The sequence below is a fragment of the Bos indicus x Bos taurus genome, chromosome 1, assembly GCF_003369695.1.
Source record: "Bos indicus x Bos taurus breed Angus x Brahman F1 hybrid chromosome 1, Bos_hybrid_MaternalHap_v2.0, whole genome shotgun sequence".
In the NCBI taxonomy this organism is placed as follows: domain Eukaryota; kingdom Metazoa; phylum Chordata; class Mammalia; order Artiodactyla; family Bovidae; genus Bos; species Bos indicus x Bos taurus.
In genome coordinates, this window is record NC_040076.1 from 79712231 (window position 1) to 79856409 (window position 144179).

Here is a 144179-nt window from a genome sequence, read left to right on the forward strand (position 1 = left end):
CTATTTCAACTGCTGAAAGATGATGCTGTGAAAGTGCTGCACTCAATATGCCAGCAAATTTGGAAAACTCAGCAGTGGCCACAGGACTGGAAAAGGTCAGTTTTCATTCCAATCCCAAAGAAAGGCAATGCCAAAGAATGCTCAAACTACCACACAATTGCACTCATCTCACATGCTAGTAAAGTAATGTTCAAAATTCTGCAAGCCAGGCTTCAGCAATACATGAACCGTGAACTTCCAGATGTTCAAGCTGGTTTTAGAAAAGGCAGAGGAACCAGAGATCAAATTGCCAACATCTGTTGGATCATGGAAAAAGCAAGAGAGTTCCAGAAAAACATCTATTTCTTCTTTATTGACTATGCCAAAGCCTTTGACTGTGTGGATCACAATAAACTATGGAAAATTCTGAAAGAGATGGGAATACCAGACCACCTGACCTGCCTCTTGAGGAATCTGTATGCAGGTCAGGAAGCAACAGTTAGAACTGGACATGGAACAACAGACTGGTTCCAAATGGGAAAAGGAATACGTCAAGGCTGTATATTGTCACCCTGCTTATTTAACTTATATGCAGAGTACATCTGGAGAAGGCAATGGCACCCCACTCCAGCACTCTTGCCTGGAAAATCCCATGGACAGAGGAGCCTGGTAGGCTGCAGTCCAGGGGGTTGCTAAGAGTCAGACACAACTGAGCGACTTTACTTTCACTTTTCACTTTCATGCATTGGAGAAGAAAATGGCAACCCACTCCAGTGTTCTTGCCTGGAGAATCCCAGGGACAGGGGAGCCTGGTGGGCTGCTGTCTACAGGATCACACAGAGTCGGACACGATAGAACGACTGAATTGAACCAAACTGAACTGAGGCCTAGTGCCTTCAGGGAATGTGGGTCTTCAGCAAGTCCTCAGATAATACTACTGCTGGCATGGGTTCTCTGCAAACCCAGAAGATGGCTACAGGCCCCATGTTCCAGAAAAAAAAAAAAAAAAATGCAGATTTGCCAAGGAGCTTGGCCCTGAGGCCTGAAGCCAAAGAGGAGAAAGAGATGCGGGCTGGGAGGAGGGTGACAGATGGGAGGGAGTCTGATAGAGATCAGAGCAGGGACTGGCCCTGCAAGAGAAGGTCACTCTAACTTTTCCTTTTTTTCTCCCTTCCCACTTGAAATGAAGCACTGCCGTCCAGCCCCTCTGCCCTCACTCCCACCCCTGGGAAGTAACCAGAATCAGGTGAGGATAGACCCAGGCTGAAGTTCTGAAGTTCTCCCTGGCAGAGGAAGGGAAAGGAGCCCTGGGGGAGGACCTCCAAAGCCCAAGACTCACAAGCTGGGAGGGGAGTGGAATGGAGTCCATTCCAGAATGGTTTGTTGGGGGCACGTTCCTGGTGGGTGGAAGACTACAGAAGTGGGAGCTTGCCTGTGGCTGTGCTTATGTTTGCCAAGACCCACATGTGCTGCGATGAAAAGTGAGGTGGGAGATGAAGAAGAATAGCTAACTTTTATTTAGTACTTAAGTAAGCGTCAGGTGCTGAGTAAGCACCTGAAGTAGGTATTATCCCCGTGCTCACATAGTGGATGCTCCCCAGTTACACAGACACCTGCCCCAACTGACACCTGATATCAGACAGTGCTCTCTGCATGGTCACAACCTGGGCCCTGCACTCCTACAAGCCATGAGACTTTGACCCAATCAATTTTTCTGAGTCCCGGTGTCTCTGCCAGTGTTAAAAAAAAAAAAAAAAAAAGTCAATATTGAGTGCTTCCAAAGGATGTTAGGACACAGATAAACAGCAAGATGAAACAATAAGGTGAGATTCAGTTAGCTGTGCTGTGTATATCTCAGCCCTCCACCTAACAGTTAGTAGCAATGACCCCACTGCTGGCCTCTGACATTAACTTAGAGGCCTTACATTTGGTTCTGGGCATCACCAGGTTAACATTTCATCTTGTTTTAAATAAAACCATTACTCACCAGTGTAACTAAAGTTTTATTATTACTAATTCCAAAACCATTACACTATGGAGCCAGAGTTTAAAAAGAATTTAATTGAAGACCAAAACATGCCCAGTAGCATTGCCTATTTTGTAAATAATTTCTGTTCCAAATCCTAACTTGGTGCAGCTTTTTTGGTATATTTCAGTTTTCAGTGTGTGATATAAAATGTTTTCATTGTATCTCCATGCAGAATCCTGAAACGTTCAGAAAAGTATTAACAGCAACAACAATAATTATCTTTCTCACTTTTGTAGCACCAAATGGTAGGCTGAACGACCACTCATGTCTTTTTGTTATAGATGAGGAAACAGGCCCAGGCAAGTAACATGGGATGCTCAGGTTCTTTGATCTGAATCCATCCATTCAGGTAGCATGTGTGCAGACCCAGTGTTCTTTGTCCATGCTATTTCCACAGAACATTTGAAAAAAGAACATGCTGCCCTACCCAACACTATTAGCGAGGCTGTCTTTTCATCTAAATGTGCGCAACCATCCATAGGGAAATGCCCTCTTAGAACCAACACCCATTCCAACCCCCAGCTGCTAATTTTATGGAGCCATTTCTCAGGCTCTGGGAATGACTTTGGGTGGCTTTGATCAGTAAGCTATGTCCTGGAGTTTTGTTGGTTGTGTTCTGTGTAAGTGTCTCTGGGGAGCTGTATGGTTTCACAGGGTCCCAGGAGTTTCCTGCTAAGATCATTGTCCTGGAAAAAGTCTGGAATGACTCTCAAGTGACTTAAGTTTTTTTCTCAGGACTACAAGCATGAAGCATTTCCTGGAGTGTATACTCATATGTCCTTTATTTTCTTGATAGACAGCAGAATCTTGTCTACCTTGTTAAGATTAGAGACTCCGGAGTTGTGTAAATGTCGCTTTGTTGCTTGTTGGGTATATGACATTGGAAACCTTAAATTTTTCTGAGCCTCAGTCTCCAAGTCTGTATAATGCAAATAATAATGATGTTTAACTCAGAAGATTGTTGGCATAACCTAAGTGCTTGATATATGTATACTGTCATGTTAATTATGCCTTTCTTTGCACTCAAATTAATACAGACTCTTTTGCTTCCATGAGAATATCTTTTTGAAACAAAAGAAGGGTAAAGACCTTTCCAGATACACAACTTTAAAGAACTGGAGGATAAATCCATTAAAAATATGCAATAGAGATATGTTGGGGAAAAAAAAATCAATGAAATCAAGAGCAGCCTCTCCGAGAAGGTGATAAAGTTGACAAACTTCTATCAAAACTGATCAGCACAAAAAGAGAGAAGATGCAAATTACCAAATTCAGGAATAAGAGAGGTGACATTACTAAAGATTTTATAAGTAGTAAAAGTACAATAAAGCAATACTACAGTAAACAATGTTACGCCATTAAGCAGAAACCAGCACAATATTGTAACGTAATTAACTTCCAATTAAAAATAAATTTTAAAAAAGACAGCATAGATAAAATGTACAAATTCCTTGAAAAACACAAAAATTTACTCAAGATGAAATAGATAACTTGTACAACCTTTTATCTGTTAAATAAGTGGAATTTGTAGTTAAAATGATCTCCCCACAGAGAAGAAGGGGGGGAAAGTCAAGCCTATATAATTTCACTGTATTAAGAAATGCTTAAGAAAGAAAGAATACCAATTCTATACAAACTCTTCCATAAAATTGAAGAGAAGGGAATGCTTCTCAACTCATTCTTTGAAGCCAATGTTATAAGAAAACTTCATACCAGTATACCTCAAAACCATATATAAAAAATTATTGACAAAATTTTATAAAATTGAATTCAACAATCTACAAAAAGATTAATATATCATAACCAAGTAGAGTTAATGCAAGATTAACTTTCTGGAAAAGTCGAGAAAATAAATCAATGTAATTTACCATATTTTTAAAGTGGTAAATTTTTAATACTGACATTTTAAATATTAACAAATGAAAAATCATATGATTATGTCAATAAAAGTAGAAAATGGAATTCCCTGGAGGTCCAGTGGTTAGGACTCTGTGCTTCCACTACCTGGTCGGGGACTGAGATCGCACAAGCCATGTGGCATGGCCAAAATAAATAAATAAATAAAGGCAGAAAAAAATAACTGATAAAACCTAACAGCCATTCCTGGTATAAATTCTTAGCAAACTGAGAATAGATGGGAACTTCCTCAATCTGATAAATGACAACTACAAAAACCCCACAGTTAGCAAATAACGTAATGGCAAAGACTGAATGCTTTCTCCATAAGATCAAGAATAAAACTTTTATGTTCAGTCTCCACTTCTATGCAATATTACACTTTTGGTTCCTGCCAGTGCAACAAAGCAAGGAAAAGAAAAGAAGTAAAACCGTCTTTATTCTTTTGATGATATGATCATCTATGTAAAAAATCTGATGGGATCTTAAAAAAAGTTATCATAACTAAAATGTAAATTCAGTAAGATTGCAGACAGACAGAAAGAAATCACTTATATTTCTATATTAGCAATGAGCAATCAGAAATCAAAAGTGTCATATGCAATGAAATCAAAATTTATGAAAGACCTAGAGATAAATATGACAATAGGTAGATAAGAACTATTCACTAAAAACAACAAATCATTACTGAGAGAAATTTTAAAGAACTTTATAAGTTAAGAGATATATGGTGTTCATTTAAGAATACTGAATGTTCTTAATATGAATACTTAATTATTCTTAAGATGCCAATTCTTCCCCAAACTGATGTTTAGATTCAACAGAATTCCAATCAAAATCACAGCAGGCTTTCTGGTAGGAATTAACAAACTCTTTCTAAAACAACTTTGAAAAAGAACAATGCAGGAGAGCTAACACTACATATTTCTAGTTTTTTCTAAAGCTACAGTAATTAAGACAATGTGGTACTGGCATAAAGATCCACAAATAGATGAACAGAACAGATTGAGAAACCAGATACAAATTCACACTTAAGGACAACTGACAAAGGTGTAAAAGCAAATCAGTGGAGAAAGGATGGTCCTTTTAACAAGTGATGCTGAAACAATTGGATATCTATATGCTAAAAAATGAGCTTCAGTCCAAATCTTGTGCAATGTACAAAAATCAGCTCCATATGGATCATAGACCAAACTGTAAATCATAGTATCATAGGCCTAATGTGAATCTAAATCTAAAAATTTTAGAAGAAATAAAATTTTTTAAAAAAAGGAAAAACTATTGTGACCTTGGTGTTACAGACTGAACATTTGTATCCCCCAAAATTCGTATATTGAAGCCCTGTTCCTCAATGAGATAGTTTGGAGGTGGAAACTGGGAAGTAATTAAGGTTGGAGGAGATCATGAGGGTGGTGCCCATGATTAGATTAGCATCCTTATAAGAAAAGACACCCTTTCCCTCTCCCATATGAGGACACCACAGGAAGGCAGTCTGCAAACCAGGAAAAGGGCTCTCACCAGAAACCCAGTCTGTGGCACCTTGCTTTTCGGCTTCCCAGCCTCCAAAACTGAAAAATAAATGTCAAAAATAAATGTCTGTTGTTTAAACCCCCAGTACATGGTATTTTATTATTGTGAATACTTGGGTTAAGCAAAGATTTTCTTGATACAACACCAAAAGCATGATCTATAGAAGAAAAAAATTGATCTTGTACTTCATCAAAATTAAAAACTTTTCCTCTGCAAAAAACATTAAAGTAATGAAAAGACAAGCCATGGACGAGGGAGAAATATTTGCAAATTACACATCTCATATACAGTGGTGTGCTTAGACTCTTCATCATGTCAGACTCTTTATGACCCCATGGACTGTAGCCAGCCAGGCTCCTCTGTCCATGGGATTTTCCAGGCAAGAATACTGGGGTGGGTTGCCATTTCCTCCTCCAGGGTATCTTCCTGACACAGGGAGCAAACCCATGGCTCTTGTGTCTCCTGCATTGGCAGGCAAATTCTTTACTACTAGTGTCACCTAGGAAGTCCCATATACAGTGGATTCATATATAAATAAATCAATAATTAGGAAAAAAAAAACACAAAAAATTTCTAAAAAGGCAAAGGTTTGAACAATTTACCAAAAATGATACATGAATGAAAACACTTAAAAATGCTCAAAATCATTCATCATTAGGGGAATGCAAATTAAAATTCAATGAGATACCTCTACATATATATGATAATGGTTAAAGTTTTTCAAAAATCGAACTTACCAAGTTTGGGGACAAGTATGGCACAACTGGAATGCTCATTCACTATTGATGGTAATGTAAAATTGTACAACCACTTTGGAGAAGTGTTTGGTAGTGTATTAAAACATTAGACATACACCAACAATCTGATCTAGCCATCCCATTCCTAGAGATGGACCAAATAAAAATGGAAGCATCTTTCCAAATAAAGACACATACATGAATGTTCATAGAAGCTTTATTTGTAATAGCTGAAACCTGGTAATAATCCAGGTGTCCATGAACAGATGAATAAGCGAATCATGACATATGAAGTAATTACATGTGTAACAACATGAGGGAATCTCAAAATAATTATGCTAAGTGAGAGAAGCCAGACAAAAATGAATATATGCTATGTGATTCCATTGCCTTAAATCTCTAGAAAGTGCAAATGAACCTGTATTGACAGAAAAATAATCAATTATTTGCTAAGGAAGCAGGAGCAAAGTTGAGTGGGTAATTCTGAGTAAGAACATTTCCTTTTCTCTGTTTCCTATTCTCTAACAATATCTCATTGTAGAGGTTGAAGTAAATAATGCATATCACACCTAGAACGGAGCTAAGTCTCAGTAGTATTACTCATCCTGCATACTCCCTTCATCACTGAGTCTTACTTCAATTTTTGCCATTTCTGTAGCTCTTGTTTTCCTTTCGGCCTGTTGAAAGCCTACTCATCTTTTCAGGCCCATCCTGAAGGCCACTTTCTTTGTATACCTTTCATGGTCCTTACTCTTACTTTCTAATTATATTAATAACAACTACTATTGGTTGAATCTCCACAAAGGGCCAGGAGCTTTGCAGGTGATTTGTAAACATTACCAAAGATTGGTTTCTCTCATAGCTCAGTTGGTAAAGAATCTGCCTGCAATGCAGGAGACCCAGGTTTGATTCCTGGGTCGGGAAGATCCACTGGAGAAAGGATAGGCTACCCACTCCAGTTTTCTGGCCTGGAGAATTCCGTAAGAGTCGGACACCACTAAGCGAATTTCACTTTCACATCACCAAGGATTAATCACCAGTCTTATAAATATCTAGATACAGGAAAACTTTATACTTTTCTCCAGAGAAGGTCAACTTTTCTTAGAATCCCAAAGGTATCACTCATTTAAAAGACTTTAAGAACAACTGTTTCCTTGAAACAAGATGTGAAAAAAAGTGCTCTCATTTCTCCCATCTTGCGGGGAAAAACAAAAAAACTCAGGCCCGGAGAGTTACCACAGCTTACCCAAATACCCTCACTGTCCTGATGAGTGCAGCACTGAGTATCATGTTAACTATCAGGGTCTGCTGGCATGTCTTCAGAAGAGGCATACTTGTTCACAGTCCTATATGGTAAAGACACACACAGAGCTCGTGCCCCTTCCTGCTTCAGCCCTTTCATCTAGGGCCTGAAAATATTTTGAAGCCCACCACTTAAAAATCATTATCTGAGAGATGGCCAGCTTTCTTGCAATGCTTTTTTGTGTGTGTGAAATACTTTTGGTCTTAAAATTCTGCTTTTAAAAATTCATTATGGTTCAGGTTCACTGTTTTGTGACAACTGAACATTTAAATTAGCACTGCGGTTTGGCCAGAGAACGCTGATGGCCCCAAGGCCCATGTGCTCCAAATGCCCCTGGGCTTCAGCCAAGCTGTGCTCTGGGCTGGGTCTGGCCAGGAGGTCTTTTCAGCTCTTTTCCAAACAGCTTTAGTTCCATTAAATTTTTCCTAGCCTGGGAGTGGCTGACAATCAGACAGCCTGGGTTTGTTAGGTATTATAGTTCCTGATTATCCTCCAATCTCTTGTGAACTCATTACTGCTATCAAATATGAATTTAAAAACAAAACAAAACGCTACCTGATCAGGTCATTCTCTGTTTAAAAATCTTGCCTTTCTGTGGCCTAAAATGTCAGCGTTCCTCAACCCTTTCAAGATTTTGGATGGGATCAAGTCTGGGAGCTGTGGCAGAAATTTGAATTTGTCAAGCTCCCCATGTGACTCTCGGACTTATCCAGAGTTGAGAAAATCCTCAGCCTGCCTAGTAGGTTTTCTGCATCTAGTGTGGCATGCAAGGCCCCTTACACCCTGACCCCCACTCACCCTCTATCTCTCTTCCCCCATCTCAGTAAGTGGCAACAACACAATCTTGAGTCAGAATTCTGGGAGTTGTCTTTGCTGTCTTCCTTTCCCTGAATTTCTCACTCTCAATTTACGGCCAGGTTCAGGCTTTTCTGAAAGACAAAATATATTTTGTCTTTATCCTCTGGGTTCCATGTTCACCACCACCAGTCCAATCCATCCAGGCTTTCTCTCCCCTAACCTGGGCTTTATTCATAAAAATATAAATAAATAAACAAATGTTATATTTTAGTGTTGCATTGCTACAAAGATAATTGGATTCTTTATTATATATCCATTATCATTTTATTTTTTAATTCTGATTTTAAAAGAAATTAAAACATTTTCATGGGCCCCAGGCTCTGTGCCCAGAGTGCCTAATGGTCCTAAGTACTGCAACAGGCTCCAAACTGGCCTCCAAATCCATTTTCCTCACAATACCCAGAGTCCTCTTTTACCCTTAAAATTCCCTGCTTAAACAGCCTTGGTCAGTCACTAAAAGTTTTGCTTATTATAAATATGAATAAAGCCTCTCACCACATCCTCCACACAAGTAACTAGTTATTTTTGATTTATTTCCTTCCACTTTTGTCAGTTATATATGGAAAATATATGCAAAATATCTATGAAATGAGCAAAATGTGTATTTCATGTTGAACCTATTGCTTTTTCATTAAATAAATTGTATCCTAATGCACATACCATTCTTCAACCTGCCCATTTCACTCAACAGTAAATCTTAGAGATAAATCCAGGTTGACGCATATATCAATAGATCTTCCGTATCCCTTCTTATTGTTGTTTCGTGTTCCATAGTATGACTATATTATATTTAGCCATTATTCCACGGAAGCCCATTTTTCACCTTGACAAATAATGCTACAATAAATATGTTTGCAAATAGAAGTTTCTCTGAGACAGATATCTCGAGGTAAGATTATTGGTTTGTAGGATATGCCCATTTTTCTTTTGTTAATATCCCCAGATTGTATTCCAAGTAGCCAGGCCACTTTATGTTCTGACAAGCATGATACGCGTGTACTTGAAAGTGTTGAAAGTGTTAGTTGCTCAGTCATGTCCAATTCTTTGTGAACCCAGGGGCTTTGTGACTCCATGATCACCAGACCAGTCCATGGAATTCTCCAGGCAAGAATACTGGAGAGGGTTGCCATTTCCTTCTCCAGGGGATCTTCCCAAACCAGGGATTGAACCCAGATCTCCTACACTGCAGATGGATTCTTTATCATCTGAGCCACCAGGGTTCTAGTGTGCTTATTTCTCCACAATTTCACCAACGCTAACCAGCTCCAACATCCTCCAGTAACTCTTTCTGAAAGGGCCTGCAAATGGTAGGCTTTTTAGAGTCTGAAAATGTCTTCATTATTTCAGCTTCATGTATATAATTCTTAGTAAAAAAATGATAAATTTAAAGGTATTTTCTTTTTTCACATTTGGATATTCTCTATTTCCCTTTTGTTTCCATGTGGCTGGTGAAAATGTATGAATGATAATCTAATTTAATTTTTTTCTCTTAAAAATTGGTAATTTTAAGATTCTAATTTTATTCTTAATACATTGACCTTTCATGACAAGGAATCTAGGTCTAATTTTATGTGAATATCTCACCTGGGCCTTGGTAGATCTTTTCAGTCTGAGAATTCTTGTCTTTTCTCAATTCTGGGAAAATTAAGACCAATATATCATCAAAGATTGTTTCACATTCCCCCTCTTTATTTCATTTTTAAAGAAAATTCTAGTAGACATATGTAAGAACTTCAGAATCTATATCCCTTTATTTTTTTCTATACTTCTGATCTCTTTATCTGAGAGAATTCTTCAGCTTGATTTTTCAAATCATTAATTAATTTTTCATTTGCAGCCATTCAGCTATTTATACTCACAATTGCATCTTATTTTTTAATTTCAATAAACATTTAATAAATGTAAATTGTTACTTTAATTTCATTAATTGTCCAGTGCTTCTTTTTTGCATTTCAACCTGTTCTTATTTCAAATCTTTCTCCTTTTCTCATAGATGATATCCCCTCCTTTAACTTTCTGGAGACAGTTATTTTAAAATTCTGTTCTTGTGGTTCTATTGACTCTATTTCCTTCCATGAAATCCTTTTCTTATTGAGTTTAGTATCACTTTTCCATATATAGGCTTTGAGAAATATTTGTTGACTATTGTTTGGCAATTTTTCTGTGTTGGTGATTCTCTCTCCTTTCCCAGTGACTTTACATACAGTCTTGTCAGCCCCAGCGGGACTATGAAGACCTCCCACATGGTCAAGATGGGTTCCTACTGTGGGAAACTCACTGCCATAACTTCTCATCTACCGCCTTCCTTTTATGGACTTTCCCACTTCCTCATCCACAGGTCATTCCTTTTCTTGCCTCTGAGTGCAGCTGTTCACATTTCTATATCTTTATTATTTCTATGAACTGGGTTATAAAAATGGGGAGTTTCCACACATGTGATGTCCAAGTAGGGTAGTCCATCACTGAGAAATCACCAGCTCATCACTAGCAAACTTGTACTCATCCTATTGATTTTAAATAACAGTTCACCATGACTTTGCTGACCACTCTGCATAAATTAAGCCCTTCTATTAGCCTCTCTCATAGCTCTCTTTCTGTGTAGCAGTCATCATAATTTATAATTATAGACTTAATTATATGTTTACCTGTCCTGATATCTTTCTAAAAATTTATTTAGACATCTATACATTCAATAAGCATTTATTGAGTTGAAAGTGCAAAGGATATTGTTCAGACCCTCAAATTATTGTGATGAAAGAATGACACAAATCAACAAAAAAATTGCTCTATAATTTGACACATGCAATTTAAAGTAAAATTTAAAGTTTAAGTGTAAGGAACAAAGGTAGTGTTTACTTCCATGCTGAATGATTGGGGAAAATTTTCCAGAGAAGCTGATGTTTAAGAGATTTCAAATGATAAATAAGAGGAAGTTCTGTAGACAAATGAGGAAGAAAACAGCATTAAAGACCAATAGAACCAAGTATATAAGTGCCTACAGACATGAGAGAACATGATAAAATCTGAAATATGAAACTAGTTTGGTACCAGTTCTAGACAGTAAAGTATGATGTGTAGGCGTGCTGGTTCTGGGGGAAAATACAGAGGTGAAAGAGTAAACCCATATAAGAGTATTGTGTCAGTCAGAGCAGGCTAAATTATCTACAGTAACAAACAATACCAAGAGCTCAGTGGCTTCACACAACAGTTTCTTTCTCGCTTAGGCAGTCTGCTGTGGATCCAGGCCATTCTCCAGGCAGCTGTCCTCCACATGTTGGCTCAGCACTGTAGGCTACTTCAGTTTCACGGCAGCATTAGACTTTAAGGCTCAAAGGCTATTCTAAGGTATTTTTATTTTATTCTCTAGGCAAAGGAAGGATCTGAAAGGTCTATCAAAGGGAGAGAATTAATGAGACTTATATACTTATAAGAGTGGTACTAAAGGTAAAGAAACCAATGAGAAGTTATTGAAATAATCCAATGAAAACTAATGAATCATTCCACTAGTGCAAGGGCAATGGGGAATGGATGTTATGCATAATGATGGATTTAAAGATACTTATATGTAAACAATAGGAGTTATTGATTGATGGCAGATGAGAAGAAAAGGAAAAAATAAGTCAATGATGACACTCAAATATCTGGCTTGAATTTCTGATTTGCTAGTAGTTCATGAACATTGTTCATATGAGAGAATGAGCAGGTTGGATATAGAAAATGACTTCTGCCTAATGGAACCTTGAGATGGAGGTGAGAATAGACATTTGACTTAAGCATGAGGAACTATGGAAAGACATTTAGACTAAAGAAGTAGTAGATTTGCTAGTGATCAGTATGTAATGATTTTTAAAACTATAGTGGGATGTATGAGAAATATTTGAGATGACTGGTTACAATTGAGCTTCTGAGCTTCATGGTTTTAGGAGAGCCATCAAGCCCCTGAAATTATATCCCAAATTTGAAGAATAGTACCTATTAAATGTTTCTTGGAAGAAAACTCATTCCACAAATGTTTATTAAGGTCCTATTTTGTGCAAGCCAAGGGCATTATTCTTGGTACTGGGAATAGAGCAGTAAACAAAAAACATACAAAAATACTTGTCCACTCATAGACAGTGTTATTCTAATGGGGTAGAGAACAAACAACAAACCAATGAAAACTTAAAATAAATACCATCTTAGCTGGTGGCTAGTGCCACAAAGACAAATGAAGCAGAATATGGGGAGAGCAAATGGGGGTGAGAATAGAAGTAATAGAGTGGCCAGGAAGGACCTCACTAATAAGGTGACATTTTTAGAAAGAATTGAAGGAGTGAGGGAATGAATTATGTGGTCTTGTTGGGGATATTCAAAACAGAAGGATCTGGCTTTCATTAGATTCTCAATGATTTACCAGAAATATTAAGAATCATTCCTCTTAAGTAAGAAGAGAGTCGAGAAACTGGTTAAAAAAAAAAGAATCCACTAAGGAGTGATGGTGCTTGTTTGTGGAATGCAGAAAAGATATAAAGCCAAGAGAATCTGATAGACTAGAATTGGAATGGTGTAAGAGGGCTAGCTATCCTGATGAGGTTGAATTCTAGGGTTATTGAAGAAGTCAGACTTAGAAAGATGGGAGACAGTGGTCAGGGAATGGGGTATCACAAGAGTGAGATTTCAGACATAGATATGGCTATAAGTAGAGTAGCTGGCTATGGTGAAAAGGAAGAAATCATCATTAAACTAGGTCAAGCAATGAGAGACCACTGTCACTCAGGATGTCAGGAGGAATCAGGAAGGAGAGGTGAGCATAGTGTCACACACCTAAGTTATGAATGAAAGGAACAGAGGATAGGATAAAGAAATTGGAAGATGACAGTAGTAGAGATGAGTAGAGTGTGCCAGAATGATAGGAAAGCAGGGGAATTTAGAAGGAGTTTGGAAAAGTAATGGTCATGAAACAGCACTAGAGAGTTAGGGAGGTGATAATCCTGAACCCCCTGACCTTTCACAAGGTCTGACCCCTGCTATTCATTTGCTTCTTAAGGCCTAATTAATCCTGTCTGATGGTTGTATCTTCTTAATCCATGTGGTCTTAGCATCTGAGGAACTTCTGGGGGAGGGGAGACCTAAAATGAGTGAAGAGCAACTATAATTTGTATCAAACGTATTTAGGTGAGCAAAGGTAAGGCAAGTATAGATGGCGTATTAGCTTCCTAGGGCTGCCATACTGAAATACCACAGACTGGGTCACTCAAGTAAAAGACATTCATTTTCTCACAGTTATAGAGGCCAGAAGTCTAAGATCAAGGTGTTGGCAGCTTTAATTTCTTTTGAGAGCCTTTTCCTTGGCTTGCAGATGGCTGCCTTCTTACTGCATTCCCTCATGGTCTCCCTACTGTCTGTGTTGTCTGTATCCTAAACTCTTCTTCTTACATTAATAATTAGATTAGGCCCATTCATCCCTATTTTAACTTAATCACTTATTTAAAGCTCCTGTCTTCAAATATGTTCATATTTTAAGATACTGGGAGTTAAGGCTTCAATATATGATTTTGGGGAGGAAATAATTCAGCCCATAACAGATGGTCTATTTTTCATGTACCTAACCCTAGGACACATCACCCCTCCTAGGACTGGCAGAAGACAAAAAAAAAGAAAATGTCCTCAGGCCCACCTTCTGCCTCACTTCTTGCTACACAAGGAAAATAAACTCTGTTTCAGCACTAGTCAAGGTTTCTCTTATCACCTACCAAACAAAACCTTAACTGCCCAGTGTTTGTTAATTCCGTGTATGTGATGCTTGAAATTAGCTTGACACAGGACGGGGAAGCCTGGTGAGCTGCCGTCTATGGGGTCGCACAGAGTCAGACACGACTGAAGCGACTTAGCAGCAGCAGCAGCATGGTAGTATGGGCTTACTTACGCTTTGGGAGAAGTTCTATTAGACAGTCTGTATTAGTTTGCCCAGCTTCCATGACAAAGGATCAGAGACTAGGTAGTTTAAACAGCAAAAATATATTTTCTCACAGTTTGGGAGACTAGAAATTCAAGCTCAAGGTGTTGGCAGGTATTTTAAGGAAGTTCAAGATCAAGGTTGTTCTTCTGAGACCTCTCTCCTTGGCTCACAGATGGCTGTCTCTTCACCCCATCTTTCCTCTGTGTTGTCTGTATCTTAATCTCCTCCTCTTATAAGGATACCAGTCATACTGGATTAGAGCCCACCCTAACAACCTCCAGTTTAATCACCTCTTTAAAGATCCTGTCTCCAAACAAATTCTGAGATACTGGGGGTTAGGGCTTCAGCATATGAATTTTGGAGGAGCACAATTCAGCCCATAATAGAGCCTAGTTTATTTTTTGCATATAAATTATTTTTCCCTCCCCTAAAATCTTGCAGTCACATGACAGCATGGCTCATGAATGCTCAAAATCCACAGGCAGAATCAGGGGTCTACAGATGAGGAGTAAGAGAGCTGGATTTAGGGTCAGGAGTCCAAGGCTCTAGATGTTGATCATCCTCTTGTTGGCAAACTTAGTCTCTCTGAACCTCATCTGGAAAAACATGTCAACATTACATGTAGTGATGTACATGAAGGTATCTGGCAGATACTAAGAATATTACATCAAATCTAAGATGTCATTAATTATGACACACCATTATGTGTACCCAAAATGGGACACTTGTGCATGGGAGCTTTTAAAATTATAGATTCAAAAGCCCCTCCCAAGATTCATTGAATTTAGTCTTCTGAGACGAAGCTCAGGCATTGTTATTTTTTTAATTTCCCGTATTAGTCTGATGATCTGATAGTTTCTGAAGTCAGGGTTTCCAGCATTCTGTCAGTCAGTGTATTAAATAACCCAAAATTTAATTCTAAGGTATAATCTTTGGGGTCATTTATCAGTTTTTAGATATTCTATAGGAAGCCTGGATTTCACATTTGGTCAATAAAAACTTTTTGCCCAAATATTTTACTTTTTCCAACGCATTCATGGAATTCCAGAAAGTCTGTGCTGAAGAGTTGTATATAATAAACACTTTGGTAGAACATGTAAACAAAGCCCTGTTCTAGTTGTAGGAATGCTGTAGTATTTACTCTGTTAGTAGTAGGTTTCTGATCCGTTTCCCTTACTATAAACGGGATGTTGAGCCAACATCCGTCATTCTACACTTTTATGATTCTAACTGACATACTGTTAGTTTCTTATATGTAAGTATGTGAACCTTTTCATCAACATTTTTTAAAACAAGTTGAATCTTCTTAGAAATTATCTTTCTAAATACCTATGATTGGATCCTGAGTGATGTGATATTATAACCACAGATAAAAGCAAGTGTCAAGATTAGAAGGCCACTCTGGGCTCTTTGACTTTTAACAGATTATTAGCAATTCACCTCGCCACCCCCACTGCAATTTCATTCCATAGTCCTCACACACATTTACATGTGCTCCGTGCTCCCAATGGACTCCTATCCCCTGCAGCAAGGGGACTCCTATCCCCTTTATAGTAGAGCAAACTGATGTCCCTCCTTCCCCTCCTGCAGCAGAGAAAATAGGTGACTTGCCCAAGGTCACATATGAGTTACCCATGTTTGAGTCTATTCCTAGACCACTGTCTTTTCCATTCCTCCCACTCTTCATGATTTATTCATGTCGCTCCAGGACGTTCTTATCAAAAGATCAGGACGGTATCACCAGTGCAGCCCCACACAATGGGAAATTGCCCTGAATCCAGGCCAGATCAGTCCTGAGCCACGCAGTTTTCATGCAGATTCCATCTGAGCCTTGGCTAACTCCCAAGGAAGCACATATCAGCTCTGCTGTATATTGGCAGAAGTTTGGCTCAGAACATATTTCAAATGCCTCCCATTGAGCGTTGGCAGCCTTAAAAAAAAAACATAGGAAATTATTCTGGGACGCTCAGTGGCTCTGTGACACTTTACAAGGAGAAGCTGATGGCTTTCCCTCCCAAACTCTCCCCTCTCTGCCCAGAACAAATGACTGCATTTCCCTGGATATGCCCTAAATTAGGAGAGGGCCAGCTCATCTGCAGCACTAATGGAGGGAATGTCTTTAGTGGGCAGGGCCCTCTGCATGGCGCAGGGTGCTTTGTGCCAAGTTCTTCCTCTCTTGGTTTTAAAATGCTTGTATATTCCAAGAGAAATGCAGTCCATGTGTTTCTGATTCATTTACACTTAAATCATTAAAATGTTGGTGAGAGTTATTTGATGTCTGAGGAGCCTGTGAGTCTTCTTAATGGGACTTTTACAGATTTTTTTTTTTTCTCTTGCCTAAACCAGAAAGCAGTATTTTGCAAAAACAGTGCCTAGGTTCAAACATTTCCTCATCGCATATACTTGCACCCACAATATCAAACACAGCTTCTTAATAATGCCCAGCTTAGCGAAGTTGACCTTTAAAGGTGATAAAACAGAGCAACTGGAGAAAAAATGGAACAAGGAGAACTTCAGTAAGATTCAAGGCACTGTTCCCCCAAATGTGCCAAAGCAGTGTTATCAGAGTATGGAGAATGCATGTGTTTGCCACCTTGCTTGGAATGGGTGGGAGCCATCTCTTGAGTACACTGAACAGCTAAAAAAGCATAAGAATAATTTCCTTTAAGTCTCATAGCAAACCCCATTTTCCAGATGAGGAAATAGGATCAGAGATGTTCTTGAGTCCAAAGTACACAGTTCGCTTGAATAGAAAGGAAAGATTATAGCTAACTCTGAGTCTAATTGCTCTTTTCAAAAAATGCCTCAAATTGAGTTTCTCTGTGAATGTGGTATGTATTTGTAATGCCATATGCACTATAATATGTTAGTGAGAAGCAGCACAACATAGTGGATACCAGCTCAGGTTTTTGCCCATCACTTTCTAGCTGTGTGATCTTGGGTAACTTACTTAAACTCTCTGAGCAGTTTCTTCATCTGGAAGCAGGAATAATATTACTTACTCAGCTCTGCAAAATGTAAAGACAATCAAAAGCAGTTAACTCATTACTAGACCAGTACCTGACACATAGTGCTCAGTAAATGTTAATTGTTAGCTGTGACAGCAGTAGGAGTAATAAGAGGCTGGATAATCTAGGCAAGTTATGGACCTCTCTTGCCTCAGTTTTCTTGTCTGTAAAATGGGTATGATAGTGTGACCCTCTCAAGTTTGTGGAAATAATTGAGATGACGTTTGCACCCAGCCCTGTGCCTAACACAGAAAAGGTCCTCAGTGAACTGTACTTTTTATAACCAGACATCCTTCTCCTTGTTCAGGACTGGTGGTCATGGTTGTGGAGAAAGGAAATTTCCTTCTTCAGCTCGGCTGAGATCCGGTGCTGCTTTTCTTCACAATCCCTGGGTCTAGCCACGTACACAGGCCCAGGTCTCTTCACAGCCATGGGGTGTGAGGCTCTTTGACTGCGGTGGGTCCTCCCTGGGCGGTAACAGGCCCCTGCTCAGCCTGAGTTGGTAAAAAACTCAAGCCTCACTTTCAAGTGGTGAGGAACAACTAGCCAAGTGAAGGACTGGCTGCTAGCTCACAAGCCCGGCCAGCTGCTCAGTTCACCAAAAAGCCTGTGGTTGTTTGTAGACAGACAAGCTTTGGGATTTGGATCTTTTTTTCCTGCCTAGTGTAGGATACTAGAATTGCCTTCTTAGTATTGTCCTTGGTTAATTGACGTCCTTTTGCCAGTGTCCTGAAGACGAGCAGAGAATTATAGCCATCTGGCAAGGGAGACTAGGGAGAGCTGACGTTGTCCCTCTCCACTGTCTACACACACACACACACACACACACACACACACACACACGGTGATACAAATACCTATTTGAGCTGCTCAGTGATTCTCTCCCGGGAGCTGGAAGCAGCCGTACAGGATGAAGGAGGGAACTGGAGGAGGAGATCTTGTAAGGAAGAAGACGGATTCTGTTCTGTCAGGTTCCTCTGAGTGTGTGTAAGAGCAAGTCAGAGGAGAGAGAGAGAGAGGAGAAGGCAGAGGGAGAGAGGGGGAGAGGGGATCTGTTGCAGGCAGGGGAAGGCGTGACCTGAATGGAGAATGCCAGCCAATTCCAGAGTCACACAGGGACCTCAGAACAAAGATAAGGCTGATACCACACTGGGGACGAGCTCGCGGACGAGCCAGGCCAAGGGGACCAGGCAGCCAGGAGCACTCAAGGCAGGAAAATGAGGTGAGTGCCAGGGCAGAAGTGGGCATGGGGTGGGTGGGGGGAGGCTTTCAGGGACCAGACGCCAAGTAGCTCTGGAAGGTCTGACCTTGTCTCTGGGCAGACTCACCTGCATGTCCTATGGTTGGTGCAGGGGCTCCTCATCAGTTCTTGGGGCTCTAAGAAGGGAGCCAGGCTGGGGCCTTGCCTGGGACTCCAGAGACTTGCAACTTGAAACGGGAGGCTGTGGCTGTGTGCAAATGCCGCCGGTGCCGCTGGAGCTCAGATTTCTCCTCTGCCAACGCAGGGTGCTGCCCACCGGCCAATGTGACTTTTCTCCTGTTGCCTACAAGGTTGAGTTTTTGTTTTCCTCCTTTGAAAACAGCACTGGTTTCTCTCTTCCAACACTCTGTGAGTTAAATATGTGTTTGTGTGTTTATTTGTTCTGACCGGAAAAGAAACCAGATTCCCATTGCTCAGCTCTGTGGCTTCTTAAACCTTCAGAAGTTTGCTAGTTTAAGCCTCAGTTTAAAAAAGCAAAAACCTGTCCACATTTTACAGTCCCCTATAAATTTCTGCATTTCTCACTGAAATCAGAGGCCGCCAGTAGCATGAATCAGGCTATGAATTGCACCAAATGACTCTTAAAGGGATATTTCAAATTAAAAAAAAAAAAGTCTTCCTGATTCTGAACCTAAGATTTTAAATTGCAATTGTTTCCAAGCTCTTCAATATTTCCAATGTCTCAGCCTATACTTAGTTACTAGCTGCTTGTTACCAGACATTTCTTGTAAGTTTTCCTCTCTAAGTGTGAAAATCCAGCCACCATAATTATTTTTACTACTTATAAGTGCTAATACTGTTAAAAATACAAAAAAGAAAAAATGAACACTCCAGAGATGTGTTAAGTCTCTGAACACCTCTTTTCCCGTTAATTTTACTCTCAATTGGAAAAGGGTTTCTATTTGTTTCTCTTCTGCAGTCACCTAGCAACTTTTCAGGGTCTGGGGCCAATGAGGGGCCTCAGGCTGTGTTAACTCTTTGAACTCAGATAACCTGTGGTTTAGAGAGATAATCAGGTCTTTAAGGTTAATCCAATCACTAGGTTCTTTTTAAATCCATTGTAATGTTAAACCTGCTGTCTAACTTCATTTTCCTTTCTCCTAAAAGAGATGAGATTTATGCCCATCTACATGGAATGACAATTTGACTCATCTGTCCACTATTCAAGTCTTTACCCTACCACCCAGGACCCCAGCCATACAAACTATAGGGCCGATGATCAGTTCTGTCTTGGCATTTGCTCATCCCTCAACTCTTTTATTTCCCCTATTTCTAGAGTAGTGGTCCCCAGTCTTTTTGGTACCAGGGACCGGTTTCATGTAAGAAAATTTTCCAGGGATGGAGGGAAGGAGGGAGGGGTTCAGGCAGTAATGCAAGCTACAGGGAGCGACAGATGAAGCTTTGCCCACTGGTCTGCTGCTCACCTCCAGCTGCACAGCCCGGTTCCTAACGGGCGGCAGACTGTACCAGTCCTCGGCCGGCCCACGGGTTGGGGACCACTGTTCTACAAGACTCGATCACTCAAGCTTGCTCAAACATCACCTCCTCTTCCCTGCTCAGCTTCCCCAGAGTCAGCATCTTATCCTTTGTGCTTTTTCTGTCCTTGGGAGTTCTCTCTCTTAATATTATCATGTTGAAATGTCCACCTCCTCCTCCAAGACTGAATATTCCTTAAGGAATAGGATCTGTGGCTTGTTCACCTTTGTATGCCTCGTACCTAGCATAATGTCTGTTTCATACATATGATCATTTCTTTGCATACAATCTATACTGGCTGAATTGAATTCAGTTGTTCAATAGCAAAACTTCTCCTGGAAAAGTGCTCCACTACATTCATGCATTGGAGAAGGAAATGGCAACCCACTCCAGTGTTCTTGCCTGGAGAATCCCAGGGACGGGGGAGCCTGGTGGGCTGCCATCTATGGGGTCGCACAGAGTCGGACACAACTGAAGTGACTTAGCAGCAGCAGAAGTCTCCAAAAGGTCTTGCCTCATACAAGCACAACACTGTTTGCAAAGCACTTGTATAGTCACTGTTGCATCTGGTCTTCAGATTTTGGATGAGGTAAGGGTTTATGGAGACATGAGGATAAAAGAGTTAAGCAACTTGCCCAAAGCCGCACTGATGATCTTGAAAAAGCCGAGACCCAAATTTGGATCTTTGGGCTCCAAGTTTAGGATTTCTTTCTATAATACTGTGCCAGACTCTCAACCAAGTATATTATTGTACATCAGCAGCTCTCAACCCTAGCTGCACATTAGAACAATTTATAGTACTTTAAAAAATATGCCAATGACCAGGCCTCACTCCAGACCAATTAAACTAAAATCTGACCAATTAAACTAAATACTTTTGTATTAGTTTTTGTTTTTTTTTTAATTTTCAAATAAAGCTATGGGTTTTTGAAATTATTTTTCACAGGATTAATTGCTTTGGCCAGATGCCCAGGCATGATATGGGCATGGACCCAGCTTCCTCTGTGAGCTTTTGTTATTGCTTTTTTCTGTGGAAGCTAACTCACCATATGGCATTGGGCGTGACATGTCACCTCTTGGGGTATCCTTTTTGTCCTCTGTCAAGTAAGACTGTCAAAGAGATCTACACAAACCTTTTCAACTCTTCTATCCCAAAACAGTCTTGGTGTTGCGTAGGCTGAAGTGAGGAGTGAATGGAAAGGATAGAAAGTGCTACTCGTTCCACAACCATGGCTATATGCCGGCATTTTTTATGCATTCCTTAGAGCCTGTGCCTACAGTAGGGCTTATGAAATCCCGGCTTTATATATTACTTGTGACATTTCAAGCAAACATAACTAAACTTTTTGATTAGTCGGAGAATAGATAGCAGGTGTCAGAATTTGTACAGCCGGTGCCTGGTGGATAAGAAGCCAAAAACACTCAGAGAGCGTGATGGGAAATGGAAGCCGCCACTTACATTCTTTGATTTGCAGCCCCGCAAGCAAGCAAGTGAGCATATGCTCAGGCTTATTATGTGAAAAGAGAGATTTGTTTCATATGTTTGAAACTGTTTTGAAATGCAAACAAAATAGAACAGAGTGCTTCACAGGCCTTCCTCCTACGCTGACCAGTTGCCTACTACACGTGGTCTGAGGCCTCTGAGGATAGATGGAGCCATCCGCCTGGGCCAGCCCATGACAGAACTAGCAGCAGGAAGCTCAGGGTCTTCTCCATGTGGTTTGAAAAAAGCAGAAGTGGAGAAAGCTGACCTTTCAGCCTTGCATAATCAGAGTGTTGCTATTGCAGGGAAGTCCAGTTTGGGAACCAAAGCTCATTCCTAACCCCTGCTTTTCGGGAAGCAGCCTGATGGGGTAATAGTAACTAATGTTTAACTAGGGCTGGACAGCTGACAAAGTACTTACTCTCCAATCCTCCTTTATTGTGACAGCAGCCTTGGGGGGTGTCATTACTATGACACTTAATGAATGAAGAGGTTGAGAGGGAGAACTTACATGACTTCCCTGAGATGGGTTAGATGAATGAAATAAAAGTCTGGACTGGAATCCAGCTCTTCCAACCCAAGACTAGTGCCCACCCCTGCTCAAGAGGCACTTAACCAGAATTTCCGGTGCAGGTTGGAAATATCAGTATATTTCCTCATTTCAAAGTGGGGCTGCCTGACCCCTGCAAGCCAGAGTTTTCAAACTTACCTTTCCTACTACTTCATCAGGGAGCTTGGACCCATGCCTGCCTTTCTCTCTGCCTTGGAGGCCCTTCCTCCACAGACTGGTTTATAACAATACTGACCCTGGCAAGTGGATGAAAACATTTTGTCTCCTCAGTTGCAGCTCATGTGTTGCTGTTGTAGGGGCCTTGGAAAAAAATATACCTCTATTTTTCTTAATTGAAAAAATAGCACAATTTGAACATTTTACATACACAAAAGTAAAATTGAAAGCACTCATTTTTATTGAGTGTAGTTTTATATTACCACTTCAGAGATAACCACTGTTAATACCCCGGTGATACCCTTCTAGGCCTCTTTGCACTTATGTATTTACCTTTTATGTAAATATTATACAAAACAGCTAGATAATTTCATTGCAGTTATCTCATTGTGTTTATACACTCAAAAATTCATATATATGCATGTAGACACATATATGCATCTTTTTAATGAGCAGGGAGGGGTAGGTTGGGAGAAACAACTTTCCGATTAGCCAAATTCTAACTATTAATGTTAAAATGCTGGTATAGTTCCCCAGAACTTACTTTTTAGACTATATATTAATAAGGCTCTGGCCCCACATTCATGCTTTAGCTCATTCATTCATTCATTATCTATTATATACCAGGCTTTATATTGGGCCCTTTACATACATTATCCTTAATATTCATGTGAGCTCTGTAAATTAAAGACTATAATCTTCACTTTACATTTGAGGAAACCTGAACTCAGAGACTAATTCCCCAAGATTTCACAGCCAGTAAGGAAGTGAACTGGGATTTGAACCCAAATACACCTAACTTCAGAGCCGTGCCTAAAGCATTGCTCTAATTGGAAGCATGTACAGGGAGCTGCAATCTGGAGTGAAGGATATTCCATGGTATCCTGGGAAGCTTTGAGCTGGATGGTGGAGGATAAATGAGATGACCAGGTGAGGAATGAGTGGGGCATGTGTGATGGCGTTGAGGCCCAGATGGGTGTGGCGTGCTTCCAGAATGATCTGCCTCAGGCTGGTATGAGATGAAGCTGGACAGGCAAATCAGCGCTAGATCAAAAAGGGCTCATCAGCCAGCCCAGTAGCAGATGCTTTGCCCTGCAGGCACAGTGAAGCCACATGGACACGTCTGTGTTTTAGAAAATCAAATTTGGCAGAAGATTGCTAAATGGTATGAAATGGGGGCCAAGGAAATCAGTTAGGATTCAGTAGCAATAGTCCGGATAAGAACGTTTAAATTAATTGACTGAGGAGAAACAGAGGGTTTCCAAAACATAGGAATCAGAATAAATAAGATTTAGGGGAGAAATTGACAAGCCAGGTTTGAGATGTTGGAGTTCAAGGTCCTCGAGTCTTGCAGGGGAACAATCTATTGGATGCCTTGGTTGTACTGTACATTGACCATTAGGTTTTTGGCAAGCCTTGGACATTCTGCCTCATTATTGAATCAGCCACTTGGGTGTGTTCTGTAAGTTTTAGTTGAATTTCCCATGCCCCTTATGCAACTCTTAACAGTCTGTTATCTTGGATTCCTACAACTGGAAATAGATTGTAAGTTTTTTATCCTTTTATAAGAACACTTGTCAAAGGAGGGGAAAAACAACTTGTTTTGGTAATTTCTTCTTAATTCAAAATTTTATATTTATTGATTAATTTTGTCAAATCTGTTTAAGATACTGCAGATCCCATCATTGAGTACAAGCCTTATCTCAATATTTCCATGTTACTATTACTTACTTTTTAGGAAACTGAATCAAGAGTTTATGATTCTTAAATTAAGCTGAGCTGAAGAAATTATATCAGCTTTTACCTAACTATGACATTTATACTTTAAACCAAAAAACAATATGTCTCAGAGTCCCAAATATGATATTTTCTGGGAAAGTTTAATACTATTATTGAATCTTTAAAAGAGTACAACTGGGAGTAACCTTAGAAATCAAGTTACTATTCTCCAGTATTATACAGTGGATAAGCAAGGCCCGTAAGGGAAAAATCATTACAGCAGGTCAGTGATGTGCTGGGAACTTTGTCTCCTGGCTGCTGATTTAGTTAAATGACAAGGACCGTTACCCGAGTGTGATGAATCCATTCATGTCTTTCAGGTGGCTCCTTCTCTCTCATGCTCTGTGCTTCTCCTTGTTGAAGGCCTCAGCCCACATTGTGGAGCTTAACAACATGTTCGGCCAGATCCAGTCTCCTGGCTATCCGGACGCCTATCCAAGTGATTCAGAGGTGACTTGGAATATCACTGTTCCAGAGGGATTTCGAATCAAGCTTTACTTCATGCACTTCAACTTGGAATCCTCCTACCTTTGTGAATACGACTATGTGAAGGTGAGATCCTGATGTTCCCTTGCCGTGGCCGGTTCTCTACTGGAGAATCTGCTGAGAGTTAGAGGAACCTAGATGAATTAGATCATGCGTTTGCCCCGCAGGCTGGCAGTCCAGTGAGGGAGACATACAGTATCATAACATGATAAATGAAGGTTGCGGGTGGTACACTAGGAGCAGGTTGAGTAGGAAGACCTAGAAAAGATCTTAAGGGAAGATGAAGTTGGCAACGTGTTACTCAAATACAGCCTTCCCTTTGCCTTTCTGTTCTCAAAGTCGAACATTTCTGCTAACCTCTGCTCCAATGTCACCTTTAATTCAACAAGCAAAAGAGACTCCAGAGTAAGCTATCATTATATCCAAAGCTGAGGCATTAGAAAGCATTGTCCAGTTCCCTAGGCAATGATCAAGGTAATAGAAGTGTAGAGTATGCCACAGGGGAAATAAGAGGTGAGGCTGGAAGGTTGGATTGGAGTGAGGTCCTGAAGGGCTTTGAATGTAATGCTAAAAAGTTTGGATTTTATTAACAAAGAGTTTGGGCAACAGTAAGGGGTCATCACAGAAAATGGAAGTGACAATGGATGTAAAAAACAAAGGAAAGAGGAGCAGGAAGTGATTACAGCATCAAACAACAATTTCTCAGAATTTAGAAAGAATCCACAAGCAATGCCATAGATATGAAGCTGTTTTCTTTTAAAAGTGGAGCTAAGAAAGGTCAAAGTACTTCTGAGAAATGACACATATTACAGTTATATCTGGTTCAAAAAGAGGTGAAGACCTAAGAACCTACTTATAACCTCTCTCTGGCTTCTTGGAAGAAGCTCTTATTAAACCACTCTAGCATAAATTTCCTATATTTTTGGTTAGTATAGTTTCATTTTTCTACAGCTGTAATTCAGTAAGAATTAACCTGGTATTAACCAGAATGTTTGATCATCAGCAAAGAAGTGAGTTGGCAAGGTGCTTACACTTATAATCTCATTCAACCTTTAAAACAATCCTATGAGATAGGTTTACTATCCCATTTAGAAGCAAAGACACAACCCCAAGAAGGTGAAGCAACTCACCCAAGATTGTACAGCTAGTAAATGATGGATCAAGATTCCAAATCCATGTCTTATGACTTTCATTCTTTTGGCTCCTCCAAACTGCTCACAAGCTGTACTCCACTGAGCCCTAGGATACTGCAGAGGCTGACAAGAGCAGTGGGGTGGGGGCCGGGAAAGCCTGGTAACTGGGGCTGTGAACTCCTACCCTGATTAACTCATTTTGAATGGTGAGTGTTGCTGATTACATATGTTGGATATGCATCAAGTATCCCATTTAAAGCAAATTTTCTGTGACTAAAAACTTTCTAAAATTGGTCCTCCATGGCACAGTTTTTCAATTTTAGCACTATTAACATTTTGAGCCAGATAAGTATTTGCCGAAGAAAGCTATTCTGCAAATTATAGGATGTTTAGCAGCATCCCTGGCTTCACTTACTGGATGTCAATAGCACTCACATTCCAGTTGTGACAACCAAAAATGCCTCCAGCAGTTATCAATAGCCCCAGAGGAGCAAAAACTCCACATGTGAGAACCATTGCTCTCTCTCTGCTGCCCATCTTTGAATGTCCTGTGCTAGGAACTGTGAGAATTTAAGGACCTAGAAATCTAGTCCATTACCAAAAGAGATGAGCCTAGAAAAAGAGCCATTGCACAAAGTGGAAAAGAGTAATGATGATAAAAGACTGACAAAGAAAGAATGAGAAATGTTGAAACTATCTGCTCTCAGAGATGATGTGGCCTGGTAATCTAGATCAAATACAGTTTCTATAAATTCATTACAAATGGAGCCAACTTCTCAGAGTCACAAGGAGCAAACAGGGAGTATTCACCAAGGCCCTAAGTGTTCATCATCGTAAATTGAAATTTCTAACAAACAGGCTAGTTATGTCTTCTAAGATATAATCTAGCCTCTGGAAGAACCAAACTCCAGGATCCCAGATGTATTATGGGTAAGGGGCATTTGGTTAGCGGAATCCCCCAGCCCATTCCCCTAGCTAATGCTGGCTGTACCACCATTGTATTCTCAGATATTTAGGTTGGAAAGTGAACTTAGCAGAAGGAAAATGACCAAACATTGCTTAATACAAGAGTAAATTCCATGGATTTAGACAAGGCTAGATGTGAACTTCCTAACTGCTTTTTATCTACTTTCAAACATGTCAAACATCTAGAAATTTTGCCAGTGGAAACATTTGCCTTTATTAGTAATTGAGGCTTCAAGACCACAGAAAATTGCAATTTTTTTTTTCTTTAGCTATGACAATGACTTTGTTTTTCATTATTTCCCATCCCTCCACTGCAAGAATTCACTCTCAATTCATTTGCAATTGTTTTTTTTTTTTTTTCTAACAAGTTTTCCTATTATTGAGACAGAGGTCAAGTCTGACCTTGTTAGGACACCTCTGGGGCTTCCCTGGTGGCTCAGCTTGTAAAGAATCTGCCTTCAGTACAGGAGGCCTGGGTTTGATCTCTGGATTGGCAAAAACCCCTGGAGGAGGGCATGGCAACACACTCCAGTATTGTTACCTGGAGAATCCTCATGGTCAGAGGAGCCTGGTGGCCTATAGTCTGTGGGGCCGCAAAGAGTAGAACACAACTGAGTGACTAAGCACAGCATGGCACAGGACTCCACTACCAAGATGATAAACACACAACAGAGGACGCAGCCCATTCCTTTGCTCCCAAATAAGTGGATTCTCCTGACAAGATAGATTAAGGGGTTGACATTGGCTATTTTGTAATGGAAACACACACACACACACTGTACTTTTCAAGGGCCACAACAGAATATGAAGACCTCTTCTGACCCTGAATTAGGGACACTGGAATACATAGATGCCCAAAGCTTGGCTTTTCTGGCTGGAGAATATTTTGGAGACTAATTGATGATTTCTATTCAGGGTGATATGACACCTTCCTGAAAATTCAAGGACATGGGACTAGGCCCTCTGGAAGGCAGCATGCTCTGGGTCCTTGCCTGGAGTTTGGGAACTTCCTGTTCTGGTCCCAGATCTGCCACTAACTCCCGAATGATCTGGAGTGGACAAGACAATAATTTAGCACTCTCTGCTCCAAAATTAGACCTCTGAGCATAGCAAAGAATCAGTCTGGGTGAGACAACACAGAGTTTGAGCCACCTATCTGAAGTGCCCGACAGTTTTCCCAATTCCTTTAGAAAGGATTAACATATTGGACAGAGAGGTATTTCTTTCCTCGGGCTTACACAGCTCTCTTCCTTCCAGAATGCTGTCCAGCATCATCACTGGCCCCTCTTCAGAGGTTTTAGCAGCCATGGGGCCTGAGTAGGCCTTCCTACTGCACCCTGATCGGCTGTCAACTGATGCTCACATGGAGACAGGCCCAGTGCCCTTGCTCACACGCCCCTGGCAGAGTTCCCCTCCTAGACTCAAGGACTTATAGAATGTCAGACTGCAGAGGGCCGCTGGAGACCCACCTAGACCCACGTTGTTGTTATTGTTTTTCAAATACTTTCTGCCCCGTGGACGTTTTTCTCCTTAGAAATCCTCTGGTAGTCCTGATTCAGGAAACAGAAGTGGGGCTGTTGGGGCTGAAGATGGCTCAGAAGCTCACTCTGCTCACTTAGTCTTCTTGGTTCCCCTGAAGGTCACAGCTTGTAGGAATTACAGTCTGTATGCATGCATGGGCACATGCTAGATTGCTTCAGTTGTATCAGACTCTTTGCAACTCTATAGATTGTAACCCTCCAGGCTCTTCTGTCCATGGGATTTCCCAGGCAAGAATACTGGGGTGGGTTGTCCTGCCCTCCTCTAGGGGATCTTCCCAACTCAGGGATTGACCCCTCGTCTCTTCATCTCCTGCACCAGCAGGCAGGTGCTCTACGACTCGCACCACCTGAAAGTCAAAGTGAAGCTCGCTCAGTTGCGTCTGACTCTTTGAGACCTCGACTATACAGTCCATGGAATTCTCCAGGCCAGAATACTGGAGTGGGCAGCCTTCCCCTTCTCCAGGGGATCTTCCCAACCCAGGGATCAGACCCAGGTCTCCCGTATTGTGGGTAGATTCTTTACCAGCTAAGCCACAAGGGAAATCCAAGAATACTTGAGTGGGTAGCTCATCCCTTCTCCAGTGGATCTTCCCAACTCAGAAACTGAATCAGGGTCTCCTGCATTGCAGGTGGATTCTTTACCAACTGAATTATCAGGGAAGCCCAACTGGGAAGCCCCAATTACAGCTTAAATACTCCCTAAGTTCTCAATTCAGGTACAAGACTAGTATTTCCATCTGAGAACTCAGAAGCTTTCAAACCCAGAAGTCTTCCACATATAGTTGAACCCAATTGAATTTTTCAAATTGCATTCTCTCCCTAACCCTCTGCCCCCAGGATATGTGGATTTTCTGGCTATGAATGAGAAAGAGGCTCTTCCCTTCTCATCTGAATGAAGCGTGAGCCTGCTGGTTATATCACCCTCAGATAAGTCAATACGGCTTTACAAACTTCTGTTCTTTCATTTGTTCCATGAGGAGTAAGATGAGATGATCCCTAAAGTCCCGAAAATTCCAGAATTTTAATCTTAATTCTCCTTTCCAGGGCTTTCCAGATGACCTCACTAAATCCTCATTATCCTAGGTAGGATAATGCCAGAAAATAATAATATGGTACAACAGCCACTTCTCCAAGTTCCTTGGCCATAAGCACTCTGGTAAGAGACCACAGTCTGCTGGAGTTGCCTTAGTGACACATCATTTAAAGAGAACTTGTAAATATATCATTCTAGTGCTGTTCTTTTTCCACGGAACTGTGAATATCACACATTTCCTTCCAGTGAGATAATACTCCTGTCCTGGGGATCTTTCACTCTGTGACTGAATTCCCCTGGCAGGCCTGGGAGTGGGAGTAAAGGACCCTCCAGTTCACAGGAATCCTTTCTTCCCAGCCACAGTTCCACAGACTGCCCTTCCCATCCTGGCCCATCAGGGTCATGATGACGGAATTGCTGACACTGCACATCAGCAGCTTGAAGAAGAGCAGGACCCCAAGGCTGTGGTCCAGATACTCTCACTTTATGAAAATTCCTCTCCAGCCTAATCTCCCACAGTCCTTGGTCTTCAAGGCTCATGAGCATCTGCACGATAGTATTTGCCTCCTTGGAATGTGGCTGCAATGTATGGACTCCTGCAGTGCACAAACAAGCGTAGGAGTCCCATCTGGTTAATGCCACAGGCGAGGGGCAGAGCACAGACATGGCCCAGGGAACAGGAGGCCTGGATTCTTGTGGCCATTCTCTATAACTAAGAAACCCTGGGCAAGGGATTCCTCTCTCACATAAAGGAGTTAAGCCAGATGGTCTCTAAGGCTCATCTAGCCCTGATAGTCTATGTATCAAAGACCCCAGGAATCATGGTTCAACTTCATGATCATCACACTGAAGCCCAGGGAAGGGCAATTCTTGGGCCAAGGTCACACTACGACCAGAATTTATATCTCAAAACATTCAGTCTTTTTTTCCTTTAAAAATATTAAGTCATAGTGAAATCCCCCATCATATGGATGCTTAGGCTTTTAAGTGTAATGTAACGCAAGTGTTGTATGGATGTGAGAGTTGGACTATAAAGAAAGCTGAGTGCCGAAGAATTGATGCTTTTGAACTGTGGTGTTGGAAAAGACTCTTGAGAGTCCCTTGGACTGCAAGGAGATCCAAGCAGTCCATCCTAAAGGAAATCAGTCCTGAATATTCATTGGAAGGACTGATGCTGAAGCTGAAACTCCAATACTTTGGCCACCTGATGTGAAGAGCTGACTCATTTGAAAAGACCCTGACGCTGGGAAAGATTGAGGGCAGGAGGAGAAGGGGATGACAGAGGATGAGATGGTTGGATGGCATCACCGACTCAAGGGACATGAGTTTGGGTAGGCTCCGGGAGTTGGTGATGGACAGGGAGGCCTGGAATGCTGCAGTTCATGGGGTCGCAAAGAGTCGGACACGACTGAGCGACTGAATGGAACTGAAGGCAAATATTGTCTATAATCAAACTTAATCTCTTAAATACAGTAGGGCACTGTCTTTTAGAATGTCCAGAAGAGACTTTTTTTTTTCAGAAATGCAACCAATTATGGTTCCTTTAATTGAGCATCAGGTGAAGTAACTGATTTGTGCTGAGAAAGGAGCCCTGGAGCTATACTTACTACAAAAGGTACTCAGAAATCAGAACCACCAAGGGAACAGCAGATTGACACATCCTATTTTCGAGTTCACTTCATGGCATCTGTTCATTGGAAAAGGAGATAATAAAAACCTACATTTGGCTTTTATTCTCTTTCTCTCTTTTTCCTTCTCTTGTTGAATGCATACAACTCAACTGGCAACTGTTAAATGCTCTTATGATGTAACACCATTTTTCTCCTCTTAATCCTATATTCTTGATATATTCAACATTTTTTCCCCATTCTCTTCACTTTAGCCCCTTGTTCCAATTCTTGTTCTTCTCACCTAGTTTATTATAATAGCCTCCTAAATGTCTACCAGCAGTCAGTCTCTCCCCATCCAATCCTCCGCTACATGTGTCCAGAGAAATGTTCTTAAATACCGCTTTGATTTTGCCACCCTCAAAACCTTTCAACGGTTCCCCACTGTCTATAGAATGAAGTCCAAGAATTCTATTGAAATCCTACTGTAAGTTGGACACTGCACCAAAGACGGGGCCCATGAAGATGAGTAAAACAGTACCTGCCCTACAGGAACTCACAGTTTCATAGTATTTCATGAGACAAGTATATAATTAATAAGCTAAAGCCAGGAAGAGGAACACAAGAGTATGAGGCAGTATATATGCTGTAAAGTGGTCATTTCTGGAGGTTCAAAAAAGGCTTTGGAAATGGTTGATGTTTGAGATAAGTCTTGAAGGATAAATAGGAATTTAACAATTTCTATTTAACAATTCTCTAAATACCTTGATCTCCCTAAGCATTGGTTTTTTAATTATACCAAAAAAAAAAAGGACTTAATAATACAGTACCTTCCTCAAAGGTTATATGAGGATTTAAGTGAAATGATGGCTCTGAGTGGAATCAATACTGTGAAAAGGCAAACATGTTCAATGGTTTGGAGATCAGGGCCTAGAGCCAGTCAGACCTAGAGTCAGGTCCCATCTCCACTGCTGCTGCTGCTGCTGCTAAGTCGCTTCAGTTGTGTCCGACTCTGTGCGACCCCAGAGACGGCAGCCCACCAGGCTCCCCCGTCCCTGGGATTCTCCAGGCAAGAACACTGGAGCGGGTTGCCATTTCCTATCTCCACTACTTATGGTAAAATAGGGATAACAATAATGCCTGTCTCCTGGGCTTATTATTGTGAACGCCAAGTGAGGTAGATGCTGTATTTGCATGTGTCCAATGCCTATGTAATGAGCTCAGTAAGTACTGTTTCAGTGGTGATGATGGCAAGGGTGTGAGTACTGAAGCACCAGCTGATACTATCGGATGCTCAGTGTCAGTTTCCTCATCTCCTCTAACACTAACTGGTTGCCTATGACCTTGCTCAAGTCACTGAGTTTCTCAGTTTATGGGGAAGTACTTTGAACAGACTGATCAAATGCAAGAGGCTGTTTATTTCTTCTGTGTGTTCACCTTGTAGTAACACAAGTTTATGGCAACGTCAACTAAAAAATATAATTACAACCTGAAAACAGGGAGCTATTTTCTTCGGTCGGAATGTTTAGGACTCCAAGCTCGGGAGGCAGCGTCTCAGTAGCTCTGAGAAAACTGTTCCAGGGAGGCCAGAGGGGGAGTCCAACTATATACTGGTTTACAACAAACGGAGCAGGCAATCTGAACATCCAAGATCAGATTTCAAGTTAAGGAATTTAGTGTTCTATATATGGGAAGATACAAGCCTCTGGGCTCAGTGAATTCATTCCTTTCATATGCACCTCTGCTCTGGGGGGAGGGGTGGGGGGCGCAAACCCTGTTTTCTTGTTCACCTTAAGGAGTGGCAGATGGCTGCTTCTTGCCTTCCCCCAACTCCTTAGCAATCACGGTAGAGGGTTGACAGCATCTGTTGGATACCAGTTTTGGGAGCCCTCATTCACATTTGGAGGCCAGAAATCAACAATGGCTATGATATTTCCTGTTTATTGATATGGCAGGAGATATTTTCATTTCACAGCACTTTCTAATCTATTACTTTATTTGATGCTCATGGACTAGAGAGAGTCAGAATTATTACACCTAATTTACAGGAAAGGAAGCTGAGCATCAAGAGCTTAAGTGCATTCGTCTAGGACTTTATAGCAAAGCCAGATCTCAATCCCTGGTCTTCTTACTCCCAAGTTAAGATTGGGTCTCTCTGTTTGGACTTTCTCAGAACAGGTTTTATCCTGAACGGAGTATCAGGATTTTTATATGCTTCCTGGGTTACAAGAGAAATTTAGTAAAATTTTGTAAAACTGTGGGACCTTGAGGGTCCCTATGTTGTCCAGGTTTTGTTAAAGAACTTTTTCTCTTATCCTGACTTTGTGAGGAAAAATATATATATATTTTTTTGGAAAAAAATATTTTATAAAAATAAGAGGAAATGGACTCTGTGCTATGAAAGATGGAAAGTGCTTGATTTATTTGTTTGTGGTACACAAGTTCTAACAGTAAACTCAAGGTCATTGCATGGACTGTCAGCCTCATGAACTCAGGGCCTGTGTCTGTGTTTGTTTCTTGTAGTGAACACAGTCCTGGGGGGCAGAACAGGAAAAAGCATGGGTCTCCTGGTGGTGAGCATAAAGGAAAGGGCTCTGGTTTAGAGGTGAGCCACTGACTCCTGCCGAGACATTGGCAAGTCACCTGTCTGTTCTCAGCCTCAGTTTCTCCATCTGCTCAATGAGGAAATTGGACTGGCTGGCCTCTCCCAGTCCTTCCAGTCCTGATTCTCCTTTCACAAGCCTCGCTGGGTCAGTCTACACCCTGCTGTATAATTGAGAGATAAGTCCCTCTCATGGCCCTGCTCCAAGACTGACTCCTCTGACCCCCAGCTCCTAATTTCTGTGCAGTGCTCTGTGTTTACTCTGAACATGCCCTCGACCTTCAACTACTGATGCAGCTCTGCTCATTCTCTGGGAGTAGATAGGAGGCCTTGCCCCTGAAGGAAAAGAAGAATGAGCAAATGTTTCTCATGAGTTTCAATGGTATTCCCTAGTGGAATTCCTCCACTCCAGAGATGCCCGGTTCCCAAATCCATTCTAGTTGATTCAGAAGAATCAGGAAGTGAAAATGAGCTTCAGAAACAGTGTGACAAAGTCTTATTTTATGCAGGAGATACAAGCAGCACAGCTTTGGGAGTGATGAAAAACAGGAGGATGGTCCCGGCTCTGAGGCAGAAAATGCGGGCAAGAGTGAGGTGGAATGCTCTGGAGTGCCCTGGTGTGCAAATCTGTGAGTGTAAGTGTACACAGCTGCTCTCAGACACACCTTAGTAAAAAGCAGAGCGTGAGTTTACTTTGGGGTGCTTATACAAGAAAAAGGGAAGTATTCATTTATTCAATAAATCTTCACTGAATGCCTACCATTTACTAGCACTTGGAGTATAGCAGTAATTAAGACAGAAATGTTTATTGGCACTGCTTACATTACACTGGGGGGAACAGACAATAAACACTAAACACAATCCAAAGCTAATTATATAGTGAGTAGTAAGATATGGAAAAGGAAATGGCAACCCACTCTAATATTCTTGCCTGGGAAATTCCATGGACAGAGGAGCCTGGCGAGCTATATAGTCTATGGGGTTGCAAAGAGTTGGACCTTAATTAGCAATTAAACCACCACCACCAGTAAGGTAATAGGCAAATAAATGAAATAGAGCAGGGTAAAGAAGGGTGAGTGTTACGACTGAAATGTGTTGGTCAAGGCAGTCCTAGATGAAAGGGTGATATTTGAGCAAAGACGAAGAAACTGAGGAAGTCAGCCATGTGGCTTTCAGGGAAAAGCTCTCAACCAGAGAACAGCCAGGGCTTTAGAGGGAAAATGCCTAGTGTATTTGAAGAATGGCAAGGAAGGCTGGCTTCCCTGATATCTCAGTTGGTAAAGAATCTGCCTGCAATGCAGGAGACCCCAGTTCAATTCCTGGGTCGAGAAGATATACTGGAGAAGGGCTAGGCTACCCACTCCAGTATTCTTGGGCTTCCCTTGTGGCTCAGCTGGTAAAGAATCCACCTGCAATGTGGGAGACCTGGGTTCGATCCCTGGGTTGGGAAGATCCCCCGGAGAAGGGAAAGACTACCCACTCCAGTATTCTGGCCTGGAGAATTCCATGGACTGTATAGTCCATGGGGTCTCAAAGAGTTGGACACAACCGAGTGACTTTCACTTTCAAGGAAGGTTGTGTGGCTGGAGCACAAGGGAGAGGGGTAGAAGATGAAGACAGAGGTACACCTGGGAGCTGGATCGCCTCGGGGCCTGGGAAATAAGGGCCCTGCTGAATGCTCACAGGCAATGGCAGACTTTACTAGCTGCTTTTCTGCCCATGTGCCATTTGACCTCCTGACTCTTAGAGGATAGAATGAAGTTCCACCTAGTAGTATGTTTGTGAAAACTGAGCTGGAACCCAGCAGTGTACTTATCATAATCAGCAACTGAGTCTGGACTGGGGGGTGGACTGGGAGGGCAGACAGGAGCCTGCTCTTCACCACTCCAATATTCTAGAAGTTAGTAAACTCAACTGCAGAGATAATGGTAAAATTTTAGAATTGTTAGGAGGTGATGAGTTTGAGTCTGAGTGAACTCCGGGAGTTGGTGATGGACAGGGAGGCCTGGCATGCTGCGATTCATTGGGTCACAAAGAGTTGGACACGACTGAGCGACTGAACTGAACTGATGAGTTTTTACATAATTTATTTCTTTTTAATATAATTTATTTAACTGTAAGTTTATAAAACTGAATCTTTCATAATGGCTGTGTCTAACAAAAGCATAGCAAAAATCCCTGAGAAGTGACAGCTGGTCCCTATAGGTTGATATGAGCCAGCTTCAGGGCATGTGCTGGGGAGAGGTTGAAATAACACATATCAGTGGTAGGGTGGTGGCCAGAACCCAGGTCTTTAGGTCCCTATTCCAGGGACCTTAAAATTTTCCCTGCGAAGATTTGAGGATGTACTTTCAGGCAGGTGCAGGGCAGAGTCCTGGGCGATGTCCCTCTAATGAGTGACACACCAGCTTACACATTCCTGGAAAGTGCCTGGTGACGCTGGCCCGCGGCAGGTCCCTTCTCTCTGCTAGGCACTTACTTAATCACTGCTTTCACCCCAGTGCTGACTGCGACTGACTTGGAGCCAGGCTGCCTCTGCCATAGAAGAACACAACAAGGCTTTGTTTTTGCCTGTCCCCAGGCTATTTTCCTGCCCCTGAACCACTTGGGGCTCAGCCTCCCAGTCCCAAAGGAGATTTGCATGTGAATAGGCCTGTCTCTGAAGTCACAGAAGGGGTGTGTGGAGAGTCTAAGCCATTCACAGGCCAATGAGAGTAAAGTCCTTCCTGGCCCCCCTTCCCAGCCATGACTCCCAGACGATTCGGCCCACACCCCCAGCCCTGCCACACTGAGATGCTGGGCACCGCCAGTTTCCCACCTGCGGGATGCCTGCTTCCCACGCTGGAGGTTACCCCTCCCCAGCCAGCTCTTTCTTCTCCCCATGCTCTGCTGCCTGGAGACCATCTCCTTTTCTGCCCAGGGCCCTCCTGGCAAATGGGCAATCCTTCCTGGTAGCAGTGGGATTCCTGGATTCTAAGGACCTGCCAGCGTGTCTAGGCCCTCACACTGTGAGTGGCGTCCAGTACTGATGTCCAGTAATTGTATGTGCACAATACATACCTTGCTAGGGTTAGGGGGTTCCCCTATCTCCATTAAGAGGTTCTTACTTGAACTAACAAATATATAAGAACACTTTACTGGGACTCTCAATAGAGCTGGGCCTTGACAGTGGCTTCACCATTATGTGGCCATGTGACTTTCAACCAGGTACTTCACTTCTTTGAGCTCAGTTTCCTCATCTAAGAGAGGAAAAAGATAGCTTTAAAATCCTTTCTATGTCTGATCTGCTATGGTCTTGTAATTCCAGTTATTGAACCAGGGCTGACTCATGTCAGGACATTTAGGTTTTGTCTTAGGTCTGCTATTCCCAGGCTATGTGAACTTGGAGATTCATATCACCAGTCTGGTTCAGAAACTACAATCTACCTGAAGTACATTCATTACAAGACTACCTAAAGAGGGTTGAAAATACCCTGTCAACTGGAAATCCACATGGAAAGTGGGAGTGGATTATTTCTATTGAGATCCAACCAGTCCATTCTAAAGGAGATCAGCCCTGGGTGTTCTTTGGAAGGAATGATGCTAAAGCTGAAACTCCAGTACTTTGGCCACCTCATGTGAAGAGTTGACTCATTGGAAAAGACTCTGATGCTGGGAGAGATTGGGGGCAGGAGGAGAAGGGGACGACAGAGGATGAGATGGCTGGATGGCATCACCGACTCGATGGACGTGAGTCTGAGTGAACTCTGGGAGATGGTGATGGACAGGGAGGCCTGGCGTGCTGCGATTCATGGGGCTGCAAAGAGTCGGACACGACTGAGCGACTGAACTGAACTGAGCTACTACTATTACTGCTAGTGGGCTTCCCCAATAGCTCAGCAGGTAAAGAATCTGCCTAGACATGCAGGAGACATAGGAGATGTGGGTTTGATCCCTGGGTCAGGAAAATCCCCTGGAGGAGGAAATGGTAACCCCCTCCAGTATTCTTGCTGGGATAATCCCATAGACAGAAGAACCTGTTGGGCTACAGTCCACAGAGTTGCAAAGAGTTGGACACAACTAAAGGACTAAGACCGCACTACTAGTTTAATTATTATTAATATAAAATATAATAATATATAAAATATATAATATAATAATATATAAATATAATAAAATATAAACTATAATAATATAAAATATTTAATTATTAAGTACTTTAATTATTATTATCATTATTATTTTATAGCCAAATGACTTGGTCAGGACTGAAGTAACAACCTACAGCCCCTCTCAAATATGGCCAACTTGAGTCTTAACCACACCGGCTGTGCTATTTTTACTTACGTGGCTTTCAAGAACTTCTGAAATACAACACATACACACATCTCCTTTTTTTTTTTTTTAGTCCCAGGTTCTTGTCTAGCATCTGGTATTTTTAATTTGCTCCTTCTCATGGTCTTTGGGCTTCTCTGGTGGCTCAGTTGGTTAAGAATCTGCCTGTAGTACAGGAGACCTGGGTTCGATCCCTGGGTTGGGAAGATCCCCTGGAGAAAGGAAAGGTTATCCACTCCAGTATTCCAGCCTGGAGAATTCCATGAACTGTATAGTTCATGGGGTCACAGAGAGTCGGACATGACTGGGTGACTTTCACTTTCACTTTCATGATCTTTAACTGCAGTTTGGGCAGCTGAGTAAAGCAGTAACATTGGGCTGTTGCCCCTGGCCCAGTCCCTGGAATCAGGAGTTCTGGGTCCAGGGCTGTCACTGAAACACTGGCCTAAATTCACACACCTAGAGAAATCCTTTGAAACCCAGGACAGTAAGGGGGAGGTCTCTAGACTTAATATTATTCTCTTGTGGATATAAGCTGTCAGAGATCCTTTAAATTACTCTGGTCCTCTCGTATAAAATTAGGAAAATATCTTCACTGTGTCACCCACCTCCCAGGACCATTAGGAAGCTTGTAAAGTACAGAGAGTCAAAGAGACCTAAGGTGCCACCTGTCAGATGAGGAGGCCGTGTGGCGAGGGCTCCCTCGGTTCCCTTCCCACCCCATTAACCTGTGATCTGGGGGCCTCATAAAAAGAGAGGTCTGTGTTGCTAGCTCCAGCGAGGTTAGGAATGAAGGAGTGGAACCAGAAAACAAGGCATCCAGGAATGGTTCCAATCTCTTAATTCTTCTTCAAATGTATGAAATTACCCACACTCCACTTATCTGGGAGTCCAGAAAGATGTCACCTCAGTTGGCTCAGTCTTAGTGCTCCTGTTTTTCTCTCTGATTTACTGAGTGCTGACTATATTTCAGATAACTATCTACATAGTTTACATATATGTTCACCAAGTCCTCTGATTTACAAATACTATTATTTTCACTATTTTACAAATGAGAAAAACCTATTTACAGAGCATTTCCAATTTGTAGGGCTGTCATAATAAATTACCATTAACCTAGTGGTTATATCATTCATAAATAAATAAATATATAGCGATTTCTTCTGTCACAGTTCTGGAGGCCAGAAGTCTGAAATTAAGGTGTCAGTGGAGCCATGTGACCTCTGAAGGTAACAGCACACTCTGAATATCTGCCTAAATTAAGCCTGAATAGCTCTTCAAGGGCCCAGAGAAGATGTCAAAGGGGCTCAAGGATGTAGCTTGGGAACATTGACAAGCAAATTTCTGAGGTATTTGGACTTATACCACAGCCTTTTTGAAAAAAAAAAATGAGGTAGAGTTGATATACAGTTGTAGTTCAGTCACTCACTCATGTCCCAACTCTTTGTGACCCCAAAAACTGCAGCACGCCAGGCCTCCCTGTCCTTCACCATCTCCTAGAGCTTGCTCAATTCATGTCCATTGCGTCGGTGATGCCTTCCAACCACCTCATCCTCTGTCACCCTGTTCTCCTCCTGCTTTCCCAGCATCAGGGTCTTTTCCAATGAGTTGGCTCTTCCCATCAGGTGGCCAAAGTATTGGAGCTTCAACTTCAGCATCAGTCCTTCCAATGAATATTTAGGGTTGATTTCCTTTAGGATTAACTGGTTTGATCTCTTGCAGTCCAAGGGACTCTCAAGAATCTTCTCCAACACCATGGTTCAAAAGCATCAGTTCTTTGGCATTCAACCTTCTTTATACATTATTATGTAAGTTACAGGGGTACAACATGGTGATTCACAATTTTTTAAAGTTAAATTCCACTTATAGTTATCATTAAACATTAGCTATATTCCCTGTGTTGTACAGTGTATGCTTGTAGCTTACTTATTTATACATAATAGCTCCTTCCTCTTAATCCCCTACTCCTATCTTGTCCCCACCCTCTCCTCTCTCTACTGGTACCCACTGGTTAGTTCTCTGTATCTGTGAGTCTGTTTCTTTTTTGTTATATTCGTCAATTCATATTATTTTTTAGATTCCACATATAAGGGATATCACATAGTAGTGGACAGCCATTTTTGTTCACCTCGTGTTTTGTGTGTGTGTGTGTATATGAAGAAAGCCCTGCTTTTATTTTTTTTTTATTTTATTTTATTTTTAAACTTTACAATATTGTATTGGTTCTGCCATATATCAAAATGAATCCGCCACAGGTATACATGTGTTCCCCATCCTGAACCCTCCTCCCTCCTCCCTCCCCATACCATCCCTCTGGGTCGTCCCGGTGCACCAGCCCCAAGCATCCAGTATCGTGCATCGAACCTGGACTGGCAACTCGTTTCATACATGATAGTATACATATTTCAATGCCATTCTCCCAAATCATCTCACCCTCTCCCTCTCCCACAGAGTCCAAAAGACTGTTCTATACACCAGTGTCTCTTTTGCTGTCTCGTTTACATGGTTATCGTTACCATCTTTCTAAATTCCATATATATGCGTTAGTATACTGTATTGGTGTTTTTCTTTCTGGCTTACTTCACTCTGTATAATAGGCTCCAGTTTCATCCACCTGATTAGAACTGATTCAAATGTATTCTTTTTAATGGCTGAGTAATACTCCATTGTGTATATGTACCACTGCTTTCTTATCCATTCATCTGCTGATGGACATCTAGGTTGCTTCCATGTCCTGGCTATTATAAACAGTGCTGCGATGAACACTGGGGTACGTGTGTCTCTTTCCCTTCTGGTTTCCTCAATGTGTATGCCCAGCAGTGGGATTGCTGGATCATAAGGCAGTTCTATTTCCAGTTTTTCAAGGAATCTCCACACTGTTCTCCATAGTGGCTGTATTAGTTTGCATTCCCACCAACAGTATAAGAGGGTTCCCTTTTCTCCACATCCTCTCCAGCATTTATTGCTTGTAGACTTTTGGATCGCAGCCATTCTGACTGGTGTAAAATGGTACCTCATAGTGGTTTTGATTTGCATTTCTCTGATAATGAGTGATATTGAGCATCTTTTCATGTGTTTGTTAGCCATCTGTATGTCTTCTTTGGAGAAATGTCTATTTAGTTCTTTGGCCCATTTTTTGATTGGGTCATTTATTTTTCTGGATTGAGGTGTAGGAGTTGCTTGTATATTTTTGAGATTAGTTGTTTGTCAGTTGCTTCATTTGCTATTATTTTCTCCCATTCTGAAGGCTGTCTTTTCACCTTGCTTATAGTTTCCTTTGTTGTGCAGAAGCTTTTAAGTTTAATTAGGTCCCATTTATTTATTTTTGTTTTTATTTCCAATATTCTGGGAGGTGGGTCATAGAGGATCCTGCTGTGATGTATGTCGGAGAGTGTTTTGCCTATGTTCTCCTCTAGGAGTTTTATAGTTTCTGGTCTTACATTTAAATCTTTAGTCCATTTTGAGTTTTTTTTTGTGTATGGTGTTAGAAAGTGGTCTAGTTTCATTCTTTTACAAGTGGTTGACCAGATTTCCCAGCACCACTTGTTAAAGAGATTGTCTTTAATCCATTGTATATTCTTGCCTCGTTTGTCAAAGATAAGGTATCCATATGTGCGTGGATTTATCTCTGGGCTTTCTATTTTGTTCCATTGATCTATATTTCTGTCTTTGTGCCAGTACCATACTGTCTTCATGACTGTGGCTTTGTAGTAGAGCCTGAAGTCAGGTAGGTTGATTCCTCCAGTTCCATTCTTCTTTCTCAAGATAGCTTTGGCTATTCGAGGTTTTTTGTATTTCCATACAAATTGTGAAATTATTTGCTCTAGCTCTGTGAAGAATACCGTTGGTAGCTTGATAGGGATTGCATTGAATCTATAAATTGCTTTGGGTAGTATACTCATTTTCACTATATTGATTCTTCCAATCCATGAACATGGTATATTTCTCCATCTATTAGTGTCCTCTTTGATTTCTTTCACCAGTTTTAAAGGAGCAGGAGACATCACTGATTGGGGAATCAGAAAGCTGCAGTGTGAAACTGAAGCCACCGCTCACTAGATAATGGCTTTGATTGAGTCACTGAAATCATCTCAGCTTCAAGTTTGTCACTGGGTGGATGTCGATGCATTGATCGTCTCTGATGGGATCGTTTTATGGACACGTGGAAAGAAGCCATAGCTGTCCTCTTACAGAAAGTTCACCAAGTTTTCTGCTGCCCTGCCTTAGCTTTGCCTAGGAGGTTTGTGCTATTTCTACTAAGATGGACAGCTCATAGAAAGCAGGCTCTGGTTTCTCCTCCTTCAATCTCTCTTTCCTGCTCCCTGTCCTCAAGAACCCCTTTCCTATATCAGGTAGTGGTGGGTAGGGAGGGGCAGCTGAGACTCCAAATGCCCTCAGAACTTTGCTACTCCCTCTACCTAGATGTCCTCCCTTCTGCCCCCTTCCCAGCTCTCCACCTACGATTTCTACCTGCCTACGTCCTACTCACCTTTTGGTCCCAGCTCAGAGACCATTCTCTTCTTCCTGTTTTCTGATTCCCTAGGCTGGAAATATTTTCCCATTTATAACCCAAGGAACTTCCTAGCTTTCATTGCAATAACTATAATCTGGTAATTCCCTAACACAGACACATGTGAGTACTTATTCTCCTACTAAGTTTTATATTCCCAGAGGCAGGGGGCTTGCTTATTAAACACATGCAACAAATTAGTAGTTTTTGGCATCCTTCATGTTATAATGAGGACAGAACTTGGTATATAAATATTTGTTGAGATGAAAGAAAGCAAATTGAGGACATGCATCCATATGTTAGTGCCGAAAATCACAATAGGACACGGCTGAAAGGACATGGCTGCCCATAATAAGTAGAAAAATAAAAGAGTCTGTGATCCCCAGCCAAATGGTTTTCTACTATTATGAATTTTTTGTTTTCATTTGATAAGGTATTTCCCCCCATCATGTTAATACAATGACCCTAGTACAGGGACAGTCCAAACAGAAGCCAGGGCTCAATCCTCCATCTGTACTCAGAAGTCAATGGGTTTTGTAGAATTTTACAGTCATAGCAAGGGCTGCAAATATTAAGTAGGGCCAGTGACCCCTCTGTTTAGGTTACGACCAGAGCTGTCACTGAGCCACATCCTCTCTGGGAGACAGTCCATGCATGCCAGATAAAGTTTCAAGAGGCCCTTGAGCCAAAAAGTTGTTTGGCAAAGTGCCTGTGTCATTTGCCTTGCAGTCTCTGGATTGGTGGGCTCCTTTCTCCAGGGTCAGAACCGTTCCAAAAGCAAATCTGGTATCAGGAAATGCTCGTGGTTATCTCTCTACTCTTGAGCAAGTCATTGCCCTTCTCTGGACCTCAGTTTCCTCTAGAAGGAGGGGATTGAAACAGCTTTTAAAGGTCCCTCCCTCCAGCTCCATTTGGAGCTGCAGGCTGAATTCCCAGGGCCCTGGGGCCTTCTCTTTCCTGCTTCTAAAGGTCTATCAGACTCAGATTTTCCCATGGGTCTCAGCTGGGGCATGCTTACCTGTCCTCTGAAACAGTGAGGCACTACAGGTGAGGACTGTTTATCTGCCATCATAAACTTAGGTATCCTTAAGCCTGGAAGTTACAAGAAGGGAGGCTGTTTATCGTAGACCTTCATTAGGTCTCTCCTTGATCCAAAAGATCTCTGGTTGGTTTCACTTGAAAGTCTCATGCTACAGGTACTACAGAACCCTGGAGACCTCGGGGTTAACAAACGAGGAATGAGGCTGTCGTGTCTAGAAATGCTGATGCTCAAGGCTTGACTCTTCATTAGTAATTGCTTCTAGAACACATGGTATAGACCACAAACAAGTTCAAGTTCTTAAGTAGGAAGCACTCTCTGTGTTGAAACTCCTCCTCACCATTCTCTAGCTCAACGAATCCCAACTTTTTTGACACCAGGGACTGGTTTTGTGGAAGATAATTTTTCCACAGACCGGGGGTGGGAGATGGTTTCAGGATGATTCAAGTGCATTACATTTATTATGCACTTTGTTTCTATTATTATTATATCATCTCCACCTCGGATCATCAGGCATTAAGATCCCAGAGGTTGGGGACCCCTGCTCTAGTTGGTTTATTTAATGTATGGATATAATGCCTTATTAGAATACTAGCATGTCAGGACTGGAAGAGAACGTAGAACTCAGCTTGTTCAAACCCCTAGTTTACCAGGTGGATAATTGAGGAGTCAGGAGTCAGCCATATACCACTTTTTGGTGGAGTCAGAAATAGGGGTCCGGACCTCTAACAGCCAGGTCCATACATTTCGCTCCAATGCAGAGGTCACCGAGATAGTGCATTTCAGCTCATGTGGTTACTCATAGAAGAAGCCTCCTCCCAGACCCTCACTCTTTATGTATTTAGTCTTATTCTCATAAAATTCTAGTGATAGCAGCTTAATGAATTTCTGCTGCTGCTGCTGCTGCTGCTAAGTCGCTTCAGTTGTGTCCGACTCTGTGTGACCCCATAGACGGCAGCCCACCAGGCTCCCCGGTCCCTGGGATTCTCCAGGCAAGAACACTGGAGTGGGTTGCCATTTCCTTCTCCAATGCATGAAAGTGAAAAGTGAAAGTGAAGTCGCTCAGTTGTGTCCGACTCTTCGAGACTCCATGGACTGCAGCCCACCAGGCTCCTCCGTCCATGGGGTTCCCCAGGCAAGAGTACTGGAGTGGGGTGCCATTGCCTTCTCTGAATGAATTTCTACCTGAATTTAAAACAGTAAATAAAATCCTGTCTACATAAAGAAGATATAAGAATTGCAAAGGCTTTATAGTCTGGGGGCTTTCAATGCAGGGCAAGCAACATTACAAAACCCAATATCCCCAAGAAACTTGATGTTTATAATACTGTCCTTGGATCACCAAAAAGGATTAGTATATTTTCCTGAGAAAGCAGGCATTTGAATAAAGCGCTTTGAAAAGCATTACACTCACAAACACCCCAGTTTTTAAAAAAATCATAGGTAAAACTTCAGCTACCTGGAAAACTCAGATCATCAAAACAACAAAGCAGCTGAGATGTTCAAGAAAGTGACATTTCAGCTGTGTGTAGGTTGGAACACTCTACAGCAATAAGGCTGGTGTGAGTTTGGCTAGTATCTGCAGAGTAGCGGAAAACATAGCAAAGCCATGATCTCATCTTCTGTTTACACTTCAATTTCCAAAGTTAGTGATTAATTGTCCTCATGTTTTGTTGCCAGGGCAAACTGTTTTCCTTTAAAGCTCCCACTTATTTTAAATAAATAAATCATTAGTTTCAAAACAGAAGTGTCAAATGTCAAGATACTTCTGACACACTAAGCTAATGAACAAAACAATTCATTAGAAGCTACTAGAGATAGGCAGCCTTTGAGAACTTTCCTTTAAAGGCTTTGAAAGGCAGCAGACATCATTCTTGGTCAGATTTTTCTCATGCATCTTGGCTAAAACATCAATCTGGAGGATGCAGATAGAAATGCTTCAGACGCTTTACCGACTGAGCCACGAGGGAAGTCCTAAAAGGATCGAGATAGGTATAAATGATAGAATGGTAGGTAAGCAAAGTATGGTAGTCATAAAAACATACCAGCCAGCTACAACACTGCTTCCCAAACCGAACACACAAAATCTGCTTTAGACAACCAGTTTAGAATCTCTCCTTGGGTCTCTGAATCTACCCAGGGCCCCCGGCTCTTGCAAAATAGGGAATTCTTTAGCAAATAGGCAATTTTTGAGCTGAGTCTTAAAAAAATGCAACTATTTTGGGGTGATTCCAGTAGTTTCTGTATTAGTAAGACTACCTATTAAATATAGTTCTGATTACGTGACTTGCCTTTTTGTTGTTTAGTCGCTAAGCCGTGCCTGACTCTTTTGCAATCCCGTGGACTGTAGCCCACTAGGCTCCTCTGTCCATGGGATTTCAAGTCACTTGTTACATGATTCAAGGTCAATAATAATCTAGTTTCAACCTATGCCTCCAAATACATCTTTTCCTACAATCCCCACAGAATTTCTGGCTTCTCATTATTCTCAGAATAGGTCTTGCACTTTTAGTTCTGGCTGACAAATATTTATTGGATAACTGCTATATTCTAGGTCCTATTCCATGCACTGAAGATATAACTGTAAAGAAAAGAATCTGAAAAAGAATATGTGTGTGTGTGTAACTGAATCACTTTACACCTGAAACTAACACATTGTAACTAAACACATGGTTTATTTACAATGTTTATTTACAATTTACATTTTTAAAAATTCCAATCTGATATAGATAATGTATCATTTAAAAAATAAAGCTCAAATATACCAATAATAAAGTAATTAATTAAAAGTCTCGCCTTCCTGTAGCTTATATTCCAATGGTGATCTTTTGCCTCCTTCTGAGTACATCCTTCACAAGACACTTGTCACACTGTATGATAGCTCTGTCTGTTTTCCGCCATCTGAACACTGCTTCCCCATGGGCATGTGTGTGCTCAGTCGCTTAGCTGTGTCCAGCTTTTTGTGACCCCATGAACTATAGCCTGCCAGGCTCCTCTGTCCATGGAATTTTCCAGGAAAGAATACTGGAGTGGGTTGCCATTTCCTACTCCAGAGGATCCTCCTGACCCAGGGACTGAACCCAAGCATCTGTGTGTCTTGCATTGCCAGGTGGGTTCTTTACTACTGAGAGACCTGGGAAGCCCTTCCGCATGCACAGCCCAATGGCTTAGTCATCTCCCATCATCCCCATCCCACGCTTTGTTCCGTGGTTGGCACACACTGAATTCTCAATGAATGACTTATATTGTGTATAGTTTCTTTTCCTGGAAATGTAAGTTCCTGTTGTATCTAGAATCCATCTGTGAAATCTAACTCTTCTGTTTTATTAAATATGAAAATTTATTTTAACATTGAATTTTTTTTTAACAAATAAGCCATATTGTTGCCAACAGGACTAACGTGAAGCTACTTCTGATGGACTTAAACAAAATGAATGAAACGGGGAGAGGACAGATACATTGGCTTAACCTGTAATGTGTCTTTCCTCAAATTCCAGAATTCCTAAGCCTCTTTCTTTGGGCTTCCCAGGCTGCCTGGTCCACTTGTGGGCAGCTCCTCTGTCTTTTCTCCTTGAGACCAGCAGAGAAGCTAATTTGGGAAGATGCACATCATGTTTCCTTTCTTTTTGACCCTAAAGGTAGAAACTGAAGACCAGGTGCTGGCAACCTTCTGTGGCAGGGAGACCACGGACACAGAACAAACCCCTGGCCAGGAAGTGGTTCTCTCCCCTGGCTCCTTTATGTCCATCACTTTCCGGTCAGATTTCTCCGATGAAGAGCGATTCACAGGATTTGATGCCCACTATGTGGCTGTGGGTAAGTTGGAGAAGTGGGTGACTCATCCCCACATCTCCCTTTCTCTCTCAAAATTAAGTGTCTTGTGCTCTCTTCTTTAAAATGAACACCTACTACATAAATTCTACCATTAATGTCTTACTGCATTTAGTCTATCACACATCTATCCATCTATCTATCCTCTATCCATCAATTCATTTTTTTTTGACACATTTCAAAATAAATTGCAGACATCAGTACTCTTCTTCCTAAATAGTTTAGCATGCATATTGTTTATCTAGGGTTCAATAGCTATTCACAATTTTTTCTTTTCATGTAAAATCTGTATATTCAATGAAATGCATAAATCTTAAGTACATTTGTTAAGCTTTGAAAAATATATATTTGTATATAACTGAATCTCTAACAAGATGTTGAGCTTTACCATTAACCCCCAAAGTTCCTTTATGCTCCTTTCCAATTACACCACACTCTGACCTCTTCAGAGGTCACCACAACAGTCCTGATTTTTTTCACCACCATAGATTAGTTTTGCCTCTTGCAAAACTTAATATAAATGAACACATACAGATTATATTTTGGAGATGAGAAATATTTTACTCAGCACAAAGTTTTTGATTTTCATTAATGTTACAATTCATTAGTAACTGTTTCTTTTCCTGGCAGAGTAATTTTCCATTATATAAATATACTACAATCTATTTATTCATTCTCCTATTGACAGACACCTGGGTTCTATCCATTTTTTGGATCTCATTAATAAAATTTCCACAAACATTTTTGTACAAGCCATTTTGTAAACATATGTTTCACTTCTGTGGGATATATATTAATATCTAGGAGCAAAATTGCTTAATCATAGTGTAGGTGTATGTCTAGTTCTATAAGAAATTGTCTTACAGTCTTTTTCCACAGTGTTTGCACAATTTTGTATCCCTCCACCAATGTATGAGAGTTCTGGCTGCTCTATATCCTCACCAACATTTGATGTCATCAATTAAAAAAAAAAATTTAACCATTCCAAAGGACATGCGTTGGTACTTCATTATGGTTTTAATTTGCATTTTCCTGGCACCTAGTGATGCTGAGTATCTGTTCATGTGTAAGCTTCTTGGCCATTCCTGTATCTTTTGGGAAGAAATATGTGTTCAAATTGGGTTGAGAACATACATCTTTTTATCTTTATATTTCCAATACCTAAGATAGGGCTTGACCCACCTTAGAAACTTAGAAAGAGAGAAGCAACATGGAGGAGAGGTTAAAAACCCAGATTTTAGAGCCAGCCCACCTTGATTTGAACGAGGACTCCACTTACTATCTGTGTGACTTGGAGTAAGTTCTTTAATGGCTCTAAGTCTCAGTTTCTTCATCTATAACAAGGGGGTCATAACCGTCCTGCTTGCTGTCATCACAACTGTTAGAGAACAGTGGCAGCACCAGGAGTCAGGCTGCCCGGGTTTGACCAGGTTTTCTGTGACCTTGGGTAAGTCTCCTCGTTTGTAATTGGAGGCTTAGGTGAGGCTTAAATGAGACAATGCAGGTATCTCCCAACAAAGTGAGTGGCTCCACTGAGTGCTCTGTAAATGTTGGCTGTTCTCTTCACCATCACACTTGAATTGGTTGTGAGAGGCTCTACCTGCCCTACAGATGTGGATGAGTGCACGGAGCGGGAGGACGAGGAGCTGTCCTGTGACCACTACTGCCATAACTACATCGGCGGCTACTACTGCTCCTGTCGCTTCGGCTACATTCTCCACACAGACAACAGGACGTGCCGAGGTGGGGCCCAGCATTGATTCTGTGCATCACTTTTAGGAGTCATATTTTCCAGTAAGATGAGGGGAGGCTCAGAGGAAGGATGGACAGGCAGTAGGAACAATTAAAAGTACAATCGGACCACAAGAATAAAGATGCTGTAATGCCCACCAGCCTGGAAGTCAGGTTCAGATTCTCAGAGAACTGCATTTGAGAAGCCCCGGCCTCTAGGCCATCTTTCTTCCTGGGGAGCAGGGCTTTCTGCTCTTTAGTCCCTATTTCCTCTCCTCCTGTAAGTAATAGGCCAAGTCAAGGGAAAACCCAGGTTTCCCAGGTCTGAACCCTGCACTAGGTTTTACCCACCAGCTCCTTTTTTTCTGCTCTTCCCTGGCCTCTCACTTTTATATTGTGATAGAGAGAACCCCAGTGCAAGCGAGAGAAGGGGAGAGAGAGAGACAAAGATAAGACAGCAAGAAAACATCCCTTTCCTTCTTGCTCTCTTTGCTCTCCCCTCTCATCCACGTGCCTTCTCTGCCATAGTATCCAGGCTGAGGTGGGGAGGGAGAAGTAGGAGGACTAAGACATTTCCAGGAGGACCTCCTGGCTAGCAGGTAATAGCCACACAGGCAAATAATAAAATCTAGTAAGTGTTGTAAATGAAGTGTGGGTGTGGCACCGTCAGACCTGAGTCTGCAGCAAGTGAGCAAGCACTTGACAGAGACGATGCCCTTGATGAAGGAAAAAGGACAAGGAAAGGGAGGGCACGACAGGCAGAGAGAACCGCTTCTGCAAACATTCAGAAGCATGACAGGATTCGGAATGTTTGGGGAGTTGCCAGTAGATCAGTATGACTGCAGGGTAAGGATGTGGGTCCCAGAAAGACTGCTTGGAAGCTGAGTGAGGGAGCGTTGGGGGAGGGCATGCTAGAAACAGGATGTCTTTTCCTTCCTCCTTCAAAAACTTCTACTTCTGAATAAAACCCCTCAGTATAAAGCAGGCACATACATGAGTGTTCTTGAAGAGGGTTGTATTTTCCATGGTTTTCATTCAGTAAGTATTTATTGAGTATCTACCATGTGCTGACCACAGAGGGGCTAAGACTGAGCAATGTTTATGAATCCTTTTTTCATTTTTGCTTCTGCCCCCCAAGAGCCTTTTTCTGTTCCTAATTGTCTCACCCATGAAATTTAATACCACAAATACCCTGTATATATGTTTATGTACTATATGTCTGCCTGTGTGTTATGCATAAAAAGAGTAACAACTTCCCCTCTCTAAGAACCAACTTTGGCCCCTCTGGGAGCAATGTCATCCCCATGAAAATGCTTGGGGTAGAATATTAAAGCACAGGGATTCAGAGACCACTCTAAACCTTGTTCTAAAGCTTGTAACTGAGGAACTTTAGGGTTAGCTATGCCCCCTTTCTGGGCCACAGTTTTCTCATTTACAAATGACTAGAAAGAACTGATATACCAGATCCAAGGACAATGGTTCAATGGCATATCACAGGGCCTTTGCAGGGTTAAGCCATGGCCAGGATACAAGACACTGGTTGCTGGGTTGCAACTGTGATGGGGAACAGAGCAGACTCCCAGAGCTCAGGGGATTTGTGGGGGCAGGAAAATCCACCAAGAAATACATTTCACAATGCAAGCAGTGGTCAACAGCATGAAGAGAAACAAGGCAAGGCCAGGGGCCAGAGAGTGAGGGTATGTGTGAGGGTCCTGTGTTAATGAGGGATCAAGGATGGCTTTGAGCAGAGATTTCATGGAGTCCTGGGCTGAGGGGAGAGCAGCACAAAAGAGGAGAAGATCCTCTCCCTGACCACACATCTCAAAACCTTTCATCTGAGACCCCTCACGCCCCACACCAAGATCGGAGAATTGGACAAAAAGGTATATCACACTCACTGCCTGTGAGTCTTAACCCTGAAAATTACTTGCTTGTGTGACCTTGCGTAAATCTCTTCCCCTCACTGAACTTCAGTTTCCCCATCTGTAAAATGGGGATAGTGACTCCTTCCCCCACTTGGCTCTCAGAACCACTGGGAAAATTGTGCCGTAGCAGATAAGAAACGGGCTGCTGTGGCCCTGAGTGTGGTGTACCACTTTGCTCCCGTGTGCTTCCCACAGTGGAGTGCAGTGACAACCTCTTCACCCAGCGGACCGGCGTGATCACCAGCCCCGACTTCCCCAGCCCTTACCCCAAGAGCTCCGAATGCCTCTACACCATTGAGCTAGAGGAGGGTTTCATGATCAGCCTGCAGTTTGAGGATATTTTCGACATTGAGGACCATCCTGAGGTGTCCTGCCCCTATGACTACATCAAGGTAAGATAGCAGTGGCTATACGCCCTGGGGATACTGACAAATCTTGGCTGAATTGGGAAAATTGACATTCTCTACCTTCTTCCAGGATAGGGGGCCAAGCAGGCGGCTTCCTAAAAAGTAATTATTTAAAATAACATCCACCACCTTCATTGGACCCAGTCTAGGGAACTTCCCTGATCCCAAATCAGCCCTTTGCCCCACCTGAAAAATCCCTTCTGCCAGGTAACATAATATCATCATGAAGTGACACCAGGGTGAAGATCAAGGGGACCATCTTAGAACTCTGTCTGTGTGTGTTAGTCATTTAGTCAAAAAATGTCTGACTCTTTATGACCCCATGGACTGTAGTCCATCAGGCTCCTCTATCCATGGAATTTTCCAGGCAAGAATACTGGAGTGGGTTTCCTCCTCCAAGGGATCTTTCCAAACCAGGGATGGAACCCAGGGTCTCCCACATTGCAGACAGATTCTTTACCATCTGAGCCACAAGGCAGGCCCAGAACTCTGTCTACCATACATTATATCCCAGCTGCTATGCTATGAGCTTATCATTAGGCAGGTAACTCTAGGGGCTTCACTGTCCCCCTCACCACAGTAAGGGTGACAAGATGAAGATATACCCAGGATTATAGAAGTCATCAAATGAGGATTAAGAAGTGCTGGTCCTCAGAGGAGGAAGGAGAAAGAGTTAAAGCAGAGGCAGGACCCAGGCCTGGGGGCTGGAAATCTGGACCAGCCCAGAGTGCCTCTTCCTTCTCTCCATCTCCACTGCCTCTGCTGCTGCTAAGTCACTTTAGTCATGTCTGACTCTGTGCGACCCCATAGATGGCAGCCCATCAGGCTCCCCCATCCCTGGGATTCTCCAGGCAAGAACACTGGAGTGAGTTGCCATTTCTTTCTCCAATGCATGAAAGTGAAAATTGATAGTGAAGTCGCTCAGTCGTCTCCGACTCTTCGAGACCCCATGGACAGCAGCCCACCAGGCTCCTCTGCCCATGGGATTTTCCAGGCAAGAGTACTGGAGTGGGGTGCCATTGCCTTCTCCTGAGTCCAATCCCTGCTCTCTCTGGTCAGCTGCAAAGCTACCTGGAGGGTTTTCTGGCATCCACTCTTGCTCTGCATGGTATGTTATCTTCTAGCATCCAGGGTAAATTTTATAAAAGCCAGGTTATATCAAGATTGTACTTGGAATAAACATGAATTCCTCAACACAGCATGGCTCATGGCTGCCTTCCCATCCTCAAGCCATGGCATTCCCTCTCCTCCAGCCTCACTGGCTTCCTTCCTGCTCTTGATACTTACCAGGCTCTTTCCCACTTTTGGCCTCAACCTTTATATACATTGTTTTCCCTGCCTGGAATGTATTCTCCCCTCCTCTCCAAATGACAAGCTCCTACTCATCCTACATGTTTCAAATCCAATGTTACCTCCACAAAGAGGCCTTCCCTAACTATTTAAAGTTATTATCTATTATACTGAAGCTTCCCTGGTGGTACAGTGGTAAAGAATCCACCTGCAATGCAGGAGACACATGCAGGAGACAGGGGTTCGATCCCTGGGTAGGAAAGATTCCCCTAGAGAAGGAAATGGCAACCCATTCCAGTATTCCTGCCTGGAAAATTCCATGGACAGAGGAGCCTGGTTGGCTGCAGTCCATGGGGTCACAAAAGAGTTGGACATGACTTAGCAACTAAACAACATCTACTATATTAATGATGAAAATTATAGAGACTACATAGATTTTACTACTTAAATTATAAACATATAGCATACATTTATATTATATATGTATGTTATATATCACCCTGATTATTTTTGTGATACTTACTACAGCTGGTAATTATTTTTTTTTTATTATTATCTATTAGTCTGCCTGGACTAGACTGCAGGATCTTTGCAAGCAGGGGCATTTTCTGTCCTATGTATCTGGACAGGGCTCTGCCCCTCTCTGAACCATAATATGTTCATCTCTGAGGAGAGGAAAATCAGCCTGCCTTGTCCACTTCCAAGGTCATTGTAATCTGTGAATGGCAGAATGGAGATGGAACCCATTGGTGAATGGTAATGCCCACTAAGAATGTGAGTGAACATCATGGACTCACATGGAAGCTTCCAGAAAACCCTGGGTGCAGAGTAGCGATGATCCCAGAAGCAGTCACTGCCACTCAGGTGTGACCCTGCTTTTTTTCTATCTTGCCCCTCACAGATTAAAGCTGGTCCAAAAGTTCTGGGGCCCTTCTGTGGAGAGAAAGCCCCAGAACCCATCAATACCCAGAGCCACAGCATCCAGATCCTGTTTCGCAGTGACAACTCGGGGGAGAACCGGGGCTGGAGGCTGTCATACAGGGCGACAGGTAACACAGTCTCTCCCCTTCTGGGTCACACCTGTCTTCCATGCTCAGCCCTCATGGTGTAGCAGCCAGGGAGTGTGAGGGGGTGCTGGCCTGGGCTCCTCCGGGGATGTGGCAGGACTCCCAACCCTGCCACTGAGCAGCTTGGGACCAAGGCAGATTCTCTCTGCTGACTAGTTTCTCATCTATAAATGGGATAAAGGGCAGCAATGATGGTGGGTTTGGATAAGATGTTTTCAAAACTGGCTGCACTTCAGAATCAAGTGGGGAGATTTTTAAAAACAAAAAACATATATGCATCAGTACATGATACTTGTTTTTCTCTTTCTGACTTACTTCACTCTGTATGACAGATTTTAGGTCCATCCACATCTCTACAAATGACCAAATTTCGTTCCTTTTTATGGCTGAGTAATATTCCATTGTATATATGCATCACATCTTTCTCCATTCATCTGTCGATGGACATTTAGGTTGCTTCCATGTCCTGGCTGTTGTAAATAGTGCTGCAGTGAACACTGGGGTACACATGTCACTTTGAATTATGGTTTTCTCAGAGTATATGCCCTAGGAAAAATGGTACAGATGAACCTATTTCCAGGGCAGGAAAAGAGATGCTAATATAAGAGAATAGACATGCAAACACGGGGTGAGGGAAAGGGGAGGGTGGAACAAATTGGGAGATTGGGATTCACATATATGTATTGCTGCTGCTGCTGCTGCTGCTGTCACTTCAGTCGTGTCCGACTCTGTGCGACCCCATAGACGGCAGCCCACCAGGCTCCCCTGTCCCTGGGATTCTCCAAGCAAGAACACTGGCGTGGGTTGCCATTTCCTTCTCCAATTCATGAAAGTGAAAAGTGAAAGTGAGGTTGCTCAGTTGCGATCCAATGTACTACCTTATCTAAAATAGATAGTTTGTGGAAACCTGCTATAAAGCACAGGAAGCTCAGCTCGGTGCTCTGTGGTGACCTAGATAGACAGTATGGGGGGTGGGGGGTGGAGGGAGGGGATAAATGTATACATACAGCTGATTCACTTTGTTGTACAACAGAAATCAATACGACATTGTAAAGCAATTAGACTCCAATAAAATAAATAATTTTTTTAAACTATAATTTTCAAAAAAAATAGTTTCCAGAACTTCACACTGTGATTGACTGGGCCTGGAGAGGATCCTTCCGGCCCCAGGCCTTCCAAAGTCTGGGGCATAAATTTGGGTGTAGGCCTCTAGTACAAAATGCTTCATCATGGTGCTTTGCCTCCTTGAGCACCCAGAGTGACAAAGCCCACAGGCCTCATCGCCCAATACCTTGAGGCACCCGGTCCTGGTCCAAACCCTGCTGGAGTTACTTGACCAAGGGGCGTACAGTAACTGGAGGAAGAGGGGCAGCGGCAGGACCACAGCTGGGTGTGACTAACACAGTGCAAAGACGCTATATCCTGGCCTTGGCTCATCACCAGCTTCAGTGCCTGCTTGTGGGGAGAGGCAGGAAGAGGATATTAATGAGGGAGAATAAACCAGGAAATGCGTCAGGCATAGGAATTCTATCCAGTTTAGCCTTTTGAAGTGCAAATCACAGTCTCTCTGGCACTGTGAAGAATGATCTTGGGAAGAAAGAGTGGGGTCATCGTGAGTGGCCCGAAAGAGCCAACTACTCCCACTGAGTAAAAACTTGAAGGGTGTAAATTTCAGCGGAATATGAAAATTCTGTTCCTCTCATTGGAGGAGTCTAGTATGAAAGGTACACACTGGTGGGTACTGAGCTCCTCGTCCCTGTAGAAGTGTCCCACAGGCCTACTGTGGAAGATGGAAAGGAAACATCAGACAAGAGTTATGCTCAGACATTTAATACCTTTTCCTACCCTGAGTTTTGATGAGATCATCTGGCAAACCACCTCATTTTACAGATGAGGAAATAAAGGTCCAAGTTGGAAAGTGACCTGCTCAAGTGTCCAAAGTAAGCCTTCTACAGGGCCTGGTAGGTCTAGGCCCCCATGCCCTGGGGGTGCGGTTTTCACGTGTTCTTTCCCACCTCCATCAGGCCTTGAATTCTAGGGAAAGGCTTCTCATGACCACCCTTTCCTTTGTTTTCTCACCTACTCCTTTCATTGCTCCCCACCAGGGAATGAGTGCCCCAAGCTGCAGCCTCCTGTCCATGGGAAAATCGAACCCTTGCAAACCACGTATTCCTTCAAAGACCAGGTGCTCATCAGCTGTGACACAGGCTACAAAGTGCTGAAGGTACAGGGTCCTGCCAGGGGAGGGGTGGGTCTCCAGGCTAGAGAAACTCCCCAGAGCCTCCCAGGGCAGATGGGCTTCCAGAGCTTGTCCTGGTCCCACCACGGTATTTCCGAGCTTTCCCACAATGCGCCAAAAATTCCAGCCTTCTGAAAATTCAAAGCATGTGTCCCAGACTCTCCCTTCTGAAAGTGGTACAAAAGTCCGAGCAAAATATCCATTTAGCCCGACAGTCAGTACAAACAGCCTTAACACAGTTCATCAGGCTTACCGAGTAGCCCTGGGACAGAAGCTGAGCTTTTAAAGGTGGCAGGTGAGCATTGCTCATTCTCTGAAACAGTGGTTCTCGAAGTAATCCACTAGTTAACAAAACCACCTCCCAGGCCCCACCTGAGATCAAGTAGAATCTCTGGGGCAGGGCCCGTGATCATTTTGTCTGTTAAGTTGCCCAGGTGAGTTCAGTGTAAGCCAAGCTAGTGGACTGCTGCTCTCATGGAATGATAATCCAAGTGGGGTCCCCACCACACCAGCACATCACTAGTTAGAAATGCAAGGGCTTGGTCCCTAGGCCAGAGCCACTGATTCAGAAACTCTGGGAGGGGGCCTGCGACACTGATGCTCACTGAGTGAGGTTTCAGAACCACAGCTCTGAAGAAGGCGTCACCAGTACAGGTGTCCCTTCTCAGACAGCTGCCCAGCCCCCAACCAACACCCGCACCCCCCAGCCCCACCCTAGCACTAGGTGTCTCTCCAGAGTAGGAACGGGTGACATGAACTCAGTGTCTGTCCTCCCCTTGATTTCAAGCCCTCGGAGGCCCCCGTTGGGAAAGCCCAGCGGAGAACAGCCAGCTCTGGAGGGAGAGCTGGTTACACTGGGAAACAGTCACCAACCCACTCCCCCTCCTTTCCTCCCCTTCTTCATGCTTCTTCCTAGGATAATGTGGAGATGGACACATTCCAGATGGAGTGTCTGAAGGACGGGACGTGGAGTAGCAAGATTCCCACCTGTAAAAGTAAGAACACACTGTTGGCTGGTTATAAGGGTCATGAGCCCCCCAGCACTGGGGGGATGTGAGCAGAGCCCACACGGGGTGGGGGGAGCCTGGCAAGTGCACCCTGAGAGGGATGGGGCAGGAATTTTACAGACACAGTGCGGTTGGATGAAAAGCTCTCAAATGTTCCTTTCAGCAGTAAGGTGTTAGGATTTCAAAAGACACTACTTGTGAGTCCCAGTTTGCTTTCCAAATACTAATTTTACCTCTGCCTGCAGACAGGTTGCCAAATTTGCTAGATGAATAGCTTGTCTCCACGTTTGAAACTAGCTCTGGCATTTGCTAATATAGGACACTATTTTGGCACTGATGACCTTGACCGTCTTTAAGTGGCCATCAGCTGTATCCGCTGTCTCCTGGGATGGCTGTGAAGGCAGGGTGGTGAGGTCAGCACAGTGGATCTGCGTGAAGCAGGGGTTCTTGGAACCCAGAGTTCTTGCCTTGGCTCTGCTTCTAACCCATGCTGTGATCATGGATAAGATCCTTCACCTCAGCTACAAAGAAGTTTGGACTAGCCTTAATATTCTAGAATATATCCCAGTGGTTCTGAAATAATGCAATCCATATAAATCCTTCAGTAAGTTTTGTAAAAATACAAACTGACTGCCACCACGCCCTCTCCTGCTACCCAGGTGATTTTAATGCAAGATTTGTAAGGACCACAGTTTTAGAGGACATCTGTGGCAAAAATGATGGGAGGAGGCATAGTGACAGAAAATGAAAGAGAAGAAGGGAAGGAGGGGAGGAGGATTTATTTTTGAATGGAGAGGTGAGACGTCAAGAACTAGAGTGGGTCTTCACCCAGCCCCAGCCCCATTTCATGACCCTATATAAACTTTGAAGTACTATTCCCTTCCCTAGTCCTAAATGACTCGAGTCCAGTAAGCAGGCAGATGCATTCCCAAGGGGACACTCTCAGGGTGGGGCTCCCCTGAAGCAAATCCCAGGCATAATTTTGGATCGGAAAGTGCTTGTTTTAAATTTTATTTTTAATGGGACATTGTGGCTGGAGTCAGAGCCCAGTGTAGGAAAGAGGGGCATTTTATGACTCCAACAAAAAGTTTCAACAGACGTTTAAGTGAAAATGAGTGAAATCGCGTCTGACTCTTTGCGACCCCATGGACTGCAGCCTACCAGGCTCCTCCATCCATGGATTCTCCAGGTAAGAATACTGGAGTGGGTTGCCATTTCCTTCTTCAGGAGATCTCCCTGACCCAGGGATCGAACCCAGGTCTCCCACATTTCAGGCAGACGCTTTAACCTCTGAGCCACCAGGGAAGCCCCTGGTTGCCTATGCAGAAGTCCATAGGGATTTCAGACGGAAAAGACAAGGTCAGACGGTAAAGAACTCAAATGCCAGCAGACATGTGTGCCACCTCCTCCAGCAGGTGGCTCCTGTGTGGTGCTGTGACTGAGGCCTTTGTGAAGCACTCTGCAGGACAAGGCAAGGGAGCGTTCTGAAGGAATCGGAGGACAAGGGGTAGAAAGGACAGGATATTGCTTTGGAGACAAGAAGTTCTAGATTCCAATCCAGACTCCACCAGTTCAACATCCCTGAACCATTGGCTCGTCCTCATTTGGCCTGTTTCCAGCATTGTTGATCGTTCTGAGGACTAATTGAGATTCGGGCTCAATCCCTGGGTTAGGAAGTTCTCCTGGAGGAGGAAATGGCAACCCACTCCGGTATTCTTGCCTGGAAATTCCATGGGAAAGGGGAGCCTGGCAGGCAACAGTCCATGGGGTCAAAAGGAGTCGGACATGACTGAGCACAACTGAGTTAATGTACACATCATACCTAAGGTGCACCAGGAATAAGTGAAAACTCAGTAGAAGCTTGTTCATCTCCCCCATCCAATGCCCTTTATAAGAAGAGGTTTTGGTCTCTCTTTCATGCTTTTGGAAATTTGGGTAATAATTTTTCTTCCCTAATGAGACACATACTTTTTATGGTAACAGAAGTGTTGACAGAGCAGGGCAACTCATGTGTTTGATGGTACTTTTATGTGACATATTAATATACAAAAGTATCAGGAAAAGAGGAATTTTTTCCTTCCTAATATGGCCTGGTTCTCCCACATACCAGTTCTCAGACACACCGGCATCTCTGCTTGTTCACTGAGTAGGTATTTATTGAGCACTTTTGTTCCAGGCATGTGCTGGGTCCTAGGAGAGATGCAAAGGCAAAAAAGACTGAGAAGTTGAGAGTCCCCAGGGAAAGGGGTTGAGACAGACAGGAAGTGTACATGTGCAGTGAAGAAACTTGCATGGGAACAGGAAGTGGGAATTATGGGTTGTGGTCCTGGCCCTGCCTCCACCTGCTGTGGTGACTCCAAACAAGTCTTGGTCTGCTCTGATGCCATCTGTCAAATAAGGGTTTGGAACAGATGAATGCAAAGCTTGCTCAGGGAGCAGAATGTTACCATTGCCGCGAGCCAGGACTTATGACTGTGCGAGTTCTCAGAATGGTACACATCCCACAATCCCAAGCTGTCCTTCACGCTGACTACCTGCACTGTGCATTCTTAATCAATTCTGGTGGAGCAATTTCTGTATTTCCTGCATAAACTGTGTCTGCTTTGCTTGCTAATTTTTCTTTCTCTTCTTTTTCTCTCTCCCTTCTCTCCGCTTCCTTTCTCTGCACCTCCTAACCCCTCTTTGATCTTCATCATGGTGGCAGAAACGGAAATGGATGTGGAAAGCGAACCTGAGTCAGAGCAAATGGCAGAGTGAATGCTGGGACCCCACACTGTGCAGACATCCAGGAATGGACCACTCACAAGACCCTGGGTCCCAGGGGTCCTCCATCCCTCCCTATCTTCCCAACACTCCATTTCCCATTTCAGTGCGGGTTAGAATGGATGCTGAGCAAGGCAACTCAGGCCCAAGCAGTTGAAACTGCCTAGTGTGTGAGAACAACTCTCCTTCTGAGGGTTCACCCATCATTTAAACATTATGCTGGAAAATAATGAAAAGACAAAGGGGGATTTCTTTTTTAGCACTTCTATGTGGACTATACTCTTCTGAAAGGAAAAAATGGCTTTGATTCTAGAGACACTCGATTTAATTTATATTCAAAAGCTTAGGAGGACCAGGTCAAAGTGAGCCCTGATTTCTACTCCACACCTCAAGGTTAAATGGGCCAGAGTCACTTTGTGACTTTAATATTTGTACCTGTTGCTACTTTCTTAACAACCCTGAGTAGGTGAAGTTAACAATAACTCATATAGTGTGGGTTTTTAGGAAACCTAGATCTAGTCTCATGCCCAAAAGTTTCTCTTCCACCTGTACCTAAAATGGGGCTAAAATCCCATCACCAGGAGATCTTTCCTCTGGGGCTTACAAAGTTTGCATTTCTGAAAATTTCCTAATTAAAGTTTTTCAAAAGATAGGCATCAGACTTGAAAACAGCAGTGTTCAGCTTTGGAGTCATGGGACATCACTGGGTTATGAACAATGATGAAGAAGGGGCTGCAGAGGTTGGGAGTCTCTGCTTCAGCCTGAACAAAATCTAGGTAGACATATCAAAGAACCCTTGCATTACACCGTGACTGCTTATTAGTTTATTCGCTGATTGAATGGCCTCTTGATGAGGGCAGAATCCTGCAAAGTTGGCCAAAGAATGGTCCAGAGACTGAAGTGCCATTCTAGGTCAAGGGTGCCCCTGAGAGAGGAGCTGGGGCAATCACTAAAAATAATCATCAGTTGAATCAATATTTTTAACAGCACAAAGGATAACAGGCCTTGCACTCAGTGTGATAGAGGGGATCATCATTTAGGCAGAAGATATGATATGAACCCAAATAATTACAATACCAGGAAACAAAAGATACATGCATCAGAGGGTGAAGAATAAAGGGCCATGCAAAGAAAAATGTGGAAGCAGCTGTACCCAATTAAAAGAATGAGAAAATACTTTCAAGAAGCAGCAATGTTTGATCAAGGTCGAAGCGTGGGCAGAGCATGAACCACAGGGTTTCCCCGAGTGGGAAAGCAGCAGCACAGTGAGGGGTCCTTGACACTGGAGCACAAGGGCACCACGGGAGGGATGCCCAGAAGATGGGGCTGGGGGCTGGGTGGGCTGGGCTGGGCATTTCCGGATCTTGAGGGCCAGGTGAGCCAATTGTGTGTGGTTGCCTAGGACTCCCCTAGACTCTGTCAAAGCATCTTCAGGATGGCGGATCAAGAAAAACATGTCTGAAGGGAAATAAACGACAGCAAGAGTGAGAGTGAAGACAGGGTCTGGGTAGCAGAGCCCCATGCAGAGATGCAGGAGAAAGGGGGGCCGAGGGAATGGAGGGAGGAAGCGTATTTCGATTCCAGAGTGCGGAAGTGACCAGGTGCACTTTAGAGAAGACGTCAAGACCCTTCCTCAAGCAAAGAAGATAGACTGAGGAGACAGGGCCTGATCTACCATCTTGGATTGTGTCAGGCAGAGCTCAAAGGGTTTTGCTAAGGGAAGTTGTCTCCATGTCCCACAGAGATACAGTAATTTGCCTACTACTGTAGACCTGGAGAGAAGGTGCACCTCTTCCCCACTCACTATATCCAAGCTGCAGTGATCCTCTGTTTTCCACTATTTGTCACACCCTCTGTGTGGCTGTAAGAGCAGCTTCATCAGTGGGCCAAGTGACTTCTCTGGAGGGAAGTGAAAGCAGACCCTCAGTCCAGACAATTTCTGCTAGTGCTGGACACGTACAGGCTCTCAGGGGCTTGAACACCTAGCCCTGGAATTGCTCCACCTAATACTAGATACTAGGTTTTGAGGATAATTTGGGCAAAATAAACTGCTAGACCTAAGTTAAGGGAGACAAGGCTCATACAAAGATCCAGACACTAATCAATGATATTTCCTAAAAAAAAGGAAGAAAAAGCTGCTTTGAGACTCATCAGGAAAATACATGTAAAATTGTTTACAGTTCTAGATAGTAAATATTATTCCCTCTTGCTATCGTAGTGCTGACCCTTACACACTTTCCCCGCCCCTGCCCAGAGTAGAAGGGTGTCTCTACTTTTGGGCGATCAAAACAAATGGGAGTGATTCATCCAGGGGGATTGGAGGCCAGGAAACACCACTAACCAGTTTTCTGGGTGTGTTTGCCTTTCTTGTGGATAGGAGGTACCTACCTGCATTTACTTCCATCCTTCATCCCTCTCCTCCATGCTGGAGGCTCTTAAGATCACCTTAAGATCACCTATGTTTTAGATAACACTCTATTCAGTAAAAAAGATAAATTTGGAATTCTAATATTAAAAAATCACAACTTCTGAGTAGCATCTCACAGGTAAATTGTCCCTGTTTCTGTTTTCCAAGCAAATTCAGGAGGAAGGAAACTGGCTTTAGAATGTGATCCTCTGACATCAGACAGCTAATGTCTAGCCTTACCCAGAATATTGATTATAGGCCATTTTCACTAGAAAACAGATTCTAATAACTGTCAGTCTGGTTTACTTATAAAAAGCATTGAGTTTAAGATCAGGTCTAGTTCTCTGACTAATTCACTGTATGACCTTAGACCAATCAAGGCTCCTCTCTGGCTCATCTGTAAGTAAAGATGATGTTCTAGATTGCCTAACTTCAGATTCCATTCCCCCTGGGAAGTTCTGAGCTCCCTGGGATTCTTCAGTTCTGACAGAGGCTGTTTGGTCTAAGATTATGATTTCCTTAGAATGGAGCATCACCCCCTAACAAGGCCCTTGAAGAGATATTGACAAACTGGCTCCTCAGATATTGCTCCTGGCTCCTGGCAGACTCGTGCTGGCAACTCCCAAGACTTGCCTGGACTGGCAAGCTCTCCTAAGACCACCTCTGAGGAGCAGGTATCTTTGGTCTTGTCCTTCAGCCAGCCCCCAGGAGCAGCCACCCACAACCAGAGAAAATGTACAGGTGAAGATGAAAGTTTGGTTCACCCTAGCCGCCCCCATCCTGCCTTCTGTGCCTGCGGGGAGCCAGCAGGGTGGGGCTGTGCAGGCATGCAGGAGCTGAGTTTTTGTTTGTTTTTGTTTTTTCTTAAATGCCAAGCTTCAAAGTGAACACAGTAACTGCTCTTACTCAGCATGTGGTTGGGGCTGGAAGAAGTGAAGGTTCTTTAGTTTATATGAGCCAGAATTTTCTCACTGAGCCACGGGTTTCATATTTGGACAGAAGAGGATAAGAGGATTGCACAATAGAACTGGAAGTCAAGGAGAGGGCCCTGGTGGGGAAAAGTCTAGGATCTGCTTGAATCTCAGCAGACCAGCCCCTGCCCTGACATTGACACCAGGCCAGGTGAGCTGACCACCCAGCAGGACTATCACAGATGGGAGAGACCCCAAATGCAAGGCTGTAACATTGCTCTCTGGAGCTGTGTGCAGTGGACAACCTGCACATCGTATGGGACAGACCCACCACGCGGCCCCAAGAAGAAGGGGCAAGGCCATCTGAGGGCTCTGCTCTCTTCCCTCTCAGTTGCGGACTGTGGAGCTCCGGCAGAGCTGGAAAACGGAGTGGTCACCTTCTCCACCAGGAACAACCTCACCACATACAAGTCTGAGATCAGATATTCCTGCCAGAGGCCCTACTACAAGATGCTACACAATACCACAGGTGAGCCCTGCATGCTTACCCAGCCCACTCCCTCCTCATACTTTGGGCTCAGGGTTAGGCTGGGGGCTAACACAGCCAGTCTGCTGGCCATCGCTTGAGAGGAACTGGGAGGAGAAACCCTTGGAGACATACCTCACCTCTCCCTGCCTCAGGCCTGCACCCTGAGAGTTAAGCTTCATGACACCCCAGCAGCATGACATACTGCTAGGACCTATATGACATACGCACACAGACACACTCACAGCCCCCCGCAAAAAAGGAACCCTCAAAAAGATGTGAAGGCCAATCAGTTCTGCCTCCACCACAGACAAGAACCAAGAAAATGCTCCAAATTTCTCAGAGCCTCCAAGTCCTCTCTTTCAAAGAGGAATAGTGGCAGAGCTCACAGAGCTAGTGTAAGCCTCATGAGATGGTGGGCACGACTGTGGTTTATGAAAGCGTTTATTAAGTGGGGAAGCAGGGGCAGGGCAAGTGCGCCACCCAGAGCTGTGTGACTAATGATGAGAAGTGCCCTCCAGGGTCTGGGCGGGGCCCCCACAGGCAGGAGTCAGATTGCTCAGAGACACCATACTGAAGAGCATGCCATTTATTTTGGGGGCCAATGGGGAGCTATTGTGATTTTGAGCAGAGACAGGACGAAATCAGATTCCCATTTTAGAAAGATGCTTCAAGTTGCAGACCAGACTGGCTCAGAAAGAACAGCATCAGAAAGACTCTTTGGAAGACTTGCAGTGATTCACAGCGGAGGAATTAAGAGCTCAGATCTATTTTCCATGTGCTATGAATCAACCACGTTCTCCTTTTTCTTCAACCTTTTTTCCCTCACCCAGGTGTATATACCTGTTCTGCCCAAGGAGTCTGGATGAATGAAGTCCTGGGGAGAAGCCAGCCCACCTGCCTGCCAGGTACCTTGCTCTCAAGTTCTCTGCCTCAAGGTCCCATGCAAGGCACTGGGTCCACGGGTGCTCTGGCTGTTAATGGAGTAAGGGGTAGGGAGCATGATGCTTTGATTGCTTTTGAAGAGATATCTTTAGATGGTCAAAGGTCAGAAAAGTCTAGCCTCACATCCTCTCGAACAAACCAGCCTGTATGTTCAACCTGTTCTATCACAACAGGACACTTCCTGCCTCCTCTCTCTGCCATTCTGCTCTCTTCCTGCCAGGCTTCTCATCTCACACAGTTGGTATTTGTATCGGCTGTGCACCAGGAAAAGTGAGAAAGTGGGCACCTGCTCCTCGAGTACTCACTGTGTGGTAGTGAAGTGAAATTGCTCAGTCGTGTCCAACTCTTTGCAACCCCATGACAGTAGCCAACCAGGCTCCTCCGTCCATGGGATTTTCCAGGCAAGAATACTGCAGTGGGTTGCCATTTCCTTCTCCAGGGGATCTTCCTGACCCAGGGATCGAACCCAGGTCTCCCACATTGTAGGCAGATGCTTTACCATCTGAGCCACCACGGGGTAGAGGAGGTGGAAATCAGACAAGCACCAAATAACCATAGGCATAGCAACAAGTTCTTCCAAAAAGCAGTATGCTCAAGTCTTAGTGACTGCTGTCTCCCCTGAGCTCACTTACTGACCCTACTTTAAAATGAACAAAGAGTTTTGTGGTAACAGGAAGTGTCCCTGTGCATGTAGATTTGGGGGCTATTTTATGGATACCTGCATTGGTATTAAACGGATGAATGATTTACATCGTAATCATGATGTATGCACATATTCAAATTGACTTAGAATAGTATAGCCCTAAATGCACACTCTAGGGTTAAATAAATAACCCACCAAAAATTAAATATTCACAACACAGAAATTTACACTTCAAAAAGAAATAAGAATAGTGATTCAATCAATAGTGATTGAAAGATATAATCATTCAAGAAAAGCAGTGTTGATTTCATCATTTGGTTGAACAGCAGTAGCTTTACCATATGGTTCAGGGTTGAGTGGCATTCATATTTTACTGAATTAGAGTGTTGGGTAAACTGAGATAGTGTATTGTTTGAATGGTACATTGTAGTAACCTCCAATATTCACTCAGTAGATTTCTAGATTTAGGCATTAAAATGGAAAGGCTATGGAGCCGTCTACCAGACCTGAAGAAAGTTTTAGCATTTGGGCATCAGCTTTGGCCATCACAACTGCTACAAGATCTCAGAGAAGGAAGACATTCCTACCTGTGGTTGTCTGGGAGCAGAGAAATGAGGACGGGTTAGGAAGACTTCACTTAAGAGTGCTTTCAATCTAAGCAAGAATTCAAAGAATTCATGAGGGTCTGGAAGAAGGAAAAGGTCAACCCATCCACACTCTGCTGGCCCCCGTCATCTCAGTTAGGCTTAGCCAGGAACACACCTAAGGGCCACAGCTGGGAAAGCCTTGGAGAAGATGGGGAATGGTACAGCTGTGGCAAACTAGAGATCAATTCCTCATTTTGCTAATACTATGTGGGCCAAAGAAAATGGCAGTGTAGGTGGGTTCCATCCTGGGCAGTACTGTTGTGATGTCTAGAAGGGATGAGGTACTACGCTGGGAGTCAAGGGCCCAGCTCCTAGTCCTGGTGTTGCCTTTTCCTGATCTCCATCTTTGTTAAGTCATCTGACCTCTTTGGGGCTAGGATTTCATACCTCAGAAGTAGGGGAGCAGAATCAGGTGATCCATGACATTCTATGACTCTTGATGGTCATCATCCTCTAGATTCATACAAAGCATGCTGGATATAATGAGTCTTGAAATTCTGGTAACACCTAGTCTTGAGCAGAACATGGTGTATCATTGGACCAGGCCAGGAAATTACAAATTCTCTTCTAAAACACTGAGATTGAATGCAGAGACAAGCCAGAATAGAGAAAGCCATTTCATCTGGCATCATAATATCCACCTTTCCAAGAAAACTATTAAGCAAATATTATTTTCCCCTTATTTTACACTGAGAAAACTAAGGACCAAGAAGGTATAATGATTTAACCACAGTTATCTGCAAAAAGTTAAAGGCAAAACTGGAAGGTGGACTCAAGACTTCTGATGTCAACACAAGCAATGCTCAGCCATTCTTGACTCTGCCATCCTCAGGAACCCAGGATTCCAGAATATCACAATTTTGTTTTTAGGGACCTCCCTCAGTACCTCCAGTCTTCTAGAGCCCAAATCTGATTTCAGCACAGCTGAAGCTCTAGTATTTCAAGTCAAGTCTTCTGTCCCAGGAAAGACTGGATGGAGAATGGTAGCAGATAAAAAGAATGGCCCCATTTCAATGAGCACTCTCGAAGGCTTGTGGCATCATTCAACGTCTTGAAAGGACAAGAGCATATCAAGAAGAAAAAAAGACTTTAGTGGAAAAAATGAAGCTAGAATCCAAAGAAACAGGCTCCACTCCTGGCTCTGTCACTAATGACTTTGAATATATCTCTTGCATTCCCTGAACCTTAATTTCGCCATCAGTAAATTAGCCGTTCTCCAAGCTTCCCCAGCTTGGAGACATTCTGTGACCTGGGTATGCCACAGGCACCTTGGTTGGAAAAGGCACCATTCAGTGCTGGCTTTGTTCTGACCATGGATTGAGCCACAGGCATGTCCTTCATCAGATGCGGGTCTTTCAGCACTCAATAAGTTGCTGCAAAGGGCTAGTCACAGACCGGCCTTGAGAAGTCACTCTGTAGGCTGCTGCTTATAATTGGGATTCTGGCCTTCAACTCTGAAAGGCTCAGCCACAGCCAATTAGCAAAACCCAGCTCACATCTGGCCTGGGGTGAACAGCAGGGTGCCTCAGGATCACATAAAACATCCGGAAGAAGAGCATCTGAAAAGCATTAGGTTGCTGGAAGCCTGACCTCTCAAAGTTGCCAAGACAACTCAAATGCTCCTTGGTCTTTAAAGGATTACTGAAAGTATCCAGGGCCAAGGGGTGTAGCCCTGGCAATTTGCAACCAAGAGGAGGTCAATGCTCATACCAGGCTTACCTACCAGACCTAAGCACTCTGCTGAGAGGGGCCCTTGTGAGCTGGTTCTTAGCCAGCAGGGGGCTGGTACTGAAGACCCTCTGCTCATGGGCCAAAGGCGTATGGCTGCAGGAGACTGGTGGTGCATGTGCATGCTCGGGGTACAACTCGGTGGAATGAAGTTTGATCAGACCTTTCTTCTTCCCCTGAAGGTACTACTGGGCTCCTGGGTGCAATGATGGATGGCTCAGAGCAGAGCCCATGCATCATTGCTTGTAGATTACGCCACCTTTCTCTAAGCTCGGATGCCCTGGCCATCCCTTCACAGCATGTGTCCCATAGGCCAGAGAAGAAGAGGTTACAGGGCATGAGACCACACCCTTCATATGTAATGAGGCATTGTGGAATACAGGATAAGACATTCGTCTTAGAATCTAGTTAAGCCCTTGCTAACCAGCTTAACAGCCATGTGACCTTGGGTCAGTCACTTACCCTCTGGAGAGTTTTATTCACCTATAAAATGAGAGTGGCCAGGGCAAATGAAATAAAAATCAAAGGAATTTGTAATTTAAAGGATCCTTGAAGATCATTTTGACCAACAGTCTCATCTAGCAGATCAAAAAGTGAAATCCAGAGAAGGAAATTTACTTACCAGAGTCACACAGGACAGAGTGGAGAAAAGCCAGATCAAGACCCCAAGTGTCTTGTTTTCCACTCCAGTGTTTGCTGTGACCTGCTAGACAGTCTTTTAATCTCCTGTCTCTCAAAGCCATTGACCTGTGGTTCTCAGAAGTTTTCCAAGTGCCCACAGCATGGACCATATCTGGGTTCTGAGATGCCTTTTCTAGAGAAGAAAGGGGCAAAGGGACTGCTGCTGGAGATAGTCCTGGTAAAGATGATCCAGACCACAGGTGGTCTTGGCTGAAAGGGTTCAGGATGGTGAAGGCCCACAAGTAAACTGGTCTGGTCCATAGAGGGTCCTGGCTACAGAAGGGTCAGACTACAGAGGAGCCAGGCTAGAAAGACTTAGGCCAAAAATGACCCCATTCAGAGCTTTCTCAGGCCAGCACGGCCCCCAAACATAGGCCAGGGTCCACAGTGGCATAATCTACAGTGGGTGAGATGTGCATTTCTTTAAGAGGCTCTTTGCACCTGGCTGACCTGACCAGTCTCCTTCTCTCGTCCCTCCCCCTCCTTCTTACAGTGTGCGGTCAGCCCTCACGCTCGCTGCCAAACCTGGTCAAGCGGATCATTGGGGGCCGCAACGCCGAGCCTGGCCTCTTCCCGTGGCAGGCCCTGATTGTGGTGGAGGACACCTCAAGGGTGCCCAATGACAAGTGGTTTGGGAGCGGGGCCCTGCTCTCCGAGTCCTGGATCCTCACGGCCGCCCACGTGCTGCGCTCCCAGCGCAGAGACAACACAGTGACACCGGTCTCCAAGGAGCATGTCACCGTCCACCTGGGCCTGCACGACGTGCGGGACAAATCCGGGGCTGTCAACAGCTCGGCTGCCCGAGTGGTGCTGCACCCGGACTTCAACATCCAGAGTTACAACCATGACATCGCCCTGGTGCAGCTGCGGGAGCCCGTGCCCCTGGGGCCCCACATCCTCCCCGTCTGCCTGCCGCCGCCCGAGCCCGCAGGCCCGGCACCCCACGTGCTGGGGCTGGTAGCCGGCTGGGGCATCTCCAACCCGAACGTGACAGTGGACGAGATCATCGGCAGCGGCACGCGGACCTTGTCAGACGTCCTGCAGTATGTCAAGCTACCCGTGGTGCCCCACGCCGAGTGCAAGACCAGCTACGAGTCGCGGTCAGGCAACTACAGCGTCACCGAGAACATGTTCTGCGCCGGCTACTACGAGGGCGGCAAGGACACGTGCCTAGGAGACAGCGGTGGCGCCTTTGTCATCCTCGACGACGCCAGCCAGCGCTGGGTGGCCCAAGGCCTGGTGTCCTGGGGAGGCCCTGAAGAATGTGGCAGCAAGCAGGTGTATGGGGTCTACACGAAGGTCTCCAACTATGTGGACTGGGTGTGGGAGCAGATGGGTTCCCCGCAGGGCCTGGGCGAGCTGCAGGTGGAGCGGTGAGCTGCCGGACTCCTGCCTGCCAACCTCCCTGCCCAGCCCCAGCAAGACTGCACCCTCCTAATGACAACGCACTCCACTGTTACTCACAAGACCAAGGGATGGACACACTGTTCCCACCCTCCCCAGATGGCTCCTGGCTCCCTGAGAGGCAGCAGTGTGGTACAGGAAAAGGCCCTACATAAGAAACCTGGGTCCCTGGCCCTGGGGCAAGTCCCTTTCCCTCTCTGGGCCTCACTCTCCCGCAGGACGGGGAGGGAGCTAGACTCGGGCCAGTGCCCGGACTCCTCTCCTGGAATGCCCACCCCAAGGGCCTCATTCACTCCTAGTTGTGCATCAAATCCAGTGGCACCACCATTGGTATAACTGAGCTTGGACCTGACTGTTAGAAAATGTTTCCTTGCCTAGAGCTGAGTCCATATATTTTCCCCACTCTGCCCTCTGGTCTAGACCCTTTTCTATCAGAAAAGCCCTCAGATTTGAGGAGACAGGGATGACACCCCAGAGGCCCCTCTCTCTAAATATAAGGCCTTGTGGTACTTTCATCCCTGGGTTTTCTCTCCCCAAAGCTTCTTGTAGTCCAAGTCTTATCTCTTCTATTCCCTGTTAAAGGAATCTCAAAGGACAAAGAGAAAGCTGGGAAACTCTATGATGACCGGGGGGAGAAGAACAGTGGGAAGCTTTCCAACCCCATTAAATTCCTATCATCAACGCAAAACATGTATCTGGGTACATCCACACCTGACTCTCCAGACAAGCACGAAGCAAGCTTCCAGTCTTGAAATGTGTCGCCTGAAAGGGCTATCCGAGCCCCAGCCCTAGATGTGGAGACTCAACCCGATTGCTTGGAGAAAGAGAAGGCTCACACCATGCTGCTGTGCCTCTGGGCAGGGAAACGGAAGAAGGGAGGATTATATGAGTGACCTCCTCACACCAGACCTTGTTCCCCCCACAGCATTCCTGCAGTCTGAGCTCTACAGAGAACCCACCTGGCATGAATGTTCTGAGGGACCCACTCCTCCAGCTTCCAGGAGCCAAGTCAAGAGAAGCATGGACTTGCCCAAGAAAGGCAGTAAGAGGAGAAGGAGAGCCCAGGGTCCTGGGTTCAAGCCGCAGCTCTGCCCCAAAACTGGCTTGTAACTTTTGACAAATTGCTTTCCCTCCCTGGGCCTCAGTTTCCCCATTTGTAAAAGGAAGGCATCGGATCCCCCTCAGGGTGCTTCCAGCTCCAGCGTTCACTGCTTCCAATGCCAGCAACCTCTCCCTGGCTATCCCCAGCCTGATCGTCCTCCTCCCCGGGGTTTGCTCTCCTGGGGACTCCCCATCAGAGACAGAAGCCTTGAGAAGGATTCCAAGAGAGCAGTTGGGAAGCATCTGCTTTTCCAGTTGGGTCCTGACAGCACACTCCTGTGTCTGAGCGGTGCATGTAGAGGATGCTATACTTTGTATATTTATATCACAAGCTTCACTCCTCTGTAAGGTTCCTCTGAGCTGTTTCCTCCATCAGGGAACCAAAATGGAAATAAATCCTCTGTGGATAACCAACAGCCTTTGTTTGGGGGTTTGGTTATTGTTGGTGTTTGTTTGTTTTGACCTTTTGAAGAAAATCTGACCCTTCATTAAGCCACAATCTCTCTCACTGTGGAAAGAGTACAGTTTTTGTCACCTGGACATTATCCAAGAAAGGGTGATGAGAAATGGAGGTGGTTATGGACATGTGTTCTCTCAAAGGCTACCTGTTCCATCATAGAAGTGCCTGCCATTTAAGTCCTTGAGTTCAAAGTGCCCAGATAAGCACAGGAAGCAAGATCGTGTGCACCCAAGTCTCATGCAGGCAAGGGGAGTTCAATGTCATGAGCGGAGTGGAGATCGTAGTGTTATGGGAATTTAAGGAGGGGGAGGTTCACACAGCCGAAAGGGGTCTGGGTAACTTTTCAAAGAGGTTACAAAGAATACACTGGGAGATAGGAGGGCAGGGCAGAGGGGACAAAGGTCAGGTAGGAAAGTGTGCCCCGAGTGGATGGGAACAGAGGGCGTAGGGGAGAGTGGACAGTCTTGAATGTCATACTTGTGTTAGTGCCCTGTCCTGTAGCCAGTGACTGCCTAATTTGGGGCATATCAGAATCACTTGTGTTTATTAGGAATGCAGGTTCCTAGGTCTCACCCATGGCAGGTTCTGAATCAGTAGGCTGAGTGTGGGCAGCAGGCTGTGGCAAGTGGAGGGGGTGAAGGGAGGGACCAACCTAGAGAGTGATAGGAAATCAGTGCAACCATTCTGGAGAGAGGTGGTGCAAACCACCAGACCAAGGCGTGACACCGAAGATGTGGGGGTGCAGTCTGAAAGCGTTCAAGTAGTGTAGTGGGTAGAACTTGGTGCAGAGGCATTGTGTGAAATAGTGCAGACAGGAGATGTAGTGGAACACAAGCTAATATGTTAGTGAGGGCTCCCATGTCATACGCTCACAGTTTGTGTTTGGGGTTTGTATCATATTGAAACTGTCATGCTTTTTACACTACTGAGAACTAAAAGAATCCTACATCATACCTTACACTTTATGTGCAGCTGGTTTCAGAGATTATCAGTCTTGTGTTCCATCACATCCTCTAGGTTTTTGGATTTATATTGTTGATGTATTGAGACACTGAAGTGTCGTGGGGTTGCATGAAGAGCACACGGCGACATTACTCTCTGCTTCTCCTGGTAATTTTTTTTTTACCAGTAGCTGATTAAAGATGGTGGCTGAAGAAAAGGGAGGCAACAAGGACACTGTCTGTGCAGACATTAACAGACATCTGGAGTAACAAAAGGGAGATGGCTGGTGAAGGATGCTGTGTTTGAGGAGTTTATGAGCAATCCAGCTGGAGGTGTAGAAAGGAGGAGTCCACAGGAGAAGGCAGATTAGAGACACTGATCTGAAATTCATCAGAGTCTAAGTGTGGTGTGATGGCATGGGAAGAAGTGGCATCATCCACTGGAAAGGAAAAGAAAAGACGAGGGGGCTGAGGACTAAAGAAGGGGAACACCAGCATGGATTGCATGGAAAGAAGAAGAAAAACCCCAAGAAAGACATAGAAAAGGGAAATCAGAAACACGAGAAGAAAAGAGCTTCAGAAGCCAAGGAGAGAAAGTGTCAAGAAGAAAAAAGTGATCAACAATGCAAATGAGCCGGGACAGTCCAGAGGACACTTCCAGGCTGGATGTTCCTAGGCACCAGGACCAACAACTGCCATCAAGTCTGGAAGAGGATCCAGGGGACAGACCCATGCTCATATTTAAGTCCCTAGCCCTTCCTCCCCCTTCCTTTATGCTCCATTTCCCTAATCCTCCTCCCTTTCCTCCTCCATAGCCTCTTCCTTCTTTCCCACTTTTCTCTTCCTTGCTCTCTCCCTCCCTCAGTTCTCCCTCCTTCTCTCTTTCTCTCTCTCAAGCTTTTCCTAGGTTTTTTATCTCTTTCCTGAGGCAGCCTTTCTGGGACATCTTTGCCCAGTTCTCCAGGTTTTGCTTCCCTGAAACCAATTAATACAAACCTCTTGTTCTTGTCTGACTCTTCAAATGAGTTTGTATTTTCAGACTTTGGTTTCTGTTTTGCTCTTTCATGAGTCAAAGCTGTATCTAGCCTCACCTAAAACAACAGATGCTCCAGCTTTAACAGTGGTTAGCTGCAAGGTGAGGAGAATTCTTAGAGATGAAGAATACATGAGAGAAAATTTCAGAAATAGTGTCCTCCTATACATGTAAATATCACCACTGAAGTTCCAGTTATGGGTCCAGAGCCATTCTGTCATATGATTACAAATCTATTAGATTGTCAAATGGCCACTTTATGTCCAAGTTTGTGTGAACCATGGTACTTTGTTCTTTTGAGTCCACCTCCAAAGGACAGGGAAGGATGTGAATACTGAGTGTCAATTTTCTTTCCAGAAGCTTGACTATGGAAGAAAGGACAGGGAGACACTATGGAATGAATGAGAAGCTGAGAAAATGAAAATGCAATTTTTAGCATGAAAAGTCTTGATCATGTTTTGGAGGCATAAAGAAAGGAGAAGTGCAAGATAGAGGAGAAGGGTATGAATCCTCAAAACCAGGTCCCCAAGAGTTTGGAAGTGAGGGGATCCAGAGCCCAGAATCAGTTCTGAAGAGATGTTTAGAGAGGGAGTAGATACAAAGGAGGATGGTTTCTTGTGGGCTTTGTGTTTGTTTGTTGAAACTTTTTCTACAAACTTTCCATAAAGTGATGATTGGCAGGTCTGGGCTTATAGCCCGTAGTCTAGCAACCCCAACTGAGAAGGACCTTCTAGCAAAACTCCCAAGGCAGGCTTTTATTGGCCTGTCCAGGGTTACATTCCCATCTCTGGGCAATCACTGTGACCAGAGTATAAGAGTCTTTCACTAGTCAGGTCATGGTCACATTCCTAAACCCTAGAACCAGAGGTAAGATCATTGCAACTCAGGCTAAAGGGAAAAGAAATGGGGGAAGAGAGGACCCTAGAGGAAACTTCGGGTGCTATTAGTGAAAGGGGCAATGGGTGCTGGGAAATCAAAAATAACAGATATTCCTTACAGAGGGTGATGAGCTAGCAGCTTTTGCAAAGGGCAAGGTGGAGCCCAGAGTGTGACCTATCCTCCTTCCCTTGGCTGCAGTGTGTGGGATCCCCAAGTTCTCCCGGAATCTGTTGGCCAGGATCATCAATGGACGCCCTGCCCAGAAGGGCACCACCCCCTGGATTGCCATGCTGTCACACCTGAATGGGCAGCCCTTCTGCGGGGGCTCCCTTCTAGGTAAGGAGAGGTGGAAGGGATGGAGGATCCAGGATTAGAGGGTGGGGTAGAGGAAAGGGACCTGACCCTCTTCTTGGAGACTGACAAGGTTTCTTCACTGAGAAGCTTCCACTCTAGCAGCAGGGCCCAGAAGCACAATGTGGTAGAAAGAGCCCTTAGCTGGAGCAGGGAGACACTTGTTCTGTTCCAGCTGGCTCCTTCAGGCAACACTTCCTGAGCCCTGGTCACTCTCTGGCACTGAGAAGGGTCAGGGAGTCAGACCCTTAAACATGGACTACAACACAAAGCACTTCCATGCAGCTCAAAGTCAGGGTGTGCCAGTGCCCTGGGCCGAGGGAGAACCAGGAAACCCACCCTAGAGGAGTCAAAGAAGGGAGATTTTCAAAGCTTTGAATGCGATGCTTGGGAATCAAGATGCATCTTAAATGCTACTCCAGGTTTATAATCATGTTCCTAAAAGTCCTCTCCCGAGACAACATGGATTGAAAGAAGGGTTAATCTGGAAGCCAAGAGTCCAGTGAGGTGGCTAGATTGCAGTAGTGAGGAGGGAAGTCATTAGCCTCAGAATAAGAATAGGGGATGAGGGATGGAAACAGGCAGAGTCAGATTCAAAGCCATTGGAAAAGGGAACTGCCAGACTTTTGTAATGGACTGAACGTGGTTGGGAGTGGCAGCAGAGGCAAGAAAGAAATGATTTATGGCTCTTCCTATCACAGTTCAGCTAAGATGAGCTAAGGTCCATCCCAGCTCTGACATCATAATAAAAATTAATAGCAATCTAGAGTCCCTCTGACCCCATCACAGAGGAGGAAGGCATGGACGGGTCCACCTCTGCTTGGGCAGCTCTAGGGTTGCTGGCCTCGCCTCACCCTGACCCACCCTCTCCTCCAGGGTGCGCTCAGGGGAGGACAGCTCCCTGACAAGGGACCCCTGAGGGAAGGTGCGGGCACTGGTGAGACTGCAGCCTGGACATCTGGGTTACGTGAAGTGGTAACCCAGCAGAGGGGCTGATCCTTATATTCCCACAAACACAAAGACAGGAGCTCTCACTCTCTGGAGCCTCCCAAAGGGTCACAGTGAGTGAGCACAGGTTAAAGGGGAGCCCAGTGGGGAGCAGGCAGGGGAGAGAACCAAGAATGAGAGGGGTTAGAAGGACAGAGACAAAAATAGCGTAAGAGGGCATGTCAGAGACCTAGAGAGGGGAGTGAAGGGAGACGAAGGGCGAAATGAAAGAAAACAAGTACAAACAGAGAAAGAGAAACTGGTAGGGCAGGAAATGAGAGATAGAGAATCATGAAAGGAGAAAAGCAGGGGGACCAGAGGAGAGGAAAGCATCAGAAAAGAAGCAGAGAGGGGAGGAGCAGACAGGGAGAGTGGACGAGAGCAAAGACACTTCTGATTTTGTTAGAATGTATTATATGTAAGAGAGATGGGTTAAGTACCCACTGTTTAAGGGTTAGACTCCTGTTCTGAAGCCTTGGGTGTTTCAGCTCAATGATGTTCAGTGCTCACTGTGTCTACTGCACGCTTGTTCCCACTTCCCTAACCTCAGCCAAGCTACAAGAGCTCTGCAAGGTATCCTCAGCCTTGCCCAGAGCCCTTCTCATCTGGAATCTCCTCCTCCTCCTGTTGTCTAGTTTTGTAGAGGGAAGGAAAGGCAGGAGAGGGCGTAAGAAACCGAGAAGAAGCTGAGGGACAGACAGAGGGAACCTGCCCGTTCAGTGCCCACTATGAAGCCTGTGCAGAGGGGTCCTGACTCAGGGACTCACTATCTGCAGAGCTGGGAGATGAAGCTATGTCTTGGTCTCATCATTGCTCTCCCCAGCCCTGTTCCATGGCAGGCTTCCTAATCTGGGTGCCTCATTCCACTTTATCCACTTGGAAAATTATCCAGGAGCCCCTGGCTGTAGACAGGGATCAAAAATACCACCAGGGGAAAGAGGATGGCCTGTGTAGGGCACTATCTGGAAGCCAGTAGCCGGAGCACATGGCTGCCCCTGAGAGAGTCAGGAACCTGCACAGAAAGGGACCTCTGCCCGCAACTCTGAACTCTGCTATGATACCCACACTCCAAAGCCCTGGTACCTTTCTTTCTGTTTGGCTCATCCCAGTATGTCTCTGGGCTCAGCTATTTACGGGTTTGTCACCTGATTCACCTTGGGGATGAACCAAGCCCTGATCCTATATTAAGCAAAGAGCAGGAATGTGTCCAGCAAGGGAAAAAGAGCCAAGATACAAGAGATGTGCTAGGCTGATCATCAGGAGACCCACGGTCAGCCCTGGTCCTGCCACCCACCTGCAGAGCTGCCCTAGACATCCCCGCTCCCCTCAGGCCTCAGAATCCATGTCTATAAAATGAGAGGTTTGGGTCAGAGCAGTGGTTCCCAGCCTTCGTGACAGCAGAACTTTGGGGGCACTTTTAAAGTGTGTTTGTACCTGGGCCTCACTCCACGACTTAGATGGTCTGGCTCAAGCCCAGACATTGTCTGGGGAGGATTTCTTTGTTTGTTTTTAATTCCCCACATGATTCTATTATAAATGTGTACTCACATTTGAGAAGAATCATGTGCAGCAATACTTTTCAAACTTTAATACGCCTAGAAGTTACTTGAAGTTCTTTTTAAGATTCTCAGATTTTACTACTGAGTACAGATTCTGATTCAGTAGACCTGTGTGGGGGCCTGAGAGTCTGCATTTCCAAGAAGCTCCCAGGTGAGGCTGAGGCCGCTAGTCCAGGGACCGCACCTTGAGCAGCAAGGCCCCAAGGGGCAACCGGTGAGCAAGACTATGGACGCCTTGGGCTGTCTGGAGCTTGCCAACCCCATGCATTTAAGGGAAACCTGGAATCGTTTTTAAAATGTTCAGTGTTGACCTAGGTTGGGGAAGTAGATGAAATCACAGATTCAACTCCTCATCTTCAGATTAAGATCAATGAGTTTCTGCCCTGGGGGCTGTGAAATGCAAGGGAGTAGGGTGCTGTGGAGAGGGGTCTGAAGCCCTCAGCTTGAGGTAGTGGGACGCAAGGTGGGGCCATGAGGACAGGGTGTGTTCACAATTCTGTTCTCAGGCTCCAAATGGATTGTGACTGCGGCTCACTGTCTCCATGAAGCGCCGGATTCAGAGGACGTAACTCTCCGTGATTTGGACTTGCTCAGCCCCTCTGCCTTCAAAATCATCATGGGTGAGTGTGGGCCAAGCTGATTCCTGAATCCAGCTGTGGTTCTGGGGATGGGGTGTATCTACTCACTCAGTCATCAGGGAGGGAGTCATTGGAAATGAAGGACAAGCCAGGACAGGAGTCCAGGGACCTGCCCAAGTCCTGGATCACAGTCGAAGCCCAAGGCAGTGATTCTTGAATGTTAGGACCATGAGCAGATCATTGAAGGTGAGGCCTTATATTTTATAATAAAGACTCCCATCTGGATAACTTCCAAAGATGTCTCAGACTTCTATGAATCCGTGGTTTCAAGTGATTCATACACAAACAATCCAAGCTTCCCTTCTCCTTTGTAAACTGGCTGATGGAGTTCAGTTCACCACATATTTATGTCCTGACATTATGTCAGATCTAAAGACACAAGTTCCTGCCCACAAGGACTGATAGTCTAATAAAGGAATAAAATATGAGCACAAAGCCCCCTAATAAAATGCAGGAAGCAGTAAGTTCTGTAGGAGAGGAACAGGGGGAGTTCATAGGGAAGAGATTCCTAACTGAAGCGTCTAACTCAAGAATCTCCGAGGTTTCACGGAGGAGGCAACACATTACCCGGGTACGGAAGGGTGACTATGGTTTGGACATATGGTAATGGGCCCTGGAATGAGTATTAATTACAAGGCGATGGGATCAGATCAGATTATGAAGAAAGATAGAGGTTCGAGCCCAGGACAATATGTGGGGAAAGGCAAATGGGGAGGGATGGCTTAAAACAGGTACGTGAAGGGCACTGTAAGGGTTAGGGCTGGAAGCATGGGCTGCATGGCAGGGGCTGGCAGGGAACAAGGTGGGACTTTATCCTCCAAGCTTCCTATGCCCTCATGTCTCACATGCCTTCTTCTTGCCCAGGCAAGCTTCGGAGGACCCAGTCAGATGAGAATGAACAGAGTCTCAGAGTCAAACAAGTCTTCTTCCATCCCCTGTATAACCCCAACACGTACGAGAATGATGTTGCTCTGTTGGAGCTGTCGAGGGGCCCGGTGCTAAATGACTTTGTGATGCCCATCTGTCTACCCCAGAGGCCACCGGAGGAAGGTACCGCACCCACCTGATTCCACCTCGGCAGAGCCTCCAGGGAGGCTTTTACTCCAGCGCTGGTCAGGCTTCAGTGCCAGCTGAGTCAGCTGACTGTGTCTGCCTGATTCCTCAGCCGCCTTCCCTAAAACAGCTAAGCCAAAACAAGTTTCAAGGCGGTGCACAAAAGCAGGCAGGCTTGGTCAGTATTTCAAGCAAGTATCCGTCAGGGTCCAGACAGGAAAACAGAAACCAGACTAGTTACTGTAACAAAAAGAATTTAATACAGGGTATTGGAGAGCTGGAGAAGTAAAGCGGGATGCTGAGATCAGAGAGAGAGCACTTGCAGGGAGGAACTGCCAGTCCTGGGGGTGGAGGAACAAAGGGAAGAGGTTGGAGTTACAGAGCCTGGAAGTTTAGGCAGGGGCTCTGTGAAGTAGGAACTCAGACTCTGCAGAAGAGGCCCTGTGCTGACGGTGCCGGGAAGCAACCGCCACTGCTGGGGGAGCCACCACTAGGGTGATGCCATCGGGAACAGCAGGGCTTCCTGGAACTGCCCCCTGTTTTCAGGAATGTTCCTGATAAAATGGATCTGCCATTCCAGAGTCTCATTCGCAGCATCACAAAGCAGAGTATAAAAGGGTACGCTGGAGCTGAGAGATAATGACTTAATCGCTAACACAGGCTCAACTCTCCAGGCTGCCATCTCCTAGCTGGACAACCTTGAAGAAGTTGCCTAACTTCAAGCCCCTTCCCTTTACACTAGGAATAATAAATACCCCATGGGTGGTTGTGATGTTTCAGTGAAATAATAATCAAACATATTCAGCATAGAGTGAGAGTCCAACTCAGGGAAGTTGGTTTTTGTTTCATCCTGTTCTAAATTCAGTGGTGCCATGTCACAGCTAACCTTCTTTAGTTCAACGAAGTTATTTTTTTAAAAATGACTGAATGGAATATGAGAAGTATTGAGGGGAAGTGAGCCCACAGGAAAGGCTCTGATGCATCAGATACCATGTGTCTGCCATGTACCACTTGATTTACATTAATTAATTTATGTGCTACTTATAAAAGCCTTGTGAAGTAGTATTGTAGTCCCATTTTCAGGTGAGAAAACTGAGGCTTGGCAAAGGGAAGTGCTTTACCCGAGGTTCAGCTTGTAAGAAGTAGATCTGGGGCTGGAATTCAGATCTTCCAACTTAAGGCCCAGAGCTGTTTTCAGTATCCAGGCTCTTTTCAAATGATGAAACAAGTAAGTGCTCTATCCGTGCCCAGCCCATGTTCACATTGCCTCAAGATTTGCCAACCTTACAGACTTCTAGAACATCAGAGCTAGGAGGGGTTTTAGAGGTACCGAGTCCGACCTCTTCGTTTTATGGATGAGAAAACTAAGGATCAGAAGGGGAGGGAGCACATCCTGTTGTGGGCTAGGCTGGACTTTGTATTTATTCAGTTATTGATTGAGCATCTACTCTGTGTCAGCCCTGCTGTAGGCATAAGGATACAGCCCTGAATAAGGCAGATGAGATTACTGCTCTCACGGAGCTGAGGTTCCAAGCTAGTTGGGAGTGGGAGAGAACAGACAACTAAACACATAAACCAGCTAACATCTCATAGAAACAAATGCCCAAACCACTGTCTCAGGTAAGCTCCAGCCCAAGTCTTCCTCCTCACCATGCTGGCATTTTCTCAGGGGGAACACTCAGTGTTTCCTCCACATGCAGGGGATGAGGGGGTTGCAAGGTGCCACCCTCAAAAAACCTGCAGACAGCCTGTCCGCTCTCACTGTGTCTTCTCTCCTCCAGGGGCCGTGGTCATCGTCAGTGGTTGGGGGAAGCAGTTCTTGCAAAGGTTCCCAGAGACCCTGATGGAGGTGAAGTTCAATATATACCCTTCAGAGGGTGACACTTGTGCCCCACATTGGGCATTTCTGAGCCCCAGTGTCTCTCAGGGGTTTGGAGGTTTGGACTGGGGATGAGTGAGACAGGTACGAAGGGACCAGACTCACCTTCAAAGTTAAGTGAGATTGAATCCCAACTAGTTTGATCTATTTGTTCTACATGTCATAAGACTCTAGTCTGTAAACATTGTTTAGTATTTCTGTAGCTTATTAAAAGCTCAATTTATGGAAACACTTCCAGAAAAACAGAAGGTTTGGACACCCTAAAAGGTGATCCATCTGTATACATCAGGAAGACTCACATAGCAGTAACCAAGAATGGGTCAAGGGATGGGCCCTGAGAGCCACAGTCGTTGCAGCAATGAACTTGACTATGGCATTTGAAAGTTTACATTTCTCATCATTTCAGAAAAGAACACTGAACCAGGAGTAAGAAGCCACACTTCCAAGTCCCAGCCCCTAGTAACCTACTGGGTGATCTTAAACAAGTCATCTTGCCTCTGGACTGCAGTGTCGTTTCTCAAGCTGCAAAGCCACCAGCAACACTAGATGTCCTCCAAGAGCTGTCTGGCTTGGACATTACCAGGTTCTACGAGAGCCACGGCTAGTTTCTAAACTGTTCAATGTACATTATTTTAACCACACTTTAAATTTTGGGGTTTGCAACAACCATTTACCCCTTCAATCATTCACTCTTGAGTATTTATTCAGTGCCTCTTCCCAGGGGGCATTAGTGGTAAAAAGCTCACCTGCCAATGCAGGAGACATAACAGACGTGGGTTCAATCCCTGGATTGGGATGATCCCCTGAAGAAGGAAATGACAACCGTGGAGAATTCCATGGACAGAAGAGCCTGGTGGGCTACAGTCCATGGGGTCGCAGAGTCAGACACGACTGACATTGTATTAACGACTTTGTATTGTATTAACTACTAAGTATGCAGGGGGATAAGAGGACAGATCTGGCCCCTTGTCTTCTTGGCTTATAGGGACAGACAGAAAGTATTCATCAGTGTGATCATCGGAATGAGGAAGAGGTGCAGGATGCTTCAGAATATATAACCAGGCTCTGACTTTGTCTTGGGAGTGCAGAAGGCCAGAGGAAGTGACAGTTAAGCGATGTAATGAGTGGTGGATAGAGGTTAGTCAGACACTCGATGGTTTGCTGAGGACAGGTGCTTATACCACCCTGCCTGGCTTCCTCTCCCCCACCTCTCTGGGAAGGCGATGCCTCAGAGGGACGTGGATACCTCTGGTACCCTCCCAGCAAGGGCCAATAGAATTTGTGCTTTGTGGGAGATGTGACTCATTCAGTTCTTGGTTTGGCTGAATGAGACTCATGCGATTCCTCTTTTTATTCTAGGCACCCACTCCAACATTTACCCTCAAGCTGAATCAAGGGCAATAAGAAACGCAATACCTTACCTTTATGTATCAATGCATCATCTCAATTCAAAATAACATTTCCTGAGTAGTGACCATGTTCCAAGCTATATAAGATAGAAATGTGCAACATACAGTCTGAGGGTATGGAAACTCAAACCATGGTGAGGGAGAACATAAGTGAAGTTTGCTGCAAGGTGAGCCTCACGAACCTCTATGTGAGTGTGTGTGTGGCTCAGTCATGTCTGACTCTTTGCGATCCCCACGGACTCCACTGTCCATGGAATTTTCCAGGCAAGAACACTGGAGTTGGTTGCCATTTCCTACTCCAGAGAATCTTCCCAACTCAGAGATTGAAACTGCATCTCTTGCGCCTCCTGCAGTGGCAGACAGATCCCTTATACTGCGCTGCCTGGGAAGCCCACACCACCCACTGTGTATGCAGGGTTTGTAGTTCACAGAGCATCTGCTCGTTCAACTCCTCTCTTCGTAACAACTCCATTTAATTAGCATGTCAAATATTATGATTCCCATTTTTCAGATGAGGAAACAGAGTCTCAGAAATCTGAAAAAACAGTGAAGGCTACATGTCCCACATCCCACAACCAGTAATGTTAAGGGTGGGGAAAAGAAGACTGCCCATAGGTTTTGCATATGCTAATGTGTTTGAAATAATGCATATGCTAAGCAAAATTATCTCCATTTGACAGATGAGAAAACTGAGGTCCAGAGGGGGCAAATGACATGTGCAAGGTCACACCGCAAGTTCATGACTAAGACTGTACCAGAACACAGACCTCCTGGTTCTGCGTTCAGTACCTGTACCAGAGGGCAGTTTCTGAGGCGAGGTCTAAGGCAGACCCAGGTTTGTCCAGGAAGGAGACAGAGCGGGGGATGGGGTGTCAGAAGAGCAGGGCTCAGCCAGGGTTGGGGACTGACAACGGTCTTGTGTTCCAGATCGAAATCCCAATTGTTGACCACCACATCTGTCGGGAGGCCTATGCTCCACTGAAGAAAAAAGTGACCAGAGACATGATCTGTGCTGGGGAGAAGGAAGGTGAGTCAAGACGCCTGCCTACAGCAGGGCGCCACCAGCCAGGGCGGGGCACCACGCCCAGCAAAGGCGGCCCTGCAGACCTTGGAGCTGGCAGGTTGAACAGCAGAGGAAGGGGAGGAACGAGGCTGGGGACGGGGAGGAAGATCATGAGAGGAAAGATTCCACTGGAGAAGTTACATCGGAGAAAAGTGTGCCAAGTAAGGGATTTCCATACTTCCCTTCTCCCAGCCCAGGTTTCCCCCTATGTAACCGAGAGTCCTGAACCTACGCTTTCTAAAATCACAGAGGTAGGAGGAGGCCTGACTACAACTCTCAGAGTCCAAGTTTCAGTCCAACGGTCTGCTGCGCCCCCTGGTGTCCAATTCTCTGAACTACATGTCAGTCGTAGGGAGAGGGAGGGCCCTCTGGATTTGGGTCTAAGGAAGGAGTCACGTTAACCCGGGTCACTTCTTCCTCTAGGGGGCAGGGATGCCTGTGCGGGTGACTCTGGAGGGCCCATGGTGACACTGGATACACAGAGAGGCCAGTGGTACCTGGTGGGCACGGTGTCCTGGGGCGTGGACTGCGGAAAGAAGGACCGCTACGGAGTGTATTCGTACATCTTCCACAACAAGGACTGGATCCGGAGGGTCACCGGCATGAGCAATTGAGTTCAGTTCCTCACCCTCTGCCTCACCTGCCCATGGTCAGTCAGCACCAGAGGATAATTATCTGATGCCAAACGGCCCTCACCCTACACGCACCTCATTCAGCCCACCTATTACTGGCCAATTAAGGGGGCATCTCAGCCATCTTCTCACTCTCCTTAAAGAAGCAGAGTAGCAGAGTGATCAGAACCCAGGTTGTATCGCCTACTAGCTTTGCAACACTGGACAGGTGACTTCACCTCTTTGAGCCTCAGTTTCTTCATCCCTGTGATGGAAATGGCCTACCTTACCTGCTCAGAAACATATGATGAAGATCAAATTTATTTCATAGCACTTAGCGACTTCACTTTCACCTTCCACTTTCACGCATTGGAGAAGGAAATGGCAACCCACTCCAGTGTTCTTGCCTGGAGAATCCCAGGGACGGCGGGGCCTGGTGGGCTGCCGTCTAAGGGGTCGCACAGAGTCGGACATGACTGACTCGACTTAGCAGCAGCAGCAGCAGCACAATGCAGGTATAAACTAAGTGCTGAATAAATGTGACTTAGTGGAAGGCCGGTGTGTCTACCAGGCACACTGCATTCGCTTATAAATCCTGGCTGGGGCTTAGGGTTGAGCAAGTGTGTACCTGTCCCCTCAACCTTGACCATAGCCTTCGCCTGCCCCCAAATGCGCTATGCTTCTTTGCTGCCACGCATTCCCCAACCCCAGTTCCCACCCCTCTCCATGAAAAGGTAAAAGAGACAGTCTGAGTCTCTGCAGGTCCCATAGTGATGCACTTATGACTGAGCTGGATACCGAACTGTGAGAGTGCCTGAGAGAAGCAGAGACAGGGAGAGGGGAGACTGGGAACCAGCTCGCCCCCAGCTCCCTGTGACTCTATGCAAGTCCCTTCCCCTCATCCCAACAAAGACCCTCCCAGTTCTGACAGTCAAGGATCCAACAAAGCCATTTCTCCCTGATGAGATGAGTTAAAGCCAAAATTACCAAAAGGTCAAAAAGGGCCAATAGAGCTTTGAAGTGAAAGTGTTAGTCGTTCAGTCATGTCCAACTCATCGTGACCCCATGTGCTCCAGGCAAGAATACTGGAGTGGGTAGCCATTGCCTTCTCCAGGGGATCTTCCTGACCCAGGAATTGAACCCAGGTCTCCTGCATTGCAGGCAGATTCTTTACCACTTGAGCCACCAGAACCCGTAGAGCTTTGATGCAGACCAAATCCTGCTGCTACTGCAACACCTACCCCGTGCACCACACCCTGGCTCCCCAGGATGTAGCCCAGGCAGAGTGCAAGCCTAGGGGCCTTTTCTTATTCCTAAGCAGAGCCTCTGTTCTAGGTGCCCACCTCCTTTTCTTCCTGGGAACCTGGCATGAGGTGGGCCCTGGGAGGCCAGACTCAGGCCCCTGTACTCTCGCTCCCTGTGTCCACAGCTGACCCCAAGCACCGTTCCCCTGGTTCCTCACCCCTGTTCCTCAGCCAGAACACCCCAGCCCTGCAGGTCATAAAATCTTCCCAAGCAGAATGCCTCTTCCCTTCAGGAGCCACCTTCTCTCTCAGGAAGATTCCAGGGTCCTCCTCCCCTCCAGAACTCTGAGATGTGAGCCCTTCAAGGGATCAGAAGCTCCAAGTCCTGTCTTCTGTTCTGTCTTCAATTCTGTTCCAAAATTGGTCTTCATGGGAGATTTCAGTTCTTGACCTGCACTGCATTCAAGGTCTCTTGCCGAAAGAAGATACTGGGAATGAGAACTTATGAACACTAAGCCCTAGGCTGACCACTCAGGGACAGCAATTTACAGCCAGTTTTTGATTCTCTGAGCAGGGCATTCTACCTCTCTGTGCCCTGCTGTTTGTTCTCTACAAAGAAGGCGGCCTTCATACTCAGTCCCACCAGACATTTGTCAAGCAAACTGGAGTTCTATTTTAGATACCAAAGAAGAATCACAATGCAAAGTTTTGGAACTACCTAAAGCATTCCAAACATCATGCCTGCTCATTTCACAGCACTGCCTGAGTGTCCCTCCCTGTGCCAGGCTGTCATGACTGCTATGGGTACCACCATGATGAAGGGAACATGATTCATACTTTCCAGGAGCTCCTGCACAAAGAACTGACACCTACACAAGTATCCACCATAACAGAATGAACCCTACTGCGTGCTATGTGTCAGAACAGCACAGATGTGAAAGAAAGGCCATTCCTGTATGCAGGCATTGGAGGAGGGGACACCAGGAAAGCATCTCAGAGGAGACGGTGTTGGAATTGGCCTTGAAGAAGGTGGGCATTTCTACAGGTAAGACAAAAGGAGGCCTTCTAGACACAACAATAAGAGCACATGTCCATTCTTCTCTCATAAAAATGACGTGTCCAGCAGACCAGTGCTCTGACTCTGGAATCAGAGTCAATATCTAGAAGAACTTTTCTCCTTAAATTCAGGCAATTCTGGGACTTGAAGCAGCCTCGAGATTTGTGTACAAATGCCAATTTCTGGCTGGATGAGTTTATCCTGTTTATTCCAATTGCAACTTCATCCTTATCTAAGGGATGTCTAGATGTGCTGCTGGACTTTACCTTACCCTTGATCTATGAGCATTTACTAGATATGCCAGCCCCTGCACTGCTGCTAAGGTCCAAGAAACCCAAATGTCTCACAGGGTTGTAGAAGCAGAGGGTTGGAGGGTCTGTTAGGACCATATTGTCTAACTCTATGACCTCATTCTTGAGCATATCTAAAGATATGACACTAGCTACCTCCAAATATAGCCAACTTCAACGTCAAAATGACTATCTCTTAGAGAGGTCTCTCTTCTATGCAACCACAATTCACCTCCCAGAGAATAGTTAGTATACCTAAAGCTAGGATTCTGTACCATGGAATGTTATTATTAGCAACACTGATCATGCCCAATTTCATCAGAAACAGAAACTGTTGCTCTACAACATGTGTAGCTGTAACTGCACATTTTTTCCAATAAACATCTGTATTGAGTCAAAGCATCCTATTTGGCTTGTATGTTTTTCATGGACTGATGGTTCTGGTGAGTTGCATTGTCATTTATCAACAGTTCTCTGTATCCAATTAGGATCCCTGTACCATGGAGAGAGAGAGAGAGATTATGATGGGAAAATCAAATCATTGATACCAAAGCACTTCTTAGGCTTCTCAGGTCAGTTCTGATGAAATACCTTATTCTTTTGTTCCTGTAAGTTATCAAAATATTCCAGGAAGACCATCTTTCAATATCCAAGTTACATTTCTTGATTCATCCACACCCAGAATAGAAAAAACATTTTTTTTTTTTTTTTTTGGATCATGTGTTCAATTGTTTGGTTCAGAGACTATGGCACCAGGTTGATGAGTAGCCTATTCTGAATTAGAGTACGTACTTTCCTTCTGCAATGAATTAAACTTATTACCAGGTGACAGAATCAAAGAATCAGCACCACCAAGAAGTCCTTAAGTAAAGGTAAGCAAGAATCAGGGAAGGAAAATCTATAGCCTCTTGCAGCAGAAACAGTAGCCAATCTGGGTCTAGAGTGAGTCTTGAAATCAAGAGACTTAGGTTGTAATCCAAGCATTGGTTGACTTCTTTATTCACTTAATTTTCCCATCTACAAACTGGCAGAAAAATCTTTGCCCTACCCTTGTCTGAGGGTTGTGCTATCAGATGAATTAACATACAGGAAAAAAATTTGGAAACTAAATTAGATCAATATAAATAGTTCTATGGGAGATTATAACACTTTGGAGTATTTCCCAAGCTTGGGTCTTCAACTCAGGTCACACATCTGGTGGGAGGCAGAGGCGAGGCAGACACCCTCCTGCTCTGGCCCTAGATCCAGAACTACTCTGACTCAGCAGCAGCACCATCACTAAGACATTCCGCTTTAGTGTTTTCCTGGAAAGAACCGTGTTCTTTTACTTTGCAAACTGAAGAAGAAAGCATCCCAGTCTCTGAACCAAACAACTGAACAATGGACAATAGGATATGAAAAAGCAGGGAGATGAAAGGGTAGTGAACGGGGAAGACTGAGCGGCCCATTGTCCCTGGAGAGCCAGAGAAATCAGGAGAAAAAAGATCACCTTCAGGAAGTCCCGACTGGGATGCTTAGCGTGGTTTGGGGAATTTGAGGATTGTAGACCAAGGAGAGACGTGATCGGCTATATCTTTCAAAATCAAGTTTACTGCAGAGAGTAAACTGAGGGAGAAGAGCCTAAAGATAAGGAGACTCAATATGGCTTCTGAACAACAGGCGAGGGACCCCCTGGCCCTGAACAAGGGCAGGCTGAGGAGAGGGAGGAGAGGAACCCGCTTCCAGGGGCTCTGAGGACCTAGGGCTGGGCCCTGAGAAGCCTGTTTAGAGAGGTTCAAACGTCTGTTCATGTGTGAGAGTGAATAAGTAGAGAGCACAGAGGGGAAAGAGCAGAGGCCAAAACCCAAAGGCAGTCATCGTTTTCAGGTCCCTGGATGTTCTGTGACCCTCCGGCATCAGCGCGGTCTCCAGAAAGCAAGCCAGGGCATTCTCTGAACTTGAGAGAGAGAGACAAACAGAGCCTTTGTGGCCCCCTCCTGTGTCTGGTATGTGCTGACCTTTTTTCAAGAAGATAAGGAAAATGTTTTTTGTATGCAAAAACACAGGCTCTGTTCTCAGCAATGAGCCTCTGATCACAGGAAAAAGAGCCAGGACCCTGCCAGTATTTAGGCAAAGGCTCCATGGGAGGCCCCTGTGAGGAAGGGCGTTAGGACAATACAGTGCTCTGACGAGGGGAAGATGTGCCAAGCTGGGCCTGTGCCCAGGGCGAGCGTGCAGAATGGTGAACAGATTAGTGTGGGTGGGAACAGAACTCTTCCTCTAATATCCTCCAGTCCCAGGGGAAGACTCTGCAAAGTAACATGCCAATGGGCCAGCACCAAACAGAACAAGCCCCAGGCATACGAAAGGCACAGCAGAGATGCAGTGCAGGCCCGGGGCTCTCAGAAATGCTGACCTACTTTAACAGTGAGGATTCTCGCCTCCCCCGAGCTATTCATCCTATGCCACTATTCCATCTTGCCCATCTTCTGGCATTATCTGGTTTATTTAACCAGGCCCACTAAACACTCACATGTGGCCCAGACCTGTTGACGGGATCCCAGACAATGGAATCTTTCCAAAAACAACTCCCTTTGGTCTGAGTTTGTATGCCCAAGGCCCAAATCCATGTTGGCAGTCTAGGCCTCCCATTATGTCTTTTTATTTCAGGGCATTTCAACATTATGAAATGCTTTTAAAAAAAAGAAAAAAACAGAGACACAAATCTGTGTCCAGCTCAGACCTGCCGAAACAACACACCCCACACGGAGGACGTGGGCAGGATTCCAATCTGAGGAGTAAGTTGGTGCCACTGGGAGAGAAGGCACTTTAGACTCATGGGAAGAGCCCTGGACCCTGACCCTGAAGACTCGGGCTCCAGAGCCAGCTCTGCCGCCTGATAGTTCCAAAAACTCAAGTGGTTCATGCTCTCTGTTCAGTTTCCACTGTCTCTGAGGGTGTCTCCTTTCCAGCCTCTATACTCAGACAGCCCCGGGACTCAGTCTCTGGGCCTCCTTTCTGGACTCTCAACTCTCACTCCCTCAGGGATCTCATCTAATCTCATGACATTTAATATGGTGGGAATGCTAATGACTTGACCTGCGTCTCTAGCTTGGTCCTTGCCTCGGAACCATAGGTATGGATATTCACCTGCCTTGGCGTTTCTTGTGTTCAATATCCAACAGGATGCCTTCAGCATCTCAACCTTCATGTGTCCACAGTCAAGCTCCTGATATGGCCCCCACATCGGTTCCTCACACAGCCTTCCCGTCTCAGAAAGCAGTAACTCTACTCTTCCAGATGACCTGACCCAAAATCTTAGGGTGTCTTTGACTCCCCTTTCTCTTAGACCCCACATCTGAGTCATCGACAAACCCTCTCAGCTCTACCTTAAAATATAGCCAGACTCAATCCCAGTTGCTGCCACCCTGTTACAGGTCCCCACCCTGGAACAGGCCACTATCCCCTCTTTGCTGGATTGTTGCACCAGCCTCCTGGCTAATCTTTCCTTTTTCATTGTTATCCCTCTGTGGTCATTCTCAACACAGTGACAGTAAACTGAATTACATCACCCCACTGCTCAAACCCTCCAATGGCATCTTATCTTGTTTAAGTTAAAAATCGATGTCCTGATAATGACCTATATGGATTCTATGCTCTGAATCCATCACCCCATTCCCACTTAGTAATGGCTACTAAGCCTGAACTGCATTCCAGCCACGTTGGCCTCCTCATGGTTCAGCATTCCAGGCTGCTCCCACCTCTGGGCCTTCATATGCCCTTCCCCTTCCCCTTACAGTTTCTTCATCTTTTTTTTTCCAAATGTCACCTCTTAGTGAGACCTTCCCTAGCTACCTAATCTAAAACTGTAACTCTGTCCCCTGCCCTTCCTGTCCCCCTTGCCTCTTTGATTCTTCTTAGTCCTTTAACTAGTGTACCACACAGCCTACTTATACTGTTTTCTGTCTAGTTCCTCTACTCTCCATAAAGTCAGTGATTTAGTCACTTTGCTCTTCCATGTATCCCAGCACCTAGAACAATGACTGGCACATAATATATACTCAACAAACATTCATTGAGTGAATGAATCTTGAAAATACTGAGTATTTTATTATGTCCTCAAAATAAAATTATAGGCCTATTAAGATGGAAGTGAAGAAAAACTATTGGGCTTATTTTAGAAGAGAGAGAATAAGACACAGGCTGAAATTTCATCACTACCACACAAGTATTTGTATAAGGTGACACCTTTCAAAATAACTACCTTTCAAAATGTGAATACCTTTAAAGAGAGGTTGAGTCAAAGTAAGACATATAACAGTTTGCTGCCAGAAAGGAAAGGAAGATGCTATGGGCGTTCAGATAAGAAGGTCCAACTCCAAGCTGACCTAAGCAGACAGAAATCTTGGTGTAACAACTAGATGACCTATTAGAGGGATCAGGGTCAGGGCACCATCCCAAATGCCTGAGGACAAAATAAGGCTAAGCAGAAGTTTTTGAGTGATGTCAGAGCTAGTAGGGACTCTTCAGATCACCTTACCTTTTTACTTGATAAGTGAGGAAACTGAGAGCCAGGGAAGAGAAAAGACTAGGTCACCCAAGGTCAGCAGCCTAGATGCCTAGATAATGGCTAAGCCAGGGCTGAAACTCGGGTTTCCGGCTCTCAGGTCAATGAGTTTTCTATACCACCACCCACCCTCACAAGGTCCTGTCACAACAAAGCCATAAAATAGGCAGCTTTCATTCCCCTGACGCATGCAGCAGTACCCACGCAAACGCCGAAAACGTTCCCAAAGGACATTTCTTAGCTGGGAGTCCTACAGAGAACCAGAATGGGACTTGGAAAAGAACTAAATTCCTTCTTGGCTATTTCAGCCAATGGGAATGGAGCCCAGAAATCACTGGTGTTTTCTGTTTGGGGAGACTTTTTTAATAGCTATCTTTGAAGAATGAGGAGTGCTACCATGCTGCTGGAAAAATGAAGTCATTGCTTTGAGAGATATATGAGGAGAAGAAAAGAAATCATACTACATATATTAAAATAAACCAGTTTCCAACTCTTGGGCTGGGAAGTTAACTCTTGTTTTCCTAAATTATTTAGCAACATAACCAAAATCACAAAGAGGAAGAGCCCTTGAAGCCTCAAAGGGGAGGCTGCCAATTGAAAGGGAAAGGAGAAGAAAGATAAGGATGACTGTTTAATCTCATCAGAAAGAAGAGAATGAATATGGGGTTTGAATCTGGAATGTCGTAGATAATGTATTATTTATTCCTTATAATAGACATCCATGGCAAATCTATTATTCCCATTTTGATGAGGAGGAAAATGGGGCTCAAGGAGCTTAACTTATTGGCCCAAGGCCATGTCAAATACAAAGGCTGAGCACTGAAGAATTGATACCTTCTAACTGTGGTGCTAGAGAAAACTCTTGAGAGTCCCTTGGACAACAAGGGGATCAAATCAGTAAATCTTAAAGGAAATCAACACTGAATATTCATTGGAAGTACTGATGCTGAAGCTGAAGCTCCAATACTTTGGCCACCTGATGTGAAGAGCCGACTCACTGGAAAAGACCCTGATGCAGGAGGAGAAGGGGGCAACAGAGAATGAGATGATCAGATGGCATCATTGACTCAATGACATGAGTTTGAGCAAACTCCAGGAGATAGTGAAGGACAGAGAAGCCTGGCATCCTGCAGTCCGTGGTGTCAAACAAGGCTTAGCAGCTGGACAACAACAATACAGCTAGTAAGTAGCAGAACCAGGACTTAAGTGTTTCTTCCTCAGATTTCATGATCTTGCCTTACTCCAGAGTGTAACTTTGGTGCTTTCTCTAGGCTTCAGTTTCTTCTCCATAAAATAAGGGCACTTAATCAAGACACCTCTAATGTGTCTTATAGCTCTGACGGCCTATGGACTTACTAATGTTAGAAGTTGTCCTTAGTCGGTGATCTTCTGGAGCCCCCTCAAGAACCACAGGACTCTTGAGCCCCAAGAAGAGTGAGCTGATCCCCTGACCTGCTGAGTTTGAAGGAAGTGATCAAGGCAGCACTTCTTGCTGACCCTAACCAAGGATTGCAGCCTCTCCAACCCCAATTCAGTGTCTACAGTTCTCCTCCTGGCTTGAACATCAAGACAAATGCACAGAACCTCTACTGGGAGAGGCCTGGGATCCTGAAACATCCCTGAGGTGTGTATTTATAACACCTAGGGTACATCTAACAAGTTCATCATGTGGCATGTGGCCATGTTTGCAAAGAACTGTCCCTGAGAAGTCTTTGCTAAGACAAGGGCTAAGCTGTGAGCTAGTCTAGCAAGTATAAGGGACAATAAGGGAGACAGAGGAGGTGTTCATAGATTGTAGACATCTTCCTACAGAGCAGTAAGAAGCCTAATGCTTTAGCAAAGAGCTCTGGACTAAAACCAGGTGAGAGTTGGACTCCTTGCTCTGCCACTGCCTGACAGTGGAATCTGGAGTAACTTTGATCATGCTCTAGCATGCAGTATAGCTATAGACCAGTATTAAATAATTGCAACAAAGTTTGACAAGCATCTGGCAAGGGTGACAGAGATTAAAAAATGGAGACTCTCAGAGCAAGATGAAGCCATGGTCACAGGTGGACAGGCAGGAGCAGGGAGGTTTGAGGGAGGGTTAAGTTCCCAGCAGGGAGGGGTAGTGAGTAGGGAAACTGTGCCCAAATCCTAAAGAATCCAAGCGAGGTCATCAAGGAAGATCTCAGGGCTTATAATCATAAGTCTGGGTACAGAAGAAAACCTATTCCTCAGGTAGGCAGCATTACCCCAGGCAACTCAGGTGGGCCACCTGGGGGTCTGATTCTAATTCAGATCCTCAAGTGCCACCCAGGAAGTCTGATTCTATGGGTCTGAGGTAGTGGCTGAGCACTGACATTTCTCTAAAAGCTCTCCAGGATTTCTAAACGACAGCCGAGTTTGAGAATATCTGCTGTAAGCAGAGATCTCTGAGAGACAGAGCCCATCCCTTAGTGGCCACTGCATCAAGCCTGGCCAGACAGAAGGTGCTCAGGTATGCTTCCTGGATAAAGGAAAGAATACTGTGTACGTGAAGCAGAGGAAGTCACCAGCCAGTTATTAGAATCAGAGCAAGGCCGAGAATAAGACTGATCTTATGCTGAGTCCTCCCCTGAATGACTTGCCAAGGGCTGCCTGCATCCCTCCTGATTATGTACATGATTGGCCCTGACCTGGAAGCTGGAGCCAGATCAAGTTTATGTGAGGACCCCAGAAAGGGGAGAGAAGGGATCAGGTGTCCAACAGCCTATTACAGATCAAGGACACTGGTGAATCTCAAGCACACATTAATGACTACAAAGCCTGATTGAAGAAATCTCATCTTTATTAAAGTACCCTGCCTATATATAAATGGCCCTCCTCCTTCCACCACTACAGATGGTGGTGACTTTCTCTTAGAAAGGGGAGTGGTGAGGGAAGAAGAAGGAGTCTGTTATTAACAAAAGTGAGGTGAATGAGGACCATCAGAAATGAAGGTGGTTCCTGCTTCTTGCTCTCTGCCTCCCCCATACCTTATTCTATACCCCTACTGTCAGAAATCATCTCTCCCCCTCTCCAAACCATATTGCATCCCATTTGAAAACTATCAGGATTCTTGCACCGACCTATGCACTTCTCTATGGGCAAAACCCTTTGCATCTTTAATGCTCCCTCTCTTACTAATGAACCCCCAACCCTGTAGTTCTGGGTGCACTGCTGACTTTGGTGAGAGGAACCAAGCCTGGCCAGTATGGGAAAGTCTCTCAACAAACAGCCCAGGAAGCCAGGTCTCTTTTCCTGTATTCTGACCATCAGAACCGCTGAGAATCAGTTGCACTTGCTCCCTGAACTTTGCATACTCTTCACTATAATGGAGACACACTGATTTGTTTCCTAGGAATTTTGTGCTTTACTTCTAACACTCTACCTTCTAAACCCCTGCTAAATTCTCTGATGGTTCATATGCAGCAGGTGGGAAGCCAAGAGCTATGGGACTCCACCCTAATCCCATGACTTCCCTGAATGGAGGGAAGCTGGAAACTGGGAGTGTGACCCTGACATACCCAGGAAAAAAGGGCAGCCTAGTGCCCCCACCTCTCTCTCTCTCTCTTTGAGAGGAACCTCTGCTGTTTGTGTGGAGACAGAGCTCTGGAAGAGACTCATACACTAGGCAGAGGCTAATTTAAGGCCGAAGCTCCGGATGTGGGCGATAATGAGGGGAAGGGGTAGGGTGAACCAGAAAGCAAGGGTGAGCTCATCACTGGAAAGGCCCTTTAAGATCACCTAGTCCTGTAACTTTCAAACTTTTTAAAACCAGTTGGACCTTTTTCCATCCAAAACTCTTAAATAAAACTCCATCTAACATGGAGCTGCTCTGATTAAAGCAAGAGGAGGAAATAGGAGTTGGGGATGGGGATGGGAGGTAGGACCAGGGTGGGAAAGCCACTCTCTCAGTCTCCCTTCCAAATGCAAAAGTCCCTAAGGCACCATGCAGAGCATTGGGGCCCTGGGTCTCACTTTGAAAAGCCAATGATTAAACCCAAACCCTTAATTTTATAGATGGAAAAGCTGGGTGATTTGTGCAGGGTCCCTGTGGAGTCAGTGGTGGCACCAGCGCTAGAACTTAACCCCACTCCCAACCCAGGTCTCTCTTCACCCCCTCCCACCAGCTGGCTGGCCCCTCGGGCCTTGGGCCCCCAGCATCGCCCTGGGCCCAGCAAGGGAATCTTAGACGGAGCTGCGGAAGGAGAACTGCAGGTAGATGATCAGCAGCAGGACCGTGGCCCAAAACAAGCACCAGGGGATGGAGAAGAAATTGCAGCCAGAACCCTCCTCGGCCTGCGGCTTGGTGGGGCTGGGCGCCCGGGAGAAGGTATAGGTGGTCGCCTCCTCCTCCAGAAGCTTCTCGCTGGGCTTCCAGTGCACAATGCCCTCCTGGCAGGCCTCACAGAACTCGCCGCGGTGCCGCCGGGTATCTTGGCGGCTGGCCACGTGGATGCGGTACTGGCCGCCGCGCTCTCCGTAGCACTGCTCTCGCAGGCTGGTGATGAGATTGTCCACGAGGCATTCGATGTTCTCCTCCAGCATGCTCGACTCGTCCAGCCGCGCCGTGCCGCACTCATAGCACAGCTGCTTGAAGACGCGCATGCGCACCGAGCCCGCCCGCTGGGCGCGGTCCAGGTACATGTGGAAGAGGATGACCAAGTGGGGCGACTGCCAGGTGTGCCAGCACCAGGAACAGTGGAACCTGCGGGGACGAGGAGAGGAGAGGACAAAGTGGAGACGGTGGAAACAGATTGCAGGAAGGAGGTATGGGGCAGGAGGCAGAGCTGGGAGGTGGAGGCGGTGTGTTTACGCCTCCCTGAGTTCATTAGCTTTCCCCAGGTGACTGCTCAGCCCGCCCTCTTGTGGACTCTTCTAGGACCAGAGACCCCACCTCAGGATGCGCTTGGGATCCAGCAGTGCTCAGCCATCTCGGGGCCCTTCTCTGTGCCCTGCAGAAGCCTCAGTGCCCTCCATCTCAATGCCCAAGGGCTTTGCCTCTAGGAGAGTGGCCCTGGGCAGCTTTCCTCACATGGAAAACGTGCACATTGTATGAAAGGAGTTCTTCCTGCTCAAATATCCTTTGAGTCTGATAGCAGGGATGGCCCACATCACCTAGAAAACGCAAAATCCATCCACACGCTCTTACCTGTCAACACTGACTGTGAACAGGCTAGACCCAAATCAGGAGAAAATGACACCATTATCGCTTCTTAGCCTCTGGGCCAGTGCCAAGATTAATGTGTCTGAAGTCCTGGATATGGAGGCAATCTACACCCAGAGTGAGCTAACTGGAGCCAGCTGGGGCTCTCAGGCTGTCAGCTGGGTCCAGAGGAGACACCAGCCCTCCCCACTCAGCCCCACAAGCCCTGGGCCCTGTCAACGAGTGTCCAGTACTTTTGCATCTGTCCTGTCTGCTGGGTAAGGGGTTCCACATTTTCATTTTTTTATCTATTTTCTTTTACTCACATCCTTTGGGGACTGTTTCCCCTCTCTGAAACAAAACTACAAAACTTGGAATGGAAAATGTCAGAACTAGAGGGACCTTAGGAGTCACCTAGTTAGCCCTTTGTTTTACTCTGAGGCACAGAGAGTAAGGAAGCGGAACACACAGTGAGTTAGAGGCAGAGCTGGTATCCAACACATAACAGGTGCCCAGTAGATGTTTCTTGAATTAAACTGAGTGACTTGAACCAGGAAAAGTAGGAAGGAAGGCCTTGCTTCTGACCCCCAGGCTGCACCACTCAGCCTCCAAACCTTGTGCCCCAGCGGCAAGACTTTACATAATCTACCCATGGACAAGAGTGCTGGAAAGTCATCTTGGACATTATTGTAAGTACGAATCACTTAGGAACCTTGTTGAAATGCAGGTTCTGATTCAGTAGGTCTAGAATGGGACCCAAGATTCTGCATCTTTAACAAGTTCCAGGTGATGCCGATACTACTGTTCTCTCTTTCTTCCACCAAGTGGGGAAGGAGATCCAAGAAGGAAACTGGATTGTTCAAAGGCCATGAAGAGTAGAGCTAGTTTCCAACATACTTCATGTGTTCAGTATTTTATATTAAGTCAAGCTGAATTAAATAGATTGAAACTGAATTGGTCCAGGACCAGAACACAAATCTCTTGACCCACAAGCACGTCCCCCTTCTCTTGGCTTTCAACCTTTTTAAGAGGTTGAAAGTGAATGTCGCTTAGTCATGTCCTACAACTCTTTGTGACCCCCTGGACTATACAGTCCATGGAATTCTCTAGGCCAGAATACTGGAGTGGGTAGCCTTTTCTTTTTCCAGGGGATCTTCCCAACCCAGGGATCAAACCCAGGTCTCCTGAATTGCAGGCAGAGTCTTTACCAGCTGAGCCATAAGGGAAGCCCAAGAAGGGGGTGGGTAGCCTATCCCTTCTCCAGTGAATCCTCCCAACCCAGGAATCAAACTGGGGTCTCCTGCATTGCAGGTGGATTCTTTAAAACTGAGCTATCAAAGAGGTTATTAAATATAAAAATAGATAAAATATCAGCACTTAGAGCTATGACTCAGAGAGGGAAAGTTACCAGGTGCTCAGTGGAAGAACTGGGGTCAAACTCACATATCCCAACTCCCAGTTAGCTCCTCTTCCTCTGTCTCCCAGTCTACAGTGGCCTCACAGCAAAGCTGACCCTTAGCACATGGGTTCTCCACGTTTCTGTCTCTTCTGGAAAGGTATCCCCGGGGCTGCCTGCAGAGCCTGTTTCCTGGGCTACTTACCTGCCTGAAGCATGCAACTCCAGGTACTGCTTCCAGCCTGGAGCTAGCACATTGTGCTTGAGGTTGGGATCTATGATGAGGTCCCAGCTGTCCGCTGGCTTTGCCTCCTCCATCTTCTCATAGAAGATTTTCTTCCATTCATCTGTGGTCACACTTTTACACATGGTCTCGTCAGGGGCGAGGGAGGGCAAGCTCCACTTGAGTGAGAACACAGGGAGTGAGGGCAGGTGCAGGGCAGGGCAGCGCAGTCTCCACGGTCTAAAAATCCTCATCAGTAGAACCGGGAGGAAGCGGGACCCAGCTCCCTCCTTTGTCCGCAGTGGAACCTGTTTCCACGGCAACCAGGCAGGGAGCCAAGAGACAGAGGTTGAGAAGGAGGGAGTCTCTGAAGGGGTGTTTCAGGGCCCCAAACTGAGGCTGCGGAGGCAGAGTTTGTGAATCTAAGCGGCCTTAGACAGGGTGGGGGGCCTGAAAGGAGAGTGAGCTTCAGATGATCTCACTATGGCCTGCCAAGGGCATGCAGAGGCGAGGACCTGGGAAATGGCTCAGCTTTACCTTGCTGTCCCTGGAGGTATCATCAGCATCTGGCTGCTGTGGTAACCGTGATGCCTTTGGGAGCTAAAGAGAAATAAGGGATGGGAAGATGCAGACCTGTTAATAGATGCAGCAATAATAATAAACCCTTTCTCTGCACCCTCACCTGTCTTGCAACCAGCACTTTGCCATTTACAAAAACGATTGGAGGTCTCTTGACCCACAACTGTTATTGCCACTATACAGATCAGGAGACTGGGACTCACCTAGCATATAAATGGCAGAGCTCCTGGCAAAATCCAAGCTTTTGAGCCTGTACCAATCCATCAATTCATTTGTCAAACATACCCATGTGCCAGGCTCTGTGTATGCCAGACAGTTGTACCAGTAACCAGAATGCAACAGAATCTGTGCTGTGACAGCCATGTAGAAGAGCAGCCACCTGTGCACAAAGGTGGGACCATTGCATCAGCCTGGCAGACGCAGAAAAGATAATCTTCAACTTGTTTATAGAAGCGGAACATAATACCCATGGGGAAAACAACCTTTACTATTGGTGCCTCTTTGGCTAATCTTTAATACATTTTCCTTTATAAAAGTTATACAGGTTTTTTATAGAAAAATTGGAAAATATAGATCAAACAAGGCAAAGATAAGATTCTTCCTAATACCCGTGCTCAAGATAGTCACTGTTAATATTATGATGTGCACACCCTGCCTGTTATTTTTCTGTACATGTACAAGTGTATATATATGTGTGTGTGTGTGCATGTGTATGCATATATACACACATACATCATTAATATTATTCCATCTCAGAAGCTGCCTATATGCTGTTATATGGTTGAGCATAATTTATTCAGGAAACCCTCTTTGCAGGGGCATTAATTTTTCCCAACATTTCACAATTACACTCACTTCCTATTTGAATAAAGCTTATTGCTGAAGCTCACGGGCCTGCATTTCAGGCATGAGAGATGATGCTTCCTGCAGTTGGAAAACACACTTGTGGCTCTACTCCTGTAGAAGCTTGATGTGGCTAGAACATAAGCAGGCTCTTGCAACAGCATAACTTGTAGACCGCCTACAGATTCTGAAGCTTAAGGATGAAAAAGAAGGGCCTAAATCGCCTATGTGATACCCGAGACTGTCTTCCAAGTGATTCTTCTGCTTTTGCATGAATGCTTGATGCTTTGGCATCCTTTATTTTAGCCTCAGTTTATTCAGATAGGCAGTGGGATAATCACGAAGCAGTGTCTCTGGTGATTAAAAGCAGGAGCTCTGAAATTGCTTGCCTAGGTAGTTTTTTTCTCTCTTTTTTTTTTTTTTGAATGCTCTTATATCCTCTTGGGTATCCTAATATATTTATATATATCATTTCAAAATGTATGTTGGTGTTTTATGTGAATACATTTTTAATTTGCATAGCAACAGCAATCACTCGCACTTAAGCGAGGTATCAGGCATTTTCCTAAGTACTGTATATGTCTTAATTTATTTCATCTTAATAATAATCTCTATACAGAGGTAATATCAGCAGCTTCACCATTCCTGTGATGCCATAGACATTTGATGAGAGGCACCCAGGTTCAGCGGAGAAGGAAATGGTAACCCACTCCAGTACTCTTGCCTGGAAAATCCAGTGGGTGGAAGAGCCCAGTAGGCTGCAGTTCATGGGGTCACAAAGAGTCTGACACGATTGAGTGACTTCACTTTCACTTTTCACTTTCATGCATTGGAGAAGGAAATGGCAACCCACTCCGGTGTCTTGCCTGGAGAATCCCAGGGACAGCAGAGACTGGTGGGCTGCCATCTATGGGGTCACACAGAGTCAGGCCCAACTGAAGTGACTTAGCAGCAGCAGCAGCAGCAACCCAGGTTCAGTGTAGAGAACACTGAACTGGAAGGTGGAGATATCAACATATATCCTCAGCCCTTTTACTGGCTTCCTTTGTGACCATGGTCAAGTCACTTCTCTTAGCCTCAGTTTGTTCATCTGTTCAGTGAAGAATTAGAGTAGAGGGCAAGGCTAAGGTCCCCTTTGACTGTAGCCACATATGAATTCACGGAGCTTTATACTTAGAAACCCGAATCCTTGGAGGACAAGATGTAGGCTGGAGGCCACTGGATGGCAGAAGGACGCTTCTCATGAGGCATCGCAGGTAGTGCCTGGGGCCTGTCTGTCTGTCTGGGGGCTGCTACGTAGTTAAAGGTCTCTGGGGAGGTGTCAGTCCACTAGCTTTGTACAGGACATAATAAGAAGGACAGAAATTAAGTCAGAACCACAGCACATTCATGCTGGAAAGGATTTTTAGGCTCATTAAACTTTTATCCTTCAAGTCAGTGTTCTTGTCTCTGAGTTAAGGCAGTTGATATCCAGAGAAGTACATAAACTGACTAACCAGCCTCAGAGGTGTGATGGGAGCTGTCTTACATTGCAGCCACAGGCCAAGGAGAGAGTGGAAACTGAGGATATTTCCAGGAAGTTTGTGAAGCTGAGAGAAGCTTCTGTGAACTCGTTGTGAAACCAAAGTGTGTTACCTGATATCAGGAACAAATTCTCTAGAAGTATTTTGCAGTTGTTGCTACAATAAACATTATGATGAAAGACAAGAACACAGAAGGTAAGAATCACCAGAGGTGTGTGTGTGTGTGTGTGTGTGCGTGTGTCCACATGTGTGTGTGTAACCAGCTGATGCAATTCCCACTGGCACAAATTAAGTTTAATTTAGAACCTGAGCTTACTATTGTGGAGATCTATGTAGTACATCCTTCTGTATAGGGGAATATTTTCTCTAATATAATAATATTTCTATCAATGCAAATAACCCTACTGTATTGCAACTTGCTCTCTATCAAATGAACTCTGATGCCATGAAATCCACAATTTAGAGATTGCCAGTCTTTTAGCATCAGGCTTCTTGGGCTCTAATCCATATAAATTGATAAGAGGCCGGAGGAAAAATTCAGGCAAGGCTTTGCTGGGACTCGTGCTGCAGCAGGAAGGTGTGGAAACAAGTAAGGGGTTCTCTTGCTCGTTCCCTGAAGGGAGCAATGAGCTAGTTCTTTGTATGGGGTGGGTCCAGGGGTCGTGCCAGAGGGGTAGCTTAGGTAGTTTGACCCTTGTACTAAGGGCAAGGGGCATGCGCAGAACCTTGTTTTTGCTTTGAACCCGTCTGAAGTGGCAGTGGGCTTTTGGTCTTTTCATATCCTGATGTTCTTAATTTGCCCCAACTGCACATGCCTGCAATTGTTTTTAGCCCCTTATAGTTTCTTCGTTTTTTGTTTTCTGTTTTGTTTTTTGCTTGAGGGTATGTTTGTCCAGCTGCAAGCACTGCAGCAGAGGGGCCCTTGTCCCAGCCTGTCTCAAATATAGATGTCTTTAAAGCCAGTGACATCACCTTGACCAGTTTCTTAAAGTTTGTGATCACAATTTAAATCCGTTAAATAGTTTAAAGCTAAATCCCCAAGTAGAAAATAGTGTGGCAGTGGGGGAGAAAGAAGGAAGAAAACCATGTCTCTAATTTGGTATTTGGCTCAATCAGAAATATTTCCTGAAGTTTATTATTCTATTATTGCTTATCAAAATGTTATAAAAATAAACATCCTCGCTCTTAAAATAACACACTAATGACAAGTGATTCTCAGCCATGAACAATGCCATATCCCTAAAGGGCATTTGGGAAGGAGGGGGTATGTTTGCTGGTTGGATCAATGACTAGACGTTTCTGTTGGCACACAGTGCCTGGAGACCAAGGATCTAAATACACCTGACATTTCCACAACAAAGAACTGTCCTTCCTAAAATGACCTACATTTTCTGAACCCAAATAGTAAGCCCCTCCATGATCTGTTGATTTGCTGGTATAAAGAGCCCAGGTGGTAATCTCAACTTCCACCTAATTAAACGATTTTTTTCTTCCTTGATGGAAACATTCCTCCCTTGGAAACCAAAAGTTGTGGCAGAAAGGAAGCAAAGAGTAAACCAAAAACAAACATACAAAACACTCTAACTAACTAACTGCTAAGTCACTTCAGTCGTGTCCGACTCTGTGCAACCCCATAGACGGCAGCCCACCAGGCTCCCCCGTCCCTGGGATTCTCCAGGCAAGAACACTGGAGTGGGTTGCTATTTCCTTCTCCAATGCACAAAAGTGAAAAGTGAAAGTGAAGTCGCTCAGTCGTGTCTGACTCTTACCGACCTCATGGACTGCAGCCTACCAGGCTCCTCTGTTCATGGGATTTTCCAGGCAAGAGTACTGGAGTGGGGTAACTAATCAGTAACTAAAATCTCAGAAACAACCGAATGATCTCTGTTCATTTCCAAGGCAAACCATTCAATATCACAGTAATCCAAGTCTGGGCCCCAAACAGTAATACTGAAGAAGCTGAAGTTGAACGGTTCTATGAAGACCTACAAGACCTTTTAGAACTAACACCCAAAAAAGATGTCCTTTTCATTATAGGGGACTGGAATGCAAAAGTAGGAAGTCAAGAAATACCTGGAGTAACAGGCAAATCTGGCTTTGGCGTACAGAATGAAGCAGGGAAAAGGCTAATAGAGTTTTGCCAAGAGAACACACTGGTCATAGCAAACACCCTCTTCCAACAACACGAGAGAAGAGTCTACACGTTGACATCACCAGATAGCCAACACTGAAATCAGATTGACTATGTTCTTTGCAGCCAAAGATGGAGAAGCTCTATAGAGTCAGCAAAAACAAGACCAGGAGCTGATGGTGGCTCAGATCATGAACTCCTTATTGTAAATTCAGACTTAAATTGAAGAAAGTGGGGAAAACCATTAGACCATTCAGGTATGACCTAAATCAAATCCCTTACGATTATACAGTGGAAGTGAGAAATAGATTTAAGGGACTAGATCTGATAGAGTGCCTGATGAACTATGGATGGAGGTTCGTGACATTGTACAGGAGACAGGGATCAAGACCATTCCCAAGAAAAAGAAATGCAAAAAGGTAAAATGGTTGTCTGGGGAGGCCTTACAAATAGCTGTGAAAAGAAGAGAAGCGAAAAGCAAAGGAGAAAAGGAAAGATATAAGCATCTGAATGCAGAGTTCCAAAGAATAGCAAGAAGAGATAAGAAAGCCTTCCTCAGCGATCAATGCAAAGAAATAGAGGAAAACAACAGAATGGGAAAGACTAGAGATCTCTTCAAGAAAATGAGAGATAACAAGGGAACATTTCATGCAAAGATGGGCTCAATAAAGGACAGAAATGGTATGGACCTAACAGAAGCAGAAGATATTAAGAAGAGGTGGCAAGAATACACAGAAGAACTGTACAAAAAAGATCTTCACGACCCAGATAATCACAATGGTATGATCACTCACACTCACCTAGAGCCAGACATCCTGGAATGTGAAGTCAAGTGGGCCTTAGAAAGCATCACTACGAACAAAGCTAGTGGAGGTGATGGAATTTCAGTTGAGCTATTTCAAATCCTGAAAGATGATACTGTGAAAGTGCTGCACTCAACATGCCAGCAAATTTGGAAAACTCAGCAGTGGTCACAGAACCGGAAAAGGTCAGTTTTCATTCCAATCCCAAAGAAAGGCAATGCCAAAGAATGCTCAAACTACCACACAATTGCACTCATCTCACATGCTAGTAAAGTAATGCTCAAAATTCTCCAAGCCAGGCTTCAGCAGTACATGAACCATGAACTTCCAGATGTTCAGGCTGGTTTTAGAAAAGGCAGAGGAACCAGAGATCAAATTGCCAACATCTGTTGGATTATCTGAAAAAGTTCCAGAAAAACGTTTATTTCTGCTTTATTGACTATGCCAAAGTATTTGACTGAGTGGATCACAATAAACTGTGGAAAATTCTGAAAGAGATGGGCATACAAGACCACCTGATCTGCCTCTTGAGAAATCTGTATGCAGGTCAGGGAGAAACAGTTAGAACTGGACATGGAACAATAGACTGTTTCCAAATAGGGAAAGGAGTAAGTCAAGGCTGTATATTGTCACCCTGCGTATTTAACTTCTATGCAGAGTACATCATGAGAAACGCTGGGCTGGAAGAACCACAAGCTGGAATCAAGATTGCCTGGAGAAATATCAATAACCTCAGATATGCAGATGACACCACCCTTATGGCAGAAAGTGAAGAAGAACTAAAGAGCCTCTTGATGAAAGTGAAAGAGAAGAGTGAAGAAGTTGGCTTAAAGCTCAACATTCAGAAAGCTAAGATCATGGCATCTGGTCCCATCACTTCATGGCAAATAGATGGGGAAACAGTGGAAACAGTGACAGACTATATGTTTTTGGGCTCCAAAATCACTGCAGATGGTGATTGCAGCCATGAAATTAAAAGATGCTTACTCCTTGGAAGGAAAGTTATGACCAACCTAGACAGCACATTAAAAAGCAGAGGCATTACTTTGCCAATAAAGGTCCATTTGGTCAAAGGTATGGTTTTTCCAGTAGTCATGTATGGATGTGAGAGTTGGACTATAAAGAAAGCTGAGAGCTGAAGAATTGATGCTTTTGAACTGTGGTATTGGAGGAGACCCTTGAGAGTCCCTTGGATTACAAGGAGATCCAACCACTCCATCCTAAATGAAATCAGTCCTGAATATTCATTGCAAGGACTGACACCGAAGGTGAAACTCCAATACTTTGGCCACCAGATGTGAAGAAATGGCTCATTGGAAAAGATTTTGATGCTGGGAAAGATTGAAGGAGGGAGGAGAAGGGGACGACAGAGGGTGAGATGGCTGGATGGCATCACTGACTCGATGGACATGAGTCTGAGTGAACTCCGGGAGTTGGTGATGGACAGGGAGGCCTAGTGTGCTGCAGTCCATGGGGTCGCAAAGAGTCGGACATGACTAAGCAACCGAACTGAACTGAACTAAAATCACTAGTGTACCATCAGAGGTAATTTTGAGAGAGCTTTTCCACCTCTTAATACTTGAGGCTGAGGAAAACAGCACTAAACCTTGGTTGCTAATTTAGAGTATATGCCACATCCTGGAGAATAATACCCCAGTCCTACAAGGTCAGCTGTGTGTTAGTCGATCAGTTGTGTCCAAGTCCTAGTGACCCCATGTATTGTAGCCCACCAGGCTCCTCTGTCCATGGAATTTCTCAGGTAAGAATACTGGAGTAGGTTGTCATTCCCTTCTCCAGGGGATATTCCCCACCCGGTATCAAGCTCAGCTCTCCTGCATCGCAGCCAGATTCTTTACCATCTGAGCCACCAGGGACGCCCTGCAAGGTCACCTAGATGGCTCTATAAATGAGTCTTCCAAAGGCCTCCCACTGTTTATTCAGGTCAGTCACTTTAGAGTGATGGGATATGTAGTAAGACAAATGAATTCCGTGAGCATGAACCCAAACAATGCTATGCAGAATATCATAGTGGCAAATAAGGTATTCTCTAGGCTCACTGCTGAGTGTCCAAATGACAAGATGTCAATGATCAGCATTGAACCCTTTACTGGGGGGCACAATCCCATGGGGAACCCGCTAACCACCTGGTGGCAGTTTGATTATACTTGACCATTTCCATCAGGGAAATGAAAATAGGTAGAACTTTGTTTTTAACTGAAATAGACAAGTACTATGGATACAGGTTTCTCTTCCTTCTTCATAATGCTGTGGCATTTGTGGACTTTCAGAATTCCTTATTCACTATTATGGCATTCCTCAGCTACTTAGGTGTCCTCATTGCATGGTGGATGGTTTCCAGGAAGGAGCATTCCAAGAGGAAGGAAATGGAAGCTGCCAGTCCTCTTAAGTCTGGGGTCAGAAATCCCAGAATATCATTCCTATCATATTCTGTTGGTCAAAGCAATCACAGGGCCAGAGTGAAGGAGATAGAAAATGAACTCCGCCTCTTTTTAAAATTGAAGTACCATTGGTTTACAATGTCGTGTTAGTTTCAGCTGTACAGCAAAGTGATATAGTTACACATATATATCTGTAATTTTTCAGATTCTTTTCCACCATAGGTTATTACAGGATATCGAACATAGTTCCCTGTGTTATACATAGGTCCTTGTTGTTTATGTACTTTGTGTATAGTAGTGTGTATCTGTTAATCCCAAACTCCTAAGTTATCCCTCTCTCAGCCCCTTATCTGAGTGCCCATGGGGAACAAGTCTAGAAGGCTCAAACAGATTAACACACCAGCCCGGAACTAGCCAAGTCTGCCCCAGAGTGAGCTCATGGGTTATAGTGACCCAGGCATCACCCAGACCACTTGTGCCTGACTGAGAAGGATTTTGGCATACATAGCCATTTCAACCCAAGTGTTACCTTGACTATTTTCTTTGGACTCTTTGCCATTGTTTGACTGAATTGCATTTTAACATCTGGGACACCTCACCTGCTTCTGGAAGCAACTGGCCTCTTGTCTAACTATATGGTACCATATACCCCTGCATATTATATATAATATGATATTCAGTACATATCTACATATATAAACTCTCAGAAACTACAAGGAGAGAGAGAAGTATAAAGAATTGTGGAATGAATGAGAGCAAGAAAAACTGAGGTGGGGGGGGGTCTCCATTCTGTCGCTGACTTGCTGTGTTACCCAAAGAAGCTGACCTCTCTGGTCCTACATTTCTGTAACCCTAAGGTTAATAGAATTGTACCACATATCTGTAAGTTTCTTCTTTGTCCTAACAATTTACGGGCCCACAGTTATATGAAACACCTAAAGCTCTGGCAAAGGTAGGATTTCCCTCTTCAAACGCCACCTAGGAGAATAAGATGACAGAGGAGTAGGTGGATGTGGAGTACATCTCTCTCCACAGATACTCCAGGAATACACCTTCACACAGAAGTACATGCAGAACACCAGCTGAGAGTGGACAGGAGTACCTGATGAGTGGAAAAGAATATATAGATCCATACAAAACTCAGTAGGATGAAGGAACTAGAGGGAAAAACAGGTATGTTAGTAGGACTGGACCTGCCCTCGGCGGGTAGGGGAAGCAGGGGTCTGATTCTCACATCAGGGCAATTGTCTGAGTCAGAGGAGAAACATTTAAGGTTGAGAGTGAAACAGCTGATCTGTGGCAGCCTAAATGGAATGAGAATCAAATAGTCCTTGCCTCAGACATACATACCCCGGACAGGGATGCAGGTCCCCTGGAAGGTGCAGTGGCTGGGAGTTGGAGTTTAGGGATTGTGGAGCAATCCCAAGGTGAGGGCTGCTGTTCACTGTGGAGAGATGGATTGAGGGTATGTGAGGGAGGAGGTTGTGGTGGGAAATGCCTGTGGAGGGAAGCCAGGCAGCCATGGAAGCAAGGTGATATGCTGAGTCATGCTTAGGAGGTGGAGCCATCACCATAGCCTTTCTCTTACCACATGCCAGCATCAGCAGCTGAACAATAGAGAGGCTGGACCATCAAACACCTGACGCACGGAACTACAGAGTAGGAACCCACCAAGAGTGCCCCTTTAAGTGCCTGACACACCAATCCACAGAGTAGGACCCAAGCCAGGGGGTCCCCTCTATGTGCCTGATGCTCCAGATAACAGAGAAGGACCCCAGGCAAGGCAGCCCTCTAAATGCCTGAACAGGCGAAGCTATGGAGAAAGACTGGCCAAAGAGGTCTTCTGATCGCCAGCTACAAAAGGCTAGAAAAAAAGACTCTGATAGGGCCATAACTTCTGCTATGGAGACAGTCCATGTCCCTGCATACTTGGCACCACCAGGGTCCCCACAAGCCAAGCAGCTGCACCACCTTCACGCTCAGCCCTTACTCGGGCAGAGCTACCACAGGCAAAAAAAGTCTTGTGTCTGTGCATGCAGGGTTGTTTCAGTCGTGTCCAACTCTTTGCAGCACTGGTGACCATGGCCTGCCAGGCTTCTCTGTCAGGCGGGTTCTCCAGGCAAGAATACTGGAGCGTATTGGCCAATACTGGTTGCCATACCCTTCTAGAGCACCATATTTCCTGCTGACCTAGCTGCCAACTCCCCTGAGTACCTGATGTTGCCAGAACCTCTGCAACCCCAGCATCTACACTACCTCCACACCTGGCCCTGAATGGGACAGACCCAAGTCCTCCAGGGAAGCTTCAGGAGCAAACCCTAGTGGACGACCCACATGCAGAGGTGGGCAGTATGACTAAGGAAGAAGACCCAAAACCTTCCCACCAGCTGAACAAGTTGCAGATTAAATCCACACGATCAACTAGGCAGACTCTGTGTATATGGATATACAAAAGGACACTGAGAGCTCCCCCAAAAGAAAACGCACTAATTCTAATAGCTGTGGACTTTGGAGGCAAGAAAACACAGGAGTAGGACCAGATTAGAATCTGAGCTGCCCCCACAGCAGCTCCAGAGATCAACACAGTGTTGGAGGGCATCTTAGGAAAGTGAGGTGGACTGTGACTCCCAGTGAGGGAAAGGATTCTGACAGCAGTGACTCAAGAAAAAATTTACTATTCTTACATTTCTACTTGTTCTATAGACCTTTGGGTTTTTCCCCCCTTTTTTTGTCCCCCCTCTGGTATAGTTGTCAATTTTATTGGCACTATGAAATCTAATTAAGCTTTTGAGCTTTTTTTTTTCCTCAGTCACATTTTTTATTGTTGTTATAAACTTCTGCCTCTATGTTGGGCTTTTGCAGTTGTGTGTTTTTTAATTTTTTTTCTCACTTCTTGCCCTTTTTTCTTTTCTCTTTTTTAATTTTAATTTTTTAAAACCTATTATTATTTTTTCTGCATTTATTCTTTTGTTTCCTTTCCTACTGTCCTTTTCCCATTGCAGTTAATCTTTAATGTATATAAATCTTCTTTGCTGCTGCTAAGTCACTTCAGTCATGTCCGACTCTGTGCGACCCCATAGATGGCAGCCCATCAGGCTCCCCCGTCCCTGGGATTCTCCAGGCAAGAACATTGGAGTGGGTTGCCATTTCCTTCTCCAATGCATGAAAGTGAAAAGTGAAAGTGAAGTCGCTCAGTCGTGTCCGACTCTTAGCGACCCCATGGACTGCAGCCCACCAGGCTCCTCCATCCATGGGATTTTCCAGGCAAGAGTACTGCAGTCGGGTGCCATTGCCTTCTCCGAAATCTTCTTTATCTACCTCTATTTAACTTTGCATATCTATTATTTCTTTCTTTCCTTTTCTCTCAACATATTGTTTTATTTTACTGCTTTACTCCCCAATGGCACCTTGCTTTAGTTTTGTTTTCCAATGTGTGCTTTAGTTCAGTTTAGTTCAGTTCAGTCACTCAGTCGTTTCCAGCTCTTTGCAACCCCATGGACTGCAGCACACCAGGCCTCCCTGTCCATCACCAACTCCCAGAGTTTACTCAAATTCATGTCCATTGAGTCAGTGATGCCATTCAACCGTCTCATCCTCTGTTGTCCACTTCTCTTCTTGCTTTCAATCTTTCCCAGCATCAGGGTCTTTTCAAATGAGTCAGTTCTTTGCATCAGGTGGCCAAAGTACTGGAGTTTCAGCTTGGGTGTCAGTCCTTGCAATGAATATTCAGGACTGATTTCCTTTAGGATTGACTGGTTGGATCTTGTTGCTGTCCAAGGGACTCTCAAGAATCTTCTCCAACACCACAGTTCAAAAGCATCAGTGCTTCAGTACTCAGCTTTCTTTATAGTCCAACTCTCACATCCATACATGACTACTGGAAAAACCAGAGCTTTGACTTAATGGACCTTTGTTGGCAAAGTAATGTCTCTGCTTCTTAATAAGCTGTCTAGGTTTATCATAACTTTTCTTTCAAGGAGCAAGTGCCTTTTAATTTCATGGCTATAGTCACCATCTGCAGTGATTTTGGAGCCCAGGAACATAAAGTCTGTCACTGTTTCCACTGTTTCCCCATCTATTTGCCATGAAATGATGGGACCAGATGCCGTGATCTTAGCTTTCTGAATGTTGAGCTTTAAGCCAACTTTTTCACTCTCCTCTTTCACTTTCATCAAGAGGCTCTTTAGTTCTTCACTTTCTGCCATAAGGGTGCTGTCATCTGCATATCTGAGGTTATTGATATTTCTCCCAGCAATCTTGATTCCAGCTTGTTCTTCATCCAGTCCAGCGTTTCTCATGATGTACTCTGCATAGAAGTTAAATACGCAGGGTGACAATATACAGCCTTGACGTACTCCTTTCCCTATTTGGAACCAGTCTGTTGTTCTATGTCCAGTTCTAACTGTTGCCTCTTGACCTGCACAGATATTTCTCAGGAGGCAGGTCAGGTGGTCTGGTATTCCCATCTCTTTCAGAATTTTCCACAGTTTGTTGTGATCCACATAGTCAAAGGCTTTGGCATAGTCAATAAAGCAGAAGTAGATGTTTTTCTGGAACTCTCTTGCTTTTTCAATGATCCAGTGGATGTTGGCAATTTGATCTCTAGTTTCTCTGCCTTTTCTAAAACCAGCCTGAACATCTGGAAGTTCATGGTTCACGTATTGTTGAAGCCTGGCTTGGAGAATTTTGAGCATTATTTTACTAGCGTGTGAGATGAGTGCAATTGTGTGGTAGTTTGAGCACCCTTTGGCATTGCCTTTCTTTGGGATTGGAATAAAAACTGACCTTTTTGCTTTAGTTAGTTTTTTTTTTTTTTTTAACTGGTAGATATAATTTTTGGTTTTCTTTGTTCACCAGGTCAATCTATTGTACTTTTTTTTGTTGGACTGTTTTGATTTTACTTATGGGTGTATATGTATATGTGAATATTCAGTCACACTTTTTATTGTTATAAACCTCTGCCTCTACGTTAGGCTTTTGCAGTTCTGTGGTTTTCCTTTTTTTTTTTATTCTTCCTTTCTTTTTCTTTCTTCTTCCTTTTTTTTCTTTTATCTTTTTTAAATTCAGTTTTTAATCTTTTAAAACCAATTATATTTTCTCTACATTTATTCTTTTGTTTGCCTTTCCTACTGTTCTTTTCCTCTTGTATTTAATCTTTAATGCATGTAAATCTTCTTCATCTACCTCTATTTAACTATGCATATCTACTCTTTTTTCTTTTCTTTCTTTCCTTTCCTCTCAACATATTTTAAAATTTTGTTTTCATTGCTTTATTCCCCACTTAGGACCCTGCTTTAATTTTGTTTTCCAGTTTGTGCTTTAGTCAGTTTTGTTCTTAACTGGTCAGAGAAGGCGATGACACCCCACTCCAGTACTCTTGCCTAGAAAATCCCATGGACGGAGGAGCCTGGTAGGTTGCAGTCCATGGGGTTGCGAAGAGTCAGACATGACTGAGCGACTTCACTTTCACTTTTCACTTTCATGCATTGGAGAAGGAAATGGCAACCCACTCCAGTGTTCTTGCCTGGAGAATCCCAGGGACGGGAGAGCCTGGTGGGCTGCTGTCTATGGGGTCGCACAGAGTTGGACATGACTGAAGTGACTTGGCAGCAGCAGTTCTTAACTGGTAAATATAATTTTTGATTTCCTTTGTTCACCTGGTCAGTCTACAGTACTTTATTTTTGTTGGACTGTTTTGATTTTGCTATGGGTGTATATGTGTATATTCCATTATTTTAATCATTATTTGTCTGATTATGTAATTGTCATTTGTCTGGTGTTCATTTTGGGGTATTTGTTTTAATCTCACTTAATATCATAACAAACCACTTGTGGAATCTTCATTTCTGACCAGAGATCAAACCCTGAGCCTTCGGAGTGGGAACACTGACTTCAAGACCCTAGACTACCAGAAAACTAACCCTGGGGAGTATCAAGTAGTGAGAACTCACACAAAGGAAACCACTTGAATACAAGACTGGGCATCACCCAACCACCAGTAGCACCCTGTGCAGGACACCTCATCTAAATGACAAACAAAACAAAAATACAGACCCAATCATTAGCAGACAAGATTACCACCTCACTCAGCTTCGCCCATCAGAGGAAAAACAAGCAAACAAACTCAGCACAAACTCACCCTATACAAAGCTTACACAAGCCCCTGGACCAACCTTAGGAGGGCAGAAACCAAAAGGAATAAAGAATTTAACCTTGAAGCCTGGGGAAAGGGGACCTCAAACACAATAAGTTAAAAAAAAAAAAATAATGAAAAGGCAGAGAAATACTACACAAATTAAGGAAGAAATTAGAAACACAGAAGTCCAAATAAATGAAGAGGAAATAGGCAAGCTACCTGAAAATGTATTCAGAATAATGATAGTAAAGTGGTCAAAAACCTTGAAAACAAAATGGAGAAAATGCGAGAATCAATTAACGAAGACCTAGAAGAATTAGCGAATAAACATACAAAGAAAAACAACACAATTACTGAAATTACAAATACTGTAGAAGGAATCAATAGCAGAATATCTGAAGCAGAAGAAAGAATCAGTGAGCTGGAAGATAAAATGGTGGAAATAACTACTGAAGACCAGAATAAAGTAAAAATGAAAAGAACTGAGGATAGTCTCAGAGACTGCTGGGACAATATCAAACACACCAACATTCAAATTATAGGCCTTCCAGAAGAAGAAGAGAAAAAGAAAGGGTATGAGAAATTTTTTGAAGAGATTATAGTTGAAATTTTCCTCAGCATGGAAAAGGAAATAGTCAATCAAGTCCAAGAGACACAAAGAGTCCCATACAGGGTAAACCCAAGGAGAAATATGCCAAGACACATACTAATCAAACTAACAAAGACTAAACACAAGGAAAGAATATTAAAAGTAGCAAGGGAAAAGCAATAAGTAACATACAAGGGAAACCCCATACGCTTAACAGCTGATCTTTCAGCAGAAACTCTGCAGGCCAGAAGGAAATGGCAGGATATATTTAAAGTACTTAAAGGGAAAAATCTACAACCAAGATTACTGTATCTGGCAAGGATCTCATTCAAAATTGATGGAGAAATAAAAAGCTTTTCAGACAAGCAAAAGTTAAGAGAATTCAGTACCACCAAACCAGCTTTACAATAAATGTTAAACAGACTTATATAGTCAAGAAATACAAGAGAAGAAAAAGACCTACAAAATCAACCCCAAACAATTAAGCAAATGGCAATAGGAACATATATATCAATAATTACTTTAAATGTAAATGGGTTAAATGTGCCAACCAAAAAACACAGACTGGTTAAATGGATACACAAACAAGACCTATATATATACTGTCTACAAAAAACCCACTTCAGACCTAAAGACACGTATAGACTGAAAGTGAGAGGATGGAAAAATATATGCCATGCAAATGGGAAGCAGAAGAAGGCTGGAGTAGCAATCCTCATGTCAGACAAAACAGACCTTAAAATAAAGATTACAGGAGATAATGGAGGACACTACATAATGATCAAGGCATCAGTCCAAGAGGAAGACATAGCAATTGTAAATATCTATGCACCCCACATAGGAGCACCTCAATACCTAAGACAAACACTAACAGACATAAAAGGAGAAATTGACAGTAACACAATAATAGTAGGAGACTTTAACACCCCACTCACACCAATGGAAAGATCATTAAAACAGAAAGTTAATAAAGAAACACAAGTCTTAAATGATACATTAGATGAGATGGATCTCATTAATATCTTCAGGACATTCCATCCAAATGCAGAAGAATACACCTTCTTCTCAAGTGCACATGGAACATTCCCCAGGATAGACCACATTTTGGGTCACAAATCAAACCTCAGTAAATTTAAGAAAATTGAAATCATATCAAGCATCTTCTCTGACCACAATGCTATAAGACTAGATATCAATTACAAGAAAAAAAATGTAAAAAATGCAAACACATGGAGATTAAACAATACGTTTTTAAATAGCCAACAGGTTCCTGAAGAAGTCAAAAGGGGAAATAAAAAAAATTCTAGAAACAAATGACAGTGAAAATACATCAACTCAAAACCTGTGGGATGCAGCAAAAGCAGTTCTAAGGCGGAAATTTGTAACAATGCAATCCTACCTCAAGAAACAAGAAAAACATCAAATAGAAGTTATTGGAAACCTAAAAAAACTGGAAAAATAACAAAAAAAAATAGTAGAAGGAAAGAAATCATAAAGATCAGAGCAGAAATAATCAAAAAAGAAATGAAAGAAATAACAGTAAAGATTAATAAAACTAAATTCTGGTTCTTTGAGAAGAAAAACAAAATTGACAAACCTTTAGCCAGATTCATCAAGGAAAAAAGAAGAATCAAATTAACAAAATTAGAAATGAAAAAGAAGAGGTTGCAACAGACAATACAGAAATACAAAGGATTATAAGAGACTATTATGAACAACAATATGGCAATAAAATTGATAACCTCAAAGAAATGGACAGATTCTTAGAAAAGTTCAATCTTCCAAGACTGAACCAGGAAGAAATAGAAATTATGAATCACCCAATTACAAGCACTGAAATTGAAGCTGTGATCAAAAATCTCCCATAAAACAAAAGCCCAGGACCAGATGGCTTCACAGGAGAATTCTATCAAACAATTAGAGAAGAACTAATGCCTATCCTTCTAAAATGCTTCAAAAAATTCCAGAGGAAGGAACACTTCCAAACTCACTCTATGAGGCCACCATCACCCTGATACCAACACCAGACAAAGACAACACAAAAAAGTAAAACTATAGACCAATATCACTTATGAACATAGATGCAAAAATCCTCAACAAAATTTTAGCAAACAGAGTTCAGCAACTTATCAAAAAGCTCACACACCATGATCCCAAGTTGGGTTTATTCCAAGGATGCAAGGATTCTTCAATATATGCAAATCAATCAATGTGATACACCATATGAGCAAATTGAAAGATAAAAACATATGATAATCTCAATAGATGCAGAAAACACCTTTGACAAAATTCAGCACCCAAAATTCAGTTTTTATGATTAAAACTCTTAAAAAAATGGGCATAGAAGGAACCTACCTCAACATAGTAAAGGCCATATATGATAAGCTTACAGCAAACATTATTCTCAATGGTGAAAAACTGAAAGCATTCCCCCTAAGATCGGGAACAAGGCAAGGGTGTCCACTTTCACCACTATTATTCAACATAGTTCTGGAAGTCCTACCTACAGCAGTCAGAAAAGAAAAAGAAAGAAAAAGAATCCAGATCAGAAAAGAAGTAAAGCTCTCACTGTTTGCAGATGAAATGATACTGTACATAGAAAACCCTAAAATAGTATCAGAAATTACTAGAGCTAATCAGTGAATTTAGCAAAGTTGCAGGATACAAAATCAATACACAAAAATCACTTGCATTTCTATATACTAACAATGAAAAATCAGGAAGAGAAATTAAGGAATCAATCCCGTTCACCATTGCAACAAAAAGAATGAAATATCTAGGAATAAACTTACCTAAGCAGACAAAAGAACAGAACACAGAAAAGTATAAGACCCTAGTGAAAGAAATCAAAGATGACATAAACAGATGGAGAGATATTCCATGTTCCTGGGTAGGAAGAATCCATATTGTGAAAATGACTATACTACCAAATGCAATCTACAGAGTCAATGCGATCCCTATCAAATTACCAATGGCATTTTTCTCAGAACTAGAACAGAAAATTTCACAATTCATATGGAAACACAAAAGACCCTGAATAGCCAAAGCAGTCTTGAAAAAGAAGAATGGAGCTGGAGGAATGAACCTTCCTGACTTCAGATTATACTACAGAGCTACAGTCATCAAGACAGTATGGTACTGGCACAAAAACAGAAACATAAACCAATGGAACAAGATAGAAGCCAAGAAATAAACCCATGCACCTATGGGGACCTTCTTTTTGACAAAGGAGGCAAGAATATACAATGGAGCAAAGGCACACTCTTCAATAAATAGTGCTGGGAAAACTTGACAGCTACATGTAAAAGAATGAAATTAGAACACTTTCTAACACCACACACAAAGATAAACTCAAAATGGATTAAAGACTTAAATATAAGACCAAAAACTATAAAACCCTTAGAGAAAAACATAGGCAGAACACTAGATGACATAAATCAAAGCAAGATCCTCTATGACCCACCTCCTAGAGTAATGGAAATAAAAACAAAAGTAAACAAGTGGGACCTGATTAAACTTAGAAGCTTTTGCACAGCAAAGGAAACTATAAGCAATGTGAAAAGACAACCCTCAGAATGGGAGAAATTATAGCAAATGAAACAACTGACAAAGGATTAATTTCCAAAATATTCAACCAGCTCATACAACTCAATACCAGAAAAATAAACAACCCAATCAAAAAGTGGGAAAACGACCTAAACAGACATTTTTCCAAAGAAGACATACAGATGGCTAACAAACACATGAAAAGATGTTCAACATCGCTCATTATTAGAGAAATGCGAATCAAAACTACAATGATATATCACCTCACATCAGTCAGAATGCCCATCATCAAAAAGTCTACAAACAGTAAATGCTGGAGAGGGTGTGGAGAAAAGGGAATGCTCTTGCACTGTTGGTGGGAATGTTGATGCAGCCACTTTGGAAGATGGTATGGAGATTCCTTTAAAAACTAGGAATAAAACCACCATATGACCCAGCAATCCCACTCCTAGGCATATACCCTAAAGTGAAAGTGAAAGTGAAGTCGCTCAGTCATGTCCGACTCTTTGCGACCCCATGGACGGCAACCTACCAGGCTCCGCGGCCCATTGGATTTTCCAGGCAAGAATACTGGAGTGGGCTGCCATTTCCTTCTCCAGGGGATCTACCCAACCCAGGAATCGAACCCAGGTCTCCTGCATTGCAGACAAATGCTATACCATCTGAGCCACTAGGGAAGCCCAGGCATTTCCACTAAGGAAACCAAAATTGAAAAAGACACATGTATCCCATTGTTCGTTGCAACACTATTTACAATAGCAAGAACACAGAAGCAACCTAGATGTCCACTGACAGATGAATGGATAAAGAAGTCATGGTACATATACACAATGGACTACTAGTCATAAAAAGGAACTCATCTGAGTCAATTTTAATAAGGTGGATGAACCTAGAACCTATTATACCGAGTGAAGTAAGTCAGAAAAGAAAGATAAATATTGTATTCTAATGCAAATTTTCAGAATCTAGACAATGGTACTGAAAAATTTATTTACAGGGCAGCAGTGGAGAAACAGACATAGAGAATAGACTTATGGACATGGGGAGAGGGCAGGAGAGGGTGAGATGTATGGTAAGAGTAAGACAGAAACACATTACCATATGTAAAATAGATAGCCAATGGGAATTTTCAGTATGGCTCAGGAAACTCAAATAGGGGCTCTGTATCAACCTAGAGGGATGGGATGGGGAGGGAGATAGGAGGCAGTTTTAAAGGGAGGGGATATATGTATACCTAGGGCTGATTCATGTTGAGGTTTGACAAAAAACAACAAAATTCTGTAAAGCAATTATCCTTCAGTAAAAGAATAAATTAATTTTTAAAAAGCTACTTAGATACTCAGAAACATATAAGGAGCTACTTTCTATTTTCCCAATGAATAGATATTGCTATGCCCTTATTTTTCTTCATGAAATATTTTCTGAATAAACAAGAACTGGTGATTATTTAGAAAACTCCTCAGATTTTTAAACGGCCAAAGTTATGAAATAACTACCCTCACATCCAGATAATTCAAGATTATGTATTTACCTGAATCAGTGTATCCTCCAGGTCTTTTCTGATTCCACGTAAACTCAGCAGGGCCTGCAAAGGAGGATGGATGTACAAGTGTGGAAATAAGTCCCCATGGGACTCAAGTTCTCCTATCACCTGCTCTCAGTCTAATTCACCAAGCACAGCTCCCACCACATCAGCCCTTCTCAACCCCCCTTGCCAATGCTTCTTTCTCCAGAACAGGACCTGGAATCCACCTCCTCTTTTGTTCTTTCTGTTTCTTCTACCTGACATGCCTTGTTGCCATTTTCATAGAGCACCAGTTTACCCAGCCGGGTATGCTTGTTCCCCTATATGGTAGAAGGGGAGAGAGCGCATATGTTCTCTGTAGCAGCCCACATATTCCATACTGCCACATTTATAAAGATTGCTGGCATTTACTGAGCACTTACTATATGCCAAGCAGGCACCCTGCTAAAGGTCCATGTTTTACTCTCATATCAACCCTATAAAGTAAGCTCTTGTTTTTCTGCTTTTCATGGATGACTCAAGCCGTGAAATGGTTCAGCATCTTGCCATGGGTCACTTGTCAGCAGGTGGTGAAGGAGGGATTTGAAATCTGATGGCAGTGCCCACTGTCTTATCCACTGTGCTGGGTAATGGCAGGATAATCCGTCTTCTCCAAGAAAAGCTGAGCTGAGAACAAGTTCCTCCTCCAGCTTAGCTCACTGATGTGTAAGGCATAGCATCAAAGAAAGCTGAATGAATGAGTTAAAGTCCTGCTTGCGCTGGGAAGCTTCCCCACTCTGCCCTGTGAAAAAACGCCCTTTGTCTTCTAAGCCACTGCAAACTCTTTTCTGATGCCTCTGTTACACTTGCGATGTTATCTTGAGTGTGAGTGAGTTATGACTGTGACAGCAATTCTAATAGTTCACAAGCCCCTTAAGGGTAGGGTTGTGTCTGCCAGAACTATCCAGGCTTGGTGCTCTTGTCTGGGAACCCAGGCTGACTCACAAGAGGCAAGGCCCCAAGAAATATGCTGGGCCTCAAGAAATATGGCTACACTTCCTGCCCACAAGGACCTCCACTCAGATAGGACAACTGGGTCATATATTCTTGGTCCCCCTCTAAGCTCGCAAGAGAAGCAAAGAAATGCATCTGCAAACTTACTCTCCACTTGCTGGGTAACATCCATCACTTAGAGGCTGTCAAGGGCTTGATTATCTTATTCCTGCCTCAGGTAAATAGCAGTGATATGACCCCTCAGTTCACTTCAGTTCAGTCACTCAGTTGTGTCCGACTCTTTGCGACCCCATGAACTGCAGCACGCCAGGCCTCGCTGTCCATCACCAACTCCCAGAGTTGACTCAAACTCATGTGCATCGAGTCGGTGATGCCATCCAGCCATCTCATCCTCTGTCTTCCCCTTTTCCTCCTGCCCCCATTCCCTCCCAGCATCAGAGTCTTTTCCAATGAGTCAACTCTTCACATGAGGTGGCCAAAGTATTAGAGTTTCAGCTTTAGCATCAGTCCTTCCAATGAACACCCAGGACTGATCTCCTTTAGGATGGACTGGTTGGATCTCCTTGCAGTCCAAGGGACTCTCAAGAGTCTTCTCCAACACAGTTCAAAAGCATCAACTCTTCCGCACTCAGCTTTCTTCACAGTCCAACTCTCACATCCATACATGACCGCTGGAAAAACCATAGCCTTGACTACATGGACCTTTTTTGGCAAAGTAATGTCTCTGCTTTTTAATATGCTATCTAGGTTGGTCATAACTTTCCTTTCAAGGAGTAAGCATCTTTTAATTTCATCAAGGTACCATTGTTTGTGGACACTTTATAGATGACTGAGTTAAGTAACTCACTGAGTGGAGGGGACATTTACTAACTCATCAGAGTCTATCACTTTTATTCCTGGGCTTTTCCTACTGATGTGGGGTGGTCAATGATGCCACAGGCTCAGACTTGAAAGCAGATTCTAGAGTCAGCCTTCTGCATTCACATCTTGGCACTACCTCTTCCTAGTTATGTGACAATTGGCTAAATGACTTATTTAGATCTCCCTAGTTTCAATTTCCTATATATAAAATGAACGATAGTGCCCACTTTATGAACTTGTGAGGATTAAATTAGGTAATACATTCAGAGTGCTTGGAAGAGTATTTGGTATATAGCAAATGTTGAATAAATGTTTGTCATTCTTATATCATCTCTGAGCTGGCATCTGTGTCTGGCATCAGTTGCTCAGTTGTGTCTGACTCTTTGCAACCCCATGGACTGCAGCCCACCAGGCTCCTCTGTCCATGAGATTTCCCAGGCAAGAATACTGGAGTAGGTTGCCATTTCCTTCTCTAGGGAATCTTCCCAACGCAGGGATCAAACCCACACCACATCTCTTATGTCTCCTGTGCTGGCAGGTGGATTCTTTACCACTGCGCCACCTGGGAAGCCCCTCTGAGCTGGAATGGGCTTTAAAGTTTATTTAGATCAACTGCCAATTCCAAAGAAAGAATCTTCTCTCTAATATTGTCTCCAACTTCTTCTTGAATATCTCCTCCTATAGTCAACTCACTACTTCAAAACCTACCTAATTCTGAAAAAACACTGTCTTCCTTTAACCTCTTTCTTTCAATGCAGTGAACCATCTGTTCTCCTGTTTCATCCATTAGTGATCTTAGGTTTGCCTTATGAATTCACATTGAGTAAATGATAGCCATTTCCCCCACTTTAAGGCACCCTTCAGATATTTAAAGGCAGCTGCAGTTATGACCCTTGGAACTTTTCTAGCACTCACTTCAAGACACAAGCCTTAGAAATGGCTCTGTGAATAAACTTCTATTAAATAAAAGATGCTAGAAGCCTTTGGGAAACATCTGCATCTTCCTGCCATATTTGAAGTATTAATATATGAAAACACCTCCAGGACAAGGTCTCTTCTATTCCATTCTATCCATTCTATGCTTTATCCAAAGTGTCTTTAAAGGACATTATCTTTGAGAAATTAGATCCTCTTTAGTCACAATAATCTGGGACTTGACGACCTGCAAAGACTTGAACTCCTTCCAGATAACTCTCTGCCTACATTCTTGCTACTTACCCCTCATCTCTAACTATCAAAATCTGGCCTTTTTCTCAGGCCCAATTCAATGCTACCTCACCCAGGACCCTTCTTGCATCATCCCCCAAAGATGATATGTCCCTTTTGTAGGCTTTTTCTTGCTCCTTTATTAGTTTGGTCATTATCTTTTTGTACCTTGAATGAAAGGCCAAACCCCTGTCTGAGTACCCTGCATCTCATTCATCACTCTGACTACAGAAGTATATTGGATGGGTGAATATATATTATGCCCATCCCCAAGATATCACTCCAGCTCTCCACCTAGATGCCCTCCTCTCTGCTGATGCCCCAGGCATCCCTCACCTAGGAATACTGGGACTGCTGATGGCTCATTGGGAATTGCCCTTCACAGTAGGCTTCCAAAGGGCAATGACTGGCTGATTCAAGGATCCAAAGTGCTGCCCCTGCCCCCCAAGCCTGATTCGAGACAACTCTAAAGGACCATCTTACTGCCAGAGCCCCACATAGGACAGACTATTGCTCAGTTGCAACCATATTGCATGTTCCTTTCTTATCTATCCAATCCTGCCTTCCTCACCTCCCTACAGGTATAACTCCTGAGAGCACTTCCCAATAAACTCTGCACACAACTCTGCAACTCTGAGCTTGTTTCCAGGAAACTCAATCCAAGGCACCCTTGGACTCTGCATAGGGCATCACTCCTGCCACACACACCTGGTGCAGCTTGCCTTCCCTAACAAGCCTCAACAAGTGAACATAGAGCCAAGGGAATCTGATGTAAGATGTGAACTTAAACTCTGAAAAGGAGGTAACCACAGGAAGAGACATTCCCCCCCAACCCCAGGTGTCTCAGGGGCTGAGATGACCTGGGACTTCAGATCCCACATGCCCCCCATGACACAGGATAGAGAATGGGGGGAAGAGTTAAAGATGTCCACCTTGTCATCCTTAGAAAGGACTATGGAAACTTAAAAGGATAATGGGAAAACAGGAAACATTAGAGAGGGAGGAAGAAAGAGAGGTCATATGGACAGGGAGGAAGAGAAGAAAAAGAATATGGAACAGTGAAAGATTATGAGAAACAAGGGAGTCACAGGAAGAAAGAAAAGGAAGTTGGAGAGGAAATAAGGGAAAGCTGCTGCTGCTGCTGCTGCTGCTAAGTCGGGTCAGTCGTGTTCGACTCTGTGCAGCTCCACAGAGAGCAGCCCAGCAGGCTCCCCCGTCCTTGGGATTCTCCAGGCAAGAACACTGGAGTGGGTTGCCATTTCCTTCTCCAGTGAATAGAAGTGAAAAATGAAAGGGAAATCGCTCAGTTGTGTCTGACTCTTAGCAACCCCCATGGACTAAGCCTACCAGGCTCCCCTGTCCGTGGGATTTTCTAGGCAAGAGTACTGGAGTGGGGTGCCATTGCCTTCTCCAATAAGGGAAAGCAGATTACTCTAAAGCAAGCTTTTGTTTCCTATAGTAACTTCTTTTAAATTTGTATTTCGTTTGCAACTGTAGAGTATTACTATGCTTTTTTGTGGCTTGTTTTGTAGATTCCACTTGGATTGTGTTTTTATTTTTATTTGGCTTTATTTGAGGCTTGTTTGTTTTTCTCTTTGCTCAAATTTGAAAGGAGATCCATGAAGGCTCCGTGTTTTCCAGAAAATTGTTGGTATGGATACCCTCTTTACCGACTGCTTGCCTGAGTTCTCCTCATTCAGGTCACACGCATGAGGGAGGTGATTGTCCTGTAGAAAATTAGGCTTCAGGAGTGACCCACTCTGACTAAGAAGGAATATTTTGATTCTTCCACTGTCCATTTGTCTGACTGTGAAGGGAAGGTAACTTTGGACCACCATACAATCATTCATTACACAGCGCTACAACCAAAAGAAGCACAGTCCAAAAGAGGCAATGAAAAATAATTTATATTTTTATTGACATTACTCAGAGGGTTGCCAGGTAGTGAATTATATTGTGTAACACAAAGCAACATGTCCTAAATGTTCTTTTCACTTATCCACCTCTTGTTTACCATAGCATATTCCTCTAAAATCTTTTTCTTTTCCTTTCTTCGAAGTAACATAGAAACCTAACCCTTACTGGCTCTCCTGAGTGCCTCCCTCAACAAAACCTGTTAAATCCCTCTCCCCCCGCCCCACTGAGATCTCTTGGCCTCCTTTCCAAGCAACCTTATGCCCATCTATTACTTCTCTTGGCACAAGAAAGGGAGGGAGAGGCAGGGCAGTGCTGTCTCAGGAAACAAAACCCCTGAAGGCGCTGCCCCCAAGGCTCTACATTTTGTGCCAGGAAGAATCTAACACATACACTTTCTCCATTCTCCCTCCACCCAGGGAATTGCTGTCCAGTAGATGTGACAACTTAGAGATGAAGGGTTGCTATGGCCTGGAGAGAGGACCTCCGGGAGGGGAGTGTCAGATCTGCTTTGTAGCATCATCACGGCTAGTCCTGCTGTTCTGTGTCACAGGTCAAAGGGAAAGTTTGTCATTGTAAGCCCCTCCACATCTCACTTAGTGGGGAAATCTTCTCAGACACTAGCAAATAGTCCATTACTATCCTTAATTTGCAATGCTTTTACAATTGTGTCCTGTGTGTATTTTTGCACATTTTGGTGGGAAGGAGGGAGATGGCATATTAAGGATGGTTAGACTGGTGCTGTCTTAGACAGCCATGTTCGAAAAGGGACAGCAGCACAAAAGCCTGTCACCAGGGACAGGCCCAGAAGGCTCCTTTCCCATGAAAGAATCCTGTGCAGGACAGATGTGGCAGCTCCTCGGGCACTGATCATGGAAAACGTGACTGCAGGAGTTTCTTATGTGACAGCCACACTTGCCAACGTCTTGACAACTTGGCCTATCCTGTTTAGTTAATATGTTGGCTGTGCTTAGAGTCAGGCTTTATTTTCTGTTGATATATTTTTTCTTCTTTTTTAGAAACTTTGCCAGGGATTCACAGTTTCATTCCAGAAGACCTGGATTCAAGCACTAGGATGTAAGTGGACTCATGGTATCTGGTAGGACCCAGCCTTGCTTTCTAGGTCTGCTCATAGCTAGAAGGAGACATATCTACATTGCATGCGGTGCACCCAAGCACATGGACGGGTTTCAGTTAGTACATAGTCGGTACATACATATTAATTCACACATAACTGATTGCATGCTCACAGCCAATTTAAATCTCAATCTGGTATTATCTGCAAACACATTAGGTGCTTACATTATGAACACGAAGTTATAGTCCATAAAGTTTCATATCTACATGGCACTGTGTTCAAGATACATATTATAAAAACCAAACAATTACAGAAGACTTTTATTTACTTGCTTTGCCAAAATGAGACAAAGGGATCAAATGCACCAACTTAGCACCATTTCACATATTCCCCTCCCCGTCTTCACCTCCTGTGTCCCCTAGCACCTCTCATTTACTGCCCCCATCCTGCCACCACACTGCCCGCCTCCAGCCTCTGTAGCCTCAGTTTTCTCATCTCCCAGTCCTCCATTTTTCTCCTTAGGTCATTTCCCTCTGTCATAAAATCTGGAAACTGGACTGGCAATGACAAGTTTAGAGTACAAAGGATGGGAAAAGCCTGTGGAAATGGAAAAGGTTGACCTGGCAGTGATGGCGCTGGCTTTGGTGGACTGGGGGGAGAGGGAAGTATATGGATAATCCCTGGTTAATACTAGTATTCACAACAGAAAATTATGCCCATAGATAATAGATATACATACAATCATAAATCTATTTATTGCATCAAAAAGTATTATTATAATAATGAAAATAAAAATTAATTCATGCCCCAAGTTTCTTAGAAAAAAGTTTAAAACAGCATTCAAATATGCACAAAATATGACAATAGTTTCTATATCTTAAGACACCCAAAATATATAACAGAATAATACATGCATTTCCCTTCAACTCAGCAATCCCAAGTTTAGAAATCTTGGCCTAATATATACTGGCAAAAATATAAAATGATATACACCGGAAGTTATTGGTTGCAATGTTATTTTTAGTATCTAAAGATTAAAAACATCCTAAATGCTTACCAGTAGGGCACTAGATGAATAAATATGCAACACCCACAAAATGGAGAACTATGGGGCTGAACAAAAGAACAAGGATTGTCTCTATAGACTATTATAGTCTCCAGGATATATTCTTGACTTAAAAAGAGAGAAAAGAAAAAAATCAAGGGGCAGAAGAACTATACATAGAGATTGCTACCTTTGATCTGGTGGTGCAGTGGTAAAGAATCCATTTGCCAATGCAGGAAATGCAGGACACCAGATTCAATCCCTGGGTTGGGAAGATCCCCTGGAGTAGGAAATGGCAACTTGCTCCAGTATTCTTATCTGGAAAATTCCATGGACAGAGGAGCCTGTCCATGGGGTTGCAGAGAGTTGGACAAGACTGAGCAACTGAGCATGCACACTTTTGATTTAAAGATGAGAGATAAATATTTGCATACAATAAAAATAAATGGAATAATAAATAACCAAATAAAATTCTTCTCTCTCAGGGAAAAAAAAACAGGACAGGGTGAATCAATCATGAAAAGAAATACAACCAGGTGTTATGTGCCTCTTGATATAATGGTGGAGGAATTGTACAATACTAATCATGAAATATTCATGTCAGAAAACTAAATCTGAATCTAATCAGGCCTCTAGTCTAATCAGAATTCTTAATTTTGTTGGGTATCATAGGTCATTGTGGGCTTCCCTGGTGGCTCAGCTGGTAAAGAATCCACCTGCAATGTGGGAGACCTAAGTTCAATCTCTGGGTTGGGAAGATCCCCTGAAGAAGGGAAAAGCTACCCACTACAGTATTCTGGCCTGGGAGAATGCCATGGACTGTATAGTCTATGGGGTCACAAAGAGTCAGACATGACTGAACGACTTTCACTTCACTTCATATATCACTGTGGATTTTTAAGAACCTGTCCAAAATTTTTAGAGGTACATACTGAAGTATTTAAGCTCAAAATGAGAAGGTCCTTGGACTTGCTTCAAAATTCTCCAAGCATGAACCAAAAGAAAAAGGAACCAATAATGCAAATGTGGCAAAATCTTGATAACTTTAGTCTGGGGGTGGATATTGTTGCTGTTGATCACTTTAGTCTGGGGGATAGATATGTGGAAGCTTATTATACTATTCTCTCTACTCTAGAGTACATTTGGAAATTTCATACTGAAACAGTTTTTAAATTAGTAAATACAAAAGAGAGGGTAAAAAGAGCAAACTGAAAGATGGATACAGAACTGGAGTTGGTGCACAAATGAATTCCATGTACTTCTACACACTGCATATAATCCTGGCTCAATGTTTGTAGCCAACAATGTGAAAAAGGCAACAGAGTAAGACAATTCTCCCCACCTACATAGCAGAAACAAACCAGGTGTTCAGGCAGAGCACCCTCCCTGATGCTGAGTCCTAAGCAAATCCTCTCTTATGGGTCTTCATTAAGGAGCCACTGAGAGCTGCGTGAAGAGCACCATCCTCAACAACATGTTCAAAACAAACCAGGAAAGCTTCCCTGGGGCTGTGACTGACCTCCCCGGCTGCACTGCACTTCACCACTGAGCTGTCTTAGTTCCGTGAGATGGTGACCCTCAGAAATGCCTAGAGCTCAGGCCAAGGAAGCAGTGTAGACATTATCGCCCACTCACACTGTTTTCTCTAAAATGTTCTGGACTGAGGATGGCTCTCTGCTCTTCCCCTTTGGGTAGTTTCTGTGGAGGTGGGAGTTAGCCCTTTGTATCAGTAACACTCTTGGAATGAGAAAATGAGAACTGGGTTATTAAGAAGCCTCCTCAAGGGCTCCAAGCTATTGATTTTTCAATGGTTTCCAAACTGAGCCCTGTTTGAAATACTCTGAACATGCTCTTTTACCTGCAATAACGTGTCCAGCCATATTTTCTATCTTTAAAATTGCAATTAAGGTTCTGTCTCTTAAAAGATACTACAAAATTCAAATCTAAGTGGACAAATTTTCACCAAACTTGAATGCTATATTTGAAATGAATGTGAATGTGAAGTCGCTCAGTCATGTCCGACTCTGCGATCCCATGGACTGTAACTTATCAGCCTCCTCAGTCCATGGAATTTTCCAGGCAAGAGTACTGGTGTAGGTTTCCTTCTCCACAGGATCTTCCCATAATTTGATCTAAATTAGAGACTGTGTGGTATGTATAACAGTTATGAAAGTCGCTGAGTGACAGCAGGAAGAAACAATTATCTTTCAGGATGGCTGAAACAGAAATGATAAAAAGTCATGATGAACACTAATCTGGAGAAGCACGCTGTGCACACAAAGACTTTGCACAGAGAAAACATTCGCGTCACTCAGAAATACATCAGTAATTTGGAAGCAAAGATGTATTTACTTCAGATTGATGATGTTTCCAGGAAAAGCTGGGCAGGTCAGTCAGATCCAAACTCTTCACTTCCGGAATATGCAAGCCCACAACATGCCTTTGATTGTGCTCTTCTTCCCACCCACCGCCCCAGGAGTTTTTCTTTCAATGAGGAAGTTGCCATCCTGAGAGGTCAAGTGACTAACCAAGGTCACAGACCTACTACAGGGCAGAACTAGGATTCAGACCCTAGATCACCTGACCCTGAGAACATCACTCTTTGCACAAAATCAAGGTGATTCTGGAAGCAGAGGGCTTGAAGCAGAATGGAGACAGGGTGAGAAATACCGTACAAGGTAGAAGAAGAGACTGAAGAGAGAGTTGAAGGGCATCCACTATTTTGCCGAGTCCCACATTATGAGAAAGCCTCGGCAGCATTCCTCATGAGTCAGGATCAAGGATGCTTCCTGAGGGGGTAGCAACGAGGGTTGAAGAGAAGAGTATCACAAGGTTACTCCCACTCCCTAAGGCGACCCAGTGATGTCACCTCCCTTGTCCACCTTTTCCGCATATCAATTCTTGAGTTTACCTGTCATTTGGCATTCTGCTAGCATGGACAGGATGGAGTTGACGAGTTGGAGCTTTGATATATCTGCCCCCATAAAATTGACTCAGAGTTTTCCTAGTCTCTATAGTGGGCTGGGGGCTCTGGAGGATAGAGAGGGAAGCCTGGACAACCTCCATTTGTCTGCTTTCCAAAGACTACAGCCAGGTCTTCTCTGGTGTCAGTCAGGCTTTCTGAGAACTCCTTCCTGCCCCCTCCAAACACTGGGGACTCCCTCTTTCATGGTTTCCAGACATGGCCCCTCTGCTCTTTAGCTCTTTAGTGTCTTGCTCAGCAACTTGCAATCTGTCCTGTAGCTGGGCCCCTTTGCTTACCAACTGGACATTCAGTCCTGCCTCTGCTTCTAGAATCAATCTTTTGCCCTTTTGGAAGCAGGGAAAGTTTGGGCAGTAGATTTATAGAGGCTTCTATATTACTTCTGGAGAAGGCAATGGCACCCCACTCCAGCACCCTTGCCTGGAAAATCCCATGGATGGAGGAGCCTGGTGGGCTGCACTCCATGGGGTCACAAAGAGTCAGACACGACTGAAGCGACTTAGCAGCAGCAGTAGCAGCTATATTACTTCAAGTAAAAGAAATTCTAAGTCAAATAGTATAAACAATTAAAGGAATCTGATTAAAAGTCAACCTTTTAGATACCCTCAATCAGGGGTAGGTTGAGTTTCAAGAAGCCTTGACCAAGTGGCTCAACAGAATCATTGAAATCCATTTAATTCCATTTCCCCCTTTCATCTTTCTATTCTCACTTTTTAAGACAGGAATTTAAACTATGTCTGGCTTCCCTGGTAGTTGCAAGATGGCTGTCAACATGAGCCAGACAATATATGTTTTCTCTTTTCACGTCCAGTGGAAGAAGAAAAGCTTATTTCTCCTAATCTTGAAATAATGGTATCCTGCCCCTCACCTTTGATTAGACCAGCCAAGGCAATCACTTATTGGTCCAACCACTGTGCAAAGGGGCTGAAATTGCATCACTTGTCTGGCCCAATCATGGCCCACACTGGAGCTATGAAAGGTAAGAGATGTCAACCGGCTTGAACAGCATGACTGCAATCAAAAAGGGAACGGAGGGATGCTTATATATATATATATATATACATACACACACATACACAATATATTAAAAAATAGTGGCTCAATCATGTCCGACTCTTTGTGACCCCATGGACTACAGTCTCTCTAGGGTTCTCTGTCCATGGAATTCTCCAGGCAAGAATACTAGAGTGGATAGCCATTTCCTTCTCCAGGGGATCTTTCTGATCCAGGAATTGAACCCGTGTCTCCTGCATTGCAGGCAGATTCTTATACAATACATACAACAGTCTTCATAGCTGGTTGGGCCACAGTCAAGTCTTTCCCACTATGGGCCTTTGTATTATCTGGCTGCAAGACCAGAATTCTCCAGGCTATTTACTCCTAGGGCTGAGGTTTGTAGTTCAGTGGTGCTGCCAGTAAGGGTGGCGGCGGGGCGGGGGTGGGGGGTGGGGGAGGGGGGGGAGGGGGGGGTGGGGGGTTGTTATGCCTTCCTCTCACCTTATGTTCCAGAATTACAAACACATCAGTAACTACATGGGTCAGCTAAAAAATGATCACTTCCCTGATTTAAAAAAAAAAAAATGTTAGAACAGCTTTTAAAAATAAAGAATTCAATAGTTAAACAGTTTTTTAAAAGTTACATTAAATAGGTTAGAAATAGGCGGTTAAAGAGAAAATTAAGAATGAAAAAGTAAGAGGAAACAAATATATAAGGTTATTAAATTTGCGTTTTAAAGGAGATCATGAACAAAATCTCAGCCATTGATTGGTACGGCCTCCTGATCCACACCATCACCATGATGATGTCACATATCTAGCTGGTGCGCTGTCTTCTGCTAATGCCTAATCTAGGGTGACTTTGTGTTTCTACTTCACTTTTACACCATTTAATGCAAAAGGGATTTCTTCAAAATGTTTCTGTTGTTTTTCTGTCACCAAACCATGAAAGCCTTTTTTTTTTCACTTTTTTTTTCTTTGCCTACCTATAGTATAACAGATACAAACTCACAATACACAGAAGCCCTCTGAAATATTCATTAATCTTTATAAATTCAACTTCATATGAGCATGGATTCCATTTCTTAAAAACTTCTTGAATGTCTTCACACAATATCTCATCTCTCCCTCTAGTCTTTTTTTTTTTTTTCCCTCTAGTCTTAACTCAATTCTTTCCAATCAAGCTTCCATCCCATCAGCCCTCCTAAGGTCATTCCTTGCCAGAGTCACCAGTGACTTCCTCCCAGAAAATCAGTTGTCAATTCTCAATTCTCATTTTACGTGACCTTTCAGCATTTTCAGGGGTGAAGGGGAGGGCAGTTTATACTTCCCTTTTTTTAACCACTTTTAGAAATTGGCTTCTGGGGTACTAAACTCTCTTGCTTTTCCTTCTTCCTCACTGCCGTTCCTGAGCAGGTTCCTTTGCTGGCCCTACCTTTCTTCGAGCTGTCTAAATGTTGAGTGTCCCAGAGTTTAGTCCTCAGCCATGCTTTCTTCTACTCTCACTCCTTGGTAATCTCATTCAGTTCCACAATGGTTCCCACAAGTATTGTAAGGTATAGCTCGGGCCGAGGCAGAAAGGGGAAAGATGACCTCAACAGAAGTAGGTTACCTTTATTCAGGCAAGGGAGGGGCGACAGTCGGCCTAACGACCAGGCTGAGCATGGAGAGGGATCAGGGAGGCTCCATATTTATAGTGAGGTTTGTGGAAGCGATAAGGGAAACATTAATCAGGCAGGATGTTTCGGGTATTCTTTAGTTGAGATGGCATTTGTAATTGGGCAGGGGGTGGTAAGTTTTCTGGGCAGGTGTGGGGGGGCGGTGGAAGGTTTCCGGACAGGGGGTGATAAGTCTTCTGGGCAGGTGTAGGGGGTGGAAGGTTTCTGGACAGGGGGTGGTAAGTCCCAGACAGATGCAACCGGCCTAGAGCATCAGGGCAGGACCTAAGTTCTGTTTTGTTTTCTCCGAAGTTAGATGATTCAGCAAGGGCCTTTGAAACTGTTGTTTTCTTTTCTAGGCCCAAAAGACTCCTTCATGTATACCTCTAGTCCTAGTCTCTATCCAAGACTTATGTACCACCCATCTACTGGACATGTCCCCCTGGATGTGTAATTGAAGGAGGAAACAGAACAGGCTCTATCTTGAAAGCAGGACTCCATCTTGGGCCGGACTGTGGACTTTGAGCTATATGCCCAGTACCTATGGTAACGACATACCAACTGGAAAACCAGGCCCCCAAAGGAAGAGCCCCAGGGCTCTCCCTCGCCTAAAAGAATACCCTAATTATCTGTGTAACCGAATAGAATCATACATTCTATTATGCTTATTGTGGTATGACCATAGGCCTATTGATAATCGTCCAGTGTTAACTACCTAGGCTTAAGGCATATGATCATGGGTTAACTTGATTGTATCTTTCTTTTTCCTTTGTTCAGACTAGTTTCAGGGAACCTTATACACTTAGGGTATATAAGGTTTTCACAAAAACTGGTCGGGGTCCTTGGCTAAGAGGAGACTCTGCCTTGGGCCCGCCGGTGTAATAAACTGCACTCCACTATCTGCATTGTCCTTCTGAGTGAGTTTGTTTCCCGGAACACGTGGTTACAACAAAATAAGTATCTCAAAGTTAATGCACTCCCACTAGAACTTGAGATGCGTCTCTTCCCCTGACCACTCTGATCTCCACCTCTCTACTACCTGCTAAGCCCAAACCAGAAATAATCTTGAACTCCTGTTTTCCTCATTCACTACAACCAGTTCATCAGCATGTCCTGTGGGCTCAATCTTCAAGATACACCCTTCATATGACAACTTCTCACAACCTCCACCATTTCACCTAGTCCAAAGTTATCTCATTTCTGGCTAGGATTTTTTGCAACCGTTTTCCCTTTTACTGCCCTGTTTACACTTTTGTACCCTTCGAATCACTTTTATACCCAGGAGCCATAGGGGTAATTTCAAAGCATAAATTAATCCACATCACTCCCCACTTCAACTCTCCAGTGGATTTCCATCACTGTCAGAGTAAAATCCAATTTTCTTCCCATAGCTGCAATGTTCTACCTATCTCTCCACCTCGTCTCCTGCTAATCTCAGCGTCCCTCCTCTGTTTTCATCAAACTAAACTCCTCAGTATTCTGCAAGCGTAATTAGTTCTTTTCCTCCTCAACGCTTTTGGCTTTGTAGTTCCCCTCACCTGTGCTCCTCCCCTGGACCCTCACGTGGCTTGCTCTGTTACATCATTCACCTTTCTGCATGTCGCCTTCTCTGAATGGCATTTGAAGAACCAGCTGGTTATCCTTTATTTCGTTACATTTAATTTGCTTTCTTTTTAATACTTATCACTAACTTGTGACAAAAAAATAACTTACAAAGTTATGTTCCTGTTTACGGTATTTGTTTAGTTTTGTATTCTAATACCTAGAACAATGTATGGTACTCAATAAACATCAGGTGAATAAAAGAATAAAATGCCTATTGAAGTGAATTTCCCCAGCCTGCTTTCAGAGTAAGACTTGGTATCTGAGTTAATAACATTGTAAAAGATATCTTTTTGAAAAACATTCTTTTAGGCACCTGGGCACCTCCCCACTTTCAGACCTGGTAACTCAAACCTCAAGAGTTAGCACTGAGCTTTGTGCTGGTCATAAAGGCCTCTCCCTCAGAGCTCTTTGCAGCTGAAAGGTGTGGTCTCCTCAGCCCCCAGGTGTAATTTGAGCGAGCTGGCCTGGTGAAATTCTGATTTGGGGAGCTTTGCCAGTGAGGAGTAAGATCTATACAGTGATGTGGTTATAGTTGTTGAAAGACACAAGGGGGCAGCAAATCCGGCCCTCATTTTTAAAGGCAAACCACGTCATCTGAAAATTACAATTTGATGTCAGATAGTTAAATAAATCTCAGCATGTCCATCCAATGAATAATAAGAATCAATGTAAATGAATGAATTACAGCTACAGGCAGCAATACTGATAAATCTTACAAACCTAACGTGAAAGAAGAAAGACATGAAAGAATATATACGGTATGATTCCATGGCGATAACATTCAAAAATAAGCAAAACTAAACTACACGTTTGGGAGACACACAGAAGTGCTCACACTCTAAAGAAAAGCAAGAAACTGATATACAAAACCGAGGCTTGTGAAGATTGAAGTATTTGTGGTCAGGATGGTACATACTGAAGGCTGTGAATCCTAGCATTAATCTATTTGCCACCTTTGCAGAAGTTACATAGGTGCCCAATTTATAATTACTTGCTAAACTTTAAAGGTTTATGCCCCATTAACCACAAATGGTTAATGATTTATACCCTTCTTTTACATATGTTTATGTTTCACATTAAGGTTTTTTTCAGCAAAAGGAAAAGAAAAGAGGTTAAGAATGTGAGCAAGAAAGAGAAACACACAGAGAGAGGCAGAAAGAAATAGAGACTAAGAAATAAAGTAGCAAAGAGAAGTTTGAACTTATAGAAGAAAGGAAGAGAGACTGAAAGAGGGGATAAAAAGAGAAAGAACCAGGAAAGTCCAGAAAGAAATGTTTAAAGGAAGTAGTGTTAGAATAAGTACTGACCTCCTAAGGTCAGTAGTCAAGAGAGAAAAAAAGAAAGAAGGGAGAAAAGATGAAGGGAGTAACAGAAAGAGGTGAAGAGGGTTGAAGACAGTGTAAAAGGAAACCAGAGTTCCTAGGAAGAAATATGAAATAGCAAATCTAGAAGAATAAGAGGAATTGCCTTTGGCCAGGGGAACTGAAGGGTTGGGCAGTCAGCCCTGAGACTTTGGCGGGGGGTGGGGGGCTCAGCCTTACAGTGGGCTGCAGCTAGAATATGACAGTGGAAAAGAAAGAAATCAAGAGACATTTGGTGTCAGGAGAGAGGTTTTTACCTGTGGGCTTTCATAGACAGAGCTATGAAAGGCAGGACTGCGGCCCAAGCAAGAATTGTTGTTGTTCAGTCATTCAGTCATGTCCAACTCTTTGTGACCCCATGGACTACAGCACTCCATGCTTCCCTGTCCTTTACTATCTCCCAGAGTTTGCTCAAACTCATGTCTGTTAAGTCGATGATGCCATCCAAACATCGCATCCTCTATTCACCCCTTTTACTCCTGCCCTCAATCTTTCCCAGCATCAGAGCCTTTTCCAGTGAGTCAGCTCTTTGCATCAGGTGGCCAAAGTATTAGAGCGTCAGCTTCAGCATCAGTCCTTCTGATGAATATTTAGCATTGATTTCCTTTAGAATTGACTGGTTTGATCTCCTTGAAGTTGAAGGGACTCTCAAGAGTTTTCTCCAGCACCACAGTTCAAAAGCAGCAGTTCTTTGGTGCTCAGCCTTTTTTACGGTCAGACGGAGAGACATTGAGAACAGTAATGCTAATGTAAATAAACCAGTCATGGAAATAAGCCAGTCACAGAAATGATGTGTGATTCTGAAGCAGGAGATAGATGGGCCCCAGGCTAGACATTTGCAACTGGCCACCTGTTTACATTGGAGCAAGAAAAAGATGGGCCTCAGGCCAGACACTTACAACTAGCCTCCTGTTTACATTTCATGAAACAGGGCATAGGTGGGCTCCAGGTTATATATTTACAACCAGCCTCCTGTTTGCTCTCTGAAATGGAAGTAATGACTGAAATAAGGTAACTAGCCAGGCTTTGTCTCCTGTGGACACCTTAAGATAGCAATCATGGCAAGAACAGAGAGGCAAGAACCTTGTTTCAGTAATGCATCAGGAGGTCATATATTTCCCATCCTTGGAGTAAAAGAGACATTTCACATGCTCAGAAAGCCTCCTTCAGAGTCAAAAGCAGGAGGCACCACCCCATAATATGTGATGCTAATATGTGACCTCATAGGTCTCTGGGCTAGAATCTATCCTGGACAAAAGCTGTGCATACGTGTGGCGGGAGTGGGGAAGTCCTAGGGCAGATCGGGTGTGGAGAAAGAAACTAGATAACTGGCCAAAGGTAAACATAGACCTGGAAGAACTGCCCTTTATAAATGATTTAACTGCCTCTTTCCCATGCTCCTCCTCATTTAGGGGGATGCCCACACCCTTTCTCTCCAGGTGTGCATCTCTGTCTTCTTCTATCTTAACTGTTTTCTGTGTGCTCTCCCACTTATTGTTGTGCTGTGTCTCTAATAATAAACTTTGTACCTGCATTCATAGTTTTTGCCTCCATGCTGCTGCTGTTGCTGCTGCTAAATCACTTCAATTGTGTCCGACTCTGTGTGACCCCATAGACAGCAGCCCACCAGGCTCCCCCATTGCTGGGATTCTCCAGGCAAGAATACTGGAGTGGGTTGCCATTTCCCTCTCCAATGCATACATGCATGCTAAGTCGCTTCAGTCGTGTCCAACTCTGTGCCACCCTATGGACATCAGCCCACCAGGCTCCTCTGCCCACAGGGTTCTCTAGGCAAGAATACTGGAGTGGGTTGCCATTTCCTTCTCCATTTTGCCTCCATAAGAAATGCATTTTTCACTGGGGGCAAAGATCCAGGGAAAAATAGCTTCTAGCCTCTAGCTCTTGCTAGTCTATTGGCTAGGCTTTCAGGGTTTCATCCAGGCTACCCAGGTTCACTTCCTGAACAGGGAATTAAGATCTCTGTTTACGCCAGTGCTCACCGTTGACTCTCTGAGATCAGTTCTACTCATTTGAGGTATCTGAAATAATCAAATTCACAAAATCAAAGAGAAGAATTGTGGGGGGCTAAGAGGAGGGGGATATGGGGAGTTACTAATCAATGGGCATAAAGTTTCCATTAAGCAAGAGATTGCTGTACAGCACTGTACCTATAGTCAACAGCAACGACTTGTATCCTTAACAATTTGTTAAGAGGATAGCTCTCATGTTGTGTCCTAACCATAGTAAAATAATTTTTTTATATCTAAGATTCAACATTTGAACAGTAAAATTCCCAGAAAAACAAAATTACGGAAAGGAATAATTTTCCAAAGCTGAAAACCACAGATTTGTTGATTTAAGGGAACCAACAGAAGTGTGGCACTTTAACAATAAAAGGAACCACAGTAAGACATTATGATGAAATTTCGGAATAGTATTAATAAAGAAAATATCCTAAAATTTCCCAGAGATGGGGAAGTTCACAAGTTCAAGAATCAGGCATTGGATTTCTCCACAGTCTTCGAAGCTAGCAAATGACGTAACACCTCCAACATTCTGAGATAAAATTGTATTCAACCTAGAAGCTTATACCCAACCAATTTCTTAATTAAAATGAGGGAGGAATAAAGATGTTTTCAGACATACGATGTCTCGAAAAATTATTTTTCTCTCATGCAAGGTAGTAGGGGTAAGGGAATTTTTAGTTTGATGATTTGGGGGAAATCTGTTGACCTACAAAAGCAGCCAAGGAAGGATTCCAAAGAGGAAAACTCCCTTCATAATGAGCAGATTGTAAGGCTTTGCCTCCAGTGTCATAAACTGAAGTGTCTTTGTTTCCTTTGACGTGTTTCTAGGAGGTAGGAAACATTAAGTATACTGTTGGAAGAAGATATGAGGTACAGCAGACTCATGGCTGACGGCAGGGTATTTTCAGGTGGTTCACAAATGAAATGGGAACTGAAGAGACAACAAAGGCTGAGATGCCACATATCACACAGGTAATAGGGGACCTTAAAAAAACCATCCTTCATCTATGTATGTTATGAACAGGACCCTTTATCTCATCAGAAAAGGACAAAGATCAGGGAAGAGTCACTGTATAGATACTGAAAAGGACACATGCAATAAGAGAAATATCCACCACTGGAAATTTCTCACTGGCCACGTTTCCCTTGCATACTCCTGTTTCTCTGTGCATCCAGAATGTCTCCAGCAAGTTATTATGGCTGGAAGCTACAACTGACTAAACTTCAGCCAGGGAAGAATTTAAATTAAGGACCTCTGGTTTGAAGATGGGGCATCAAGTTTCCATTTCTTCCTTTCCTTGGAAAGAAATCTAAAAGCAACCAGTAGGAAGAGAGGCAGAAATGCAAACTCTTCCTTCAAAGAAAGTAGGAGATTGCTGAAACCTCTATTCACAAAACTAGAGGAAACAGGAAGGATTGGGGAGAATTCCAGTGAATTGGAATTACATGAGGAGTATGTGAAAGAGTGAAGGAGAGAATGCCTACATGATCAGAAATAGATCATGAAGTACATAAAGCATACCTTCTAAAGACAGGTGCATGCTCTGAATTGCAAAAATCTAACTTTTTTTTTTTGGAACTGAAGGGATATAGTATACAATGGCAGGGTCTCTGGACTTGGTTTTGAGGTAAAAAGTGGAAAAGGTAAAACTGAATTACAACAAGACATAATTTCAGATAACAGTCTACCTTGTGTGGTGCAGGGAGAACAGAGACTTAAGTGAAAACCCCTGTAGCTGCCTTTTCCCATCATCAGTAAGAACTAAAGGCTGTAAAAACTCATTAAAACCCTCTTAAAATCCAGAACCAAAAGAAAACTTCTGCTAACTTAAAATGGAGGCCTGGCTGCACCTCCATGTGGAATCTCCTGGAAATACTGTAAATATATGATGCAGAAAAAACTCATCTCTGTCAAAAATGAGGCCACCAAGAGATCACCAAAACTGCAAATATCTTATTAAAAATAAGAGGGAAAAGAAAACAAACAGGATCTGAAGGACATTTACCAGGAGAAAAAAAAATCTGTTTTAGACAACTTGAAAACTATGACTATTTCACCATGAAATTTAAAAAAAATAAAATAAAAATTTGATTGCAAAATTGCAAGGACACACAATGTCCCAGGAAAAGTAACAGAGAGACATACTGCAAAGCTAAGCTACTGAGCTTCAAAGACAAAGAATTCTTTGGGGAGTTATGCAAAAATACTAAGTCATTTTCAAAGGAGAAAAATAAGGCTGGTCTCAGATTTCCCAAGAGCAAATTTCCATACCAGAAAATAGTGGAGCAATGCTTATCAATCCTCAAGAGAAAGTGTAAGCAAAGACTAACACACTAGTAAAATGTCACTGAGGGCAAAGGCAAGAAATAAACATCTGGAACATCTGATGAGCCCTTCTTGTAGAAAATACTAGATGAACTTCAGTCAGCCAGGAGATAAGTGAGAAAGACAAAAGGACTGGCACTGAGATTGACCTACTTTACTGTAGGACAAAGATGAAGCAAAGGCGGGGATTATGGTAATAGTGCAGAATGTAAAAGCAATAATCCTGACTGCATGGGAACAACATATATAACCGAGTTGAGAAGAGATTTTGGAGAATAAGTAGGTATTAATATTTGCTGCGTTCATTCACACTTTATAGCAAGCCTTCAAAAGACATCATTGGAAACTAATAAATCAAGTGAAATTAAAGGAAGTTTATTTAGCAGTACAAAGGTAAATGCTAAGAAAAATGGTAACTAATATTGAATGGAGGGGTAAAACTGAAGCAAAAGGATATATAATTTGTGATTACTCACAGTGTGGAGTTAGATTCTGTCTAAACAGACATAGGATTAAAGGTTTTATTTTAAGTTACAGTTATAACAATAATTGTTAGATCAAAAATAAATAATGTTCAAAGTATTAGAATAAACATATACATTCAAAAAATAACAAAACACATTGCATGGTAAATATTAAAATACTAAAACTTAAAATTAAATAATGTGACAGAACTAAGCTAAAATGTTCGCTCTGTGAAAGACTTTGTAAGAGGATGAAAAAACAGCTACAGAATGGGAGAAAACTATTTGCAAGACACATATCTGACAAAGAGCTACTACTTAGAATGTATTTTAAAAGCTCTCAAAATGCAACAGTAAAATAGGGACAGGTTGGTAAAAGGAAACAAACTTTCAGTTATAAGATGAATAAGGTCAGAGGATCTGAGGTATAGCATGGTGTCTACAGTTGATAACACTGTGTTGTATCATTGAAATTTGCTCAGAGAGTAGAACTTAAATATTACCACACCCTTACCCCCAAAAAAGGTACATATGTGATGGATGTGTTAATTAATTCAATGGGAGGAAAGCTTTCATGATGAAATATTATGCCATTTTGTGGTATACTTTAAATATCTTATAATTTCATTTGTCAATTTTTCACTTTAATAAAGCTGGAGGGAAAAACCCAACAATGAAAAAAACCAAAAAAATCCAAAGGAGAGACAGTTCACTGAATAGGACACACAGATTGCAAATCAGTACAGGAAAGGTGTTCAACATTACTGAGAAATGCAAATTTAGACCACAATGAGATATCACAATGAGATATTCAAAATGTTGACAACACCAACTGCTGGTGAGAATGCAGAGAAATTGGATGACTCATAGTTTGCCAATGGGACTATAAAATGGTATGGCCATCCTGGAAAGCAGTTTGGCAGTTTCTGAAAAACTGAACATGCATTTACTATACAATTCAGCAATTGCATTTCTGGGCATTTATCGCACAGTAACCTGTATACAAATGTACATAGCAACTTCATTTGTAAAGACCAAAAACTGGAATCAGCCCAGATGTCCTTCAGTTGGTTACATTGTGGTATATCCAACATGGAATACTACTCAGCAACAAAAAGGCACAAACTATTGATACAGGAAACAATGGAGATGAATCTCCAGATAATTATACTGCTTAAAAAATGCCAATCCCCAAAGGTTATAAACTGTTTCCATTTATATTACAATCCTGAAATTACGTGATTATAGAATTAGAGAACAAATTAGTTATAGTAGTTATCATGGATTAAAGGTGGGAGTGGGAACAGGTAGAAAGTGGGCGTGACCATTAAGGAGCAACAAGAAGGGATTCTTCTGGTGATGAAATGTTCTGTATCTTGACTACATCAATCTCAACATCCTGGTTGTGATATTGTAGTATACTTTTGTAAGATGTTACCTTTGGGAAAAACTGGGTAAAGGGCACAGAGGATCTCTGTGTAATTATTTCTTACAACTGCACATGAATGTATGTACAATTACCTCAAAATATGAAATTTTTTGATATTTCAAAAAATAGAGGGTAATTTTTTTTGTAAAATTATTGAAAATAGATAAAATGGAATTGTTAACATTTGATACACAAATTGTCTCAGAACAATTTTAAAAAACACATTTTGATAGCATTTTTTGAATATCAGCTGCAGTTGGTTAGTAGGATCAGCTGGTCACATCATTTATCAATAGTACTCTTAGAAAAACATCATAACCCAGAAGCATTATAGAATTAATTACCAAAACTAAGAGAACAACTTTCAATGGTATTTTTAAATCTCACATTAACAACAGATAAGAGTTTGAATGTCGTAGCCTGCATAAGGAAATCTTGTCTATAAAAAAAATTTTTTTAATATTTTGTTCACTATTTGAAATGACTAGGATGCTTTGTTTCAATCAAAAAAAGTAAAAAGTAGAAGACTGACATATGTTTTAAATATTTTTCAAAGTTAAAACTCAAACTGTAAGAAAATAAGTTATCATTAAATGAAAGAAATTAAGGTAAGATTTATCAACAAATTTAAGTCATGTTATGTTAATTTCATTTACCAACATCTTTCAAAATTTCCACCTTTGCATGAGTTAAGTAAGGATATGCTTTTTTTTTTTTTCAATCTGATGAATTGTGACAACCTAAAGTGATATCCTCAAGCTCAGAATTGGGTAATTGGGTGATTACTAAAATGCAGATTCTTAGGCACCCAGTTCATCCCTGAGATTCAGAGTCATGGGTTTTTTGGTTTGGTTTTCTTTTTTAATAACTATCCTAGAGGATTTTTATAAAGTGGTGTAAGCTTTTTAAAGAAATATAGTTCAGTAAAATTCAACCCTTATGTATTGGATTGGGCTCACAATTCTTTTATGAGTCAAGTTGGAAAGGTCGTTATTAACCATATCTTCTTAATCAATACGAAATTTACTTTTTAAAAATTTAAAGACTATAAAGAAATTCTAGCTTCACAGAAAAAAAACTGAGGGTAAAATGTCCCCATATCCAGTTTCCTCTATCATTAACATGATGTATTAGCATTGTACATTTGCTACAATTGATGAGCCAGTATTGGAAAGTGACTTTGAACTGACATGTCCAAGGCTGCCAGTGGGTGGGCTGATGCTGAGAACCAAGCCACACCCATACTCTCACTTGAACAAGCTTGCCTGGTACTTCCTCTTGAAAGATGTCCTATAGAAATTAATAGCATAATGACTGTAAATTCTCTGCAGAAGTATCTGAACACAGGTGGCAGCAGGACTTATTTGACTAAGCACTTTGGTTGGTGCCTGGGATGGCTGGTGTTTATCCTGGCTCCATCTTTTTTTCCCAGATTTGAAAATGTACTGACTTCTGAGTATGGTAAAAAAGATCTATGTGATTAATCCACGTGTAATTATATAAAAACAATATCAGACTATTTGCAGGACACCTATTCTACTGTTATATGATTTAATCTGTGTAATTAGGAAGGGTTTTATATCTTCAGTTCAAACTTTTATATCCAGTTGTTTGGAAATAAGATACACTTCTTATAATAGCATCTCCAGCTGCAAATTTGTCTGAGAAAGGTTTTGATGTACCATTGCACTTACTGCAAAGATGAATAAGTGATAAACTGCTAGCATGTAACAGATTTTGCATTCCTTTAAATTTAGAACTAAATTAGCATAGATATTGCATTAGTAGGAATCTTACTAATTTTGTCACTATTATTTTTAAATAAAGCAGTTTAAATTTTAGTTGCCTGTGATGTGAGCATATCATCTTGACTGCCAGTAGTGACTCCATGCTAAGTTGCTTCAGTCGTGTCCAACTCTATGCGACCCTATGGACTGTAGCTCGCCAGGCTCCTTTGTCCATGGGATTCTCCAGGCAAGAATACTGGAGTGGGTTGCTGTTTCCTTCTCCAGGGAATCTTCCCCACCAAGAGACTGAACCTATATCTTTTACATCTAACCTGCAGTGGCAGGTGGGTTCTTTACCACTAGTGCCACCTGCGAAGACTTCCAGTAGGGAGAGGAGCCGATAGGGATGGAGGAAGACTTGGAGCTGAGAGTGGTGGTGCTGATGTCTGAGAGGCTGGAGGTTGCTCGGTGGACGGGGGGCGCATCCTTGAGGCCTTGGCGTCTCCTCACCTGCCAAGGTGTGAAAATCTTTCACTAGTTTATCTGACACATGAGAATTATTAGTCCATGTAGTGTGCCAAGCGTCCTTGTTGGGTGGCAGACACAGAACAAATAAACAGTAGGAACCCCACAGCATCCCAAATGGCAGCACACCCCAGAATCCCTCCTGCCCTTGGGCTACTCCTCAGAGGGGCGTGGCCAGGCGCGCGGGCGGTGGCGGGAGGGGGGCCTGTTGCCCAGGAAACCCCTGGCTGGCCCTGCCTGCTTCCAGACACCAATTTCCGTTGAACGGCTGCAGGTGGACGCCCTGAGCGGTTGAGACCTCCGGACACCAGTGGAAGAAGGATCTCTGAGGCTCAGGTCCACAGTGGCCCCAGCTGCCTTTTGCAGCGCCATCACGGGCTTCAGGAACAGTAGAGGTGGTTCGGGTTAGTTGTTCCCAGACCTGGCAGTGCCTCTAGTCGAGGGGCTGACAGGTCCGGCCCTAATCTCCTAGTCTCGAGGTCTGTGTTCCCCTCATCCTGGAGAAGCAGAAGTGAAGACGCCAGAAAGAGCCGATGCTGGCCATGGGTAAGAAATTTCCCTCCTCACTCTCAGCCCGCCCAAGCACGGTCGGTGGCTACAAACCACGCCACAGCTTAGACTCCTACAGGGCTTCACAGACCTTCTGGAGGTCACTCATCATCGCCACCTGTTTCTGGCTAGGAGCGGTGAGATGTTGAGTAGAAGTAGCTTTAAAGGGATTCCTGCTCAGGCTCGAAAGTCACCTTTGTAGATGTAAGTCTGTTGTTGCCCAACCTTGACCTTATGAACATCCGACGTGTGAATGACTCTGACTAATCAGTGGTTTAATCAACGAAGGCACATGTCTTACCTGCCTCCTTCATCTCCTCACTTCCTCTTTCCAAGGTTTTTCATTGGCTCAAAAACTTCTCTTCCCCAGTGAATTCCAGTAGATACGATTTTGGAGTCTTCTTTAAGGTCTAGATCCTCAAGGATAGTCTAGGGAATCTTACCACTTGCCTGCTTCATCCAAAGACACAAGCCCAACGGGGACCAGTTTTGTAGAGGGTCAGCCTGTGCAGTTCCAGGACTCCAGGCTCAGAAGGACACTGTTCTCAGAGGGCCCTGTGCTTGCTTTAATGCTCTGTAGTCCAAATCTTAAAGTTCTTCATTTTTGAACAAAGGACCCATATTTTCATTTTTCACTGGGCCCAGCAAATTATGTGCTAACTCTCCTCTTTTTCCAGAGGCCTTCATTGATGATATTTAATTATCAGATCAGATCAGTCGCTCAGTCGTGCCCAACTCTTTGCGACCCCATGAATCGCAGCATGCCAGGCCTCCCTGTCCATCACCAACTCCCGGAGTTCACTCAGACTCACGTCCATCGAGTCAGTGATGCCATCCAGCCATCTCATCCTCTGTCGTCCCCTTCTCCTCCTGCCCCCAATCCCTCCCAGCATCAAAAAATATAATTACAAGGTTTCTACTCTAGACCTCTGAGCTACTGACACCTCAAGACAGAGGAGGGGTGATTTTACTGACTACACTGAGAGTTGTTGAGATCTTGAGACCTTTGTGATCCAGTGTTCATTCCCCACTGCCTCATATTTTAGGGCCTTTGAAGAATGTACAAAATGTGGAAATGCCACATCACTGAAGGCAACAATGCTTGGCTGCTTGCCTAAGGAGAGAAGCAGGTAAGGAATTGGCTAATCACATACAAATGGGTGTCCTGGGAATGTTTTTACAGGTGCTTTGGAAGCGCTGGTGCAGGTGGGTATGGGGGATTCAGAGAACAGAGGCTGCCTTGTTTGATATCCTTCAGAAGAAGAGAGACACTTGGAGAAGGAGGTTCTAAAGCTATGCCCTCCAATTCTGTAGCCACAAACTACAGGTGGTTCCTGAGCACTTGAAGTGGGGCTGTCTAAAATATGGTGTGCTCTACATGTACACGGAGAAGGCAATGGCACCCCACTCCAGTCCTCTTGCCTGGAAAATCCCATGGATGGAGGGGCCTGGTGGGCTGCAGTCCATGGGGTCGCTAGGAGTCGGACACGACTGAGCGACTTCACTTTCACTTTTCACTTGCATGCATTGGAGAAGGAAATGGCAACCCACTCCAGTGTTCTTGCCTGGAGAATCCCAGGGACGGGGGAGCCTTGTGGGCTGCCATCTGTGGGGTCGCACAGAGTTGGACACGACTGACACAACTTAGCAGCAGCAGTAGCAGCTACATGTACAAAGCCCTCCAGATTTCAAAGTCTCACTTTTTAAAGTAAAATATTCTATTTTTAAAAATAAAAAAAAAATGAATTGCTTGTTGAAATTATATTTTGGATATATTAAATGTTAAAATTAATTTCAGTTCACTTTTACTTTTTAATATGACTACTGGAAATTTTATATGTGTGCTCACATTTCTTTTGGAGAGCTCTATTCTAAAGATTTTGGAGTATTGGAAATGGCTTACTTTAAAAGTTCAGGAAATTCTGCCTCTCCTCAAAAAACTCACATTTCCCAGAAAGTACCCTACCTATCATTGTCCTACCACCCACATCACCCGCAACCTTACTAACCCAGTAACTTCAAACTAAAGGCCTCAGCACTTAAAGAACTGCAGCCTAACCATGCTCTAGAATTTCAAAATTATAGTTGCGTGTACAGAGAAG

At 43.7% G+C, this 144179-nt stretch overlaps 2 protein-coding genes and 1 long non-coding RNA gene across 9 annotated transcripts; 1 reads left to right on the forward strand and 2 right to left on the reverse strand.

The window, feature by feature from the left end:
• Positions 1 to 6370: 6370 nt before the first annotated feature.
• Positions 6371 to 18278, reverse strand: LOC113890968. 2 transcript variants are annotated; one of them, XR_003510634.1, is made up of 5 exons: positions 18136 to 18273; positions 17221 to 17278; positions 15903 to 16200; positions 9917 to 9967; positions 6371 to 8403 (listed from the first exon to the last, which is right to left on the reverse strand). It is a non-coding gene; the product is annotated as an uncharacterized LOC113890968 (long non-coding RNA). The 2 variants fall into 2 exon arrangements; XR_003510633.1 differs by lacking the exon at positions 17221 to 17278 and having other exon boundaries at positions 18136 to 18278.
• Positions 17994 to 86349, forward strand: MASP1 (mannan binding lectin serine peptidase 1). Of its 6 annotated transcripts, XM_027538473.1 has the most exons (17): positions 18010 to 18500; positions 24325 to 24556; positions 46874 to 47051; positions 48678 to 48809; positions 50918 to 51114; positions 53321 to 53468; positions 55592 to 55710; positions 56642 to 56720; positions 63205 to 63342; positions 64173 to 64247; positions 74000 to 74137; positions 77205 to 77318; positions 78201 to 78386; positions 80171 to 80238; positions 82605 to 82704; positions 83164 to 83389; positions 84889 to 86349. In XM_027538473.1, exons 1-16 carry the CDS (start codon positions 18496 to 18498, stop codon positions 83352 to 83354), a joined length of 2100 nt encoding a protein of 699 aa, XP_027394274.1. In that variant the 5' UTR covers positions 18010 to 18495; the 3' UTR covers positions 83355 to 83389; positions 84889 to 86349. The 6 variants fall into 6 exon arrangements, with proteins under 6 accessions (XP_027394257.1, XP_027394274.1, XP_027394265.1 ...); XM_027538464.1 differs by having other exon boundaries at positions 18150 to 18500; positions 83164 to 86349; XM_027538456.1 differs by lacking the exons at positions 74000 to 74137; positions 77205 to 77318; positions 78201 to 78386; ... (2 more) ...; positions 83164 to 83389; positions 84889 to 86349 and adding an exon at positions 68477 to 70904 and having other exon boundaries at positions 17994 to 18500.
• Positions 86350 to 93279: 6930 nt separating this feature from the next.
• On the reverse strand, positions 93280 to 97836 carry RTP1 (receptor transporter protein 1). The gene is made up of 2 exons (XM_027538521.1): positions 97239 to 97836; positions 93280 to 95199 (listed from the first exon to the last, which is right to left on the reverse strand). Exons 1-2 carry the CDS (start codon positions 97508 to 97510, stop codon positions 94680 to 94682), a joined length of 792 nt encoding a protein of 263 aa, XP_027394322.1. The 5' UTR covers positions 97511 to 97836; the 3' UTR covers positions 93280 to 94679.
• Positions 97837 to 144179: the final 46343 nt, after the last annotated feature.

What these genes read in the sequence shown, in the direction of transcription:
- MASP1 (XM_027538456.1), top strand. An exon ending in CAAGATTCCCACCTGTAAAA is followed by an intron (nt 56,721 to 63,204) that starts GTAAGAACACAC and finishes CTTCCCTCTCAG; the next exon opens with TTGCGGACTGTGGAGCTCCG. An exon ending in GATGCTACACAATACCACAG is followed by an intron (nt 63,343 to 64,172) that starts GTGAGCCCTGCA and finishes TCCCTCACCCAG; the next exon opens with GTGTATATACCTGTTCTGCC.
- RTP1 (XM_027538521.1), bottom strand. Translation starts at nt 97,510, where the DNA reads ATGAGGATTTTTAGACCGTGGAGACTGCGCTGCCCTGCCCTGCACCTG. An exon ending in GAGTTGCATGCTTCAGGCAG is followed by an intron (nt 95,200 to 97,238) that starts GTAAGTAGCCCA and finishes TCGTCCCCGCAG; the next exon opens with GTTCCACTGTTCCTGGTGCT.